At 47.9% G+C, this 141669-nt stretch overlaps 2 protein-coding genes and 1 long non-coding RNA gene across 10 annotated transcripts; 1 reads left to right on the top strand and 2 right to left on the bottom strand.

The window, feature by feature from the left end:
* Positions 1-36932: 36932 nt before the first annotated feature.
* Positions 36933-93404, bottom strand: LOC310670654 (G-protein coupled receptor 22-like). 5 transcript variants are annotated; one of them, XR_014507602.1, is made up of 4 exons: positions 92219-93403; positions 91620-91886; positions 39338-41311; positions 36933-39305 (listed from the first exon to the last, which is right to left on the bottom strand). XR_014507602.1 is itself a non-coding variant. In XM_083426286.1 (2 exons), the coding sequence occupies exon 2, from the start codon at positions 41236-41238 to the stop codon at positions 39946-39948; it is 1293 nt and encodes a 430-aa protein (XP_083282412.1). In that variant the 5' UTR covers positions 41239-41311; positions 91968-93403; the 3' UTR covers positions 36933-39945. The 5 variants fall into 5 exon arrangements, 1 of the variants encoding a protein (XP_083282412.1); XR_014507601.1 differs by lacking the exon at positions 91620-91886 and having other exon boundaries at positions 92219-93404; XR_014507603.1 differs by lacking the exons at positions 91620-91886; positions 92219-93403 and adding an exon at positions 91968-92069.
* LOC310672514 lies at positions 83647-85795 on the top strand. Its single transcript, XR_014508633.1, has 2 exons — positions 83647-83893; positions 85161-85795. It is a non-coding gene; the product is annotated as an uncharacterized lncRNA (long non-coding RNA).
* Positions 93405-106328: 12924 nt separating the features above from the next.
* LOC310670315 (sodium- and chloride-dependent creatine transporter 1-like) lies at positions 106329-138243 on the bottom strand. 4 transcript variants are annotated; one of them, XM_083425477.1, is made up of 14 exons: positions 137645-138243; positions 133100-133348; positions 128781-128912; positions 124929-125193; positions 123773-123905; positions 119253-119387; positions 118924-119027; positions 116704-116828; positions 115890-116002; positions 115008-115145; positions 114058-114160; positions 113744-113844; positions 111728-111898; positions 106329-109015 (listed from the first exon to the last, which is right to left on the bottom strand). In XM_083425477.1, the coding sequence occupies exons 1-14, from the start codon at positions 137673-137675 to the stop codon at positions 108869-108871; spliced, it is 1947 nt and encodes a 648-aa protein (XP_083281603.1). In that variant the 5' UTR covers positions 137676-138243; the 3' UTR covers positions 106329-108868. The 4 variants fall into 4 exon arrangements, with proteins under 4 accessions (XP_083281603.1, XP_083281601.1, XP_083281604.1 ...); XM_083425475.1 differs by lacking the exon at positions 137645-138243 and adding an exon at positions 134866-135539; XM_083425478.1 differs by lacking the exon at positions 137645-138243 and adding an exon at positions 135496-135520.
* Positions 138244-141669: the final 3426 nt, after the last annotated feature.

The raw sequence follows: 141669 nt of genomic DNA, 5'->3' as shown, positions 1-141669 counted from the left end.
GAAACAAATCACCCCAGATGTAAATAATGATAACCGGTTAAGAAAGGCAGACAGAGAGGGTGATATTTATGGGGTGAGCATTTGTATCTGAAATACTTGCCTGTTACTTTATGCAAGACGTAGTATTTTTTTGCAGTTTAATTTATCTGCTATGGGAAATTTTATATGTGTCTTTCCTATATTTAGTCAGCCTCCTCCCATTGACAGAAGATGAATGAGAACCTCTGGCTGCTTCCTTGCAACTAATTTATCTATCTGCATTGCTGGAGATCACCTCCATCCTGATTTGTCCATATCTGTTAAGAAACGCCCTCTTGGTTATGTAGCCTATGAGTTCAGTTTGGCTACCAAGGGCACAGAATGAAACATTCTTGGGGGGGGGACACACACACATTGTTCAATCAATCAATCAATCAATCAATCAATCAATCAATCACTTCTTTTATTTAAAGAACATCCCCAATGTTATTTAAAATAGATATAAAGCAAGAATAAAAACACCTGAAACACTCACAATAATATGCATAAAAGAGCAAATCGAACCTGAAGCTTTGATTGCAGAGAATGAAACTGCAATGATCTGGGTGAATAATAATGTTTTTACCTGGTGCCTAAAAACAGATAGTGAGGGTCTCAGATACATGTAATATTTTCAGCAATCAGGGAGCCACCACTGAGAAGGCCCTTTCTCATGTCACCAACTTCTATACCTCCCTCAGATGGGGAACGCACAGAAAGGCCTCAGATGAGGAACATATAGTCCAGTTACTGTCGTGAGAGGTGGTCCTTGAAAATTTTGGGGTCCTGAGTCACATAAGGCTTTGGGAAAACACACACACACACACACACACACACACTCTTTGAATTGGTGTTATATGTTCAAACTGTCTTACTTTTGCTGCTGAATTCTGCAGTGGCTGCAGTTTCCGAACCATCTTTAAAGGCAGCACCACGTATAACACTTTGCGGCAATCTAACCTAGAGATTGCTAGAGCATACTAGAGCAACGGAAGTAAGGCTGTCTCTATCCAGAAAGAGGCTTGACTAATCCCACTGAAGCTCATGGAAGGCACTTCCCACCACCGAAATTACCTGAGTTTCTAGAGCGGGCATAGGCAAACTCGGCCCTCCAGATGTTTTCGGACTACAATTCCCATCATCCCTAGCTAACAGGACCAGTGGTCAGGGATGATGGGAATTGTAGTTCATGAACATCTGGGGGGCCGAGTTTGCCTATGCCTGCTCTAGAGGCAGAAGTGGATCCAGAAATGCACCTGTTCCTTCAGAGGGACTGTGATCCCATCCTGAGCAGGCCACCCCCCACCCAGCCAAGGGAACTACCCACTAACAGTGCCTCAGTCTTGTCTAGATTCAGCTTCAGTTTATTCACTACCAAGGTCAGGTGAATCAGCCCACCTGCGGATATAAAGGAGGAACAGAGCTCAGCAGCAACAGAACTCTCTTGAGGAGCCACGTCAAAGCTTTAGCCTTTGGGGGAAGTGTTGCGAGCACTTTGGACCAAGCTTGCTTAGGCTGACTACATCTTTATAGCTGAATTTGGATTTATTAACAGTGTTCTATAGGCCAAGTTGGGACGCGGGTGGCGCTGTGGGTTAAAGCCTCAGTGCCTAGGGCTTGCCGATCGAAAGGTCGGTGGTTCGAATCCCCGCGGCGGGGTGCGCTCCCGCTGTTCGGTCCCAACGCCTGCCAACCTAGCAGTTCGAAAGCACCCCTTTGAGTGAGATGGGCGCACAACCCTAGAGTCTGTCAAGACTGGCCCGTATGGGCAGGGGTACCTTTACCTTACCTTATAGGCCAAGTTAGGCAGCACTGGATTACGGTGGTTAACCCACAGGGTGGTGAGCAAAAGGGACACAAAATAATAGAGATATTGCAAAGATCTACAGTGGTACCTTGGTTTACAAACATAATCCGTTCTTCCGGAGGTCCGTTTGTAAACCAAAACAGGTTGTAACCCAAGGCGTACTTTTGCCAATGCGGCTTCCCCAGAAAATTTGTTCGTAATCCAAAAAAAGGTTGCAAACCGGGACACGCACTTCCGGGTTTGACCTGTTTGTAATCCAAAACGTAAGCAAACCAAGATGTATGCAAACCAAGGTACCACTGTATTTAAAAACCAACTGTACCAAAAGGAATTATTGTGAAAATAAGAAATATTTGGGGTCCCCCCCCCCAAAAAAAACCTTCGTCCTTGCTCAGGGTGCCATATTACCAAAGTATGCTCCTGGGTTAGATTATACTTAAGGGGACAGTGCACAGTTAATTCACTGTGCCAGAATACAACACAGGCATAGTTATTCTTTACATCGAATGGCAGGTTTTAGTTAGGTTTGTCTGTATGCATTGCTTTGAAAAAAATTAAGTAAATAACCTCAGATCATGAGGACTAGAACAGTGCATCTTTCTCTTTGTAAAGCTAAGGTTTGGAGGATTCCAGCAAATCCACCTGGTTCTGGTCTTAGAAAGCCACATGGCGTGTGTCATAACCCTGCGGAAAGCCATCTAATTAGATTTTAATTTGATCCTGACTTGTTTTTAGGTGGTAATTCAATTATTGTTTGATTTTATACTAGTGTTATATATTTGATGTTAGCCGCCCTGAGTTTGATTTCGGCTGGGGAGGATGGGATACAAATAAAAGTTGTTTATTAATATGATTATTATTTACTGACCTCTAGATCTTGTAGACATAAGAGTCATGCTTTGGAGCAAGCAGATCAGCAAAAGCAACAGAAATCCTGTTCTAGTCCCCTCTTGCCTCATGAGGCAGTGGGGCAAAAGAAAACACCCCACCTCATTCTGTGGGTCTGCGTTTTATCTCTGACTCAAATCGTGCATATGGAGAGCGGATAGATTTCTAACAGCTCAACAGGCTGATGTCACAGTGTGATTGGACAGGCACAAATAGGGCAAATTCAATAACGGCCACATAAAATGCGCCATCAGGCAAGCTTCCGTGGAGAAATAAGTCGCGTCGGAAAGAATGTTTCTTAGGAAGAGAGGAAGATTACCAGAGTTGGCTGTTGGGAGAGAAAGGTGTCCTGGCTTTAATCTCTGGAGCTGACATGTTGCCACCCATTCAGATGATGAGGAGCCTTTGGGATGCCTCTGCTATCCCGGCCTTGCTTCTCTTTTGCCATCCTGGAGCCTGGCCATGGCTCATTAAAATGCCTTATAAGAGAAAGGCCATTTGAGCAGCGCTGAAACATTTCCTTTCCCTGAAACATTTTTTCTTTTTCTTTTTTTGGATAGAAAAATTGGCTTCCAGGTGGAAAAATCAAAATTGGAAACAGAACTGTTAGAACCCAAGACAAAAATATTGTCAAGAATGTATAACTTGCTGCTGAAATGGAATACACAGGATGAGGAAGTGAAATCAGCAATGACTAAGTGGGCACAAGATGTTGGTCATAATATAATGTTTGCTGACTGGGAACGGTTATGGACCACTGGAATAAAGTTTACGGCAAGTAATGCCCTAAGAGAGAATATAATGAAAATGATTTACAGATGGTACATGACACCAGTCAAGCTAGCAAAAATTTATCATATGCCTGATAATAAATGTTGGAAATGTAAAGAATCTGAAGGTACTTTCTTTCACCTTTGGTGGACGTGCCCAAGGATTAAGTCCTTCTGGGAGATGATCTATAATGAATTGAAAAAAGTGTTTAAATACACATTTCGAAAGAACCCAGAAGCCTTTCTCCTGGGCATGGTTAACCAACAGGTTCAGGTGAAGGATAGGACTTTTTTTATGTATGCTACAACAGCAGCAAGAATACTCATCGCACAGTATTGGAAGACACAAGAACTACCCACACTGGAAGAATGGCAGATGAAGGTTATTGACTATATGGAGTTAGCAGAAATGACTGGCAGAATCAGAGACCAGGGAGAGGAGACGGTGAAGGAAGACTGGAGGAAGTTTAAAGACTATTTACAGAAGTATTATAAGATAAAGAACGTTTGAGGACATCAGATTGAATTTACATGAATATTAGCATAAAATTTTTTTATTAAGAAAGACAAATGTTGTTAAGATAAATGCAAATGTAATTATGTTAAGAGATTAAGATTAAGTTGAACCAAAGAAATGTCAGAGGGGAAAAATTTACTGTCAGAATATAAGATTTAGAATACAGAGTGGGAAGGTCTGGGGAAGTCGTAGACCCAGGTTAATGTTAAATAAGGCAAAGACACAAGGATTGTCTTTTAACTTCTTTCTTTATTTTTTCTTTTTCTATACACTGTATTTTGTGTTGTTTTTATTTTCTGTTCTGTATTTGTTTGTTTGTATTGTTTGTTTATGGATTGTTAAAATAAAAAAATATTATAAAAAAAAGAAACATTTCCTTCTGCAAATTCAGGTCAAATGCTATACAGTGGTACCTCAGGTTAAGAACATAATTTATTCCCGAGGTCCGTTCTTAACCTGAAACTTTTCTTAACCTGAGGTACCACTTTAGCTAATGGGGCCTCCCGCTGCTGCCACGCCGCCGCAGCGCGATTTCTGTTCTCATCCTGAGGTAAAGTTCTTCACCCGAGGTACTATTTCTGGGTTAGTGGAGTCTGTAACCTGAAGCGTCTGTAACCTGAGGTACCACTGTATTCAGCAACGCTTGATGGAAATAATGTGCTTATTCCCCCAGTTGGTAGGAATTGTATTGCGTGGGAATATTCAGCCTTGGCATTTGGCACGCTCTTGGAAGATAGGTGTGTGGGTGGTGATTACTGTCTGCAACTTTTCACGTGGCTGCAGGGAGTAAGCTTTCAATTTAGAATCATGGAACTGTAGAGTTGGAAGGGAGCCAAGGGTCATCTAGCCCAACCCCCTGCAATGCAGGCAGCTCAGCTAAAGCGTCCAAGACAAATAGTCATCCAACCTCTGCTCGTAAACCTCCAAGGAAGGAGTGTCCACAACCTCCTGAGCGAGACCGTTCCACCGCCAAACAGCTCTTCCTGTCAGAAAGTTCCTTGTGACTTTTAGTTAGAATCTCCTTCCTTGTAACTTGAAGCCATTGTTTGAGTCCTGCCCTCCGGTGCAGGAGAAAAACAAGCTTATTCCCTCTTCCATGTGACAGGCCATATTTCGCTGGGGAAACGGCACGAAATTGCGCAAGATCACAGCAACAAAAATGGCCGCAATGTCAGGAGTAAGCATGGACCAATGGTACCAAATAGTGTGGGAAACAGCCCTATTAGAAAAATTAACCAATAAACCGAAACTGACACAGGGACAAATGGAAGAAGACACCTTCACCCCGGTATGGCTCCCCTTTATCACATACACAGCCCAACAAGACCACAACAAAAATCCACCAACAGCATACAAATCAGTATGGCTAACTTGATCCAAAACACCCACCCACCCCACTCACACATGAAAACAAAGTTCACCACAGCCAACCACAAATGAACACCCACACCTTAGGCCAACCCCAACCTCTCTCACCACCAAAGGAACACAAGTGAACAGCAAAGAACCTGCACAGGCAACGCTGACACCAAACCCTACATATAGTAAGTAAAATAGAAACATCGCCCCCCGACCCCCACCCCCACCCATCTTACCCCCCCACCTCTTTCCCCCTTTTCTTCCTAATGTCTCAACAAATGAAACTGATTTGTAAAAATGTTACATGGGGGGGGGGGGAATACGAGAGAGAGACATTGCAAAGACTTTTGTAAATCAAGAAAATCTTTAATTATTTTTTTTATTTTTTTTAAATGGCCACGATAAAAAATGTGAAGATCCCGGCCTGCAGGAAGATAGCATCTTGGATTTGGGCTTTGAAGTGTTGGAGGGTAGGCCAGTGCCATTGAGTTCCCAGCCCCCTGGAGCAGCCTTTGCCAACCTGGTGTACTGCAGAGGTTTTGAACTACAACTCCCATCAGCCCCACCTCAACGGTTGAGGGTTAGGGTTTATGGAAGTTGTAGTCCAAAATAAGCCGGAGGGCACCAGCTTGACGAAAGCTATCCTCTTACAAGCCCCGGGATTCACTGGAGTGGAGGCCGCTGTTTAATAGGGAGGGCCGGCGGTGGTGTGGATTGTCCTGGTGATGCTTTCATCTCATTCCTCGCTGCTGGAAAGAGCAGGCTAAAATTAGCCTCTGTGCAGCTGTGCACAGGTAGTCGGCCACTTGATGGAAAAGATGAGTCTGCCAGTGTTTACACGACAGCTTGAGCAGACACTGCTGTGCTGACAGCTGCTTTTCTGCACTCCAGATTGGAAAGAATCTGCCTGGAGACATTCCAGCCTCTGCATGGCTGCGTGGCTAGCGGGCCAAACTTATGCTTAGGGGCTGCCCGGCCTTCGCCAAAAACGGACGATGATTTTGCTGCTCTTTCTCTGAGGGGGCTGGCTTGGGCTGCTGGATTCGGGTGGGGACATGGACAGGGCCGCAGAAAGAACTCCACATTGTGCTCACAAAATGCCCTCTCCAGATTGAGAATGCTGTGCCAAAACCACAAAAAATGCATCATGCTTATTATATGCACATTTATCTAGTTTGCACCACTGAAACATATGCTGGTGGTTTTTTGCTCAGCGACCATTTTGACAAGGGCCGCGACCAGCAGAAGCAGCACAGCAGAAGAGGCAGGTGTGCAATAAAGTCAGAGAAAACAGAGTATGGCTGTGTACACATGACATTTTATTCTAGACTCAATGGAGACTTGAGTACTTTGTTTTTTTCCTACATAGTGCACACACAATCTAGACCACCTGCAATTTTTCTTTTTCTTTTGAAAAAGCGCTTCTCAAAAGACTGGTTTCATTCCGAAACGAAAAGCTCACTGCATATTAATTCCACATCATCCCACAGTGTGTCGAGATATAGGCAGTCCCAGCAATGTATACACACCTGCCCAATGACAGGTGAGGAAGAATGTAGGGAAGAAAAAGTGTGGATAATATAACCAAGGGGTGGGTTTTCAAATGTGTATAAAATAACCGCACCCTCCCTTGTGGATGGCAGGATCTGGAATCAGTTTAGGTTGCAAGCAGCATGTTGAGGATGAGCACGAACAATTCAAGACCGAGAAAATTTGATTTTTTGTGCCACAAATGAGTTAGAATCCTAAAATCATGAATCATAAAACGAAGGGTCATCTAGTTCAACCCTCTGCAATGCTGAAATCTCGGCTAAAGGATCCATGACAGATGGCCATCCAACCTCTGCTTGAAAACCTCCAAGGAAGGATTGTCCACAACCTCCCAAGGGAGACGGTTCCACGGCTCTTACTGACAGCTTGTCTCTACCCTGGACCTGTACACCATTTCCCCAAACCGTTCCTCTGCTGCTACACACCACCCTAGCCTTAGAGTGATGAGAGTCTCCAGGAGTTCCGAGCCCTTGCCCAGGGTTCAGTTTCCTTGGGATAAAGGTAAGCAGAGACCATTGTATCTTTAGGATAAATGTTTTTATTTACACATGCATACAACCTGAGCAGAATGGCAGGGCTCACAGCATTAACACCTCAACAGATCTTGCTTCTCTGTTCAGTTTCCAGGACAGCCCTGAACTCCAGCACAGAGCAAGACATGTTTTTTTTTAATATCAAGGATATGGTGTGTGGCACAGTTGTCAGAAATATCTGCCACCATCACCAGACCCTATTTTCCAGGAACAATCCCAGATTTACAGAAGCAGTCCCGATTTCTGATTTGATCCCAGAATGTCCTGCTTTTCCTAAGGATATCCCCGTTTTCATCGGAGAAACGTTGAAGGGTATAGAGTTATGCGACCCCACCAAGCCAAGGAGATAAGTAACTATACAGTCATACCTCGGGTTGAAGTTGCTTCAGGTTGAGCACTTTCGGGTTGCGCTCCGCGGCGACCCGGAAGTAACAGAACGTGTTACTTCCGGGTTTCACCACTTGCGGAAGCGGCAAATTGCGACCCGTGCATGCGCAGATGCGCAGTGTTTACTTCAGATGTTGTGTTTACTTCAGGATACGAACGGGGCTCTGGAACAGATGCCGTTCATATCCAGAGGTACCACTGTACAACCTTTAAAAGGCAGCCCTGCATAGGGAAGTTTAAAAAAAATAAATGTTTAATGTTTTATTACATTTTTCTACATGTTGGAAGCTGCCCAGAGTGGCTGGGGCAACCCAGTGAGATGTGTGGGGTATAAATAATAAAATTATTGTGATGATGATGGAATCGGACGTCCCTATTTTTATCGGAGAAAAGTTGGGAGGGTATGCATCGCCGCTGCTTTATATTATTTGCAAGAGCTGTGCCCTGCCTGGCACCGAAAACAAAGGTTGGGGGCCGGGCCTGGTGAACTCTGGTTCAAATTCAGCTCCTCACTAATGAGAGGACGGGCAACCGAGTGGCGTCTTTGCTGCGAAGCACGCTCCTTCCTGGATTTTGGCCCAGTGAAGGGTTTGAGAGGAGGAAAGGTCAACTATTTATAGAGAGGGGGCTCCAGCCTGGCACGGGGCTTACTTAACGCAGTGTGTGACTCACTCACCCAGAACAACAACACGGCAGGGACCTTATCGGAGTCTAAGATAAACAATGGCATTTGCTGGGGGAATTCAGGGCCTCATTCCCCTCGCAAGAGGAAGTCGCCGCTTTTAGGTTCTCCTCGTGTTTTCTGCCAGCCTGGGGAGAAAACGAAGCCATCTCTCGAAACCTCCCTGAGGTATCCGAGGACAGAGCTGGCCGGCCGGCAAAAGTCCCGTGCCTCTCGAGCGGGAAGGACACCCAGGGGTGGACACAAGTCACGCTCATGCTGAGAAGGGGTTGCAACAGGCAGCTTCCTTCATCTCTTAAATGACGGGCAGTGTTTTCCCGGCTAGGCCACAGCGAGGTACAGCACGTAATAAGTCCCTTGGGTCAGGAGCTTATGTGTCCCCACCCGACTCCAACGTGTCCCTTTGGCTCGCTCCTAAGGGACTGTACTGTCGCTTGTCCTCCTAACCTTGCCAGGAGCATCCCATCTGCTTAGAGCAGAGGGGTGGGGGAGTTTTTGGACCTGTCAGAGATGGTGTGGCCATATTGGGCTTAATTCCCTGGCTATTGAATGGGAAAGGAGAAAGCTTGTTCTCCTCTTCCTATCTTTTTTTAAAAAAGGGATGTGCGTTTGTGAGTACGTAAAAAAGTTAAGGGTAAAGGATTCCTTGATGGTTAAGTCCAGTCAAACTTGACTATGGAGTTGCGGCGCTGATCTCACTTTCAAGCCGAGGGAGCTGGAGTTTGTCCGCAGACAGCTTTCTGGGTCATATGGCTAGCATGACTAAACGGCTTCTGGTGCAACAGGACACTGAGACGGAAACAAGAGCACATGGAAACGCGGGTGGCGCTGTGGTCTAAACCACTGAGCTTCTTGGGCTTGCTGATTGGAAAGTCGGCGGTTCAAATCCATGTGACGGGGTGAGCTTCCATTGCTCTGCCCCAGCTCCTGCCAACCTAACAGTTCAAAAGCACACCAGTTCGGGTAGATAAATACCGTATTTTTTTGCTCTATAAGACGCACTTTTCCCCTCCTAAAATGTAAGGGGAAATGTGTGTGTGTCTTATGGAGCGAATGCAGGCTGCACAGCGTTCCCTCTCGCTGTTCTAGCTTCTGCCTTCATCCCGCTGCCCTGCGGAGGCTTCGCACGGCTATCCCTGGCTTTTGCGGGAGGTGGGGGAAGGGACAGAGCACACGGCTTTGTCCCTTCCCCCACCTCCCAGAAAAGCCCCCAAGAGCCGCGCTCCCTTTAAAGAGCGTGCGGCTCTTGCGGGAGGTGAGGGGAAAGCCAGGAGGCTTGCTTTCACTGAAGCCAGGAGGGCAAGAGGGATCGGTGCGCACCGATCCTGCTTGCTCTCCTGGCTTCAGGGATAGCCGCAAAGCCTCCTGAGCGAAGATGGAGGAGTGCTCCCTCTTCGTTCAGGAGGCTTTGCGTTTCTTTCTTATTTATTGTTTTCCTCCCCTAAAAACTAGGTGCGTCTTATGGTCCGGTGCGTCTAATGGAGCGAAAAATACGGTAGGTATCACTGCAGCGGGAAAGTAAAGGGTGTTTCCGTGCGCTCTGGCTTCTGTCACGGTGTTTCATTGCACCAGAAGCAGTTTAGTCATGCTGGCCACATGACCTGGAAATCTGCCTGTGGACAAACGCCGGAAAGTGAGATGAGCGCCACAACCCCATAGTTGCCTTTGACTGAACTTAACCATTCAGGGGTTCTTTACCTTTACCTGTGAGTAGGTAGGTATAGGGGACAAGCCTGTCTGAAAACCAACCACACACTAACCTGGAAACTTGCCCCTTATTCCTGGATGTGGGGAGGCGGGGCCATGCTTGCCAGTACTCCATACTAAAGGAACTCTGCACATGTTCAGAGACACTTTCTACTATGCCATACATTCTAGGGCCAAAGCCTACCGGCTTGAGCCTGGCAGGGTAGGGCGCTACATTATTTGCAGGGCTACTTTGTTATTTTTTAATGAGACTTCTGAGATGGCTTAGGGCAGAGAGGCGCCTAGAATTAAGGAACACTTTTTCAGCCCACGACTTAGTTTTCACAAACAGAACTCAGCTCACAATCCTGTTATGCAAAAATCCCCATCTCCACCACCACCACTCAAAAAACATTTCTTCATCTTAGCAGCCTAATTTAGGAAGAATTGTTGTTGTTGTTGTTAAACAATTGGGAGTTGGAAACCCTTGGTGATCTACTGCAAAGTGCCCAGAGATCTCAATCTTGCTTCTGCCCACTCCTGCTCTAACGGATCAGCCTTCACTGTAAACATTTGCAGATGTGTGCAGGTAAGGCGTGGAAAACAACAGGGCAAGCAAGACTAGACTTATCCCAAGACAAAATCAGTTCAGACCCCAGAGGCCAACACCCACATCCCTGCCCAGGTCTCTAGCACACGTCTTTCCAAGCTTGTGTATCCAGATTCGAAAAAGATAGGCTATTTCTCCCAGAAAAAATATTCCCTTTTTACAAAAAATTATTATAATAGCCACTTTCCAATCCTCAGATGTGGATCTTAAAGAGGCAATTTTCACATTTGAGCTGTTTTAAGAACTCTCAGGTGGATAACATCTGAACCCAGCAATTTGTTTTGTTATCATTTGTCAATAAGGCCTAGAACTTTGTCTCTTGTCACAACTGTTTGTCTCAGTTCCCTTGCCTGAGACAGTTAGTTCAGGCACCGGGTGGGTCTGCTTGAGGCGGCCCACCCCATTTCGCCACCTGAGGTGAAACGGGAATTGTCGCCTCCTGTCCACCACGGCGCCCCAGTTCTCACTGAGCTCGGCAGGAGCCAGGGTGCTCCTCAAAGCACTGCCGCTCAGCTCCTCTGCCCAGGGAAGAGGAACGAGTGGCAATGCTGGACCCCAAAATGCCCCCCTCTTGGTGGTGTAAATGGGTGCGCAGAGTGCCACCTCTTGCAGTGGGTAGGCCGTCTCTGTGTCCTGCCCTCAGGGCCGGATTTAGGTTTGATGAGGCCCTAAGCTGCTGAAGGTAACGGGGCCCTTTATATTTTCAGCTGTCCTTTGTCAACAACAAATTGCTGTTTTTTTGTATTGAATACATGCTATATGTTAACTTATGGACCTAATAGGTATCTAAAGCTGTTTGCACATGTTGCCATGCAACCAGTTCATGCAGAATGTAGGCACCCTATATAAAGAAATGAGCAAACCAGTGATATTTTAGGGAGCAGGCTAGCAGGCGGGGCCCATGACTTACATCCTAGGAGCCTACACAACATAAAACACTGTTGCTGTATGTAGGTGTAATGGTTCTAGGGGTTGCTCGTGCGTAAGCCGGTGCCGACACCTGGCTGGGTTGCCTGAGTGAACCTTTTCTGTCCGGACAGCCACTCACCCGTGGCTGTCTCAATCGCTGGCAGAATCCGTCAATGGGCGTTTCTTAAACTTCTTCCAGCAAAGAAGTTCTTTGACGCCTAGTCTTCCCCTACTCTCCCTGCGTGGAAGCCTTCTGCGCAAGGAGGGCGTAGGCAGCAGAGGACCCTTACTCTCCCCGCTGGTCCCCGGCAAGGAGTCATGGGACCGCCTCGCCGCTTCCCCCATCTGCCCCCCTTCTCCACTGGTGCTACGCTGATTCTCTTCCCCAGAAGATGGGCTGCCTCTCCCAATCCCGGGACGCTCTCTGGGATCCCTTTGGAGCTTGCTCTCTCCCTCGGAAACTGATGGCAGTTCCCTGACAGTAGGCTTTAGTTTATTTGTTTTTTTTATCTTATATTTTGGGAATATACATCCAGTTCTGTTTTCCTTTAATTTTTTTTTGGGGGGGCACCAAGAGAGTGGGGCCCTAAGGCATAGCTTGTTTAGCTTATACGTAAATCTGGCACTGCCTGCCCTTATTCGTTTGTTTGTTTGTTTTCCATACGGCCCTGCACCCGGGCCTGACAGGGCAGTTTACAGTATAAAAACTCAACAATACGCACCATAGTAACAAACCAAAACCAACAACATCTTCTGCAGTCTCTGCTACGATGGAGCTGCACTTGGAATACTGTTTACAGTTCTGGTTGTTGCACCTCAGAAAAGCATATCCTAGAGCTAGGGGAAAGGTTCAGATAGGATATTGCTAGGAAAAGTTCAGAAAAGGGCAAACGGATAATATTAAGGGGTAGCTATGTTAGTCTTTTGCATCGGCAGAAACCTCAGTCTGATGGCATCCTGAAGACCAACAAATTAATCGCAGCCTAAGCTTTTAATGGACCCAAGCCCAGTTTGTCAGATGTGAAATCTTAGCCGGCAGGTATACAACAGAGAAAATTGTAATGTGGGAGATGAATGGCAATGAGATGCAAAAATTACAGTCAGTGATAGAGCTCAAATGTATATTAAGCAGACATAACTTTTACAGCAGCAGACTGCTGATAATTTACTCAGCATTGATGATGATGATGATAATAATAATAATAATAATAATAATAATAATAATTTATTATTTGTACCCCACCCATCTGGCTGGGTTTCCTCAGCCTCTCTGGGCAGCTTCCAACAAAGATTAAAAATACATTAAAATGATTTATTATTATTATTATTATTATTATTATTATACCTCTAGAGAACCATTAAAAAAACCAGTCATAGATAGCGCAGATATCCTGGCATTGATAAACAAATGAACACATGTAGCGCTATTTTTATTTTTTTTAAATCTCTCTTGAACCCACAAGCAATGGTATTGAACTGCTTCATGAATTGTAATCCAGCTGTTTCATCTTGTACAGTGGTACCTCGGGTTAAGAACTTAATTCGTTCTGGAGGCCCGTTCTTAACCTGAAACGGTTCTTTACCTGAGGTACCATTTTAGCTAATGGGGCCTCCCACTGCCACAGCCGCACAATTTCTGTTCTTATCCTGAAGCAAAGTTCTTAACCTGAAGCACTATTTCTGGGTTAGCGGAGTCTGTAACCTGAAGCGTCTGTAACCTGAAGCGTATGTAACCTGAGGTACCACTGAATTCTTTTATGTCCCTTTGATCCTTTATTCATGGGGCTGGAGCAATTCTCCTACGAGCAAAGGCTACGTCATTTGAGGGGTTTTTAGTCAAGGGGGCATGTAGAGACGGAGCTTACTGACATGAACTCGCCTCTCCCATACAGTCGTTGGCATGTCTGGGAAATGGTACAACCTTGTCTGAACACTAGAAATTTGTTTTCAAGCACTTTGCTTAGTCATAGTACCGGTAAAGTGGGATGTAATGTTTTGCATCGGTGCTGGGCAAGGTCAAAAGGGTATCTGAAAGGATCTTCCGTGATCTAGCAAAACAAGTCAAAGATGCAACTGAAAGCCGATAAAATCAATAGGAATTTCACCATTGACATAAGCAGGATGTGAACTTTGAGCAATGTTATGTTCCTATCCCCCTCCCTTACCTTGTTTGTGGAGAAAGCAAGGAGGTGTGGAAACCTTTAAGATCCTTTTAACTATGGAAACTGTTCAGGCTCACAAACAGCTCAATTAAAAAGTGGTGAGTGGTTCAATTCACGTTGGTGAAAAGAGCTGAGATTTGAAAACAGAGCAGTTGTGAGTAGGAAAATTGTAGAAGATGGCAATTATTCCAACCTAGGGCAAAAGGGTGTTGCTGCAATGTACAACCACAAAAACAATAGTTTACACATTTATTCCTCACGATTTCAGAGAAAATATTGTGCTTACGATGTGCTAGATTTAAAAAAAAAAAATTAATAATGAAGAAGTACATTGAAGTACATTGAAGTACAGTGGTACCTCGGGTTAAGTACTTATTTCGTTCCGGAGGTCCGTTCTTAACTTGAAACTGTTTTTAACCTGAAACACCGCTTTAGCTAATGGGGCCTCCTGCTGCTGTCATGCCACTGGAGCACGATTTCTGTTCTCATCCTGAAGCAAAGTTCTTAACAGAGGTACTATTTCGGTGTTAGCGGAGTCTGTAACCTGAAGCGTATGTAACCTGAAGCGTATGTAACCTGAGGTACCACTGTATTGCAGGAGCCTTGTGTTTTGTTCTGCCCGTTCCTTGGAAATTACTTGGAATAATATATGACAAATTAGATTGTAATCCTAATCCCATTTACCTGGGAGTAAGACCCATGAAATTAATAGGCATTGCTTCTGAGTAGACATGGCTGGGGTTGTACTGTTAATGTCTCCCCCCCCCAAAAAAAAAAATTCTCAGGTTGTAACTCAAATTTACATTTGGGACTCACTCTGGGATAAGCCCCCCCCCCAGTTGACTTTCCCCATACCCTTTACGACAGAGCCCCCCAAACCTGCAACAGAGCTCTCCGTACTTCTGCCTAAAGGCTACTCGTTTTTCTAAATTATTCCGGAGCTCTATTCCTCTTTGCAGGGACTGGATTAAAAAGCTCAGCAGGGAGAAAACCCATCTCGCTTTCCCACCCCCCAATTCCCCAGAAGAGCTCCCTGGAATTGGAGGCTAGATGGATGGAACAGGCCCAGCATTCCAGCCCCGGCTTCTGTGATGTCATCAGCTTCTCAGGAAGGACGCATAGCAGGCAAGCGTGCTGGATCATATCTGAAAATGGAGAGACCAAGCACTAGGTGAGGCTCACACAGCTCGGAAGCTAAGAATAGAACAGCACTGGTGGTGGGGTGGAGGGAGGCGGCAGCGGGAGGCACTGCCCCCCTCCATCCCCCCCCCAGCCCTGTTCACTCAGCACATACATTCACAGGCCATGCAGCACCTCCCAGCCTTGCCAGCTCTGACCTCTCCTTTTCTAACAGGCTCCCCCCTCCTCCTCTCATCCATTACTGGATCAAATAGCGAGAAGCAAGAGAGGCACCTGATGCCATTGAAATGCCAAGCAGAAGTTACTGGGGGTAGAGCCTAGTCCTCAGACTGTGGGGGACAGAAAGTGGATTTAATCTGGAAAAGGCAGGCGGGCATAGAGGTGGTGGTCTTCTGTTAGGGTCTGCACAAGGCTGGATGTGGTCCGGCTGTTTCTCCAGGGATATCTTCAAGGTTGCTTCCGTTACGTTGCGTTTTGTGTTTCTGTTTTTCAAGTTTACATGGTGGGACTCGATGCAGCCAGTCTTTGAGCAGAGATGCATAGGATTGCACTGCTAAGGTGTCTTAGTTATATTTTCCCTTATTTACAAATATACAAGCAGAGCTTAAGGGGAGGCCAGTGGGTGACACTCCAGGGTTCTCTCCCAATTTCAGCAGACTCCAAGTAGTCAATCAATCAATCAATCAATCAATCAACATTTGCCTCTTCCAAAACAGCCAGTTATTTCTCACCCATACATACAGCTGCTCCCTCAGCTAGAGGTGTATCAACTTTTCCAAGCCCTGATGCCTATCTCGTTCAGAAACACAGGGAGGTTTCCCAGCTTTCAGGAGACCCATCTCCTAACCATTATCTGTCACTGATTAAAAATAAACCCAGTGATCCTCCTGCAAACGGCCTAAAAATGGTCGTCAGGATTCCATAGCTCATTTAACTTGCATCATGGCGTGTGCCAGTGTAAATGGTGGGGTTTTTTTTGTCAGCCACTGTTACCGGAAAAATCCGAGGGCTCCCTTGGACAAAAAGTAAAGACACCAACCAGAGTAAATTGGAGCAAATCAGCAGCCTGTAGGCTTGGCCTTTATTGTACTGTTGCATCAGGGTGTTCCCCTCACTCGCAGGAGAGAGGAAAGACCCAGAAAATGGTGTGCAAGACCTTATAAAAACCTTTGAAATTCCCCTCCTCTAGGTCAAGCCCACCCCCAGAAACATCATGCATACATTACAGAAAGGAGGGGTTGAGGGAGGAGTCGTGGTGGTAACCTGAGTGTTCTGTCACCTGGCTGGTTCCCCTCTTTCCCCCTCCCCAGGAGTCATTTTCTGAAGACAAAAGGTAGTCGCAGTTTCCTGCCCCCTGAGGGGGAATCCAATCACTGTTCTTTTGTTATAGTCCATGTTGAATCCACTCGTGTATGCAGTCTGTTGTGTAGTTGATGGTCTTCTGTCTAGGACCATCAGGGTTGGCATAGCAACTGGGCAGGGCTCCTGTGGATGTGCTGCTATGCTCAAGGGATTATGGTGGCCTGTACCAAACCTTCCCCATTTTGTAGTCCTTCCTTCATGGAGTAAAATAAAAGTGGAACAGTGCAAATCTGATGTATGGTTGATTTTCTATGAATTTATAACAGAAGTGTAGCGTATGTAGTGTGTGAGTGTGAGTGTGTGTGAAGTCTGTACAAACTGAATGATGGGGGGGGGGGGATTTCCTGCTACACCACATACTCTCAAATAGAGGCCTGGTGACGACAGGGCATTTTCTACTTTGGAACAGAACGTATGTTGGTGTTGCCTGGATTTTAAACCCAGCCTAGCTTTTCTCCTGGCGGTGTGCAGTTGTACTACCTATGGTGCCAGTGCAACCCTGGAGGGCTGGATTGTGAACCTGCCAGTCCTTCAAGGGCCATTTGGTTAGTCGTTTAGTTGTGTCCGACTCTTTGTGACCCCATGGACCAGAGCACGCCAGGCACTCCTGTCTTCCACTGCCTCCTGCAGTTTGGTCAAACTCATGCTGGTAGCTTCGAGAACACTGTCCAACCATCTCGTCCTCTGTCATCCCCTTCTCCTTGTGCCCTCCACCTTTCTCAACACCAGGGTATTTTCCAGGGAGTCTTCTCTTCTCATGAGGTGGCCAAAGAATTGGAGCCTCAGCTTCAGGATCTGTCCTTCCAGTGAGCACTCAGGGCTGATTTCCTTAAGAATGGAGAGGTTTGATCTTCTTGCAGTCCATGGGACTCTCAAGAGTCTCCTCCAGCACCATAATTCAAAAGCATCCATTCTTCGGCGATCAGCCTTCTTTATGGTCCAGCTCTCACTTCCATACATCACTACGGGGAAAACCATAGCTTTAACTATACGGACCTTTGTCGGCAAGGTGATGTCTCTGCATTTAAGATGCTGTCATTGCTTTTCAAGGGCCATAGAAATCTCTTTAACCAGGGACACCCAATCAATGTGGGCCAAAAAGCAAGGCACGGGAAGGGCGGGGACTGAGTCCAGCCACTCCCTGCAGGGTTCAGTACACTACCCCTGACAGAGGCAGGTGCATGGTAGGTGCTTTGAGGCCAGGGCGCCCAGTGCTGATGTTGTTGTTTCCCTTGAGGCTTGGGGAAGGAGGAGGGAGAGAGGATGGGGCAGAGCTTGCCAGCAGGCAGGTGGCCAGCATGCAGGAGAAGCACATATGTGTGGGGTTGTAAGGGGACACCCGGCCTACTAAAGATAGGAACTGACAGCTGCAGCTTGGGCCAAGCATTGCCGGTGCGGGGCAGCGGGAGGGGGCAGCTCTCTGCAGCCTATCTTGTGCTGCCTGCGGTGTGCCTGGGCTTTTGCTTATACAGCTGACAGCTGACCAAGGCACCTGCTCCCAGGACGGGTGGGGCCCTGGAGCAGCCAAACCTCTGCCAGAGCATGAAATGCAAGGAACTGAGGGTCAAGCTACACGTTAAGGGCAGGGCTGGGGTTATTTTACACACATTGCCAGGGCAGGGCCTGCGACCTCTAGTTTAAGCTTGGGACCCTAGAGGGGGAGGCAGGTTTTTTTTGGGGGGGGGGATTTTGCCTAATCTGGATTGGGCTCCTTGTGTGTACAATTTGCAGGCAGGGTGGGTGGTTAGATGACAATTTATGCAGCCCCAGAAGCAGGGGCTTGCAGAGCCAGGCAGAGGCCTGGGCCAGGCAGATAATGTGCCCCTCACTTTTTTTACCCTGGGGATAACTGAAGTCTTATAAATTTCTTTTCTGTGAATTTTTGAATTACGCAGGAAAAATCAAGCTACTTCGCCTTATCGTGGTTTATGTTTATCATTGCTAAACCATTTAGGTGTTCTTGAGCCATTGTTGATTGAAAGAAAGACTAACCGGTAATTCGTTTTAATATATTGAAACTTCTCTCATTGGAGGCCACTGTAGCTGGTAATGATAAGAAAATGCGTAATGCAGTTAGAAGATTTGGAAAAACGTTTTCCAAATTCAAGTTTAGTATTTGATCAGCAATTGTGAATATGCTGACTGAGCCCCCCTTGGAATCGGAGGCCGGACCAAGTGGCCCTTATGGGCCCCTCTCTGTCTGGGGCCAGTGGCGTAGCGTGGGGGGTGCAGAGGGGGCGGCCGCACCGGGCACAACATCTGGGGGTTAGGGTTAGGGGGCGCAAATCCACGGGTTGGGGGCGCAAATTACTTGCCTTGCCCCGGGTGCTGACAACCCACGCTACACCACTGTCTGGCCTGCCCAGGAGAAAGGACAAAAGAGGAGATGGATTTGAATAAATGTGCACGTGCTAATTTACACATGCATATGCAAATGTAGAAACAATTGCTTTAATTTAAGTACAGTAGATGACACAGTGGGGAAGAATGTCTGTGAACCTCTCTCAGATAGGCTCCTGCTTTCTCTCTTCTATGCTTCTTTATTTTTAAACTGGACTAGACACATGTTCAAATAGAGAACGCCTTCAAAGGGAGAGCCGTTCTCTGTAATGTAGGGCACATGGCCAGCAAACCTGGGGTGGGAATGGGTGCTAACTCCCATTTGCTTCCATGAAAGCAATTTTTTCATATGGCAATTGCAAGTGATGGGCGGTGATCCAAACCAGGATCATAGTAGGGGGATAAAGGGCTGAAGCCATCTACTTCCCTATACTAGGGTCCCAATCCAGATCCGAGTCCCAAGTGGTTTATTTTGTGTAAACCAGGGATGGGGAACCTTTGTTCCTCCAGATGTTGCCAAACTACAACTCCCATCAGCCCCAGCAAGCAAGGCCAATGGCTAGGGGTGATGGGAGTTATAGTTCAGTAACATCTGGAGGACCAAAGCTTTCTCATCCCTGGTGTAAACAGGCATGTAAGCAACCCTGCACTTCAAGTAAGGGTGGGGAAACCTGTGATTGTTTCTGGATGGTGCTGGCCTTCAACTCTTATAATCATGCTGGATGGGGAATTGGAGTTCAATAATATCAGGAAGGCTGATATAGTTAATGTAATGTGCTGTTTGCCCCCCTCCCCCAAAATGCTAAGATTGGCCTTGCTGATAAGGGATAACCAGCCTCATAACCAACATGCTTAAATCTAGTTAATGCATGAAGGGGTTAACACCATAGAGTAAGCTGTCCTGCCAGGCTTAGAGAGATTACTTCCCTTTACCTCAAAGGAAATGAGTAATCAAGCCTATTGGTCAACCTCCAGTCTGGTTGAGAAGCTCAATGTGTAAAGAGGTTTGAGCTGGTTGCTCCAGCTCAGACCACATGGCTCTCACAAGCCACTCTTGAGTTTCTATACCAATATTTCACCATTTTGTAACTAAGCCAAGCAACCTTTCTGAAGCACATGAACCTGACCTTTGAAGAGTTTGTAAGTAAATCATTTTTTTAACTTACCAAACGTGTGGACTTTTTCCTATGCTGGGGGGAGAAGGAAACTTTGCAGCTCACAAGGTCTAGCAGCTTCTATTTCGACTCTTTACGTTGCTGCATCTTTTGTGATTTTAAATCTCTGCTGGGATTCTCTCACCAAAGAGTACTTGCCCCAAACTTGGATCTTGGCATCCAGGACTCCTTTTTATACCTATTTTTTCTTTGAACCAACATCTAGATCAAAGGTGCCAGGAGTCCAGCAACAAATTCCCAACTGCAAACAAGTAGATGCTTTGGTACACACAAGTTGGCCAAGAAGTTGTTCTCCTGACCACAACACTGGACAGTGAAAGGCTTAAAAAATCGATTTATTTTGGTCACTGACCAGAGTGCAGGCTTGACATCCCTGCACCCTTCTGTTTTGCCCTCAAGGAGAAGGTCACAGACATTCCTATATAGCTAATTGTCCGGTTCCTTTGTAAAGCCGTCATCACCTTTCATGGGTTCCACAAAATCTTTTATGAAGTACTCTTGCCTGTTCTGAAACTAACATGGTTTTGGAAATAGTTTTTTCTTTGATGGTCCACATAAACTCTGCCTGTCCTCCTCCACCAACAGAAACCCAGGATTTCTGTTATGTAAGTCCTAGCAGACAGCCAACTGCATGTTTCTTTTACGAGCTGAGTCTCATTTCTGTATGCCCTTCAGTCTTAACGCTTAATAAACATCCTTTAAGTGAAGCTGTTGGGAGCGCTTGGTGTGTTGTGTAACACAGATACTGACCCACCCGCTAGCACCTCACTGCACTGTGATGTGTTATAATGCTTTTAAGGAATAACAAGTCAGGGCCTGGACTGGTAGTGGCTAGCAGACATGACAGGTATCCCCTCACCCCTCTTTAGAATTTGTTTAGCTCTGCAGTAGGCCCAGCAGAGGGAATAATCGGGTTTGTTGGCAGGTAACAATGAACAGGACACACTTCCAAGCTGGTTCTTTGGCAAGGAGCAGGGGTCAGCAACCTTTTTCAGCCGTGGGCCGGTGCACCGTCCCTCAGACCATGTGGTGGGCCGGACTATATTTTGAAAAAAAAAATATGAACCAATTCCTATGCCCCACAAATAACCCAGAGATGCATTTTCAATAAAAGCACACGTTCTGATGTAAAAACACCAGGCGGGCCCCACAAATAAACCAGAGATGCGTTTTAAATAAAAGGGCACATTCTACTCATGTAAAAACACGCTGATTCCTGGACCGTCTGCGGGCCGGATTGGGAAGGCGATTGGGCTGCATCCAGCCCACGGGCCTTAGGTTGCCTACCCCTGGCAAAGAGACAGGTGAGGTGTGTGCCTGATCCTCACAGCTGCATGTATGCAGGTGTATCTATTTATTTAAAGCACTTCGCTCTGATCTTTAGCTGAAAAAACTCCCAGTAGCTCACAAAGATTGGTGGGTAGATGGCTTGAAAAGGAAAGTTGGCAAATTCTTGGGAGGGTAGGTTTGCCAGTGGCTGTTGATGCTGGGGAGAACAATCAGGGGAAGGCTTTTCTTTCAGACTCTGCCTGTTGGCTTCCCAGAAACCCTGTTGGAAAAGGAATGCTGATCCAAACAGACCTTTGATCACAAATCTTTCTGGGCAGACGTCTCCTTCTGGGAACCAGCTACTCCTGAGCTTTTGGTTTTGTTTTATTGTAAGTTCTAAGATGAAAACATACACACCCTCCTGGAATGAGGCCACCGACCCCTGGCTAAGGAAGCAGATTAGTTGTCTTATACGTATGGAGTATATATGTGTGTATGCAGAAACAGTGTGGTGTAGTGGCTAGAGCTTGGGATTAGCGTACTCTTGAGTACCCACAGAAAAAAGCACTAGGGGCATGCAGTTCACCCAAGCATAATTGGAGTGCAGGCTTCCTCTGTGTAAAAGTTTGCTGCTGTTGTTTTGTTTTGAGGCTCAACACTTTAACGGGAAGATTATTTTTAGTAAAGTGGAACCTTGCTTCAGAAGCTGAACAATTTGGAACCTGAAAATGAATGCTTCTGTTTTCAAACTCGCGTCGGAAGTTGAACGGCTTCCTAGGCACATTTCTCCATTTTTAAAAAAGGAATTTGCCGACTGACAATTGTGCCTCAGTTGTTGAACATTTCGGAAGTCGAAGGGTCTTCCGGACTGGATTACTTTCAACAACCGGGGTTCCACGGCATTGCTCCTTAACCATTGCCATCGTTATTTTGAGGCCCAACCCCTGGGAGAGATTATTATTAGTAGTATTAGTATTTAAACATCAACATTATTATTTTGAGGCCCAATGCTTCAAAGGGAAGACTGCTGTTCATCATCATCATTATTTGGAGGCCCAATGCTCTAAAGGGAAGCTTTTCGTTTCTCTGCCTGGCCTTACAGACGCCTTCCTTGTCCTCACCAGAGTGTCTTTTGCCAGGCACCCCAGTGAGGCCTGAATGTTTCTGCCTTCAGGAGGCCCTGGGACTGGCAGTGAATGAGCTTCTTTGGGCCTGGAGTGATGGAGGTCAGCAAGCCCTCACGAGTCGGGCACTCACGTGTCAAGGCAGCGGGACTGTTTGTCCGGGACTCCCGTTTACTCTGTCAACAGGATCAAAGGGCTTGTGTTTGACAAGTGGGAGGAGAGGACAGAGAAGGAAAACATGTCCTTTTGTCCCTCCCTCTGCCCCACAGCCATGGTCGGAGAGGCAAAACGAGAGTCATAGAATCATAGAGTTGGAAGAGACCACAAGGGCCATCGAGTCCAACCCCCTGCCAAGCAGGAAACACCATCAGAGCACTCCTGACATATGGTTGTCAAGCCTCTGCTTAAAGACCTCCAAAGAAGGAGACTCCACCACACTCCTTGGCAGCAAATTCCACTGTCGAACAGCTCTTACTGTCAGGAAGTTCTTCCTAATGTTTAGGTGGAATCTTCTTTCTTGTAGTTTGGATCCATTGCTCCGTGTCCGCTTCTCTGGAGCAGCAGAAAACAACCTTTCTCCCTCCTCTATGTGACATCCTTTTATATATTTGAACATGGCTATCATATCACCCCTTAACCTCCTCTTCTCCAGGTTAAACATGCCCAGCTCCCTTAGCCGTTCCTCATAAGGCATCGTTTCCAGGCCTTTGACCATTTTGGTTGCCCCCCTCTGGACACGTTCCAGTTTGTCAGTGTCCTTCTTGAACTGTGGTGCCCAGAACTGGACACAGTCAAGGTGGGAAGAAGGAGAGGAGTGAAAAACACACCCAGATTAATGGTACTCCAAAACACAGCTGGAAAACAGGGCTGTCATTATATTATTATTTCCTGGCAGAGTTCCTGTGTCGTTATAATTGCAGCACGATAGGCGCTGTTTCACCACCAGTACAACTGTGTGCTAATAAAATCTGCGTTAAAGAGCCCTGCTTTGTGCAAGAGTAGCCGCCTGAGGTGGTACCCTTTAGCCCAAGTCAAGTACACAGTAGTACCTGAGGCTGTTGAGATATCCTGGCAACTGAGGCAAAGATTCCCGCTGGTTCACCTGCCCCTCCCTGGCCGTAAAAACACAGCAATAATAACAGAGCGATGTGTGTTTCTTTGAATAACCTCTCCCCACTTCTTTTAACGCCTGCCACCGGCGCTGCTTCCTCACTTTCCTGCTGGTGTTGGCATGGCCACCTAGTGGCAGCCATGCGAACTGAAGAGCGTGACGACAGCCTTAGATTGTTATGTATATAGGAAGATAAGAGTGAATTATAGTGACAGTTTTATTAGCAATTCAAGGCCCGTGATCTGATGTGCTGCTAGTAGCTTGCAGCTGGAGCTGTGTTCAAGGCAAAGATCCATGAGCAAGCGAGACTCCACTGTGAACTCACCAACATCTCTTCTTCCAGAGTGTAGAAAATGTGGCATCATATTTTCAGTGAGTCACATAGATATAGACACTTTAGGTACTGAATTGCATCTTATTCTCATAGACAGACTTAGCCAGGGCACTTTTTCCATACTGCAGGGATGAGACAGCCCCTCATTTTGCCCTTCTGAGCTCTGGGTTGTCTTACTTCCACTGCTACAGAGTGCCAGGGAGGCCCCAGCTTCCCAATCTCTTATTTGGTCATTTGGCTGCGTTTCTCTCAACACGGTGCCCTTCTCTTGGCTGAGCTCCATGATTCGTTACAAATTACTCTGACAATAAAGGCTATCAGTTTAAAGAGTGTCTAAGCTCTTGAGATAGATACACGGGCAGCATGGAATGGAAGTTAAGCCTCAGTCGTGTCTGCAGATGAAATGATGTGGGGTACGAAAGCTTGCAAATATTTCTTGGTCCATTTAGAACCTTTTTGGCCCAGAAGGCCAGATCTTTTATCTCCTCCCACCGCACCGGCCAACTGTGACAGGTGGGCAGAGCCACCCACGTGTCAATCAACTCACATCACAAAGGCACCAGGCGACTGATAGGTGGATGGACTCGCCCACCTGTCAGATTTGACCCATGGAGGGAGGGAGGTCTGCTTTGCCAACACATTCCCCATAGGGAATGTGCTGGCTAGCCTGCCACTCATCAGCTGATGAGCAGAGTGTTCAGTCCTGCTCTGTGTAAGGGCCTGAGCAGCTGATGAGTGGTTAAATCCTGCTGCTTTGGCAGTGCACACCACTTCCCTGTGGGAAGCTGGCTGACAGGTGGGTGCATTCAACATTGATGGGAATGCCACTCATCAGCTGACATCACCCAGTGTTTTTTTGGGGGGGCAGATGTTCCCCAATTCTTGATTTACAGCATGAGGGGGCAACCTTTTTCCTGCTGAGAGCCACCTTCTTTTCCGAGGGTAATCTTCCAGGTGTTGCATGCCAGCTGTGCAGCCAGAGGCAGGGGCAACTAGGGCCAGCCACAAGTGTGTGGGGCCACTCCTTGCTTCTCTGATACTCCCATTCAGTCCCTCTCTCTTCCTCCCCAGCAAGTCAGTGGAGAGAAAGATCACTTTGTGGCCAGAAGCCTGAACTGATTCTTTGCAGAGAGCTTTTGAAATTGGGCTAAGGGCCCCGTAAAATTAGGCCTGAGGGACACAAGATGCCCCATTTGGATTGCAATTTGGTGTCACCCTCCCCACCAAAACACACTTCAGACGCATTCAACATATTGAGAAGTGGTAAGAGTCAAATGATCTGAATTGGTGACCTATGTTACGTAACGGAGAATTGAATTAGAACTACACATTATGCTACAAGGATGGGGTTTCCAACCCTGTGATTGCTGCGGGGGGGGGGCACTAATGCTTGGGCTGGCCTGATAGCAAAGTGGTGCCTTCCCACCCAAGTCAAGGGACATAGTATCTCATGCTGGTCAAGTTCTCTGGGCCCCTGGGGTGGAAACTGTTTTGGCAGCTGAGGCAAGACAGTAAAGCACCTCTTCCCACTGCCTGGCAGTGCCCTTTCGCTCTCAGTAAGGGCAAGATTGCCCTCTGGTGGTGATGTAGCACACCAGGGGTGGCCCAGGTCTCAACCCTGCCCTTTTTGGGGAGGGGCCATTGCATGCCACACACTGTTGTAAGACACTTAATTCCTGTCGATGTCAACAGCGGCTTAGGAGGGCTTTCCCGGTTACATAAATGATGGGCTCCTGCAATTCAACCACATTGTTTTGCAACACTTGAAAGAGGTTGGCGTGTGTGTGTGTAAAGTGGTAGATGTGCTCTTAGGAAACGGAACTTGCCGACACGACCACACAAAGCCCTCTCGAAAAGGTAAAACCTGCACCAGCCTTCGCTCACCTGGTGCCTTCCAGGTGATTGGGTTACAACTCCCACCATCCAGAGCCTGCATGGGCATGGGTTGGTGGTAGCTGTGATCCAAAACACCTTGAGGGCATCAGGTGGGCAAAGGCTGATCTACACTCTATAAATAACACCGTCACATACATAAGGGGGAAAACTTTCACAAACGGTTTTGTTCAACCGCCACGCAAGGAACAAAACTCACAAACAGAAGCATCACACAAAATCACCAACGTTTTTATTTACCGTATTTTTTGCTCTATAAGACTCACTTTTTCCCTCCTAAAAAGTAAGGGGAAATGTGTGTGCGTCTTATGGAGCGAATGCAGGCTGCACAGCTATCCCAGGAGCCAGAACAGCAAGAGGGTTTGTTGCTTTCACTGCACAGCAATCCCTCTTGCTGTTCTGGCTTCTGAGATTCAGAATTTTTTTTTCTTGTTTTCCTCCTCCAAAAACTAGGTGCGTCTTGTGGTCTGGTGTGTCTTATAGAGCGAAAAATACGGTATTTGTGCGTAGCTTAAGTGAGCTACATTTGAGTAGTCTTAATGGAGAACTTAAAGGAATGGGGTGTATGGATAGCTCTTAGAAACACCAAAGCTGCACGCCTAGGAACAGAAGCAAACAGCTCTGGGGTGGTTTTATGTGGGGCTTTCCCCCCAGCCTAGATGTTTGGTACCAGGGAATCCAAATAGTGCCTCCCTCTTGGAGATATATATACCGTATATGCTGAATAATTGATATTGTGATTACCTAAAATACCTTGCCTGAGACAAGCTGTATATAACCATCTCTAACGTTAGGGTTGGCTCCGGCATGCAATACTGGTTTTCCCTTGGAAGGATCATGTGCAGTCTTGTGTAGATATCCAAAAATCCACACACACACACACACCCCAACCACTTGAAAATTGCCAAGCATCTTGGTGGAGCACTTAAAATGATTTTTCTACCTGCTGTAGCAATTGTAATGCACTATGCTAGAAGCTGTGTGATACAATTAAAAAACAATACAGTGGTACCTCGGGTTACATATGCTTCAGGTTATATACACTTCAGGTTACAGACTCCGCTAACCCAGAAATAGTGCTTCAGGTTAAGAACTTTGCTTCAGGATAAGAACAGAAATCGGGCTCCAGCGGCGTGGCAGCAGCAGGAGGCCCCATTAGCTAAAGTGGTGCTTCAGGTTAAGAAAAGTTTCAGGTTAAGAATGGACTTCCGGAACGAATTAAGTACTTAACCCGAGGTACCACTGTATGAGGATTTAATAGGACAGCCTTCTGTCCACAGACATGCCACAGACCACCTGAATGAATCTTGCTCACCACTGGCGGTCCACAGACCAGTTTTGGAAACCCCTGCCCTGGAATTATTCCTGGCTGTGCTTCTTACACTGTTCAGTGGCCATAGATTCCCTGTGGCTGGCAGAAGTACCCCGAGAAGGAGAAAAGAAGGCTCAACTCTGTTATCATTCACCCAAGCAAATGGAAGGTGGAGAATTTATCCTCTTTTCTGTTTTCCTTTGTGGGAAGGGTTTCCCACAAATCCCCTTTGTGTGGATTCCCCTTCACAGAGTTGCAGTTCCCAGTACCTTAAACTACTGGGATTATTTGGGGGTAGGTCACGTGCTTTAAATGTGTGCTGGGTGTGCTTTATAAACATATGGCATGGGTCTGACTTTTAGCTGCTTTCTCGTATGATAAATGCAGTGGCGTAGCGTGGGTTGTCAGCACCCGGGGCAAGGCAAGTAATTTGCGCCCCCTAACCCGGGGCAAGGCAAGTAATTTGCGGGGGCCCCCCCCACTGCACTGTTCCTCCCCCAGATAGTCCCTCGCTCTCTCTCCGCACCGCACCGCACGCCTGGCACCCTCCCCTCCACAGTGGGCGGCGACCCGGCGGCTCGGATCGGATTCGCACAGCCAGCACTGCAGTGAGAGTGAGTGAGTGAGCCAGGTAGGGGCAGAGAGCTGCAAGTGCGAGCGCCCCCCCCCCGATGTTGCGCCCGGTGCGGCCGGCCCCCCCTGCACCCCCCACGCTACGCCACTGGACAAATGTAGTTGCTAGAGTGCTAGACTAGTTCCAGGGAGAGCAGAGTTCGACTCCTCACTCAGCCATGAAACTCAATGGGTGACCTTGGGCCAGTCAGTCACTACCTTGCAGGGTTGGTTTTTTGAGGATAAAACGGGGAGGAAGAGAACCATGCTTGCTACCTTGAGCTCCTTGGAGGAAAAGTAGGATATATAATGTGATAAATAAGTAAAATTAAGCAAAAGGGTTAAAAACCATTCAGACGTTGCTCCTTTAACATCGTGTTCAGCCCTCCCTCCCTCTTCCGCTCCCCACTTGTTTTATTTTGCTTAACATTTAATCCGAACTATTCAAAACCTTGCTCGTGGCTTTGTGACATTTTGATTACTCCTGTTAAAAGATATAACCTTATCGTGGTTTATGGATTCCCTGCCCCTACTTACAATGGTCCAACATGGCGACCTGCGGTGTTTGTTTTGATGTGCACGGACGGTTATTTTTAGCTCTGTTGCTTCACGTGCTTCAGATATTTGAGTTGTTTTGTTTCCTTCTGCTTGCACTGCCACCGCCAAGAGGTCAGGGGTGTCAGCAGTGGACGCCCTCCCTGGCGAGCCTTTGGGTTATGGGCTTCCTGTTGCTATTTCTCTTTTGTTTCAAGGAACACTTGGAGGAAATGCCTTTTGGGAAAGGAGACCAAGTCACACTGCCAGAAGGGAAATTCCTTAGGGGCTGGCAACACATAACTCCCCCTGCTGCCTGAGCTAGTAAACACCCCACCAAACCATCCCCAGAGGACAATTCTGATGTGATAATCTGGGGCATTTCTCCTCTTCACCCTCTAAGTCCTTCCTCCCTTCAGCAGTTCTTTGATGTGAAGATTTTAGGATTTTGGCTGCAGTCCAAGCACACACTTGCTTGGAAGCAAGCCGCAGTGAACTCAGTGGAACTTACTGCCATGCAGCTGTAAACAGAACCGGGCTGCGTGTTTGTGAGGTGAATTAACTAATTTCTCAGGCTCCCAGTGATAATCAAAACGGCAGTTGCAAAAGCAGACTGCCGAAGTTTGAAGGAGAAAGCTACTTAAGGTCAGTCTAACCAGGTTTGACATTCCAGTTTACCTCTTCCTGCTTGCAGCATCTTCACCAGTTCCATGCTGGATCTTTCCACGTGACTACAGTACTTTGGCGTGCTACAGCTCCTAACTCTGTGGGCAGAAGTGGGCATGATGAAAGGTGGGCAGACGATCAAGCAGCACATCTTAGCAGAGGATCATTCCTGGTCTCCCTCTTTCACGAGAACAGTTATTGGAAGGGTGGTGTGGTGGACCAAACCTCCGCATGTGGCCAAGATCCTCCTTTGTATTCCTCGGCCTCTCAATGTGTTTCATCTCCAATTCTACCTCCTTTCCTTAGCAACCTTAGCCATTTCTTCCCCCCCATCTCCTTTTTAAGCCCTCCTTGCTGCCCTGAACTAGGAAGGAGCCTGGACTAGGAAAAGGGTGGAGAACACAGAAGAGGTTCTGGCCGAAGTTCTTGAGATGTAAGGATCAAAGACATTTGGACATACCTGCTTAAGGGAGACAGAAACCAGAGTGTGAAGTGGTCAGCAAACTTTTTCAGCAGGGGGCCGGTCCACTGTCCCTCAGACCTTGTTGGGGGCCGGACTATATTTGTTTTGGGGGGAAAATGAACAAATTCCTATGCCTCACAAATCACCCAGAGATGCATTTTAAATAAAAGCACACATTCTACTCATGGAAAAACATGCTGATTCCCGGACTGTCTGCGGCCCGGATTTAGAAGGCGATTGGGCCGGATCCAGCCCCCAGGCCTTAGTTTACCTACCCATGGTGAAGAGGAACAATGCCCCAAATACCACATCCAAATTGTCCTCAGTTTGGTGGGGTGTTACTAGCTTAATCAGCAGGGGGCAGTGTGTGTTGCCACCTCTAAGGAATCTCTCTTCTGGAAGATCTTTGATAGGAATGTTTTGGGATTTTGGCTGCAGTCCAAACAGCGCTTGCTGGGGCGTAAACTGCAGTGGTGGAACTTCCTGCCATGCAACTATAAACAGAACTTCATATTATGGAGGAAGCCTGGAAGTAGAGTGGAGTGTGCTCTTCAAAGTGAGGCCTGCTTCACTTTGCAATATGAGGGAGAGGTGGTGGATGGGGTTGTCTTGGCACATTAATACACTGGTCGGTTTCTAGGTTTGTAAACCAGAATCACACCAGATCTCTCTTCATTCACACAGGGGAGAATTGCTGAGTAAATGGAACTCCAGATGCTTCATTTAGTTGTTTGTAAGTTGCTGTGGGCAACATAAAGCGGCCAACAGATTTAATGGCGCTGTGGGTTAAACCAGAGCCTAGGAATTGCTGATCAGAAGGTTGGCGGTTCGAATCCCCACGACGGGGTGAGCTCCCGTTGCACGGTCCCCGCTCCTGCCAACCTAGCAGTTTGAAAGCACGTCCAAGTTCAAGTAGATAAATAGGTACCGCTCCGGCGGGAAGGTAGACGGTGTTTCCGTGCGCTGCTGTGGTTCGCCAGAAGCAGCTTAGTCCTGCTGGCCATATGACCCGGAAGTTGTACGCTGGCTCCCTTGGCCAATAAAGCGAGATGAGCGCTGCAACTCCAGAGTCGGCCACAACTGGACCTAACGGTCAGGGGTCCCTTTACCTTTTAAAGTAATAATAATCACGTTAGCCAATGACATCACAGGTGGACAAAGGACAGGCATCACAGTGAGTACCAAAGCTACATTGCTGTAAAGCTGTGTGCAATGTTACTTTGACAGCTCTTCTCCTTTCCTTGGTTAGAGATGTTTTGCAGCAGAAAGGTGGTGTGTGTGTGTTGGGGGGAAGCATTTAACCTGTTGGCCACCTTTTCCTCCCACCCCTGTTCCTTTTCCTCCTGCTATGGTTCTGCACTTGCATTTACCTTCTGAAGATAATTATTCTTTGCCCAATCCTATGGACAGGAAAGTATGCTCAGTTTACTGTATGTATGTCTGCCTGCGATAAAGAGATTATTGGAAAGTTACCAACGCTCACATCCTAACTTTATACCAGGCAAAAGAAAATTGTTTCAAAAGTCAAAGGTATTAAATGAACGCAGGTTTTTCATTGGTTTGAAAGAAGTGCAAGAATGGATTTGTGTGTGCATCGCTTGTGAATGCTCGCAATAAACAGAGCAGTTTGGAAGCAGGTTCTTCCAGGACTCGCTAGATGGCACCAGCGCTTCATCCTGGCCGAAGTATTGCTGTGTTTTCTAAGAATTAAGAGCCAATACAGTACTGCAATAGCAGCAGTCGTCATAAAAGCCTATCAATAATGCATGGAGGATGCTTTGTAATTTTTTTTGTGTCTGGTCATTTCATTACAAAAATATTGTGGCATTTCCTGCATGATGCAGCAAGACGCACACACCCCAGCTGAAATAAAACCGCAGAATCCGACACCCTTTTTGAAATTATTTGGCATTGAAGGAGATTCTGGGTGTTTGAGCGGGAAGAAGATATTTACAGGAAAAGTCACTTGATCCATGTAGCTGGAAAAGCCCTTTTACTGTTTTCCATCCAGAGTACAGCCATTCCCTCTACACACCAAGGGATTCTGTTACCGCCCTGACTGAGATCACATTGCCACTGCCAAGGTGGGGGTAAGCAGGTGGGGCATAATATGGATTTAAGGATAGTGTCGGGCCCTGCAGATCAACGTCTCAATGCAACGTCATTGCAAAATCCTCTCAGGAATCCCAAACCCATACGATCCCCACAGGATAGCTGGCGCAAGTCACAGGACATTCCTTCATATTTGACTTCTGGACTGTAGACGTTCAGCCTCTTGGTGTGTTTCATCTACAATTATATCTCCTTATCTTAGCAATTTGTCCCCCCCCTCCCCAATTCTGTGACCTTGACGAGGAAGAAGCCTGGAAGTGGAGTGGGGTGTTGTTCCCTCAGTGGGGAAAACCCCCCTGCTGGTGCTCACTGGTAGGGCAGAGGGGCTGAGACTCCAACAGTAAAGGTAAAGGGACCCATGACCACTAGGTCCAGTCATGGCCAACTCGGGGGTTGTGGTGCTCATCTTGCTTCATTGGCCGAGGGAGCTAGCAGATAACTTCCGGGTCATGTGGCCAGCATGACTAAGCCGCTTCTGACGAACCAGAGCAGCACAAGGAAACGCTGTTTACCTTCCCGCCGGAGCAGTATCTATTTGCACTTTGACGTGCTTTCCAACTGCTAGGTTGGCAGGAGCAGGGACCGAGCAACGGGAGCTCACCCCGTTGCAGGGATTCGAACAGCCGACCTTCTGATCAGTAAGTCCTAGGCTCTGTGGTTTAACCCACAGCGCCACGAGCGGACATACGCCATTTTCGATGGACAAATCCCGGCTACGTCTGCGAAATTCTGGACGTATGGCAGCCGTCCCCCGTCCCCTCAGAGCAACAACTCAGAGGGGTTTAACAGTTCTGCCCTTTCCCCAGGGAGCCGGGAATTGTAGCTCTGTGAGGGGAACAGGGGGTTCTTCTAGCAACACACAGCTCCCTTAAGAAACTACAGGGTTATTTGGGAGACAGATTAAATTCACAGCTCTAAATGTACGACACAGATGGGGCCTAAATGTGTCTGACCTGCTTTTTAACCTCGCACTGGTCCCTTCCTCTCACAAGCAAGAAGGCAGGCTACAGCTACGCAGTGGCATGAGGAAAGCTTTCTGCACAACCTCAGAGAAACATGCTGTTCCCTTTCTTTCTTTCCATCCATCCTTCCAGGGCTGAGTCTGAGCACAGGAAATAGGTTCCCCTCGCTGCAGGAGCAGGGTAATAACTATTTCACTTACAGCTAGGAGTTAAAGCAGAAAGGCAGAAGGGTTATTTTCCTGTGCAGAGGATATTAGAATTGAAGAGGAGGAGAGTGGAGTGCTTTTGAATGGTATAACACAGACTCCTTATCCCAACAATGCTTACCAGTTTCCAAGGGCAGCATAGTGTATGTGGGGGAAGCATTTGTGGAATTGCAAGCTTTGGGGGGGAAGCATTTGTGAAACTGCATGCATTTGTGGAATCTGGGCTCCATGGAAGGCATTGTATGGAGACCAGGCACCCGGGAGCAGTGTGGAGAGCTTGACAGGAGGGCTCTTGGGGAATTCAGAGAGAGGTGTCGTGGGAGACTGTAAATTACAATGTGACCTTACTGCAGCAGCACTTGGTACAGGTAGCACATTGCAACAAACGTGAATTGCATTCATTGAGAGGGAGAGATGGTGTTTGACATCAGCAGCAAATTTCAAAACATTGTAGTTGTGGTGGGGCCGACCGAAAAGGTTGAATTTCCCTGGATAGACTGCTTTCAGGCTGAGGAATGCCCATACTGATCAGCACTGAGCACCCACTCTAGCAATTACAATCTAGGCAGAATGTACAAGGCAGGAATAGTCTGCAGGAGAGAAGCTGGGTGCGTTTTTGGTGAGCAGTGTGCCCTTGCTGAGAATCCGAAATGAAATCAGCCACAAGCAATTCTTTAAGGATCAAACGCAGTTGGAATTTTAAAAAAACTGACTTTGAGACGCATACCCTTGATCTCTTATCGTCCTCTCAAGGCTCATGAAAAATTGACTAGGTGAAGAATCATCACAGTACAGGGAAGCTAACCAGTGTCACGCAGCTGGAAAGTGAGGCTTTTCCTCCTCTGAAAATGTATTAAGCCCCTCTGTCCTCTGTCCCTGGGTTTGGCTACATAAAATTAACTTCTGCTGACATTGCGAAGCAATAATTGCAAATATGTTTGTTAAAAGCTTGCAGCCACATCAAGGACAACTAGACCGCACGTCTGCATAATTTGCAGCCGCAGCTCTGATATGGCAGGAAACGTCAAGGTAAATCTCATGCATCTTAAATCGAATGCAGAATGGCACAGGGCAAACTAGTGCCAACGTTGTTCTGGATAACCTGCCCGGCGCCACAGAGCAGCCATACTGGCCTGCAGTGCAGAGCCTAGGGCATGCTGCAGGGAAGATGGATCAGATCATAGAACTGTAGAGTTGGAAGGAACCCCGAAGAGGGTCATCTAGTCCAACCCCCTGCTGTGCAGGAATCTCAACTAGATCCAGTGGCGTAGCGTGGGTTGTCAGCACCCGGGGCAAGGCAAGTAATTTGCGCCCCCCCCGCTGCACTGTCCCTCCCCCAGATAGTCCCTTGCTCTCTCTCCACACCGCACCGCACGCCTGGCACCCTCCCCTCCACAGTGGGCGGCGACCTGGCGGCTCAGATCGGATTCGCACAGCCAGCACTGCAGTGAGAGAGAGTGAGTGAGCCAGGTAGGGGCAGAGAGCTGCGAGTGCGAGCGCCCCCCCCCCGATGTTGCGCCCGGCCCCCCTGCACCCCCCATGCTACGCCACTGACTAGATCTCACATGACAGATGGCGATTCAACCTCTGCTTTTAAAAACCCAAGGAAGGGAGAGTCCACCACCTCTCGTGGGAGCCTGTTCCACTGTCAAACAGCTCTTACAGTCAGAAAGTTCTTTGTGACTTTGTCAGAATCTCCCTTCTTGTAATTGAATCCATTGGTTTGGGTCCTAGCCTCTGGAGCAGGAGAAAACAAGCTTGTTCCATCTTCCAGGCGACAGCTCTTTAATTTGAAGATGTCTACCATATCTCTTCCGAGTCTTCTCTTTACCAGACTAAACATAGCATATTCTCTCAACCATTCCTCATAAGGTTTGCCCTCTCACACTGGTTTCCAGATGCACACAGCGGAGCTGCCAGTGTAAAATTATTCTGCAGATCTGCATCTGCACAACTGAGAGTTCTGGTTATGAAAAGCTGCAACCCTTAAGATAGCATGTAAACCTTAAAGGGGTGGGCCATAGTTAGAAATACCGTATTTTTTGCACCACAACACTCACTTTTTTCCTCCTAAAAAGTAAGGGGAAATGTCTGTGCGTGTTATGGAGGGAATGCCTACAGGTGGCATGCCTACGGATTTTCCTCCGTGCGTGTTATGGTCGGGTGCGTGTTATAGAGCGAAAAATACGGTATATGTCTGTAGTGAATGGGCTTTCATAACAGTCCAAAGCTTTCTAAAGAATGGAATAGGAATGTAATCGACCAAATATCTGCTCCCAAGAATAGCACCAACTCAGTAGGGTACCATGTCATTTGCATGACCAAGGCCCCCACTTAAATTTGCCAACTCTCCAGTTACAGAATTGCAGGCAACTAAAGTTTGGAAAGGCCCCTTCACCAAAGACCTCGAAATGCTGTCAGTCATAGTGGCCAATGCTTGGCTACTTGGATCAGTGATCTGATCATGTAAGCAGACCCACATATATTTATTACATCACCTATAAAAACTATTGGCTTTGTTTGCATGTAAACCATGGTTAAAGACTTACTGGGATTAAGACTGCCCGATTCTAATAAATCAGTTTATTGTTTGGTGGAACATTGCATAAATGAAGGGTGTTATTGGGCGGAGGGGAACCTCCTATTTAATACTACTGCTCATTTTGATACCTGCCCTACCCCCAGAAGAGAGAAATAACAATGCTCAATTCTAAAAGATATTTCAGCTTTTGCAGTCACTAGGTTTTGCTCTGGAAGGGTAGGATGTGTTGTTAAGAAGCAGCAATTACCAGTAGTTGATAACAGCAATGAAAAATTGTACTTGGCTTGATGTTCAAGGTATTTCCCCCTTCTGGGTGAGACCTGAGATTTACTGCACCTCGGCAATCCATTGAAAAGCAAAGCTGAGATCTCACTAGGTGGAAGCACATTCAGAAAACACACTCCCCATGTGAAAATGATGTCGAAGAGCCCCACTGTGCTGCCACAGCAGTTGCCTTAGCGGGAGACTGTTGGCATTTTGACAGCAGACTCTTCCAGTTTTTCCTCAAAAAACTGATTGCCACCATTGACTATAATGAGCAAGTCAACTCCTCCTTGAATGCGGCTTGCGTGTGACAGGGCAGTGTCCAGCACAGAAAATAAACACCCGGCCCTTAGTGGGGGGAAACACTGCCTATTTGTTGTGCTTTTCCATTCTTCCCAACCTCCCCTTTTCCCTCCACATTATTTTGCTGTAGTCCTATATCTAGATATTATTTTTTTTTTGTATTTATGCACCTGTTCTAAAGGAGCTGGCAGGTGCCTTCCCACACTCTAAAGGAGTGACTCTATAATTACGAAGTGCCAAATAGGGATCTTCTCCCACTGTACATTTTTAAAGCAAACAACTGTTCTCACCATACATCAACCTAACGTTCTGACATTTGTACAACTCAGGTTTGATGTCACGTAAGAACGCAACGCTGGATGGACGCGGGTGGCGCTGTGGGTTAAAGCCTCAGCGCCTAGGGCTTGCCAATCGAAAGGTCGGCGGTTCGAATCCCCACGGCGGGGTGCGCTCCCATTGTTCAGTCCCAGCGCCTGCCAACCTAGCAGTTCGAAAGCACCCCTGGGTGCAAGTAGATAAATAGGGACCGCTTACTGGCGGGAAGGTAAACAGCGTTTCCGTGTGCGGCTCTGGCTCGCCAGAGCAGCGATGTCACGCTGGCCACGTGACCCGGAAGTGTCTCCGGACAGCGCTGGCCCCCGGCCTCTTGAGTGAGATGGGCGCACAACCCTAGAGTCTGTCAAGACTGGCCCGTACGGGCAGGGGTACCTTTACCTTTACCTTTAAGAACACAACGTAAGAATTATAAAGATCAGTCACCCCTCCCCATTTTTATTTTTATTTTATGAACCACAGCCGGTATGTGGTCGCAGACTGAGGCTGCTCTTTACATCTCATGATTCATTTGTTGGAGTGGGGCCCATTTTATGCGGACCCCAGCCCAATTTCAAAAAGCCTTCTGTAAGGGATTAGTTCTGACCTCTGGCAAGAGCTGTTTGGCAGCCCACTGGGCAGAGGGAGGGAAAGGGGCGCTATAAAGAGGTAGAAAAGAGTGGCAAGGAGAGAGGGCAAAAGAGGGTGACATTGCCCAGTCTTGGCTCTGGCCCTGCCCACTGCCGATGTTGCAGAACTACAACTCTAATCAACTCTAGCAAGCAGGGCCAATGGCCAGGAATGGTGCAAGTTGCAGTTCAGAAACATTCAGAGGACCAAAGGTTCCCTGCTCCTGCCTCAACCCACAGCAGAAAAAAAGGTTGCTCATCTGTATTTTGGATTGTCTCAGGGCAGCTTGAGGCTAAAGATCAGAGCAAGTGAATGAGACAGATGCAAAGTGGCAAAACGTCAAGCCAAGTCTTTTAACCCAGATGAAATAAAGCAGCCTGAAAGAGGTTTAGACTCAAGAGGTTTACTATTCTCCAGGCAAAGTTCTTCTATAATGGGGGAAAGCCACCATGAATTCCCTACTTACACGCCTTTGGCAGATAGCACAGTCAAGAGGAAGAACCACACTCATAAAGGCTTCGGTGTATCAGTAGGACATCACAGGAAAATATGGATGTGAGGCGTTTGGCAATTGTTTCTGCTGCTCCCTTCCAGTGAGACTACCTCTGGGAAAATACGAGCAGAGTCTATTACCACTGGGATGATCCCATTCTGCCGGGATGAATCTGCGACTTCTAGCTTTATCTAAAAGGTGCAGTGGGTTGTTCATGTGATGCCAACTGGTTCTACCCTCTGGGAACCCCCCGCAATTTCTGACACATTTCACACACAACTCACCAGCTCTTTTATTGCCTTCAACTGTGGCCATGTTACAGCTTCCAGAATATGACACCTATGGCTAGACTACACCGATACACAAGAGACGAGACAGTCATGTGAAATCCTCCTTCAGACTCCTGGCAGGAAGAAGCTGGGCACCCAAATGTTACTTCCAACAGGTCCCCCCCCCCCTTCCTTTTTCTTTTGCCACGTGGGATGAATGAGGAAGACGTAGCAAGTCTTTTGTCGATAACTGTGCTGGCGGTTGGCATGGAGGAAGGATGCAACAGGGCCAGTTGGTGTGACTGTCTGCGTGGCTCTGTGGATACCAGGGAAGGGCTGTGGCTTTGCATGCAGAATATCCCAGGTTCAGTCTCTGGGCAGGGCTAGGGAAAACCCTGGTCTGAAGCTTTGAGGTGCTGCTGCCAATAGGTGCCAATCCTCGTCTGCAATAGACCAACAGTCTGATGGTGTATATTCTTGTATTGCAGTAAGTCTAGGTAAAGGACCAGTCTAATGCCAAGTTTTTAAGAAGCTCGGAAATAAGGAACTATAATGAGCTGCCGTTGACCCGTTAAGGGGAAAAAAAGTCCTTCTAGAGGCTCTCGCCAGCTTCGTGATCTATTCAGCATTTGCCACGCGCCCACACACTTTTGAGGGGCACTTCTCTGCTCCTCCCGCCATCGGGTGCTGATGAGCCAGAGGATTCTGGGCCTATTCTAAGGGAGAGTGTGGGAGAGAAGTGACTGCCTAGCAGCTGACCATATGCTCCTCATGCATTGCTGGGAAGCAGCAAGGAGCGGAATTGTAGCTGGTAGACGGAGGGCTTTCTTCTCCTTCCCTTCTGACAACCTTCAACGTAACAGCGGCAAGGAAATGATCTCTTGCGAGTGGCTGGGCAGGCGTGTGCCTGTATCTTGGGCAGTGCTGCAACTTTCGTTAGTGCCTGACAAAAGTAAGCTCCACCAAGTCCTGTGGGACTTGCACCCAGCTCAGCTCCCCTAGTACACAAATAGCACCCTTGGGCAGCCCTTTCACTGCCTGCTCCATAAAGGCCAATCCCAAGCCTTGGCACCTTCCATTTGGCATACCGTCTCCCCCACTCCCCTCTGTTCCCCCAGAGGCACAGTATGAAAGGGCTGGGTCCAACTCTGCTGTTGATGTATGCCTAGGTCCTCTTTCCAGACCATGTTACTTAGATGATACCAACTGCAAGGAGGATAGGGGTCAGAGCTTGGTGCCAGAGCACCTGCTCTGCATGCAGAAAAGGCCCACTTCTAATCCTGATGTATCTCCCAGTATGGCTGGAAATATCCCCTGCCTGAGACCCTGGACTGCCAGTCAGACAATACTGAGCTAGATGGAACCCAATGGTGTGGGCTTGGTATAAGGCAGCTATTGATGTCTGGCCTCTTTTTAAATGAGACATCCGGGGTCGCTTGGGGCATGTCTACACCTACAGGCCCTGTTCCTCTGATTGGAGCGGTCCATTTCCCCCTCCCCAAAAAGCTGTTGCCGCTTGGTACAGTAGTGAACCTTCAAATCCAGAACTGCAGCTGCACTTAGCATCTGATGCTGGGAGTCAGTGGCCACCAGCGATGGCAGAGGCAAGGAAATCAGCGTCTGCAGTACTGAAGCCTTAAAAAAAACACACACACAAAAAACAAGGAAGTTGTTGGGAAACTGGTCCCAATATGGAAGTGGTGTGTGGGCGCAGAGCCTAACATAAACCTTTGCAGAAAGGTATGTTTGCCAGGCTCCAGCCATTGTATGGGAGATCTACAACTGCACATAAACCCACCTCCAAACCGTAGCATGTTCTGGAGACGGCAGGGGCCTGGGATGATGCAACAGAACAGTGTGTCGCTTGCCTAATCTAAGGGGTTCTGGAGAGGAAAGCATAGCAAAACAGTGGGGCCGAGAGCTACGTGAGGCTCACCCCTTCCCCAAATCTGCATTTCCCCCGCAGCCACAAAATGCTTTCTTAGACCTCTTCCTCCACTTCCATCAGCGGGCAGAGAACTTGTTCTAGCCTTCCCGGACTTAGCCAGCAATAAAGAGAAATATGTATTAGCTGATTAGGCCCATGGGGAAGCTCACTCACTCACTGCCATGTGGGCTCAAGGACCCTATATGCAGGGGACCTCACCCGAGTGGATGTCTTTAGCACAACTCTTGGCACCGATATAAACATTAAATAGGAGTAGTAGTATGGTCATCATATTGGGTCTTAAGTGTGGTGAATTGGCCGGTGCTGTGGGTGGAAAGGCTCGAGCCTTCGCCTTTTACCTCAGACGGTTGGTTTCAGCGTTGACAATGGGAAGGCCTTGCATTCTGGGCGCAGGGCCTTTTGTGAGGGATCAGTATCGCACCCTACCCAGAAACCCTTGGGGTTTCGGCAAGGCGCCGATGGCTGACCCTCGCTGCTTTGTTAAGACATTGGCTCACCCCCACTTCTCTCATTCGGTGGCTTTGGGCGGAGGGGTTAGCACCGGTGTTGTAGTTTCTGGCGGCCTCTGTGCCTCCCTCCCCTTTCAGTGTTTGGCACTCGCCGCTCACCAGCTTGGGCGAGGCGGAAGATTCGTACGCCCACCCCCAAACTCTGCTGAACCTCCATTTTGAGGGCTCGGCCCCCTACGCCTCACTCCTTAGCGGCCTCAGTCAGGCAGCGCTCGGCTCCGTCACTACTCCGCAGCCGGCCCTTGCAGCTTTTGCGGGGCGGCTCCACCCAGGAGTTGTGGATGACGGTGCCGCCGGGCGCGGGGTCCACCTGCAGGGCCGACACCACTCGCTTCTTCAGCTTGCTGCGCAGCACGTTCCGCAGCTTCTGGCGGGTGAAGGCGTAGAGGAGCGGGTGGAAGATGGTAGTGCCGTAGGCCATGGCCAGGAAGCAGATGCGCAGCTTGCCCATCAGGGGGCTGGGTCCCAGGCACAGGATCAGCAGGTTGGCGACAGACAGCGGTGCCCAGCACAACAGGAAGGTGGAGATGATGAGCAGGGACATGCGGAAAACCCGCCGCTGGCGCTTCCTCCGGTCACGGTGGCGCTTCACCGCTCGCCGCAGGGCGATGATCACAGAGACCGAGGCTTGCACCCCCATGGGCGGTGGCGTCGGCAGCGCCGGCACGGGCTGAGAGAGCCGCTTGGCTTCCGCTCCGCCGGCCGCCACGCTACCGCTTGGCTCTGCCGATTTCCGCCGCTTCCTCTTCTTGGTCTTGTGGCGCTGGCTGCGCTTGAAGGTGCTGCCGATGCTGATGTTGAGGGCCTGCAGGATCTTGGCGTAGGTCACCAGCATGACGGCCACGGCGGCGAAGAACGTGGGGATCTGGATGGCCAGGTGGTAGGAGGTGCCGAGTTCGGCGTGGAACTCCTCGGGCCCGACGCAGAGCACGGTGCGGTTCTGCCACGTGCTGGCGTGGCCCAGCTCGCCCTCGAGGAAGGGTATGAAGAAGACAGCCAGGGACAGCACCCAGACGCCAGCCAGGAGAAGGATGGCACGCCCAGGGGTCAGCACGCGCTGCGCCGGCCGCACAGAGATGTCGTAGCGGTCCAGGCTGATCACCAGCACGTTGGTGGCCGTGGCTACGCTGCTGAAGGTGATGCACGCCTCGTGGAAGCAGCAGAGCAGTGTGGCGGCCCGGTCGGGGGGCACCAGGACCACCACCATGGTAAGCGGGGCGCACACCACGCATATGAGCACGTCCAGCACGTGCAAGTTCATAGTCACCATGTTGCTGACAGAGTCCACCAGGCCAGCCTGCAGGCAATACAGCACCAAGACGGTCAAGTTGCTGCTGACGCCCAGTACGATTTCCAACATGAGGAAGCCCGTCAGTGAGACCTGGAAGCCCAGCGGGTAGGGCAGCGTCCAGCTGGGGTCAGGGGTCACCCCGTCCGTCGTCTCCAGGATAGTGTCGAACATGGGAGTCTCCATGGCTGAGAGGGCATGGAGGTGTGGGCATAGTCCGTGGAATGAATGGGCTTGGGGTTGCAGGCAGCTCCCTCACCTGTGGGGAGAGAGAGGTACCATCAAGTATCATCAAAGCAGCAAGATGAACCTTTGCATTGACAGCAGCAGCCTGGGGCAGTGTTTACACCTGGGGCTAACTAGAACCCTGAGGAGTCTTCTTCACGTCACAAAGTTTGCCATTGGCATCCCATCCATCACCTAGGCAAGCCTTCCCACAGGCTAGTGGCCTGGGGAAGGCTGCGGTTCATTGAGGAGGATGAGAATTGTAGTCCCAATAATATTTGGAGGGCACCCAGATTCGGAAGGCTGGCCTTAGGTGATGGGAAGGTGGAATGAAATAGGCATCCTAGCTTAACCCCAATAGGCAGAATGGGTTTTGTTTTGCCCCCCCCCCCCCAAAGCAACAACAGGGACATCTTACCACAAGGTGAAAGATCTCTGCACTACCACCATGGAGTGAAACAGATATGCAATCTGTGCATTAACTTCACTGGAAATTTCATGCCATGCAGTAATCGCTGGCATCCCCCTCCCCCCCTTTAATGGATGAGGTTTTCCTGTCACTCAAGCTCACTATCCAAGTAAGGAGCAGTTAAGAGAACATTGATAAGAGATGCAGAGCCATTGTGTATTCCCCTCACCCCTGAGCAGCTGAAGTTTTCAAAAGCGCTTATCTGTGCATGTATTCTAACACGTCCTCCGTGATCATGAGAGCAAAGATTTCCAGGAATTGAAATTCTGTACGCACCTACCCACCATAATAAACCCCGAAGGGGTACTTGGAAGCAGGCATGAAAGACAGAAAAGACAGTCGCCTGCAGGAAAACGAGTGGATTTGTGGATTCAGAGACATTGAATTGTGCAGGGAGGAAACTGTCAGCTATGGGATTCTAGCAGTGACTGAACTTAACATGGGCATTCTGCAAGCCCCCTCCCTTCCAAGCCCCCACAAATCAGGAAAGCATTAGCACAGGTGGAGAAGACTTCAGACTCTGCTTTCCCCAAGAGCTAAATAACTAATCTGCCTCCTGGCCAAAGTACGCATTTTTGGGTATGTAACCCCCAACTGCTGTTCCTTCCAAGGCAGAGGAATGGGCAATTTTCAGTGGTAAAGTAAAGGAGGAAGGCTGTGTTTAACCCTTCCCCACCTGATGATTTCCCCCTGTAAACCGCCCCCCTTCACTTGCTCCAACTCTGGAAGCCAGATGTGTTTGCCTCTGCAAACAGAAGTCAAGAATATCTTATGGTGGAGAAAAGCTGCTCACAGCAGAAAAATTGGTGAGAGAAGGGTTAAGCACCCTCTGCCTGCCACTTATTTGCTGAAAACCACCTCCCTCTGAAGCTGCTTTTTCCTAGAAGGGTTAATATACATATGTTTGCTGCTACTGTGTTTAGCCCCTAGAAAACACAAGGAAAAATAAAAGAAAGAGAAACTGCTGGATAAACTACCTATACGATGTTACTCAGGGGGGAAAAGATCCACTTGCAGTATGAAATACACAAAACCTGGACACAAACGGATTCATATTTTATTGTAACATATTGTGTGACTATCGACCGGTGCCGTTCCAGAAGGGGGAGGAAAACGAAAAGCACAACACAAGGCAAAAATTAGCACAAACTGAGGGAGATGCCAACCAACACCAGCTCCTTCTGGCAGTTTAGAATGAGCCAGAGCCAAATTATCCCAATCAAAATTCAGCAATTGAGAAAGAAGACTGCGGGGTTTTAATGCCATGTGAGCCTCCATGTAGGTTTTGGACAAAAAGGTAGGGTGAAGAAATACATGCAGAGGATAAACAAATACATATAAGATTTCTCCAAGAAGTCGTAACAGGCTAGAGAAGTTTGTATGTAAGAGCGTACCTTTTCTTTGTTTGATATGCCTCAGTCACGCATCTCTAAAATCAACTAAATATGACATTTTGATAGCAAAAAGTGCGTGGAGTTGAATGGCACTGGGTGATACCTCAGGTAACTTGGAAATTAATGGGCCTAACTTCATTAATTTCAGTGGGTCTACTCTACCAACTGTCATTTTTTATTTTGTGATATTATTAATTAATTAAATTTATATACCGCCCTATACTCGGGGGTCTCAGGGCGGTTCACAGAATAAAATCAAGATATAAAACCACAAAATACATAACAAAAATAGAAACAACAATCCAATAGCGCCCCGCCCCCGCCAAAACCACATTTTAAAAGGGCATAGGATGTAAATCAGATCAACCAAAGGCCTGGTTAAAAAGGAATGTTTTTGCTTGGCGCCTAAAGGTGTATAATGAAGGCGCCAGGTGAACTTCCCTGGGGAGAGCATTCCACAGACGGGGAGCCACTGCAGAGAAGGCCCGTTCTCGTGTTGCCACCCTCTGGACCTCAGGGTCTGGGTAATTTCATATGGAAAGAGGCGATCCTTGAGGTACTGCGGTCCTGAGCTGCTTCATGCCTGCTTCCAAGTACCCCTTCAGGGATTATTTTACTATTTCTATTGCACTTGTGGCACTTATTTTAGGCCCTTGATAATCTTTGTAGATTGTGGAATATTCCTGTGGTGGTTTTTTTTTTTTTGGTAATTGTTTTTATGTTCCTTAATCTAACCTTAATATAACCTACTGTTTGAAATGCAGACAGGTGGGGGTGCAAAGTGAGTAGAAATACGCCTGTGAAAGCATATAATGAACGCACTTGCATTTTAGGCTGCGTATAATGGTTGCATAATAGGGGGTGAACCACCCTGCAATTGATTTGTGTGCAAAGGGAGGCCTTGAAATATTGTAAATAATAAATAGCAGCAGCCCTGTGATCCCATGTCTGAGCTGAAGCATGGTTTCCTTGGATGAATCTCGGCTGGAACAGACTGGTTATCCAAGAGCAGAGAAGACTTTACCTGAGGGAACCTTGGCATTGCACACATTTGCTGCAATGGCGGCAGCAGCAGCAGCTGCTCCTCCCCCTCCTCAAAATCCAATCTGGAATCTGTTAATCACATTTTAATTCACAACAGCTAAATGTATTTATCGTCTGTAAAGAATGTAACTGACTGCATCCGTATGGTATAGTTGCTTACCAACAAATGTGTACAAAACACACACACACAACTGCTTGCTTCACCCAATTTTAAGCCTTTGGTGCAACTTTTTGGACTAAGGTTTTAAAACGTTAGAGGAATGAGCCTCTCTCCCAAAATTACGTCCCCTGGTTTGGTCAATAAACAAACTGAAGTCCCCTCGAAAGGAGAAATGCAGGCTTGCCTGCTTTAGGAACGCAATGCTGGGAAAGTTGTCCCTCTCTCTTGACAATGCTCAGACTCAGGATCACAAAAAACCGAACTGGTAGGCAGGGGATTAAGGGCAGACAAAATGGAGTGCGTCTTCTCACAGCACATAATCAATTCAGGGAATTCACTCCACAAGATGTGGCAGCCACCAGGTTAGACTTAAGACGGCTTTAAAAAGTGATAAGGCCATACTAATTGAGGATGTGCCTATCCATGGCTATTTGCTATGGTGGCCCTTTTGAAGCCCTCATGTGCTGTGATAGGAATTTCAGAGGCAGTATATCACTATTTATAACAGTTGCTGGATGTGTGTGTGTGTAATTATGCCTTAATTTGAAGGTCTTCTGTTCATCAACATTAAAAAAAAAATGTATTTATGTATTTATAACAGTTGCTGTGTGTGTGTGTCTGTGTGGAATTATGCCTTAATTCGAAGGTCTTCTGTTCATCAACATAAAAAAAAAGAGAACTGTCTGAAGCTTATTATATGTTTTTGAAGGATTGTGTTATTTTATCGATTTTATGTAAACCACCCTGTGGCTTTTACAAAGGGTGGTTTATAAATCATCTAAATAATAATAATACGAATAGATCGGATAAATATCGCAAAAAGATTTGCATATTAAATCATATATACATGATTAAAAAGGAGGCTGATGTAACTTGCACCCAGTGCTTTCCAGCTTGTACATCATCGGCCTGCTGGCCTTTCCTCACAAACAGCTCCAGGAAAATGCCTCATATTATGTTTCATGGCATAGTTACACCATCATCTTCCTAAGATGAACTACAGCGAAACTTCCATGTTCTGTAATACTGGCGCCCTATGGGTCATAAACAAAAGGGCTTTTAAAGAAGGGAGGACTTGTGAGTCTGGAACAGATCCTTAAGGTGAAAGGGGAGTCAGTAGCCTCATGTCAGAGCTGAACTGCAGCTATCAGTTATATACCGTAAGAGCCCATTTTCCACTGGAAAGTACTCTTCCTTTGCAACTCGCCTCCGACTGTTTTACTCCCAACAGTTATGGGACCCCATTAGGGAAAAAGCAGGTGGGTGGGTGGACAGATTCAGAGATAAACAGGTTACATACTCTCCTCCCATCTCACAAAGTGCCCCTTCAGAAGGCTGCTTTATGGTTGAGAAAAGGCCTTCAGGCTAATGTCATATGCAAGGTGAAATCTGAATCCCAGTCTAGTCATGGTTTGTAGTTCCCAAACCAATCTGCCAATCTGGTTTTTATAATACGCTGTCAGTGAACAGATGGAAGGGGAACTAGTGGCAACTCCCCCCCCTTAAATTGTCACACCAACATGAAAAGACTATTAGACTATTCCAGTTCTGATGGGTTTTAAGAGTAAAGATGGACACAGCATTCAAATTATAATGGTGATTGGTTAAACACCCTGAAAACACACCTTCGTTTTAGCATCGTAGAATGTGTTCAGAAAAACAAACTGATTTTGTAAGTTTCCGGCATTTCCAGGGAAACCTGTTCATGGTGGGTTTAACTGGCTAGTGCCTGCAACATCATCAACCTATTCCGCCAGAAATCATTCTTACAGCATTTATGCAGCTGATTTTGAAATATTTGTGAGGGGATGCTTTGTTTTGGTAAAGTGAGATGTGAGTGTTTGTTTGTTTGTTTGTTTGTTAACTATTTTTAAAAGATGAAACATGCCTTTCTTTCTGAAACATGAAAGGCGATACTGGGAGCTGACCTAGCATATGACTTGCAAATATTATGTACACGATAAGGAAACTGAAGCCACAGTGAATAAAACCACAGTGACTTTCTAAAGAATGTTACACCTGTCTTTTCATTCTAAGTTTCTTTCAGCTAGGAAAAGAAAACGTCATCTTTTCTACATAATAGAATGTTAAGAACACCAGGAGACTGCAAGTCACAAAGAACAAGCTGTATGTTACCTTCCCTGCAGAGAGAATGAGAGTCTGAAAATGTTCAGTTATATATACCTAGGACTAATTATAAATGGGTTGGGAAACTTCAGAGGAGCCATCAGTGCACCAGAGGAGAAAGCTCTCAATGTTCTACACATTGAAGAAGCTACTAATTAGGCACCACCACTACCCCCCTCTAAAATTAATGCTGGAGCTTATCCAAATCCTTATACTTCAGGGGAGTGGAATCTGAAAACCAAACGTGCCAAGCAACCAGGTTAGCTGAGACAAAATCCCCACAGATTAGCCTGCTGTCAGAAGTTCAGCAATCAGCATTCCCTGTATGTCAAAAATGGGGGCCAGAAAGCAGAACTGGGGTATTTTCCTCATTGTTAACGTGACCCACCCGGAACTTCATGATCAAACTGGTAGGATTCTTCCTCCGTGTTTGCAGTCATGGGATTGTTGTCTATCACATGACGGTGTATGTTTTCATTCCACGGTGTGGGAAGTGGCAGAGACAGGATGTTTTGTGTTACTGTGTTCTGTGAAGTGGGACTATTGTCCTTTGTTCTTTCTCTCTTTGGTGTCTGGTGAGAAAGAGGAAGGAGCTAAAGCAGAATGCTCTGAGTGTATTACAGTCATACTTCTGGTTGCGAATGTGATCCGTGCGGGAGGCACATTCGCAACCCGCAGCATTCGCAGTCTGAAGTGCTGTGTCTGCGCATGTGCGTGACGCGATTCGGCGCTTCTGCGCATGATGTCATTTTGTGCTTCTGCGCATGCGTTGAAACCCGGAAATAACCCGTTCCAGTACTTCCGTGTTTGGCACAGTCCACAACCCAAAAACGCGTTACCCACAGTGTTCGTAACCTGAGGTATGACTGTATATGTAGATAAATGTAGATTAGCCAAAATGCTGTGCTACTGAGTTCTGTTACGCAAATTGTAAATACTCTGCAGTGTGCTGATGCTTCTTGGTATCAGTCACTGTGAAGTTTGGGCTGAACAAAGGTTTTGAAGCTCCCGAACGACCGACCAGGAGGGAGAGAACACGCCAGTCGGGCATGTGTCTCTGCCAGGGTCCTACACGAGAGTAGGACAATCCTAACACAAACTGCTTGCCAATCCTCACATGATAATGTTGTTCCGGGTGCTATCTTTATTTGAACTTCCACTGCGGTATCTGTGCTAGGGCCTCGTAACTTGAGATACTGCAGCTTTGGAACGGCTTCCATAAAAGTTTTCCACTGAGCCCCCACTCTCTAGCTACATTTAAATAAAAGCCAATCTATTTGTGCAACCTCTTAATATCTGAGGCGGTTACTATTCTCCTGCTGTCGTTTGCTCCAGTTCAGGCATTCTGTTTTAGTAATTGTTTTTATGGTTCAATTGTTCATTGCCTTCTATATATAAACAGAATAAGCCAATTTAAACATCCTCTTCCATTTTATCTTGCGATTCCTTCTTTTAACAGCCCATGGAAGCGTTCCTGCTACCATCATTTATCACTTATATATAGCATTTTGCCGCCTCGATTTGTAAAGTGGTTCGCTATACGTGTATTATCATTCTTCGTTCTCAATTTACAGAGGGGGAACTGGGATGGAAAGTGGTTTCCCAAAGGTCACAAAATATGCCTGTGGCAGGGAAGGGACCTCAAATTCCAGTCCAACTCTGCTCATTAGCACACACTGGCTGGCTGGCAGTCCCCAAGGAAGGCAAAAAAGTTGTAGAATCCAATAAAAAGATATTTCTGGGCATCTTGATATCAGATTCTCGGCAGATGGCCTCGGAAAGCCATTTTGAAACTCTGCCTCAGAATGGTTGTAAGGCTTTTGTTTTTCAGGAATGGATGGATGGATGGATCGATTTATATCCTACATACACATACACAAACACAAACACCTACACTAGCCAATCTAAGAAAATCTGTGAAAAGCAAGTCAGCATACACAGCTTTAAAACTCATCATAAATCAAAATGTTTTCAAGCAAAGCTTAAAAGCGCAGAGAAATTCCCCCTGAGGAGGAAATTCCTGAGAGTTGCTGCTGCAGAAAAGGTCTCTCTCTTGTATTCACCAAGTGAGTATGATTTGAAGCAGGTGTGGGAAACTTTTGCCGCTCCAGATGTTGCTGAACTACAACTCCCATGAGCCCCAGCGAGCATGGCCAATGGCCACATTCAGTTGGCCAGCTCTACCTCTCTTTTAAATCAGAACCAGTGAAGGCGGTGAAGGTCCTGTGTCAGTGTCTGGAGGCGGTTGGAGGATGGATGGCGGCTAACAGATTGAGGTTGAATCCTGACAAGACAGAAGTACTGTTTTTGGGGGACAGGAGGCGGGCAGGTGTGGAGGATTCCCTGGTCCTGAATGGGGTAACTGTGCCCCCGAAGGACCAGGTTTGCAGCCTGGGAGTCATTTTGGACTCACAGCTGTCCATGGAGGCACAGATCAAATCTGTATCCAGGGCAGCTGTTTACCAGCTCCATCTGGTACGTAGGCTGAGACCCTATCTGCCTGCAGACTGTCTCGCCAGAGTGGTGCATGCTCTGGTTATCTCCCGCTTGGACTACTGCAATGCGCTCTACATGGGGCTACCTTTGAAGGTGACCCGGAAACTACAACTAATCCAGAATGCGGCAGCTAGACTGGTGACTGGGAGCGGCCGCCGAGACCATATAACACCGGTCTTGAAAGACCTACATTGGCTCCCAGTAGGTTTCCGAGCACAATTCAAAGTGTTGGTGCTGACCTTTAAAGCCCTAAACGGCCTCGGTCCAGTATATCTGAAGGAGCGTCTCCACCCCCATCGTTCTGCCCGGACACTGAGGTCCAGCTTCGAGGGCCTTCTGGCGGTTCCCTCCCTGCGAGAGGCCAAGTTACAGGGAAGCAGGCAGAGGGCCTTCTTGGTAGTGGCGCCCGCCCTGTGGAACGCCCTCCCATCAGATGTCAAAGCGATAAACAACTACCTGACATTCAAAAGACATCTGAAGGCAGCCCTGTTCAGGGAAGTTTTAATATGTGCCATTTTAGTGTATTTTTCATCTTTGTTGGAAGCCGCCCAGAGTGGCTGGGGAAACCCAGCCAGATGGGCGGGGTACAAATAATAAATTATTATTATTATTATTATTATTATTATTATTATTATTATTATTGTAGCGGGATTTGTAAACCACAACCTTAAGGCAATTTACACATGAGATAATTCAAAACAGTTAAAAAAACAACAACAGGCAAAATACCCAAATACATTTAAAACAAGATTAAATCTCTACAGCTGAGTCAGACCATCCAGCTCAGTTTTGGCAGCAGCTCTCCAGGGTTTCAGGCACAGGTGTTTGTAGAAGATTGTGGAATTGTAAAGTTGGAAGGGACCACGAGGATCAGCTAGTCCAACCCCTTGCAATGCAGGAATCTTTTGCTCAACCTGGGGCTCAAACCCACAACCCTGAAATTAAAGAATCTCATGCTCTACCAACTGAATGATTCTGGAGCCAGTGTTTCCCCAGCCCTTCCTGGGCTTTTATGTATTATTCTTATTGTTGTGTCCATTTTGTATATTGTAAGGTAAAGGTAAAGGACCCCTGGACAGTTAAGTCCAGTCAAACTTAACTATGGGGTGCGGCGCTCATCTTACTTTTCAGGCCGAGGGAGCCGGCGTTTGTCTACAGACAGCTTTCTAGGTCACGTGGCCAGTATGACTAAACTGCTTCTGGCACAATGGGACACCGTGACAAGTGCCAGAGCGCACATAAATGCTGTTTAGCTTCCCATCACAGTGGTACCTATTTATCTACTTGCACTGGTATGCTTTCGAACTGCTAGGTTGGCAGGAGCTGGGACAGAGCAATGGGAGCTCATCCTATCGCAGGGATTCGAACTGCCAACCTTCCGATCAGCAAGCCCAAGAGGCTCAGTGGTTTAGACCACAGCGCCACCCGCTACCTATATTGTAAGATGCTCTGAGCACTATTAGTTTTTGTGCGTGGAAAGACATTGAAGAAATTACAGCTTAATGTAACCTAATCTTCCAACAGGTCATCTTGCAGCGGCACAAACTCTCTCCTCACACTTTAGGGTCCTCAAAGAAGGTTTGTGCTTGTATACTGAGAATGACCTTCGACCCAGCGGGCTGCATGCTCACTCAGCTCAGTTCTACTAGCAGTCTGGTTTGCTCCAGCTCTTTAAAGCCATGTGGACATGGAACCTTCCCCAGTCTGAGGGCCGCATTCTGTTCTTTGCAACCTTCCAAGGGCCACATGGCAGTGGAGGATGGGACCAGAGGCAAAAGCAGAACAACAAATGTGTCCAGAGGAGGGCAACCAAAAAGGTCAAAGGCCTGGAAACGATGCCTTATGAGGAACGGCTAAGGGAGCTGGACATGTTTAGCCTGGAGAAGAGGAGGTTAAGGGGTGATATGATAGCCATGTTCAAATATATAAAAGGAGGTCACATAGAGGAGGGAGAAAGATTGTTTTCTGCTGCTCCAGAGAAGCGGACACGGAGCAATGGATCCAAACTACAAGAAAGATGATTCCACCTAAACATTAGGAAGAACTTCCTGACAGTAAGAGCTGTTCGACAGTGGAATTTGCTGCCAAGGAGTGTGGTGGAGTCTCCTTCTTTGGAGGTCTTTAAGCAGAGGCTTGACAACCATATGTCAGGAGTGCTCTGATGGTGTTTCCTGCTTGGCAGGGGGTTGGACTCGATGGCCCTTGTGGTCTCTTCCAACTCTATGATTCTATGAAATGTAAAATTGGAGCTCAACAATAAGCCATAGGTCTCTGGTTGGCCACTTTGAGAACAAGATGCTAAACTAGAGGGGCCAATGGTCTGATCCAGCAGGCTGTTCTTAACATTCTTAGGAAGCAAGTCCAGTGAGGGCTGTGCGGTCTGGGGAGAGTTCCAAGGGCCAGAGAGGCTTGCATTTGGCTCCTGGGACTGAGGCTGCCTTGCCTTAAGGGAGGAATAAGGCTGGGAGGTTTTACAGAGGCTCAGCATCAAGTTCCATATCAGGGGGGGAAATAAAAGGGGTTGGTGTGTCTCATGATCCCTGCAGAAATCCAGTGAAGGTTCAACATGGCACAGGTATCACGAGAGTTGACATGTTGGCCAAGTGTGAACTGCGCTCACTTGTGCCAGCTTTGAGACCCAAATGTAGCTGGTGGCAACCTGATTTGCTGCAGTGGAAAGGAAGATGTCGGACACAGCATATACAGTGGTACCTCGGGTTACATACTTAATTCGTTCCGGAGGTCCGTTCTTAACCTGAAGCACCACTTTAGCTAATGGGGCCTCCTGCTGCTGCCGCCGTGCCACCGGAGCATGATTTCTGTTCTCATCCTGAAGCAAAGTTCTTAACCCGAGGTACTATTTCTGGGTTAGCAGAGCCTGTAACCTCAAGTGTCTGTAACCTGAAGCGTCTGTAACCTGAGGTACCACTGTACTAAATATTGTGCTGTTTTACGTGTCTTTATAGCCGCAATGGTTTTATTTGTTTTTATAATTTTATATTCCGTTGCTGTATCTTGCCCAGAGACCTTGTGATGAAGGGCAGGTGAGACATCTAATAAATAAACAGGGGGGGGGGGGAGACCCTTTCCATCTGTAACGTTCTCTTAAACCGAAGAACTCAAGACTCCTGGCGTGTGTGTGTGTGTGTCCTGTCCCCCCCACCCACCATGCGCTAGATAATTAAAAACAAAACTAGCGCTAATCAAAACACAATCCACTCATATATACATTTAATCCCCACCGGGCGCCAAGTAACTCCCAGTGACTCAAGAAGCAAAACAAGCCAGCAATCAAATCTCGAAAACGCTCAAATCACGAGGCCGCCAATTAAAATGACAACTTCTGAATTATCGGTGGGGGGGGGGGGCGGGGGGGACGAATCAAAGCTTCTGTCAGTTTTGAGTGCTGCAATAAAACAGCACAGAACTGCTACGGTAGGAAACGGCTCTGCTATAGTGAAATATGTGGAACTTAAGGCAAGCTCACACCTAGTAATAACTGAGCATGTATAAATGCGGGAGAGTGGGAAGGAGAGAGAACGCCAGGCAGAAATCATGCCCCCGAATCTCTGATTATGCTGTCTGATTGCATAAAGGTACCAGAATTCTCCACTGCCCCTTCACTTGCAGGATAGAAACAAAATTCAGGACTGGGCTGTTGTTAAATGGAAGAAACAGTGAGAGGGGAAAGGGTTAACCCCACCTCTCTCCACAATACATATTGGCACAAACAGGCCAGCCTTAAGCAATTATTAATAATAATAATTCAGGAGACCTGACATCTCCAGACCTCACCATTAGTTTGGTTCTGACTGAGCCAGGTATCCCACACACACCCTCCACGCAACAATTCGCCCAAAGCACGAAAGGAACTTCCTTAAAATAGATGGATTGGGAGAATAATTATTTTTAATGCGCAATCCTGGGAGAAAGAAGCAGGCAATGGATATAGCATTATCCAACAGCAGGTGCCTGTTACTGAGTCAGAGATGGAAAAGGAACCTTTAAAACTTAAAAAAAAAACACACACAAAAACAAACCACCCATCAGGTCAGGTCCCTAGGGATGGCTGTCTTCCAGGCATCGTGTTGACATATTCCGGAGCAAAAAAGAATTTACCCCTTAAATTCCGGGAAGACTTGTCTTCTTTCTCCTGCCAATAAAATGCCTTTGACATTGACCCAGAGGGGGAATATGATTTCCTTGTCATGTAGAACAGGAGAAGGGTGACTAAGCACGCACAGCAAAGCACAAATCCACCCCAGCGTGCTAACATTTGGAAATGCCACTTGTACAACCACCGGGACCATATAACACCAGTCCTTAAGGATCTACATCGGCTCCCAGTACATTTCGGAGCACGACTCAAAGTGTTGGTGCTGACAATTAAAGCCCTAAACAGCCTCGGCCCTGTATAACCTGTATAATCCACCCCCATCATTCAGCCAGGACACTGAGGTCCAACTCCAAGGGCCTTCTGGTGGTTCCCTCATTGCGAGAAGTGAAATTACAGGGAACCAGGCAGAGGGCCTTCTCGGTGGTGGTGCCCACCCTGTGGAACACCCTCCCATCAGATGTCAAGGAAATACAGTGGTACCTCAGGTTACAGACGCTTCAGGTTACATATGCTTCGGGTTACAGAAATATTACCTCAGGTTAAGAACTTTGCTTCAGGATGAGAACAGAAATCGTGCTCCGGCGGCGCAGCAGCAGCAGGAGGCCCCACTAGCTAAAGTGGTGCTTCAGGTTAAGAACAGTTTCAGGTTAAGAATGGACCACCGGAATGAATTAAGTACTTAACCCAAGGTACCACTGTAAACAACTATCTGACTTTTAGAAGACATCTGAAGGCAGCCCTGTATGGGGAAGTTGTTAATGTTTGATATTTTATTATGTTTTTATATCTGTTGGAAGCCACCCAGAGTAGCTGGGGTAACCCAGTCTGATGGGTGGGGTACATAGCTGTCAACTTACAGATTTGAAAATAAGGGACCAACAGCCTCGAAAATAAGGGATCAGCAGCCAAAATAAGGGATTTTCAGGGTACAGGTATGTTCAACTTCTGAGCACCTCCAAGCCAAATGCAGAAAGCCCAGCCAGCAGCCAAACGAAGCCTCAAGCAGTGGTTCCCACAGCGCAGCAACCTGGCACAGGGGATGCAGCAAGGAAAACCACCGTCACCTCTCCGCTGGGAAGCGCTGAGCAAAGGCGAGTCCCCAGGCAACACGGCCGATTTGATCGGCACAAGGCATGCAAGCTCCACCCCCCAGTTGTTCTTAGACTCCTTATTGGGTGAGCAACGCAGCCAAGCAACACAGTTGGAGCCTCCCTCCTCCCTGGCCGGCAGGGAGGGAGGGAGAGGAGCTGCTTCCTTTGAAACCTGGGGAATTTAAGGGACATCATCAATAAGGGACAGCAGCGGGACACGGCGCTGGGATAAGGGAGTTTCCCGCCAAATAAGGGACGGTTGACAGCTATGGTAGGGTACAAATATTGTTATTATTTGCCCCAGGGTTTCCCCCCCCTCCTGCACAGATGTGGGGGGGGGGACCCAAAGCCTGTCTGCCTCTCCACCAGCTTACTACCACAACATTCTCCAGCCACAGGATTTGTTAAAGAGCAGTATTGAGAATGGTGCATATCATATGAGTTTCCTACTCAAATTCAGAATCTTGTCAATGTACTTGAGCAAAGTTCATGAGAATCTTTGCATAGTTTTGTTATTCCTAAGAAAGTTTTAGATAGGGGGTTTCGGGGCCTTGAATAATTTCTGGTCCTTTTTATGTAGTTGTGGGGAGCTTGGGGCGTTCCAGCTGTCATTGGACTGCAACTTCCATCTTTCCTGACTGCTGGTCATGCTGGCTGGGAAGCCAGGAGTTGAGTCCAATGACATTCAGAGGACCTCGTTGCCCACTCAATGCTTGCGGAATTACAGGCCCAGATGTAGCTGTGTACATTTAAATCACATTTGAAGCACATTCCTTCACTCAAATATTTCTGGGCACTGGAGTTTACTACTCACCGATTTAAAATTCCCAGTAACCCTTAACAAACTACAGTTCCCATGATTCTTTGAGGGGTAAATGTGCTTTGAATGTGCTTTTAAATGTATAGTGTGTGTGCATGCAGAACTCCTCTCTACAGTGTGTAGGAATGAACTCCTCAGATATACAGAGTAGAACATGCTGATTAATGGAAACACTTCAAACTGATTAACAGTGCAATCCTAAACTTGGCAAAAGCAGTCTAGTAGGCCCATGAATTGTACTCAAGAGCTTGGCTTGATTCAGTCCTGGAAGAATTCTGCCTCAGCTGTTCCTTTTCCTATTTCTTCCCAGCCTGCCAATTTGTAAAATGGACGTTGGTTCCACCCTCCCACTCCTATGGCAAAATAATTAACCCTGAAGAGGCTGCTCTGAACAGCCCCGCTAATCAATACTGTACAGTGGTACCTCAGGTTACATACGCTTTAGGTTACATACGCTTCAGGTTACATACCCCACTAACCCAGAAATAGTGCTTCAGGTTAAGAACTTTGCTTCAGGTTGAAAACAGAAATCGTGCTCCGGCGGCGCGGCAGCAGCAGGAGGCCCCATTAGCTAAAGTGGTGCTTCAGGTTGAGAACAGTTTCAGGTTAAGTACAGACCTCCGGAACGAATTAAGTACTTAACCCGAGGTACCACTGTATCTCCTTCCTTCTAATCTCAGTCTTCTTGCCATTTGCCTTCTTCATTTGTTTTCGTTTTATTTAACAACGTGTATATAATTATTGATTTTAATAAAACTTCGAAGTGATGAACAAAAAAAAAAAAATCCCCATTAAATTTATCAATGAAATACAGTTATTTAAAGATGCTCAAAAACTAATTAAAACCAGCAATAAAGCTATAAAAGCTGGTTAAAGCACATGTAACGCCTACTTGTTCTTTGCAACCAATCCATCACTTTCTACGGCCTGAAGACCTGAATCCTGGAAGTAGATGAATGGAGAAAGTAAGTCTATCAACATTTTATTTAAATTGCATTGGGGGGAGGGAAAGGACCTGCTGGAACAGGCCAAAGGAAAACAACCTAATGACCCCAAAGCAGAAGGCACTGTCCTCTGCACAGCTGCTTTGCCTAGGGCTGCTGACAGCTGCTCTTGAGCATCTGGCTGCAATATGAAATATATGCACATTGAGATGGGAGTAGTGGTGGGGAAAGGAAAAACCAAAGAAAAAGGGAGCTGCGTTGCAAAGCATTGCAGGGCAAAGGAACATCCCACATCCATCCCAAAGCACAACGCCAAGCATGGCCGTAGCAACAGAACACAGCCCATGCAGGTGCCTTCTGTAGTGGAGCAATGCCCCCATGGAACTTGCAGCCCCTTAAGCCCACAGCGAAGGATGCAATGGAATCCCACCATAAGGAAGGGGTACCCAGCTTCTGCATAGTTTTCTCCACTCTCTGATTTCCTCTATGCTGATCTGAACCACAACCCAACTGGAAAGTCTTGTTATTGCCTTATTCACTTGCCAGAACAAGGAGGATCCCTTGGTTACCCCCAGTGACAGATGGCATCACCACTCCTGCTCTGAAAAACTTCCTAGAGCGCTACTCTCCCCTAGTCTTCCTTTCCACCACACCACTGGTTATTGGACGCAGAAGGCAATCTAAAGCAAAGTCATTGGCATCAGTCTGTCTTGAGAGACAATTGAGTGCGTTTCTGGGGTGGAGTCTAACCAATGTGTTAGAAGATGTGTGTTTTTAAAGCAGTGGGCGTCTGTGGGAAGCACACTGAGAGCTTATTTTTGCCCCACTCTTCCTAGGCAAGGGCCTGCACTGAAAAGCTCAGTGTCTGAGTGCTCATTGTTGTTGTTGAACCCAGGAGCTCTCCCTGCAAAAATCCCTCTTTAGTGCTCAACTGGAACAAATGTCAATTTGGGTTTTCTGTGGATTGCTGTTTGTTCCAATTGAGCTTTAAAGAGTGGTTTTTTGTTGGGAAAGTTCTGGAGCAACAGAAAAACGCTCAGACACTCAGCTTTTAAGTGTGGACCATGCCTGGAAAAAGTGGAGGAAAGGTAAAGTATGGATAAGGCCTCGTTACCTTAAACTGAAGTACACCTTTACCTCTCCAGTGCTAAACTCAAGGGACAATTCTGCAAATTTAAAGCAAGATATGGCTATGTATATTGAGTAACTGCTCCCCATGATGAAGCCTCGTCACTCCCCCATTCCCTACCCGCAGCGGTTTTACACATTAAGAAAAAACCTTTCCTTTCCATTAATAAGGCAAATAATGAATTGGGGGGATGACGACATTCATTTGTCATGGAATGAAGGTAAAGAGGCCAGACTGACAGCTGAACCAGCACTTGATTAGAAGTATTCATGCTTCCATTTCAGCTGTGATGCCAGGAAAAAGTTGGGCAGATCACACCATAACTGAATAATTTGCTATTTTTCTTTTCTACTACACACCTTCTTTTCATCCTTCCTCTGCCAATTTGTGGCACTGTCCAGGCCCTGATGAACTGGGAGCCTTAGGTAGCCTGACTCAGCAGCGGTCTGCTCATCATTATGTCCCCAAAGGCAGGACCACTCTGTTTGACTAACCTTCTTCTGGCTGGGCTCTGAAGCTTCTTTGCTTCATTCAAAGGCTATCTATTCCGATTTGGCCTTGATACTGTCTGCCTGACCTGCAAAAACTCAACCAGTCCCCCAAAATACAAAGCAATTGATTCAATGGCGGCCAGTGGGCAATAAGGTCCCAGATTTCCACCGGAAGAATCCCTGCTCATTCTGATTGAGGAGTTATTTGTGTGTGTTTTATTCACAGCTTTGGCACAGGCTTATTGTGCAGCCCTGGACTAGAGTCTCTTGCCCTCCATCCAACTGGAAGAAAAGTTGTCCTGCGTGAAGGGTGGATTAAGGTCCATTTCCCAGCAGGCCCCAGGTAATCAGTGTAATTAGCATGATGCCCAGCAGTATTGCCTGCAGACAAGAACATAGGAAGCTGTTGTGCTGTAGTATACCAAGTCAGACCAATGCTCCATCTAGCTCAGTACTGTCTACACAGACTGGCAGCAGCTCCCCAGGGCTTCAGGCAGGTTGATCTCCCAGTCCCTACCTGGAGATGCTGGGGACTGAGCTTGGGAGCGTTTACATGCAAGGCAGATGCTCCTTTCTCCTGCATGCTTCAATAGCATTTTATTTCACCTTTCAATAATGGGAAAGAACTGTGGCAGTGTGAAAGCATATGGAACATATGAACTGATGCAGAGAGAAATTGTTAGAAAGCTGGATTTGAAAATGGAACAACATCACAGATGCTCTGCAGACAATGGAGAGGCAAAATAATAATAATAATGCCACTGCTGCGAACCTTGGAGTGGCAGGAAGATTAAGATCCTATTCAAAAGATAAAAGCTGCAGGAGAAACCAAGATGCAAGGCATCCCGATTTTGCAATCTGTGTAAAGTGCACTGCTAGACAAGGGCGAAGGGGCTGCAGGCAGAGCACGGCACACTCGGAAGGAATGAGAATGAAATTGCCACACTCTGAAATCGTGCAGATGAGGAAGGTGTTTAACCAGCATCGTCAGGGGAGAAGGGTGCATTGCTGGAAACTGGCAACCAAACTCAAGAGGATCAAAGCAGATTTGGCTCATAAAATGGCTGCGCAAGGCATAATTTTGATCCAGGTATAATTCTGCAGAAGGCTCCCAAGAAAGCCTGGGGCAAGGGCTGCAACTCCAATAAAGGCTGCAAGCAGCGCTTACCTCCCGGCATTATAAAATTCCAAAGAGGCAGGCAGAAATCCCCCCCCCCCCGACTGAAAGCAAAGCTAACGAAACGTGGATTCACCCAGGATTGGTTTTTCCTAAATCTGTAGCGGGGGCTGGGATTAAATCCACCAACAGCCTCCAGTTCTGTGCGATGGTATTAAGCACCTGGGAATGAAGGGAACTGCTGATGCCAACAGAAGGCACAACTGGAGTCCTCAAGCCACAGCTGGGTCCCATCTCTGGGCATCATCGGGGGCGATGCTAGCACCTTAACTCAAGCTCTTGTCCCTGTGCAAAACTTGCCATTAAAGGGCACTTCCACACCAAGGGACAGGGGATAGTGAGGAAGGCACCTACTGGTGGAACACTAGGCTTGGGTGACCTGCTGGACTGGGTCCAGGTGGCATGTACTGCATCAGAAGGTAAAGGGTAAAGGGATCCCTGACCGTTAGGTCTAGTCGCGGACGACTCTGGGGTTTGCGGCACTCATCTCGCTTTATTGGCCGAGGAAGCCGGCGTACGGCTTCTGGGTCATGTGGCCAGCATGACTAAGCCTGTTCTGGCGAACCAGAGCAGCGCACGGAAACGCCGTTTACCTTCCCACCTGAGAGGTACCTATTTATCTACTTGCACTTTGACGTGCTTTCGAACTGCTAGGTTGGCAGGAGCAGGGACCAAGCAACGGGAGCTCACCCCGTCGCGGGGATTTGAACCGCCGACCCTCTGATCAGCAAGCCCTAGGCTCTGTGGTTTAGACCACAGCGCCACCCGCGTCCCATATGCATCAGAAGGTAGTTACCACAATAACCAAGCAGAACAGGCTCTGAATGCCCAGCACTCTCAGATGTGCAGGAGTCAGTGGCAGGCTTTACAAGATGGGGGCAGAAGTGAGGAATGAAGAAGGGCTGCACCCTGCTCTATACAAAGAACCTTATTCCACAGTGGGATTGATGACCTGAAGGCTAGAGGGCAAAAACAAGAAACCCTGTAGCACCTTAAAAGCTAACAAAAATACTGCAGCATAAACATTCAGAGGCTACTTTGATAGATACACATGGGCATAATCCTTGATTTAATTGACAGCTATGGGCCACCTAATTAACCGGGTGGCAGGGCCATCTAATGAATCCACACCTACATTCACAATTTGCATAATTTGATGTTTTCATTTTGACTTTTGCTGCTATTTAGCAAAGTTCCCATTACTGCAGTCTTGTACTGGCTGCTTGCATAAGATAGCAATAGCCTGGCCACATCTATCTATGCCATGGTCATCTCTAGACTGAACTACTGACAATGTACTACTGTATGCAGAGCTGCCTTTGAAGACTTCTCAGAAACTTCGGTTACCACAAAATGCAGCTGTCAGGTTACCATGCAGAATAGGCAGCACCAGACTAAAATAGTCGGAGTGTGCACCATCCACTAGATTCAGTTCGGACCATGATTCGGTGCCTTGGGAAAACAGCTCACCTTGCTTTGTAGGCTGTCTGATTTTGTTCTGAGTCCTGTTAGTTTCTCTCCCCCAATCCACCCTTAATTCACTACAGTATTGGGATTTTATTTTTAAAGGCTTTAACTCCCTCCCCTTTCAGCAGAAGTGGATAAAATTTGTAGGCACACTAGTGTCTCCAAAGTGGATAAAGCCTGCCAAATTTCAGACAAATAGGCCCAGGGGCTGTTGTGCAAGACACCTTTTGGAAGAAAATAAAACACTAAGGGGGAAAAACAACACTTCAATATTTATTTATGGGCAGAATTTACTTACTTACTTACTTATTTACTTATGGGTTGTGTGGAGAGAGTCTCTTCCTTTAAATTCCTAGGAGTTTATCTCAGTGAAGACCCTACTTGGAAATCAATACAACCCAGGTGGTTAAGAAAGCCCAATAGAGACTCCATCTACTCAGAGTATTGCGAAAAAACAATGTCAATCAACATTTATCTCCTTCTACCGGTCCACAATAGAAAGTGTCCTTTCATACTGCATCACGGTGTGGTACGCTGGTTTGACATCAACTGATAGGAAGTGTCTACAGAGGGTGGTGAATACAGCACAATATATTATGGGCTGTCCCGTGAATCCACTGGATGACATTGCGGAAGAACGTTGCCTCAGGAGAGTGATTCACACCCTGGCCGGCACTTTCTTGATCTCCTGCCCTCGTGTAGAAGATATAGAAGCATGATTAGTCACACCAACAGGGTAAAGAACAGCTTCTATCCGTGGGCTGTTAGGCTGCTGAATGAAAAGATAACAACAGGGCAACTGACTTTTGGGTTTGGTGGGTGTGCGTCAGTAAACGAGGGGAATTAAGACTAAGAAAGCTGAGTGGGGGGTGCTCGTGTCATCTCACTGTATACAAGTTGTACAAGTGACAATGAAGTATTTCAATTACATAACCTTTGCAGGAAAGGTTGCCAATTTTGAGAACAGGGATACTGCCAAATTTCAGATAGATAGGTACAGTGATTTTCCTGCAAGGGCAGCTTTTACAGTTTTAGGGTGAAAAAGGAATCACTTAAACTTCCCACGTGTTTCGTGCAGAATTAAAATGAAATTTACAGGCATTAGTGAGAAGTGTCCCTCTGGATAAGAAATCTGCCAAACTGCAGTCAAATAGCCCCAGGGACTTTTGTGCTAAGTGTCTTTACCATTGATTTCAGGGTGGGAAGAACTAAAAGGGATTTGCTTCCTGGGTAAAACCATTCGCTCTGATCATGAGCTAGGTCTGTCAGTTGTGAAGGAGCTCTCCACCCCATGCCGATGACTTAGAGATGCAAGTTCTGCTCTTGCAAAGATGCTCCTTTCCCCAAAGCATTGGGGTTGGAGAGCACTTGCGAAATAAATACATCTCATTACAAGCTATACCTGTCAGATGCAAAGGAGAACATTTCACCCCACCCCCCTTGCCTCAGTCTGGCATTTTCTTTAAGCTAGAGAAATTTGGATTTGAATTTGGATTTGATATCCCGCTTTATCACTACCCGAAGGAGTCTCAAAGCGGCTAACATTCTCCTTTCCCTTCCTCCCCCACAACAAACACTCTGTGAGGTGAATGAGGCTGAGAGACCTCAGAGAAGTGTAACTGGCCCAAGGTCACCCAGCAGCTGCATGTGGAGGAGCGGAGACGCGAACCCGGTTCCCCAGATTACGAGTCTACCGCTCTTAACCACTACACCACACTGGCTCTCAAATTACTTTTGGTTTCTGCAAAGCTCACTACCACCACCACTGAATCATCAAGACACAATGAAGCACTTCAGGGGACCCTGCTTCAACTCATGCAGCTTCATATAAAGGTAAAGGTAAAGGTAAAGGGACCCCTGACCATTAGGTCCAGTCGTGGCCGACTCTGGGGTTGCGGCACTTATCTCGCTTTATTGGTCGAGAGAGCCGGCGTACAGCTTCCGGGTCATGTGGCCAGCATGACTAAGCCGCTTCTGGCAAACCAGAGCAGCGCACAGAAACGCCGTTTACCTTCCCGCCGGAGTGGTACCTACTTATCTACATGCACTTTGATGTGCTTTAGAACTGCTAGGTGAGTAGGCGCAGGGACCGAGCAACGGGAGCTCACCCCGTCGCAGGGATTCGAACCGCTGACCTTCTGATCGGCAAGTCCTAGGCTCTGTGGTTTAGACCACAGCGCCACCCGCGTCCCACGCAGCTTCATATAGATCAGGGTTTACAACCATGGGCACCAGGTGTTTTGGACTACAATTCCCATTATCCCTGACCACTGGTTCTGATAGCTAGGGATGATGGGAGTTGTAGTCCGAAAACAGCTGGAGACCCAAGTTTGGGAAACCCCGATATCGATCCTGCCCCTAAACCCCTCGAAGCACCCTGTCTCAGCTCAAGATTTGTCCAAATCTGATGCACACCCCTACCAGATATGCGGAGTTGATCCACTGGTCTAAGACAGCTGCATCTGTCCATATTAACTGGGTGGGCTACTGGTTTGGTTCAGTGTGGCCATGTTTTAAGGAAGAGCTAGTTATGGAGTGAAAAGCTGTGACTACAGGATAGCGGCAGTACTATTAGGTAGTTTCACACATGATGTTTTCCCCCCTGACATGACTATTGCTTCCATGTAGGGGGGAAAAGCTTGTGTTTGGACATGTGTACATAGGGAAGCAACACTGTACAAGATCAGTGTTATAAGAATTTTAAGGTCAGTTATAAAAAAATTAATGTTCATAACTGTATATATAAACCACATGTCTGAAACCCCACAGAAAAGGTCTTGAACAAATTGACCTCAAATATTTCCCAAACCTCCCCATTGTCTCTTTCCTCACAAATCTTAAGGGCACATTCAAGATATGGTGTGAGCCTGTGACCTAGATTCAGGAATTAAGTAGTTATCATAACAAAAGAGTGGCCAAAACCCAGATAATGCAATCAGGTAACCTGCCAGACAGGAGATAAACAACGCACTCAGATTTCTGTTGTAGACCGCCTTTTCTGTGATGTAGGTATGATGTATCTGGGGGGTGGTCTTGGGCTACACCCCTTCTGTGATGTATGGGATGGTCTTGGACTCCAGGGCGGGCAAATTAAAATGTCTATATAAGGGCTTGTACACACGGCTCTAGATTCTCCTCCTCTCTCCTGCGTGTTGGGGAGCACCCTGTTGCAACAGTTAATAAAGATCAGGCTTACTAGCTGCTTTGCTTCTCAATATTCTCTGGTTGGTCTCTGTTATTTTCTCCTACCGATACAGAACCTACAAAAGGACTCTATATGGGTTCTTGAGTACCCCATAAGGGAAAAGGAGCAGTTTTTTTTACTTATATCATCAGGTTATCTGTCTACCTAGCTTAGCACTGCCTATTCTGGATGGTGGCAGGTGTGCAGGATCTTACAAAACACGGGAGGTCTTTCCCATGACCTGCTACCTAATCCTCAAGGAAAAACCCCACCAACAACTAGAAACGGCAGGGATTGAACCCCAGACTGCCTGTAAACAAGCTGAATGAATCCACTACTGAGCTACAGCCTCCCCCCCTTAACACACATACCTGTGCGCATGTTTCGCTGCACACGCATACGCTCATTACACATAAGGACTTAAGACACTTTCCCCCTACTACCCAAAGAATATCCACACAGGGAAAAGGTTGACTCTGAAGCAAGCCTCGTTCCCTTCTCCTCCCCCGTCTCCCAGCCACTGTCTGCTGCGTTTCAGGCTGTTAACTAAGACTCTCTGTGCACAAAGTCCCTTCCGCACACTGACTTGTCCTGGGGGCTGCTTCACTGCTGTGAGAACCCTTGTAAGGCTGGGGATATTAAAGGCATAAATCTCCACGGAGCTGGCAGGAGGGGGACGTGGGCCACAGCCGCTAACAGACCCATCCGTCAACAGCGGCAGCGTGGAAGGTGGGGTGTTTGTGTGTCTCGCTCGCGTGACTCATTATAGAGGTGCTGTAAGATGCTGGGAGTGTCAGGGACAAGGGATGAGTCTCACTCCTCCAAACCCAGAAAGGAGCTATTGTGCAGCTAATATTTTATCGGGATTTTTTTTTTATGGGGGGGGGAAGAATGAGTCAGGGGGAGCAGTGCTTTCTTAAGCATCCCAAGAGCAAGGAAAGGTGAGAAACCTACTGGAATTGATGAGAGGAAATTACGTAAGGTCACAAAAGAAAGCAGCGACAGGGGCTGGCCCCTTGGCACGCGTAGGGCTCTGCCCCAACCATGGGCGAAGCTGAGATTAATGGAAGAGGAGGCCTACAGCCAGGCAGGTAGTGGCTGGCTGAGGGCAGACAGAGGTTGGAGCGCAGAGGCCTAATGGACCAGCCTGCACAGAGCCACTGTGTGGGGTTCCTTCTAGACCAGGGGGGCACAGAGCCACCAAAAATTGTTTGGGACAGCAAAACCTGAGAATGGAACGTGGGGACCTCTCTCAAGCAGAGTGTGAAGAATCCAGAGACGAAGAGGCAGCCTCTTCCTTATGGTCCAGTAAGTTGGGAGATCGAAATGGACTCAAATCCTTGCTCAGCCATGAATTTACAAGATGGCCTTGAGGAAGAAAAGACTCTCGCAGCTTGCACTTCCTGCCTGAACGATGCAGAAGGGCACAAGCTGCTAGATGTGACGGATCAGAACCTCATTTTTGAAAAGAAATAAATTATAGCGGCCCAAGGGAGAGGGGAACCAGAATGCACCTGAAGTTCCGGAGAAACCTTTTTGCTCTTCAGTATGGTACCGCTCCGGCGGGAAGGTAAACGGCGTTTCCGTGCGCTGCTCTGGTTCGCCAGAAGCGGCTTAGTCATGCTGGCCACATGACCCAGAAGCTGTACGCCCGCTCCCTCAGCCAATAAAGCGAGATGAGCGCCACAACCCCAGAGTCGGCCACGACTGGACCTAATGGTCAGGGGTACCTTTATCTTTATTCTCCTCGCTTAAATTATCTCTGTAAGCTGAAATTTGCTCCATGGGCATAGGAAACATACCTGCATGCATGTCTCTTTAAATAAACACACGTGATCTTTCTTGCAGGGCTGTTGTTTTAGGATAACATGTTCTAACCTCTTCTCCTGCTTTCTTTTAACAGCAACAACGAGGTGCAGAAACCAGCAGGCATCATTTTTCACAGTGTGTCTGTCTGCACACCAAGCAACTGTTAACTGCACACTGGCCAGTTGAAAATCTGGTAACCCCCAGATGAGAAAAGGATTGTGAAATAATTTGCATATTTAAAGGATGCAAAAAACCAAATAAGTGGTAGGTAATGGCTGAGGAGATAAGACCAAACAAACTTGTCTATTACTTTAAAAAGAAAAGAAAAGAAAAAAGGCTGCAACCTTGTTCATATTTAGTAGGGTTTACTCCCAATTATCACCACCATCATCATATATTTATAACATAACAAATAATTTCTATAAAAACAGCCTGGCACCAGCCCTTTAATTAAAAGCAGTCAGTTCCTAAAATCCTGTTGGAACAAAAATAATCTTGACTTGTCGGCGGAAGAACAAGGAGGGAACCAGTCTAGCTTCTCTAGGGAAGGAGTTCCGCAGTCTGGGAGCAGACACCGAGAAGGCCCTGTAAGGGAAGATCTCAGGCAGGTTTGTATGAGGGAATATAGTATTTTAAATAGCTTGGACCTAAGCCATATAGGGCTTTATAAAAAAGTATGCAGCCCTGGAAAAACACTGAGACTTTAGGGTGGGATTTCCCACAGCCAGGGAGTATATTCGTACCTCAGGACCAGAACACCTTGGGAGTCAAATGTTCTGGCTCCGGAATGATCAAAAACTGGAAGTGAGTGTTTCAGTTTTCAAACATTCTTTTGGAAGTCAAACATCTGACAGGCTTCAGCAGCTTCCAATTGGCTGCAGGAGCTTCCTATCAGAAGCCATGCTTTTGTTTCCGAGCGTTTCGGAAGTCGAACGGACCTCCGAAATGGATTCTGTTTGACTTCGGAGGTACAATGCTGAGTTCCTCTCCTCTTCATGTACACTCATCCTCCGACATAATGATTTTCTGTTAAGTCCCAGCATTCCCTGCTCCAGCCATTTACAAAAATACAGTGATACCTCGGGTTAAGAACTCAATTCGTTCTGGAGGTCTGTTCTTAACCTGAAACTGTTCTTAACCTGAGGTACCACTTTAGCTAATCGGGCCTCCTGCTGCCGCCGTGGCACAATTTCTGTTCTTATCCTGGGGCAAAGTTCTTAACCCGAGGTACTATTTCTGGATTAGCGGAGACTGTAACCTGAAGTGTCTGTAACCTGAAGCATCTGTATCCCGAAGTACCACTGTAAAACAAAATAAAATCTGAAAGCCATTTTAAAAAAAGAATGAACTGTATAATGTCTACAGTAACATTCGCTCCTTCTCATGGTGTGATTAGTGGCTTTGCGGTTGCAGAATTTTTGAATGCCTGAGCACAGAACTGCAAGGGCCTCTGCTTTTAAGGTTAAACAAAGCATACCCCCAGCTTCTTCCCCCCATTCCAGGGACGCAGTGTCAACTCACCCTCCCCAATATGTGTTTGCATGTAAATTAATACAAAGCCTTCAAAGCCTGGCACCACAGCAACCTGCTAATGAGGCTAATGAAGCAATGTCAACTGTGTCTGCTTCAAGGATAACGAGCTCAGCAGCCGTTCATGAGGCAAGACAGTGTACTGTGACACACATGCCTGGAGGGCTGGGCAAATAAAGCCCGCCTGGACCCAAGGAAGGAGAGGAATGATTGTCTACTCTCTGGTGTACTTCATTTCCCTGGGGAGAGGGAGTTTTATATCCCATGGAATTTAGAGAGGGAAATAATATGCTGCATTGCAAAGCTCACAAGGCGGAGGAACCCTGACAGAGCCCCCTGCAAGAAAAGGGAAATCCATCTCATCTTAAAATATCGAAAAGATGGGGATTAATACATGGAAGGATGTGAGATATTATTATTATTATTATTATTATTATTATTATTATTATTATTATTATACAAAACAGCACTTAGATGCTGGTAAGAGATGGTGGACACTAGCACATCTCCACTGAGTCAAATGCCAGCTTTCCCCAGAGAGATGAATATTTGCTACTTGTGCCTTTTAAGATGAAGAAATGCAACTACAGAACCAGCAAGGGGGAAGTTAGAAAGAGCTGGGAACTGACTGAGCCGAACTATTAAGAGTGCAATATTCAATTAATCAGCTGCGATTTCATTGACTAGAAAAGACCAAATAATCAGCAGGGGATTTTGATTTATTTTTAAATACAAGTGCGTACAAAAACTGAAGATGGCAAACAAACCCTGTCTTATTAGCATTTCCAGAGAGGAAATTAGTCTCTCGTTAGTCTCAAACAAGCATCTTTGTTAGCGTTAAGTCTCTTGCAGCAACAAGTACAAAGGATCTGGTGGCACCTTCAAAGCTAAGAAATTCATCGTGGCATAAGCTTTCAGGGATTCAAGATCCCTTTTGTCAGATCCATGAAGTGGAATCTTAGCTGGCAGGTATTTAAGAGAGAAAATGGCAAGGCATGAGTTGAAAGGCAATTCTTATCGGAGGCGTTTTATTTGTATTGTATGAGAAAGGGGTGGAGGTGCTGCTTCTATGAAGAAATAATAATAATAATAATAATAATAATAATAATAATAATAATAATAATAATTTATTACTTATACCCTGCCCATCTGGCTGGGTTTTTCCAGCCTCTCTGGGAGGCTCCCAACAGAATATTAAAAACCTGGTAAAACGTCAAACATTTAAAACTTCCCTAAACAGGGTTGCCTTCAGATGTCTTCATGATGCATGCGCAAACACACACACACACACAAACATCATTTGGAAGCAAAAAAAGTATGCTTTGTTTCATTAGTTTTGGTTCCCCCCATATGCAAATTCAGAAATATTTTGATTAATCAGTTAATCAGCTGCAACTTATAAGATTAATCAACTAAGTTTTCTTTAGTGACAGGCCTACTAATTACCTGAGGGAGTTCCCCCCCCCCCTTAGTAGTGATTTACATCTCATGAATTGGTAAAGAAGCCATGCCGTGTACAACGAATTCTGAAAGCAAAGCACTGTAAAAGGTACACAGGTCTCCTGAACAAATTGAGTATCTGTACTGTATTAAACATTTCACAGAATCGTAGGGTCAGAAGGGTCCACTGAGGGTCATCTAGTCCAACCCCCTGCGGTGTAGGAATCTCAGCTAAAGCACCCCCAATAGGTGGCCATCCAACCTTTGCTTTAAAACCTCCAGAGAAAGAGAGTCCACAACCTCCCGAGGGAGTCCATTTCACTGTCAAACAGCTCTTACTGCCAGAAAGTTATTCCTGACGTTTAGTTCAGAATCTCCTTTATTGTAATGTGAAGCCACTGGTTCGAGTCCTACCCTCCAGAGCTGGAGAAAACAAGCTTGCTCCATCTTCCACGGGACAGCCCTTGAAAGATAGCTCATAATATCAATACAGTGGCACCTCGGTTCTCGAACAGCTTAGTCCAAGAACAATTTGGAACCTGAACGCTGCAAAACCGGAAGTAGGTGTTCTGGTTATCGAACTTTTCTTCAGAAGCCGAATGTGCTCCATTTTGAGTCCCCCCCGTGTTTCCTGTTGTGCTGCTAATTTGAGCCCCCCCCCCACATTGTAATTCAAGCTTTCCGTTTCTGATTGCAGTGTTCTGAGGTGATATTTGGAGTTTATATTTGGTGCTTTTGTTTTTGCTATTTATTTTGCATTTTTTGTTTTGAGGCTTTTTCAGTTAATTTGTTTTTGTGATTGTGTGGATCACAGTTCAGCTACTGACTGATTGATTGATTGATTGATTGACTGTGGAAATGGATAAAAGCCCCCCATCCAAACAATGACTATCATCAGTGCAGGTAAGAAAAAAAATATTTATATAATCTACAATACTGTTTTATTTATAGTATAGTACATTGATTATTGGTTTCATTTTATGGATCAATGGTCTCGTTAGATAGTGAAATTCATGTTAAATTGCTGCTTTAGGGGTTGTTTTTAAAAGTCTGGAACGGATTAATCCATTTTGCATTACTTTCTATGGGAAACTGTGCCTTGGTTTTGGAACAAGTCTTCCGGAATGGATTAAATTTTAGAACCAAGGTGCCACTGTACTGCACCCAGGGTCAGAGGCTGTAAACTTCGTTGAATATCAGTTTCTGGGAATTTGGAGAGGTAGAATGCCACCCCCCCCCCAATTTCTTTTTTTTTTTGGGGGGGGGGTAGGCCTCCCAGAGGCATCAAGTTGGCCACCGTGGGAGCAGACTGCTATGTGCGCAAAGCTCTCCTTAAGTTATCTAATAGTTTCCTTAGCCAGATGGTCCACAGTCATTTAAACTATCTGGAAAAGCTGTGTATAGTTATCCAAGCGATGTGACGGAGTTAGTTGCTATCTCAAAAATTTGTGTTCCATGTGGCAAGATAGTTGCTATCTCACCCATTATTAAACCACTTTCTCCTTTGGATAATCCTGTACTAAACTTATTCTGTGTTCTGCCAAGTTCCCGATATGCCCACTATTCCAATCGTCTCATTTCGTACCAAGCACTCCAGTTCGTCAAAAAAAATGGATGCACCGTGCCATATTAGAAGCAAAAAAACTTGTTCTGATGAATTGGAAGAGCCGCAAAAAGATTCCATTGAGCACATGGATTGACAATAAGGACTAGCCACATACGAACGAATTGCATGTCGACGCAAATTAAGAATGGATAAATATGAAGAAATCTGGAAGGAATATTTAAGCGATAAGGCGGACGGTGGTGGGAAGTAGGGGGATGAGAGGTGGGGAAATATTGTTAAAAAGGTGTAGTCATAGGTACAGTGGTACCTCAGGTTAAGTACTTAATTCGTTCCGGAAGTCTGTTCTTAACCTGAAACTGTTCTTAACCTGAAGCACTACTTTAGTTAATGGAACCTCCTGCTGCCGCCGCACCACAAGAGCACGATTTCTGTTCTCATCTTGAAGCAACGTTCTTAACCTGAAGCATTATTTCTGGGTTAGCGGAGTCTGTAACCTGAAGCGTATACAACCTGAAGCGTATGTAACCCAAGGTACCACTGTATATCAGTACTCAAATCTGAAATGTTAAATTGTGTTATTGCGGTTTTTGTTGTATGTGTTTTTTGTGGTTGTTTGTATTGAGAAAACGATTAGATAAATTAAAAAATACCAAGCACTCCAGTTCCCCCACCTTGGCTTTGGGGAGAAGCCTTCCCACTCCAAGCCAAACAATACTCTGTCCTGCTACTCTCTGCACTGGCTCAATGACGGTTGCAGCGCTGCAAGCACGGAACAGGGACACTGCAGTTAATATTCCAGGCTAATCCAAAATGAAAACGGTATATAATCCTTTGCACGGGCCATGAAATGATCTGGCTTGGAGCCCAGCTTTTTTTTTTGAGACTGGCCTGGGCTGCTCTCTTGTCGAAAAGAACATCCAGGTTGCTAAACAAGGGTTAACAATGATGGCTGCACTTGAGTGCTGCCTTTTCCCCATTTAGGACACCAGTCGATCCCTTGCCTTTCACGTTGCGCAACTGAGCATGACAGAAACAGCACAAGGCAAAGGCAGCAAGGTGAGCACAGGCTGGCGGGGGGGGGGGGTCGCCTGGGGAGGGAAGGAATAAGCAGAGTTTTAATTTAACCAAAACAATTACATGCGCAGAGATTTCATCAGTAATGACTTTTCTTCTTCTTTAATCCTTCGAACGAGGCAGCACTTTGTGAGAGATGGAGGGGGGCCAACGTTTCCGCACAAAAGTGTTGCGCTCCTGTTCTCGCGCAGCCAAGGTCACCGTTCAATACCTTTCCGTTCCAGAAAAAAAGACCAGCCTGCAGGTGACTGAAAGGCACAGTATGGCTTGTGATGAGTGGACCGGCTTTCTTGACCTAATTCAGGACCCGGTTAGGGAACTGGCTGCCCTCAATGAGAAACAGCCAAGCTGTTGGGCAGCGAGTGCCAAAATGGACGTAGCTCAGGGGGACGGCAGCTGCTTTGCATGCAGAAGGTTCCAGGTTCAAGACATGGCATCTTCCTCAGGCAAGGCTGGGGGCATGAAGCTCTGGAGGGTTGCTGCCAGTCAGTTCAGACAGCACTGAGCTGGGTGGACTGAAGAATAAGAAGAGTTTTGATTTGATATCCCGCTTTATCACTACCCGAAGGAGTCTCAAAGCGGCTAACATTCTCCTTTCCCTTCTTCCCCCACAACAAACACTCTGTGAGGTGAGTGGGGCTGAGAGACTTCAGAGAAGGGTGACTGGCCCAAGGTCACCCAACAGCTGCATGTGGAGGAGCGGAGACGCGAACCCGGTTCACCAGATTACGAGTCTACCGCTCTTAACCACTACACCACACTGGCTCTCATCTGATTCATTGTAAGGCAGCTTCCCATCTCCCTATTCAGGGTGCAAATGTGTTGCACAGTCTTCCAGTGCTTGATGATGGGCCAGGATTGGCGTGGTGGCACTGGAATTCATATGCCAGCTGCACCAAGACCAAGAAGGCCTGGAAACGATGCCTTATGAGGAACGGCTAAGGGAGCTGGGCATGCTTAGCCTGGAGAAGAGGAGGTTAAGGGGTGATATGATAGCCATGTTCAAATATCTAAAAGGATGTCACATAGAGGAGGGAGAAAGGTTGTTTTCTGCGGCTCCAGAGAAGCGGACACGGAGCAATGGATCCAAACTACAAGAAAGAAGATTCCACCTAAACGTTAGGAAGAACTTCCTGACAGTAAGAGCTGTTCGACAGTGGAATTTGCTGCCAAGGAGTGTGGTGGAGTCTCCTTCTTTGGAGGTCTTTAAGCAGAGGCTTGACAACCATATGTCAGGAGTGCTCTGATGGTGTTTCCTGCTTGGCAGGGGGTTGGACTCGATGGCCCTTGTGGTCTCTTCCAACTCTATGATTCTATTCTATTCTAACCCCACAACCCACTTTTCACAGGTTTCTGTTGCAGAATTTTGTTATGGGAAAGCTCTGGGACACAGCTGGGCTTCTGCAGCAAACATTCACCTTTTCCTCCAAGGAGCTCAAAGAAACGTGCATGGTTCCCCCACCCCCAATCCTCCTCATTTAATGTTCACAACAACCCTGTGATGTAGGACAGGCTGAAAGGCAGTGTCTGGGTCAAGGTCACCCAGCGAGCGCCAGAGCAGTGTGGGGATTTTAACCCTGGTCTCTCCCAGCTCCTGGTCTGACACTCTAGCCAGTATACCACACTGTCTCTTTACAGTGAAAACCATTGGGTGGATGATGCTCTTGAGCACACCCCCTTTGACCCAGTGTGCAATTAACACAGTGAAAAGGAAAAGGCTTCCAGCTGGGTTAGTATGAAACTGCATACTATATAGACCACCGTCTAAGGCAGGGGGCAGCAGACGTTTTCAGCAGGGGGCTGGTCCACTGTCCCTCAGACCTTGTGGGGGGCTGGGCTATATTTTTGGGGGGGGGAATGAACGAATTCCTATGCCCCCAAAATAACCCAGAGATGCATTTTAAATAAAAGGACACATTCTACTCATGTAAAAACACGTTGATTCCCAGATCAGCAGGCCGGATTTAGAAGGTGATTGGGCCGGATCCGGACCCTGAGCCTTAATTTGCTTACCCATGGTCTAAGGTTATGGGACTCTTATGCAGAAAAGCGAATGAAGTTTGACTATGTAAATTGGAGGGGGAGGGGCCGTGAAGTAGGCTCCAGGGGATGCAATGCAGCAAGCTGTCAATCACTCAGTATCTGAAAATTCCATTCTTCGCCCCCAGCAAGTGGAAGGAGACCAACTATTAACGGGTGTTGAAGTGACAGAGATGAGACAGAGCGGGAGAAAGACGGGAGCGAATACTTGCTGTGTTATATTGGTAAGCGGCATCATCTGCGATGCATCCCACACAATGCCTGGTTCTTATTAGAAACATGCAAGATTTCCCTGTTGTGGACCCTCAAACTCTACTCCCCTCTGCCCCAGCCCTACACTCCAGGAAAAGGAGAGAGATCTGCAAAGCCATTCAACCCCCCCCCCCAAATCTCTCTGATACTTGGAAGGAACCATGAAACCAATATGTACCATTTAGGGTCCGTGCGCGAGCTGCATTGTGTGTGTGTGCTTTATGGGCACTCGGCTAATGTGCCGAATGACCCCTGGGCATAGACACAGACTTATGAAATAAGGATGGCAGGCACGGCCCATTAACCCCCATGCTGCCCGCGGAGGCTCATAGACCGAACCACAAGAGGAGATGATCTGCTGTGAAGATGATGAAATCTGTCTAGTTAGACCACTACCACTTGAGCTGTCCAAGTACATATCTCTGCCTTCTCTGTTTGTGTGTGTGGGGGGGGACCATAACAGCATCCAGTGCAGCTGACTTTCGGGGTTGGTCTGTTGTGCGACAAGCACACAGAGTGCAATGAGATTAGTGTTTGCGGGGGGGGGGGGGAGGCTCGGTTAATTTCATTGTACACAGGTTGTACATTGACAATAAAGGTATTATTATTATTATTAGCTCAGAGTCCCACCTTCCCAGTTCCTAACCCAGTTACAAAATACATATGAATCCCTGTAGAGTTTAGACAGCAGGACTGTAACTGCTACATAACCCTATACAGTGGTACCTCGGGTTAAGTACTTAATTCGTTCTGGAGGTCCGTTCTTAACCTGAAACTGTTCTTAACCTGAAGCACCACTTTAGCTAATGGGGCCTCCTGCTGCCGCCACGCCACTGGAGCACGATTTCTGTCCTCATCCTGAAGCAAAGTTCTTAACCTGAAGCACTATTTCTGGGTTAGTGGAGTCTGTAACCTGAAGCGTATGTAACCTGAGGTACCACTGTACAGTGGTACCTCAAGTTACAAACACCTCAGGTTACAAATACTTCGGGTTACAGACTCCACTAACCCGGAAGTAGTACCTCAGGTTAAGAACTTTACCTCAGGATGAGAACAGAAATTGCACGCCAGCGGCATGGCAGGCTCCATTAGTTAAAGTGGTACCTCAGGTTAAGAACGGTTTCAGGTTAAGAACGGACCTCCGGAACGAATTAAGTACTTAACCCGAGGTACCACTGTACACCCATTAAGATAGGGTGCCTCCCTAGCTTAAATCCCAGGGCTTAACCCTGGAAGAGGTGAAGAAAAAAACTGGGAGAGAGAGAGGGGGCTGCATGTATTAAGAACAGCATTAGACTTTTGCTGGGGGAAGACCTGTGTTCAAATCCCAGCCACGAAACTCCTTGGGTCAGTCAGTATAGCTCAATTCATACAGACTCCCTTTGCGTAATGAGCATCGTGTGAGGTGAAGAGTGCAAGGTATGCTCACTGGCCTTCCTCCTGCCATTGTGTCTCTCGTCAGCAGCTACACTTTGGAGAAGGTCTGAATCAGAGAGGCTAGTGCAGTGTTTCCCAGACTTGGGTCTGCACCTGTTTTTGGACCAGAACTCCAATCATCCCCAGCTAGCAGGACCTGTGGGCAAGGATGATGGGAACTATAGTACAAAAACAGCTGGAGGCCCAAGTTTGGGAAACATTGGGCTAGCATGTGTGTAGGCTTCTGGCACAACCAAGAACCCTGATTGCCAGGGCTAGACTTTAAAAGATTCCCCAGTGATGGCTCCCTGCCCAGTGCTGTTGACAGTGCCCTTCCCATCAAAGTCCCCATGCAGTATGGCTGCTGGCTGCCAGTCACTCAGCAGTCACTCACATATGTGTTAGCCCAGCAACACGTTTTTTTATTGCCAATGAGCTGCCACTTAGCCCTGTTTTGTGGCAAGCCGCCGCCATCTTGAATTCTCCCAGGAAGCAATGCCTGATGTCGGTACTGTACTGGATTGATAGCATGAGACAGGGATATACGCACACCAGCCTTCAAGTCTGGGCCACCCTACTCAGGCAATTGCCTGGATCACCTACCCAAACCCAACCCGACTATGGGGTTGTGGCGCTCATCTCGCTTTCAGGCTGAGGGAGCCAGCATTTGTCCACAGACAGCTTTCCAGGTCATGTGGCCAGCAGGACTAAACCGCTTCTGGTGCAATCTCTAAAGTGATTGTCAGGTTTTTGCAGGCAATTAAGTATACAATCTTTATGCAATACAGTGGTACCTCGGGTTGCATATGCTTCAGGTTACATACGCTTCAGGTTACAGACTCTGCTAACCCAGAAATAGTACCACAGGTTAAGAACTTTGCTTCAGGATGAAAACAGAAATTGTGCTCCGGTGGTGCGGCAGCAGCAGGAGGCCCCATTAGCTAAAGTGGTGCTTCAAGTTAAGCACAGTTTCAGGTTAAGAACGGACCTCCGGAACGAATTAAGTACTTAACCTGAGGTACCACTGTACTTAGCTGATTTCTGTTTTTTAACCTTTCAATGGCTTTATTTATATACAATTGTTTGTAAACCACTCTGATTATTATTTTTTAATAGATAGTGGTTTGGAAATATTTTTAATATATAAGTAAATAAATAAAATAATGTGGTCTAGAACCCCCCATTTCCTAGTCCATAAGACCACATTGAAAGATTGGGGAGAAATGCCAGCCACGTACCACCTTAACTGTGAGAACGGTAGGGAGGATTAAAGCGCATTAAATATTCAGAATCTTGACTATCGAAACCTGTAGAATAATTCAGGGAGGCAGCGGCAAAATGGTAAGAGCTATCCTTATGCTAAAGGCTGGACTGACTCCAAAAATAAACATCTCCCCCTTCTCCCCTCTCCATTAACATGCGCGGCAGTGGGCTACAAAGGAAGACCAGGAGCCTGGCAGCCACAGAACCACAACATCAATGCTAACACAGTATCAGGGCACCTCCCAACCAATCAGTTATCCTCCCAAGCCCTGCAGCTTGGCAAAGAAACATCATTATCTTCATTTTATAAGTGAGGCACAGAGTGAGATTGACTTGGCCACGTTGGAAAAATGAGTCTGCTCTAGAGTTGCAAGCAATAATAAATCAAAGACAGCCAACTCCCTCCCCCAAAACACACATACACTCGACAGAACACACTTTTCACCCACAGAAGACTAAAATCTGGACTCCTAACTCCCTACATATTCCCCTTTCCTCACCCAAAGACATTTCCTAAGTCAAATACTAAGACAAAAAGAGACAAACGGAAGCCCCAAACCCTATTCCCTGTCCTCCCACCAACTATGCCTTAAAACCCATTTTGGGGAAATTACAGGTGCCCAATACATATATTGAAATGTGCACACTAAGGCCAATTTCTGTTTCAGAGATCCAAGATCAGACATTGCACTTCTATGGGCAGAGAAACACTTCCCACACAGGAATAAGCTATACTGTATGTAGATCACCTCTCAATTGCCTATAGATAATCTCTTCTTACAGCCAGCCAACGAAGGATCCTAGACACAGGCACATTGTGTTCTAGTGTCTCTCCGAGTCAAACACAAGCACAGCCATGCCTGGTGCCCCAAGGTATGTTTCACACATTGCTCAGTGAACGCACGCTCAACAGGCAGATGCAGCCAACCACGTACCCCTGACTAGCATATGCCTGTTTGCAAACATGTCTATTGCATCCACATCTTGCAATTTAGGTGTAGACTTTGAAGCCGCTCAGAGTGTACACCATGCACCTAAATCGTAAGATGCTAAAGGAGGCTTCGGTATATAAAACTCCCTCGGTGCCACACAACCAATTAAGACTACAAAACAAAGAAATGACGAAGATTAAAGCACAGAGATAAGCAGCCAGAAACCCAATACAATCCAGCAAAACTATACCATAGAACAAAAATACAGAACATGCTGAAATGTTCAGGCAACTTGGTGGTGGTGGTGAATCTTTGCTTGGTCCTGGACTGGCTCCAATCAAGTAGGAATTATATAGACTGGGAGCCACAAACAAAAAGGTGCTATTTCCCCCTCTGGTTACCTCCCACCCACCCTGGGATGGCGGGCCTTTTGGGACCCAGGGAAGCACCTTTGATAAGAGGCGTAAGTATGTAATGGTTGAAGAGGACCTGGGAGAGCTCAGTCGGCAGAGCATGAGACTCTTAATGCCAGGATCATGGGTTCGAGCCCCACCTTGGGCAAAATATTTCTGCACTGCAGGGGGTTGGACTAGATGACCCTCATGGTTCCTTCCCAACCCTATGATTCTGTGACCTAGCTTGCACAGGGGCCATGCTAATCTTCTCTGTATCGTTCCAATTTTAGTATATGTGGGGTCTGCATAAAAGGCGGATCTACACGGATCCTCATGGATCCTCCACTTTTTTAAAAATAATTCCAACAAATGCAGTGTCAAATCACACCTAGAAGGCACACCTACAAACTGGAATATAAAAAACGTGGATCCAACACTTTGCCGCGCTGCAGCACCAAAAAAACATGGATCCGAGGCACGGATCCTCATGAATTCATATGATTTTTATATTGAAACAAAATAAAAACACCATGCTACTGTAGACCACATCTTAGTCTGTAGGAGGAACCAAAAAAATCACGCATCCACTGTTTCGTGGTGCCGCAATGGCGCAAAAACATGGTTAAAAACACGGATCCTCATGAATCCTCATGATTTTTGCACTAGATCAGCCCAAACTCACTGTCAAATTACACATCATGTCCAGGGGCACAGCTTACACCACAGAAATCACGGATCCATGGCTTCCTGGCCACACCGTGGCCCAAAAACGTGGTTTTGAAGCACGGATCCTCATGGATCCTCACGCTTTTTGCATTGGGCCACCCCAAACTCACCATCAAATCACACATCATGTCCAGGGGCACAGACTGCACCACAAAAATAACGGCTCCACGGCTTCCTGGCCACTCCGTGGCCCAAAAACGTGGTTTTGAAGCACGGATCCTCATGGATCCTCATGATTTTTGCACTAGATCAGCCCAAACTCACCGTCAAATTACACATCATGTCCAGGGGCACAGCCTGCACCACAAAAATCACGGATCCATGGCTTCCATGCCACTCCATGACCCAAAAACGTGGTTCCGAAGCATGGATCCTCATGGATCCTCATGATTTTTGCACTAGATCAGCCCAAAGTCACCATCAGATCAAACATCATGGCCAGCAGCACAGCATGCAACACAAAAGTCACGGATCCACGGCTTCTTGGCAAAACCGTGGACCAAAAACGAGGTTTTGAAGCACGGATCCTCATGGATCGTCACGCTTTTTGCATTGGGCCAACACAAACTCGCCATCAAATCACACATCATGTCCAGGGGCACAAACTGAACCACAGAAAACACGGATCCATGGTTATCTGGCCACTCTGTGGCCCAAAAACGTGGTTTTGAAGCACGGATCCTCATGGATCCTCACGCTTTTTGCATCGGGCAAACCCAAACTCACCATCAAATCACACATCATGTCTAGGGGCACAGACTGCACCACAAGAAACACGGATCCACGGTTATCTGGCCACTCCGTGGCCCAAAAACATGGTTTTGAAGCACGGATCCTCATGGATCCTCACACATTTTGCATTGGGCCAACCCAAACTCACCATCAAATCACACATCATGTCCAGGGGCACGGACTGCACCACAGAAAACACGGATCCATGGTTATCTGGCCACTCCATGGCCCAGAAACGTGGTTTTGAAGCACGGATCCTCATGGATCCTCACGCTTTTTGCATTGGGCCAACCCAAACTCGCCATCAAATCACACATCATGTCCAGGGGCACAGACTGCACCACAGAAAATACGGATCACTGGTTATCTGGCCACTCCGTGGCCCAAAAACGTGGTTTTGAAGCACGGATCCTCATGGATCCTCACGCTTTTTGCATTGGGCCAACCCAAACTCACCATCAAATCACACATCATGTCCAGGGGCACAGACTGAACCACAGAAAATACGGATCCACGGTTATCTGGCCACTCCGTGGCCCAAAAACATAGTTTTGAAGCACGGATCCTCATGGATCCTCACGCTTTTTGCATTGGGCCAACCCAAACTCGCCATCAAATCACACCTCATGTCCAGGGGCACAAACTGAACCACAGAAAACACGGATCCATGGTTATCTGGCCACTATGTGGCCCAAAAACGTGGTTTTGAAGCACGGATCCTCATGGATCCTCACGCTTTTTGCATCGGGCAAACCCAAACTCACCATCAAATCACACATCATGTCTAGGGGCACAGACTGCACCACAAGAAACACGGATCCATGGTTATCTGGCCACTCTGTGGCCCAAAAATGTGGTTTTGAAGCACGGATCCTCATGGATCCTCACGCTTTTTGCATTGGGCCAACCCAAACTCGCCATCAAATCACACATCATGTCCAGGGGCACAGACTGCACCACAAAAATCACGGATCACTGGTTATCTGGCCACTCCGTGGCCCAAAAACGTGGTTTTGAAGCACGGATCCTCATGGATCCTCATGATTTTTGCACTAGATCAGCCCAAACTCACCGTCAAATTACACATCATGTCCAGGGGCACAGCCTGCACAACAAAAATCATGGATCCACGTCTTCCTGGCCATACCGTGGCCCAAAAACGTGGTTTTGAAGCACGGATCCTCACGGATCCTCACACATTTTGCATTGGGCCAACCCAAACTCACCATCAAATCACACATCATGTCCAGGGGCACGGACTGCACCACAGAAAACACGGATCCATGGTTATCTGGCCACTCCATGGCCCAGAAACGTGGTTTTGAAGCACGGATCCTCATGGATCCTCACGCTTTTTGCATTGGGCCAACCCAAACTCGCCATCAAATCACACATCATGTCCAGGGGCACAGACTGCACCACAGAAAATACGGATCACTGGTTATCTGGCCACTCCGTGGCCCAAAAACGTGGTTTTGAAGCACGGATCCTCATGGATCCTCACGCTTTTTGCATTGGGCCAAGCCAAACTCACCATCAAATCACACATCATGTCCAGGGGCACAGACTGAACCACAGAAAATACGGATCCACGGTTATCTGGCCACTCCGTGGCCCAAAAACATAGTTTTGAAGCACGGATCCTCATGGATCCTCACGCTTTTTGCATTGGGCCAACCCAAACTCGCCATCAAATCACACCTCATGTCCAGGGGCACAAACTGAACCACAGAAAACACGGATCCATGGTTATCTGGCCACTATGTGGCCCAAAAACGTGGTTTTGAAGCACGGATCCTCATGGATCCTCACGCTTTTTGCATCGGGCAAACCCAAACTCACCATCAAATCACACATCATGTCTAGGGGCACAGACTGCACCACAAGAAACACGGATCCATGGTTATCTGGCCACTCTGTGGCCCAAAAATGTGGTTTTGAAGCACGGATCCTCATGGATCCTCACGCTTTTTGCATTGGGCCAACCCAAACTCGCCATCAAATCACACATCATGTCCAGGGGCACGGACTGCACCACAGAAAACACGGATCCATGGTTATCTGGCCACTCCGTGGCCCAGAAACGTGGTTTTGAAGCACGGATCCTCATGGATCCTCACGCTTTTTGCATTGGGCCAACCCAAACTCGCCATCAAATCACACATCATGTCCAGGGGCACAGACTGCACCACAAAAATCACGGATCACTGGTTATCTGGCCACTCCGTGGCCCAAAAACGTAGTTTTGAAGCACGGATCCTCATGGATCCTCACGCTTTTTGCATTGGGCCAACCCAAACTCGCCATCAAATCACACATCATGTCCAGGGGCACAGACTGCACCACAAAAATCACGGATCACTGGTTATCTGGCCACTCCGTGGCCCAAAAACGTGGTTTTGAAGCACGGATCCTCATGGATCCTCACGCTTTTTGCATTGGGCCAACCCAAACTCGCCATCAAATCACACATCATGTCCAGGGGCACAGACTGCACCACAAAAATCACGGATCACTGGTTATCTGGCCACTCCGTGGCCCAAAAACGTGGTTTTGAAGCACGGATCCTCATGGATCCTCATGATTTTTGCACTAGATCAGCCCAAACTCACCGTCAAATTACACATCATGTCCAGGGGCACAGCCTGCACAACAAAAATCATGGATCCACGTCTTCCTGGCCATACCGTGGCCCAAAAACGTGGTTTTGAAGCACGGATCCTCACGGATCCTAACGCTTTTTTCATTGGGCCAACCCAAACTCAACGGCAAATCACATATCATACGTAGGGGCACAGACTACACAACAAAAAACTGAAATCCACTGCTTCCTGGCCACTCCATGGCCCAAAAACGTGCTTTTGAAGCACGGATCCTCATGGATCCTCATTATTTTTGCACTAGATCAGCCCAAAGTCACCATCAGATCAAACATCATGGCCAGGGGCACAGCCTGCACCACAAAAATCACGGATCCACGGATTCCCGGTCATACCGTGGCCCAAAAACGTGGTTTTGAAGCATGGATCCTCATGGATCCTCACACTTTTTGCACTAGATCAGCCCAAATTCACTGTCAAATCACACATCATCGCCAGGGGCACAGCCTGCACCACAAAAATCACAGATCCACGGATTCCCGGTCATACCGTGGCCCAAAAACGTGGTTTTGAAGCACGGATCCTCATGGATCCTCACACTTTTTGCACTAGATCAGCCCAAATTCACTGTCAAATCACACATCATGGCTAGGGGCACAGCCTGCACCACAAAAAACTGAAATCCACGGCTTCCTGGCCACACCATGGCCCAAAAATGTGGTTTTGAAGCTCGGAAGGACCAGGTGCGCAGCCTGGGAGTCATTTTGGACTCACAGCTGTCCATGGACACACAGGTCGATTCTGTATCCAGGGCAGCTGTGTACCAGCTCCATCTGGTACGCAGGCTGAGACCCTACCTGCCCGGAGACTGTCTTACTAGAGTGGTGCATGCTCTTGTTATCTTCCGCTTGGCCTACTGCAATGTGCTCTACGTGGGGCTACCTTTGAAGGTGACCCGGAAACTACAACTAATCCAGAACGCGGCAGCTAGTCTGGTGACTGGGAGTGGCCACCAAGACCATATAACACATGTCCTGAAAGACTTACATTGGCTCCCAGTACATTTCCGAGCACAATTCAAAGTTTTGGTGCTGACCTTTAAAGCCCTAAATGCCTTGGCCCAGTAGACCTGAAGGAACATTTCCACACCCATCATTCTGCCCAGACACTGATGTCCAGCACCAAGGGCCTTCTGGTGGTTCCCTCACTGCGAGAAGCAAAGCGACAAGGAACCAGGCAGAGGGCCTTCTTGGTAGTGGCACCCGCCCTGTGGAATGTCCTCCCATTAGATGTCACAAGAGATAAACAACTACCTGACATTTAGAAGACATCTGACAGCAGCCCTGTTTAGGGACGTTTTTAATGTGTGACTTTTTAATGTAGTTTTATTTCATTTTTTTGGAAGCCACCCAGAGTGGCTGGGGAAACCCAGCCAGATGGGCAGGGTACAAATATAGTAGTAGTAGTATGTAAAGGTTCTAGGGTTTGCTCGTGCGTAAGTTGCCATTACTCCTGGCTAGGTTGCCTGGTTGAGCCCTTTCTGTCTGGACAGCCTTAAGTTCCATGGCTGCCTCAGTCGCTGGCAGAATCCGTTTCTTGAACCTCTTCGAAGCATAGAAGCTGTTTGATGCCCAGTCTTCTCCTACTTTGCCTGCGCGGAAATCTTCTGCGCAAAGTGGGTGTGGGCAGCGGAGTACTCGTGCCCTCTCCTCTGGTCTCCGGCGAAAAGTCCTGGAGCCACCTCTCCGATTCCCCCATCTGCCCCCCTTCTCCACTGGTGTTACGCTGATTTCCTTCCCCAGCAGATGGGCTACCTCTCTCCCTGCTAGGACCCTCTCCACCATCCCTCTGGAGCCTCCTCTCCGCCACCAGCTCCGATGGCAGTTCCCTGACATAGTAGTAGTAGTACTTTGTAGGATTTGATAATCTTTATAGGTCTTTTAAATTTCTAATCTATCTATCTATCCCCTCCCCCTTTTCCCTTTCTGTACTTCCCTATCCTTATAAAATTGAATATATATATATATTTTAAATTTACGGCTCCACAGTTTTCTGGGTCGCCCCATATTCATTACCCAACCACCTATGCTGCTCATGGCCAGATCACTTTGGGGCACTGCCATGCTGTAAAAAGATTCTCATGAAACACAGATCCCCATGGATCCTTAGGTTTTTTATGTTTGGTCACCCTGAAATCACTATCAAATCACACATGATGTATATGACCACAGAATGAACCACAAAAACCACAGAGCACAGCCAAGGAACAAACACTATATTAAATACTTTAATCCTCATGGATTGGCATGATTGTTAAATGGACTTCACCAAATTATATTGTAAGATCACACCAATGTCCATGGAATGACCGAAATACAAACACTATCTGAAATGGTTCTGCATTAGCAAGAAGATTGTATTAAAATGACATTCATATTCATAGCTTCCACTGTGAAGAACTGCACCTGGAAATTTTGACGCTGCTAAACCTCAAGAATATCCAAGGCAGAGATTGTGATGATCTTACCTGTGAATGTAAATTATCAAACCAACTAGATGGAGACCACCAAAGTAACCATGAAAAACAATCACCTGTCTTGCGTCAATTCAGCTACAAATGGTTTTGGGACAAAAGTTGGTTGCTTGGGGGGGGGGGGTAATTATAAATGGAGGTTTAACTGCAAGTTTTCTTGCCAACAGATTTTGTCAGTGCAAACTTTGAAATAGGGGGTTTCCAACGTGGTGCCCATGGGCATCATGGTGCCTGTTGACAGCTTTCCTGGAGTCCACCACGTGTTTTTAGAAAAAGAACAGGATTAGTGGTGAATTGTGCCCAGCATGACTTCAGATCGTTCATAGTACATTTGATTGACTGCAGGGGCATACGAAGGGGCAGCGGGGTGATGGTGCCATGCTGGGGGGAGAGTGACAGTACGGTCGCTGTACTGGCTGCCGCTTGTGCAGCGTCTGTGTGGGCTGCCGCTCTTGCGGCAACTGTACAGGCAGCCCCTCTCGCAGTGACCGTATGGCCCATACGGGCAGCTGCTCTCGCGGTGACTGTACAGGCTGCTGCTCGTGTACCGTCCGTACAGGCAGCCCCTCTCATGGCAGCCATACAGGCTGTATGGGCAGCTGCTCTCCTGGCGACCATATGGGCTGCCGCACACGTGGCATCCATACAGGCTGCCATGCATGCACAGTCCGTACAGGACTTTGTGTGCGCACCCATCATCCAGGACTTGTTACCAGATTATAGCTGCCACAAAATCTATCGGCATGCCACCAGAACCAGGGAAGCCTTGCCAGTTGCAGCTCACACAGTTGAAGTGAAATAAAAGACAGAAGAGTAGATCGGGAAGAAAGTTCCCCAGACTGCAGGAAAAGATAACAGAAGCCCCAGCATCTGATTCACTGCAGGCTGCTGAGGGGTTTGACTCCTTAAGGTCACCAACTGACTATGAGACACCTGGAAAGCACTCAGCCTGAGATGACCTCCACTCCAAAAAGTGGGAAAGAGGATTTAACAGTGACCAATATTGATTCTTTTGATAGCAGCCCCATATTCTCAACACAAAGTGAGAAGTGTTTGGACAAATCACTGATTTGTACATCAGTTCTCCCATGGCACAACTGTACCTTCCCCACACTCAGTCTACAAACCATGGGGCTTGTGGGTTCAGTTGGCAACATCTGTGTGTATGACTATGAAATAAACACACTGAAAGGATCAAGCTGGATAAATGATCGCATAATAGATGCCTTTCTTGCCTCCAGGGTGATCATGGCCAAAGAGCTAGGTCACGATGGAACAATTTTCCCACTTACCGTACTTGCCACTTCATGCAGATATGTCAAAGATTGCCAGTGCAAGCTCTGAAGAACTGTTTGAGATTTGGAGTGCTGAAGAAAGATGTTTTGATTATTCCAGTAAATGACAGAGAAGTCCACTGGATACTGATAGTAATCATTTTTAAAAAGAAGACCATGCTCTATCTAGATTCCAAACATGGATTGAACCACTCTGTGATTGATGCAATAACATCCTTCTTAGCATGTCTGTATGAGATGGATTCAAAATATCCCTACAGTTTTGCGGCTGGTCATTTTTTGCACCAACTGATATACCCAGGCAAGGTAATTCCAGTGACTACGGTCCTTTCACATGTACCATTGCCCATCTGATTGCTTCTGCTGCCCAATTACAGTTCATACAAAAGGATGGCTGCCATTAGACCCTGGATTGCAAAAGAAATAATACAGTACAGTGGGAAAACCTATTTTGAAGGACAAGACAAATATTTTCAAGTGGAAATTGATGCTGTTCCTCCCAAGAAGAGACAAATCTTGAACGAGAGTTACATTACTGTGTCTCAATCATGCCCAGAGGGATGGAAGGATACACTAACCTATTGCTCAGATATTTTACCTTCCTTGTTTGAAGGCTGCTGGTCACTATGTTTCTTGAAGGAAGGGTGCAGGAGGCCCAGTGGTGACCTAACTATGGTTTACTGTGAAGGAAACTGCAAGGACTGGTACCACTGCTTTCGCATAGGCATTGATTCAAAAGATCTTCCAGAGGTTTTCGTGTGTCCAGACTGTCAATCCACTGTGGCCAAATAGATTTTGAAACTGTGAACTGTCATATTCCACAGGTTGGTATAATACAGTGAAATCCAAACATATACATATAAACATCCTCCCAACCCCATGATCAGTTGCCCAATGGGCTGAATTTCAGGGCTTTTGCATGTAAAGGGCAAGCTTGTTCTTTACTTGTTTAGATCTTTAAACTTGGGAACAGATATTTGGCTCCATGACCAAAATGGTCAGCTTCTAGAGGACTGGAAGATCATGATTGTACTTCCCCTACCCTCAGCCCTAACCCCGTTGAGTATTTTTTGTTATGAGACAGAGTGTTTGGGGCTGATGCTGTAGCAAGTCTGGGGGCTTGATGGAAAAACAGAAAAGTGACCCTCACCTAACTCTCCAATGCCCTTCAACAAGAATGCTGTAGGAAATATTGCTAAGCCCAAAGGGAGGCAAGAATTTGCTTCAGCTCACCTTGTTAATGGCAGAGCAAAAGCTATGCGTGTGTCATTCTCAATCAGTTTACTTTCAGGACTGATTTTAGAACCCCATCATGCAAACATGACTATCCACACAGGGACCATCTATTTTTATTTTTTTCTGATACTGGATTTTAAGTTACAGTTACATCTTTTAAAACAGCTGTCAGTATATCACACTGTATTCCACTTGCCTTCCAAAGGAACACGTGGCTCTCCCCACATAGCGGGTTAGGTTGAGACTGCTGATCCAAAGTGATCAGTAATTTTTACGGTAATTACAATCCTGCTTTCCCTTGTACCAGCTTACCTTGACTTCAGTAAGGCCTTTGAAAAGGTCCCCCATGATATTATTGCAAAAAAACTAGTAAAATGTGGGCTAGACAAAGCTACTGTTAGGTGGATTTGTAATTGGTTGACGGGCTGAACCCAAAGAGTGCTCATCAGTGGCTCCACCTTCATCCTGGAAAAAAATGACTATTGGGGTTCCACAAGGTTCTGTCCTGGGCCTGGTGCTATTCAATATTTTTATAAATGATTTGGATGATGGAATAGAGGGCGTGCTAATCAAATTTGCAAATGACTGCAAACTGGGAGGGGTTGCTAATACACCGGAGGGCAGGGTCAAAATTCAAAATGACCTGAATAGCCTAGAGAGCTGGGCCAAAACCAACAATATGGAGTTCAATAGGGAGAAATGTAAGGTACTACACCTGGATAGAAAAAATGAAATGCACAGGTGGGGGACACTTGGATTGACAACAGTACCTGTGAAAGGGATCTGGGAGTCTTAGTCGACCACAAGCTGAATATGAGTCAACAGTGTGATGCGGCAGCTAAGAACGCCAATGCAATTCTGGGCTGCATCAATAGGAGTATAGTGTCTAGATCAAGCGAAGGAATGCTACCACACTATTCTGGTTGGTCAGACTACACCTGAAAGATTCTGTCCAGTTCTGGGCACCACAGTTGAAGAAGGATATTGTCAAGCTGGAACATGTCCAGAGGAGGGTGACCAAAATGTAAAAGGTCTGGAATCCAAGCCCTATGAGGAGAGACTTGGGGAGCTGGATTTGTTTAATCTAGAGAAGAGCAGATTAAGGAGTGACATGATAGCCATGTTTAAATATTTGAAGGGATATCATCTTGAAGAGGGAGCAAGCTTGTTTTCTGCTGTTCTAGAGACTAGGATGCAGAATAATGGATTCAAACTATGGGAAAAGAGATTCCACCTGGGCGTGGTAATCCAGTCAGGGAAAATGGGAGGCATACTATGTTTAGGGCACCGTTTCCAGCCCCTTCCCCTTTTCGGGGTAAGCATAGTGGATCCTAAAAAGGGCTGCTCAGTCATGGATACAGCTGCTGAGCTGCTCAACTGCCTCATTCCTTGAATCAGAATGACTGACCGCCCATCTGTCGGTTCATGACTAGGGGCTTCACATTCCTGCTGCAGCCTTCATCTGCCTTCAGAGCCGTTGTAACACACTGCTTGTTATCACCCGCCTGTTCTGCCGTTGAGGACTTCTTGGATCATTCTTTGTCTAGCTCCTTCCCTGTTATGTACTAAGCTTGGATCCTAGAAGAATAGGCAAGTAGGATCCTAGAATGCAAGAACTGATTGGCTTGCAGGAAAAGACCAGTCAGGCTCCAGGAGGGAAGCAGAATCAGCCAGTCAGACGGGACTCATTGTGTAAAAAATGTATATAAAAGCCTGAGGTTTGGGGGGAAATTCAGTCACTGTTTTACAAGCTGCAATAAAGAGCATGAAATCACTACAGGACTCTGAGCATATTTAATTTTCTTTGACCTTACCACCTTGGGTGACCCTGCTGGGAGTACAAGATTCCCAATGGCTTCGCTCACAAGGGTCATAGGAATGTGCAAGCCCACTCACCATGACATGTGAGAGAACTGAGATAGATTGCACTGAGCCCTGGTCTCATTAGACAAAGCGTTCCACCAAAAAGGCTCTGGCTCTGGTTGAGGACAGCTGGATCCAGGGACCACCAGTAGGTTGCTGTTAGATGAGCGTCACATTCATGAGGGGTGTATTGGAAGATAATTCCCACAGATAAGAAAGGTCACAGCCTGTTTAGGGCTTTAAAGATTAGCACCAAAACATTGAACCTGATTCGATACTCCACCTGGAGCCAATCCAGCTGATGAACAACCAACTGAATGTGGGCTCTCCACAAAGTCCATGTAAGAACTCATGCATCTCAATTTTGGGCCATTTGGAGTTTCTGGAGCAGTCTAAAGGGTAGCCCTGCATATCTCTCTCTCTCTCTCTCTCTCTCTCTCTCTCTCTCACATTTATACCCTGCAATCCCCGGCTCAGGTGTACAGCAAGTTAAAGTAGTCTAGTCTGCAGGTGACTACTGCATGGATCACCATGGCTAGGTTGGAAAGGGACAGGTACGGTACTGATTGCCTAACCTGACATAGATTCAAAAATTCCAGTTTGGCTACATTTGTGACCAATGCCTCCATAGAGACAGACGCATCAAGGATCACAAAGGGACTTCTGATGGCAGCTACAGGTGACTATTGCGCCCCATGAAGAGCTGGGAACTGGCAAACCGAACTGAAATCATTCTGGCCCAGCCATTGGGCGCCCATCTTTAATGGATAGAGATTCAGCCGACTCCGTTTCCTCCATCCCAGCACACCCACCTAAAAATTGGTCAATATATCCAGGGTAGCATCTGGCCAGAGCCATGAAGCAGTAGATCCATGATGTTTGTGGTCAGATCTGTGGTTATGTACAAGATATTTGAATAAAGGGTGAATTTGGGGTTCCCCAATGCAAAAAGTGTGATGATCCATGAAGATTCATGCTTCGAAACCACGTTTTTGGTCCACGGTATGGCCAGGAAGCCGTGGATCCGTGATTTTTGTGGTGCAGGCTATGCCCCTGGACATGATATGTAATTTGACAGTGAGTTTGGGCTGATCTAATGCAAAAATCATGAGGATTCATGAGGATCCGTGCTTCAAAACCATGTTTTGGGGCTATGGAGTTGCCAGGAAGCCGCGGATCCGTGATTTTTGTGTTGCATGCTGTGCTGCTGGCCATGATGTGTGATCTGACGGTGAGTTTGTGTTGGCCCAATGCGAAAAGCGTGAGGATCCATGAGGATCCATGATTCAAAACCACGTTTTTGGGCCACGGAGTGGCCAGGAAGCAGTGGATCCGAGTTTTTTGAGGTGCAGGCAGTGCCCCTGGACATGATGTGTGATTTGATGATGACTTTGGATTTGCCCAATGCTAAAAGTGTGAGGATCCATGAGGATCCGTGCTTCAAAACCATGTTTTTGGTCCACGGTTTTGCCAGGAAGCCGTGGATCCGTGACTTTTGTGTTGCATGCTGTGCTGCTGGCCATGATGTTTGATCTGATGGTGACTTTGGGCTGATCTAGTGCAAAAATCATGAGGATCCATGAGGATCCATGCTTCGGAACCACGTTTTTGGGTCATGGAGTGGCATGGAAGCCATGGATCCGTGATTTTTGTGGTGCAGTCTGTGCCCCTGGGAATGATGTGTGATTTGACAGTGAGTTTGGGTTGGCCCAATGCAAAAAGCGTGAGGATCCATGAGGATCCGTGCTTCAAAACCACGTTTTTGGGCCACGGAGTGGCCAGGAAGCCGTGGATCCGTGATTTTTGTGGTGGATGCTGTGCTGCTGGCCATGATCTTTGATCTGATGGTGACTTTGGGCTGATCTAGTGGAAAAATCATGAGGATCCATGAGGATCCGTGTTTTTTAACCATGTTTTTGCGCCTCTGCGCCCCCCCGAAACAGTGGATGCGTGATTTTTTTGATGCTTTCTACAGAGTAAGACATGGTCTACAGTATCATGGTGGTTTTATTTAATTTGAATGAAAAAATCATATGAATTCACGAGGATCCGTGTAGATCCGCCTTTTACCTTTTTCCGTATATGTGCTATGTGGAACAAACCCCTGGGCAGAATCTTGGCCCCTGCATGAAGGGGGGAATGGCAAGGACTATGGGGCAGAGAGTCACTGGCACCTATAAGGTGGCAGGCCAGGTTTGCCAAGGGGTTTCCAGCTAGTCTGGCACCTCCAACCCAATCCTCATCTGCTCCCTTCAGAGGATGAGGGAGTCTCATTGGCCCCCATTTCCCTCCTCCCTCAAAGAGTGGAAATCTCTCCACCTCAAAAATTAAAGGCTTCCGAGATTGCCTCACAGCCAGGGGTGCCAACTTGGATAAATATTGGGGAGGTGGCAGGTAAACCCCGCCCTGCGTAATCGACCACATGATGGGGTGCATCCACACCGTTTGAATGGCAATGCCCATCAACTTTAGGGCAATGCCCATCAATTTTATAGGGGAGGGCCCATAGCACCTAGCCAAGAATCCAGGCTGCTACTTCCTTCGAAGGAGACCCGACTCGCTCCAAACCTACCTTCTCCCATCCCTTCCAGAGGAGGCCCAGGAATCCCAAGCTAAGCTGCCACTCCGCCCCCTCGACTGCCCTGAAGTCACGACACCCCCACCGCCTCCCCTCTCTCCTCGGTCCCGGCTTTTAACCCGCCCCTTCCTCCTTCCAGGCAAACAAACAAGCAAAAAGCGCGGGCGGGCTCCCCCCCCCCCCAATCCTCCCTCGTAAGTCCCGAGTGCCCGACGCCGGCCCAGCCGGGACGGAGCCAGGTCCACCTTAGAGGGCAACGCGCCGCCGCCCCCGCTCCTGCTGCCCAACCTGCCCGGCTGCCCTCCCCGCTCGCGCAGAAAGCCGCAGCCGCAGGTCGCTTCCCAAGGTCAGCGGGGAAGAAGCCCAGAGCTGCTTCCCGGCTAGGACTGCTGCCAGCCGGCCCGCAGCTCCTCGCCTTCCAGGGCTACTCCCTCGACGGAGGAAAGCCAGAGCTCTGCTGGGAAGCCCCGACGACGAGGCCAGCTTGGCGCGAAAAGGGGGACAGCAGGTGGGTGGGTGGCGGGTAGAGGTAGCAGCGGCGTCTGCCCCCCGCTCTTTGCGCAAGGGCAAGACTTCGCCTGAGCTCGGGCACCTGTTTACAAACACGAGGCTCTCCCCGAGGCCATGGTGCCTCGGAGCATGTGCAGAAAGCGTCTCTCTCTCTCCAGCGGGCACCGTTCTCCTCCCGCCTAAGCTTGTCCCCCCCCCCCAAGAAAGCAGCCTCCTGACGAGGGACGTTCCTTGCGCGCTGACCCCCTGCCTTTCTCCTAAGCCAGTCCGGGGGGTGGGGAGCGTCCCTCCTTCTCTCCCGGCCACCTTCCACCCTCCAACCGGGCTCGTTATCCCGTCTGGAACTCTTGGGGATTTGCAGCCCCGGCCTGGCCCGCCTTTGCGGCCGCGGACGTCCCTGCTGCCTCCCGCGCCCGTCCCCGGAGCAGCGGGGGCGCTCACCTGGGGCCGACGGCTCGTATCTCAGCGGCGGCGGAGGCGAAGGCGCAAGCCCGGCTGCGGCATCTCCGTGCGGCTGCCCAGGAGCTGCTGCTCGCCATCATCCCCGTCAGCAGCACTGCCGCTTCGCATCCTCCTCCTCCTCCCCCCAGCGCCACCCTCCAGCTCGGCGGGCTCCGCTGCTTTCTCTCCCTCCTGGCCCAGCCTGTGCAGCCGGCGACAGGCTCGTGGCCGCGCCGCGCGCCGCTGCCTGCCTGCACATCTGGAGAGCTGCGCGTGAGAGAGCGCAAAACATTAAAAAACGCGCGCGCGCAAAAAAAAACCTCCTTCGCGCTTCGCAGCAGGACGAACCTGGGCGCGCCGTCGCCGCAGAGAGCCTCGCGCCTTTCTTGCCAACAGCCGGCAGCTCCCACGGTCCGGGCTGGATGGCGCGCAGCGGCGCGAGGGAAGGAGGGGCTTGGCACGTGCTGCTGCTGCTGCTGCTGCTGCTCCTCGCCAGCTCCTGCCCTCTCCGCGCAGCCACAGGGCGAGGGAGGGCCCAAGGGCGCTGCCCCGCCGCCCTCTCCACCTGCAGGGAGCGCTCGCGGATATAGGAAACTGACGCCGTTCTTTCGCCCTGGACAGATAGAGGTAGCCATTCTTAATGCTGCTCCGCGGGGCGCTTGGTCGCAGACCCGCGAGCGGCCCTCTAAGGCCTTCTCTTCCGGTAGGGAGCGAGAGGAAGTGTGACCCCCCTGAGCAACTCAGCAGAAAAGCCCCCGCTCTTCTTCCGCCGAAGCAATTCAGCGCTGCGTCCTAAAAGGAGTGGAGAGCTCTGAAGCTCCTCCACGGGGAACTCTGGGCCGCTTAACTTGTCTACCTCACAGGGTGGTTGAGAACCTGGTCTAGAACTCCTTGGAGAAGAGGCGGACTGTACATGCAATACATGCCTATAAAAAATTGCTAGGCCTGGGTACGAATTTGTGTGGCTTTGCGGAGATCACCACCAGCTTGCTGAAGCTGCAACCCTATTCGGAATACAGTGGTACCTCGGGTTACAGACGCTTCAGGTTACAGACTCCGCTAACCCAGAAATAGTACCTCGGGTTAAGAACTTTGATTCAGGATGAGAACAGAAATTGTGCTCCGGTGGCAGCGGGAGGCCCCATTATCTAAAGTGGTGCTTCAGGTTAAGAACAGTTTCAGGTTAAGAACGGACCTCTGGAACGAAATAAGTACTTAACCCGAGGTACCACTGTACTGATTTGGGAGAGCCAGCAGCTATGGCAATGGCTCGCCTCCCCAAAAGGGTATAGGAGAACGTGATGCCAACGTCCAATACCAAGACAAATGTCTACCTCGCCTGCGTGTTGAGCATGCTGCTTTATGGAAGCGAGTCGTGAGCAACTTTCAGCCGCCAGGAGCGGCGCCTCAATGCCTTCCACATGTGCTTCGTCAGGAAGGTTTTGGGCATCGCATGGGCAGTTTCAAACAAAGACGCGCTTTTCCAAGCCCACCTTCCCAGCATGTTTGTTCTCCTGTCATAGCGACATCTACACAGGCTTGGTCTTCTCCACAGAATGGAAGATGCCAGGATCCCCAAGGACATGCTCTGTGGGGCTTCAGGCACCAGGCCTGTTGGCAGTCCAACTCTGCGTTACAAAGACGTCAGCAAACATGGCATGAAGACTGGCAACATCTACCCCACCCTGTGGGGGATCCCTTGCAGGTAGCCGCAGGTCATGCATCCATAGCAATGACCAGAGGAGGAAGGATTCCTGGGGAGAAACACAGAGAGAAGAAACACCGTGTTGCATCTGCAACAGCAGAACCGGACGCCTTTATCTGCCCCAGCTGCAGCAAAACATGTCTCTCCTGTATCGGCCTCTGCAGCCTTCGAACAGTTTGACTTCACCTGCAAAGGCACACTCTTCCATTGTCCCCCGAGACAGACAGATGCCAACAACTTGATGCTTTGCGATGCTGTGGTGAGTGAACAACCTCGTTCATGGCCCAGAATGGCTTCTGGCACCTTATTATGTTCATGGGAGAATTGCATGGTTGGAATGTTAGGGAAGTAAAACCCACCAGAGCAGGAACTCCAGGTCTAGCTCCCCAAGAGTCTCCCCACCACTGGCACGGTTGCCCAAGAGGGAAGGTGACCCTCAGGCTGCAGAACAGCTCCCCACCTTCTGCATCACAATTTGAAAGGTATTGCAGCTTCCTTCTTCCCTCCCCTCCACCTAGCACCAGAGTGGGGTGCTGATCAAAGCTTTGGGTGTGAGATGAAACTGCTGTTTTAGAGACAGACAAACAGGGCCAGTGAGAGGGAGACAGGGCCGGCCCACCCTTGAGGTATGGTGAGGCTGCTGCCTCGGGCGGCAGGTTCCGCAGGGGCAGCAGATCCTGCCTCCAGAGAATGCATCACCCTTTGCTGCTGTGGCGGCGGCAGTGGCTGCCGCAGTGGCAGCAACAGCTGCAGCACGCTCCTTGGAGGCTGGATCTGCCAGCCCTGGAGGGAGATCTGTGAGCTGGGGTGTATGCAGACCTCATGTAAGACAGTGGGTCTGCTGCCAGGAAGGCATGCACACAGGGTCATATGAAGCTGTCTTATACCGAGTCAGACCATTGGCCCATCTGGCTCAGTATTGTCAACACTGACTGGCAGCAGCTCTCCAGGGTTTCAGGCAGTCGTCTCCCCTACCCCAGAATGGGGTCCTGAATGGGGTAACTGTGCCCCTGAAGGACCAGGTGAACAGCCTGGGAGTCATTTTGGACTCACAGCTGTCCATGGAGGTGCAGGTCAGTTCTGTGTCCAGGACAGCTATTTATCAGGTCCATCTGGTAAGCAGGCTGAGACCCTACCTGCCCGCAGACTGTCTCTCCAGAGTGGTGCATTCTCTAGTTATCTCCCGCTTGGACTACTGCAATGCACTCTATGTGGGGCTACCTTTGAAGGTGACCCAGAAACTACAACTAATCCAGAATGCTAAACTGGTAACTGGAAGCGGCCGCCGAGACCATATAACACCGGTCTTGAAAGACCTACACTGGCTCCCAGTATGTTTCCGAGCACAATTCAAAGGGTTGGTGCTGACCTTTAAAGCCCTAAACGGCTTCGGTCTAGTATACCTGAAGGAGCGCCTCCACACCCATCGTTCTGCCCGGACACTGAGGTCCAGCGCCGAGGGCCTTCTGGCGGTTCCCTCATTGCAAGAAGCCAAATTACAGGGAACCAGGCAGAGGGCCTTCTCGGTAGTGGCACCCGCCCTGTGGAACGCCCTCCCACCAGATATCAAAGAAAAAAACAACTACCAGACTTTTAGAAGACATCTGAAGGCAGCCCTGTTTAGGGAAGCTTTTAATGTTTAATAGGTTATTGTATTTTTTTATTCCGTTGGAAGCCGCCCGGAGTGGCTGGAGAAGCCCAGCCAGATGGGCGGGGTATAAATTATTATTATTATTATTATTATTATTATTATTATTATTACTACTACTACTACTAACTGGAGATACCAGGGATTGAACCTGGGACCTTCTGCATGCAATCCATGCGCCCTGCCAGCTGAGCTCCAGCCCTTCCCATGTACCTTACCTTCCCCCTTCATGCTCTGCTTGTGTATATTTTTAAATAGAGCAAATATTGAAAGAACACCGTGAGTGATCTCCAGTGTTCTCTCCTCGAACCCAAATAGCGCTGCTCCCGAATTTCTCACGGTTCAGAGGAGCGGAAGGAGCTTAGGCTTATAAAAGCCCCCAAACTGGTTTAAAAATACATCTGCTGGAAGTTTTTGTCTTGGGTTTTAATCTCTGCCATGATGAATTCGGTTGGTGACTTTAGGATGACAGGGTTGCCTAAGGGCCCCCCCCCAGCCCCCGTCTGTGAAAACGGGGAAAGAATAATACTCACCTGACACAGCTGTCATAAAGATTACAAGATAATGCATTTGAAGGGCTTTGAACACTTGAAAACCCTTATACAAAGGCCGCTTCCGATTAATAAATATGCAGCGCAATATTTATTACAATGTAATGGGTAAATATGTATTTGGATATAAATTTCCATTCGTCTGTGTCATGTTACGGCACTTAAAATGTAAGCAATCTTTACTGGAAGGATACGCTTATTAGGCACCGTCAGTGCCTTGTGGGGGCTGTAAATCAACCTTACGTTGGAGCTGGAATTCAGGAACTGGGGTGCAGGTTTAGGAGCGCCACAGATCAGGGGTGCACAGTGGGAGAGCACAGGGTCCAGAGGGGTAAAGATCCAGTGCTTTCATTAGGTTGTGGATGGTACACCATCCCTGCCGATCAGAAGGTCAGCGGTTCGAATCTCTGCAACGGGGTGAGCTCCCGTTCCTCGGTCCCAGCTCCTGCCAACCTAGCAGTTCAAAAGCACACCAGTGCAAGTAGATAAATAGGTAACGCTCTGGCGGGAAGGTAAACGGCGTTTCCGTGCGCTGCTCTGGTTCGCCAGAAGCGGCTTAGTCATGCTGGCCACATGACCCGAAAGCTGTACGCTGGCTCACTCGGCCAATAAAGCGAGATGAGCGCCGCAACCCCAGAGTCGGTCACGACTGGACCTAATGGCCAGGGGGTCCCTTTACCTTTAAACTGTGCTAGTGTGGTGCGGTGGTTCAAGCGCTGGACTGGGGCCTGGGAAACCAGGGTTCGAATCCCCGCTCAGCCACGAAGCTCGCTTGTCGGGCCAGCCACTACCGCTTAGCCTAGCCTACCTCCAAAGGTTGTTGCGAGGATAAAATTGGGGGACGCGGGAAAACTTGTCTGCCACCTTGAGTTCTTTGGAGGAAAGGCAGGAGGAGATATAAGTAACAAAAAATCCTAGCATCTGTATCAGGGGTCAGCAAACTTTTTCAGCAGGGGGCCGGTCCACCGTCCCTTCGACCATGTGGTGGGCTGGACTATATTTTGAAAAATAATAATGAACGAATCCCTATGCCCCACAAATAACCCAGAGATGCATTTTAAATAAAAGCACATATTCTTTTCATGTAAAAACACCAGGCAGGCCCCACAGATACCCCAGAGATGCATTTTAAATAAAAGGGCACCTTCTACTCATGTAAAAACACACTGATTCCTGGACCATCTGTGGGCCGGATTGAGAAGGCGATATGAGCCGCATCCAGCCCCCGGGCCTTAGTTTGCCTACCCCTGATCTATATACAGTGGTACCTCGGGTTAAGTACTTAATTCGTTCTGGAGGTCCGTTCTTAACCTGAAACTGTTCTTAACCTGAAGTACCACTTTAGCTAATGGGGCCTCCTGCTGCTGCCGCGCCACAAGAGCACGATTTCTGTTCTCATCCTGAAGCAAAGTTCTCAACCCGAGGTAATATTTCTGGGTTAGCGGAGTCTGTAACCTGAAGCGTATGTAACCTGAGGTACCACTGTATTACCATTTATCCCAGTATATGTAGGCACGTATGTAGGCTGAGTCAAATTCTTAGTCTATCTAGCCCAGTATTGTCTACACTGGCTGGCAGCAGCTCCCCATGGTTTCAGGAAGTTTATGGTCCCAATTCTACCTGGAGATCCTGGGGATCAAACTGTCAAGCAGATGCTCTACGACTGATCTTTCTTCCTTCCCCTGTAAGTGTCCATGTGTACCCCAATATAGCACAAAGCTCACTAAATGACCTTCAGCTAGTCTTGATCTCTCAGCTTAACCTACGTTACTGGATTGTTATGATAAAGTGGGGAAGAACCAGGTTCTGGGGTCTTTGGAGGAAGAATGAGATTAAATGTCATGAATAATCCTGACTGCCTTCCCAGAAAGCCTCTGGCATAATCACACCGTAGCAAGCAATTGCAGGTAGCCGTCTCAGCCCATGAAAACAAAACAATCCAACAGTAAAGCAAAACTCTCTTTTTAATTAGAAACGGCTAAAAAGTCACAGTGAAAGTGATTGAATTCTTGGCCAGCAAGATCTTGTTTAATCACCTATCCCTTTGGATTGCTAATTTTTGCCTGATTAACTCTAAAGCTAATATCCTTTCCATGCCACTGAGAGCGAGCTGCTGGTGATTAGCAGCGACACAACAAGCCTTGAACTCGGGTCTCAGAGATGCAGCTAGGTCTGCTCACAGACCAGACATCTAACGTAAAGTTACCAGGTTTATGAATCCGGAGACACTTTTCAACTTCAATGGATTTTGTATGGGGACTGATTTGTAAATCCGGGGACTATCCCTGGGAAAAGGGGACGTCTGGTAACCTTAATTTAACGGGCATTTAAAGCACTTAGCTTCCTCAGAAGAATCCTGGGGACTGAGTTTGCTAAGGGTACTGTGGACTGTAGTTCTGTGACAGGTGAACTACAGTTCCCAGGATTCCTTGGAAAAAGCCACCTGTTTTAAACATATGGTACGTTTTCAGCCTTAATCTCTATTTTCTTGAGCACTGGATACTGGTTCTGGGTGGGCATCTGGTTTCTGGAATGTCTTAGAGGGAGGGACAATAAAGGGGGAGCAAACTGGTGCTCAGTGAAGCCATCTTGTTTATTACAGCTCTACGCGTTTCAGAGTTAAGAAAACAGATAAGAGGCTTCTTTGCAAATACTGTATAAGCAGCTTCTGTGCCTTTAACATCTGCCTGGCAGGTGGTATTTAACAGGAAATTCTTTTGCTGGCATGGATATGAAGGAATATGTTATGCTTCAAACCGTGCATTTTCTGTATTTAACATTTTTGCTTTAATAGTTGCAAACCCCCCACCCCAGAGATCTTAGGGTGAAGGGCAGGTAATAAATTAAAACAAATAATAATAATCTCACCTGCTTCAGGAGCTATTGGCAGAAAACGGCCATTAGGACCATGATTCTTAAATTCCATAAACTTTAAAAAGATTCTGTGATAGGCTTAAGCATTCAGAGTTTTTGACAATGTGAACTTTCTATAGAGCCAACTCATGACAGTATATACTGTACAGTGGTACCTCGGGTTAAGAACTTAATTCTTCCTGGAGGTCCATTCTTAACCTGAAACTCTTCTTAACCTGAAGCACCACTTTAGCTAATGGGGCCTCTCGCTGCCGCTGCGCCACTGCTGCGCGATTTCTGTTCTCATGCTGAAGCAAAGTTCTTAACCTGAAGCACTATTTCTGGGTTAGCAGAGTCTGTAACCTGAAGCGTCTGTAACCCGAGGTACCACTGTATATGTAACATATTATATTCTTAAGAATCATGATACAAAGGTTGTCAGATGATATAGATAGATAGATAGATAGATAGATAGATAGATAGATGGTAGATAGATGGTAGATAGATGATAGATAGATCTCATGAAGAAGCTATTTATAGCTTCTGCTTCTTCCCTGAAACACACAGAGCTATAATAAAGAACCTTGCTTCAGTGAGCACCTGAGCTTGCTCCCTCTTTTTTTGTCCTTTTGAGGTGCTCCTGCCCCCTACACACACACACACACACACACACGTACGTTCTCCTGCACGGTTGGAGGCAGCAATGCTTTTGAATACCAGTTGCTGGAAACCACACAAGTGGAGAGTGCTCTTGCACTCAGGTCCTGCTTGCAGGTTCGCCACAGGCATCTGGTGGTTGGCCGCTGTGAGAACAGGATGCTAGACTATTATCATTATTATTATTTATCAAATTTATATGCAGTGGTACCTTGGGTTAAGAACCTAATTCGTTCTGGAGGTCTGTTCTTAACCTGAAACTGTTCTTAACCTGAGGTACCACTTTAGCTAATGGGGCCTCCCGCTGCCGGAGCACGATTTCTGTTCTCATCCTGAGGTAAAGTTCTTAACCTGAGGTACTATTTCTGGGTTAGCAGAGTCTGTAACCTGAAGCGTCTGTAACCCAATGTACCGCTGTATTGCCCTATACCTAGCGGTCTCAGGGCAGTTCACAGAATAAAATCAAGATATAAAACCACAAAATACCTAATAAAAATAAAAATAACAATGCAATTGCCCCCCCCCCCCCACATTTTAAAATAGCATAGGATGGGAATCAGATCAGCCAAAGGCCTGGTTAAAAAGTAACATTCTTGCCTGGCGCCTAAAGGTGTATAATGAAGGCGCCAGGAGAGCGTTCCACAGATGGGGAGCCACTGCAGAGAAGGCCCCTTCTCATGTTGCCACCCTCCGTATCTCTTAAGGAGGAGGCACACGATGGAGGGTCTGAGAAGGTGATCTCAGGGTCCGGGTAGGTTCATATGGAAAGCGCGGGTCCTCGAGGTATTGCGGTCCTGAGCTGTTTCAGGCTTTATGGGCCTGGGCCTGCAGGGCTCCTTTTGTGTTCTTATGCATGTTAGAGAGAAAAAGTGTTTTGAATATTATCTCAAAACCCCACCCGCACCCACAAGGAACTAGCCAGGTCTTGCCCACAGTTCTTCGAGACGAAGAAGCAGAGCACATGGAATGTGTCCACTTAGCCAACATCTGTGCCATCCTTCAACATTCCTGGTACCCTGTAGTTTTGGACTTGGGTTCTCATTAGCCCCAGCCAGCACAGCCAAAAACATCTGTGGGTCCCTGACTCAGAAGAAGAGTTTTGGATTTGATATCCCGCTTTATCACTACCCTAAGGAGTCTCAAAGCGGCTAACATTCTCCTTTCCCTTCCTCCCCCACAACAAACATTCTGTGAGGTGAGCAAGGCTGAGAGACTTCAGAGAAGTGTGACTGGTCCAAGGTCACCCACAGCTGCATGTGGAGGAGTGGGGAATCGAACCCAGTTCACCAGATTACGAGTCCATCGCTCTTAACCACTACACCACACTGGCTGACCTGTGCTCACTTGCCAGAGTTGACTGTGCAACCTTCTGGCTATATCTTCAAGGGGTTTAGACCCTTTGCTGAACCACTGATGCTCAAAAGAATGGAGATGGAGGCGCCTGCCATCAACGAGAGAGCGAGGAACAGAGCCTAAGGGCAAGGCAGCATTGGAGGAAGATGTTGTGAGCAAGACAAGGGAGACCCCTTGTTTGTTCCTCTCCAAAGCCCTGGAACTGGGAAACGTATGGGCTGGCAGCATTTACATTCCGCCGGTTCTGTGAAATCTCTTTGGGAAGTGAAGTCAGTCAGAGAAGTGGTGGGAGGCCAGAGGATTAATGGTGTGACCTCCTTTTCAGACCCAGGCTGGTGGGGACCGGTAGAGATAGCAGCTATTCTATCCTGGCAGTTCCGCCTCTGAAGCAGCTATTTGCATCACAAGAGAAGCTCCCCTTGGTGCAACTTGAGGCTTCACTTAAGATGCAAATAGCAGCTTCAGAGGGGGGAGTTTGGTTGAGCATAAAAAGGTAAAGGACCCCAGACAGTTAAGTCCAGACTTGAATGACTCTAGGGTTGCGGCGCTCATCTCGCTTTACTGGCCGAGGGAGCCGACGTTTGTCCACAGACAGTTTTTCCGGGTCATGTGACCAGCATGACTAAGCCGCTTCTGGCGAACCAGAGCAGCGCACGGAAACGCCATTTACCTTCCTGCCGGAACAGTGACTATTTATCTACTTGCACTGGTATGCTTTCAAACTGCTACGTTGGCAGGAGCTGGGACTGAGCAATAGGAGCTCACTCCGTCGCAAGGATTCGAACCGCCAACCTTCCGATTGGCAAGCCCTAGGCCCAGTGGTTTAGACCACAGCACCACCCATGTCCTTCATGGTTGAGCATAGCAGGGAGTAAAATAGCTAAACTCCCATGCCCCTAGATGGTCCTGCAACTGCTCAGAAGCTCCCTTGGCTCCTACTTGCATTTTTAAGGAGGAAAGGTAAAGGTAAAGGGACCCCTGACCATTAGGTCCAGTCGTGACCGACTCTGGGGTTGCGGCGCTCACCTCACTTTACTGGCCGAGGGAGCTGGTGTACACCTTCCGGGTCATGTGGCCAGCACGACTAAGCCACTTCTGGCGAACAAGAGCAGCGCACGGAAACACCATTTACCTTCCTGTCAGAGAGCTACCTATTTATCTACTTGCACTTTGACATGCTTTTGAACCGCTAGGTTGGCAGGAGCTGGGACCGAGCAACGAGAGCTCACCCGGTTGCAGGGATTCAAACCGCCGATCTTCTGATCAGCAAGTCCTAAGCTCTGTGGTTTAACCCACAGTGCCACCCACGTCCCTTTTTTAAGGAGTACTCATTAACAAAAATAAAAATACGGAGAGGGATATGCACCGAGGTTAACAGAACTGCATTTGCGCTCCTGTTCACCACTATGCTTATGAAGAGGTCATTACTTAGATCTCTCCCAGATCTAAGTAATGCATCACTGTCAAGCCTTGGTGGACCTGTGTGAAGCTGAAGACGCCAGCAAGTAAGGTGCCCTAATGTGCTTTGCCTGCTCAGTTGAACTGCTCAGCAGATGGAGATGTTGCCGGCTGCAGGCTCTTGGAAGGACATTATGGTTATTAATGGAGCAAGAGCTCTGCTGAGACGTGGGTCATTTTGGCACTCTACGGCATGACTTTATAAAAGGAGGACTCCTTTCTCAACCCTTTGTCCGGCTGCGGGACTGGACTATTATGGATAGCCTTGGCTACCAGTCTTTAAGAGTAATGGCCCAGCTGTGCATTGCTGGCATGAACTTTGCAGAGGTGAGCACACACACACACCCCGCCGGCAAACTCAGGATAGGGAAGGAAAAGAAATATCCAGGCAGAACTTGAGAATGTTTCAAGATGTGGAGAGCTGGTGTGGTTTAGTGGCTAGAGTGTTGGACAAGGACCTGGGGAGACGAGGGGTTAAAATCCCGACTCGACGGTGAGGCCCACCGGGAGTGGCCAGTCACTGCCTCTCAGCCTAGACTATCTCACAGGGTTGTTGGGGAGATTAAATGGGGGGGGGGGAGAAAGCCACTTCCGCACTGCAGAGGAGGTGGGATTGCGGGCGTCACCCCCCCCCTTGTGATTGGGGGAATCCCAGGCCGCGTCACCTCCTGGCCAGCCAATCGGTTGGCTCGGGGGGCGTGGCCTGCCCTATTTAACACAGGCGCAGCCAGGGATCTCCCTCTTTTCCCGCCTACCAGCTGTTCCTGTTTCCCACCATCCTGCCCTTTAAGGTTTTCGTTCCTTGACCTTGCTATGGACCTTGGTTGGTCGCCGTTGAGGGGCCTGGTAGGAATTTTTCCACTTGGCAAATTGGCACCAGCCACTTGGTTTTCGCCTACCTCGTAGCAAATCGTCACAACTTTCTTGGTATTGGCAGTTAGGCATTGGCATTGGTATTGTTTTGTAGATGGAAGAGGGGAGGTAGCGCCATCACCTGCCCCACATATTGTAGGGTAGTCCGATAAAGGATTCGGAGGGGGGGGGGGCGTGGTCCTGTCCGAAGCCTAAGGAGGTGAGTGTTAAGTTGGGGGTGAACATATCAGACGACACAGCAATTCTTCAAACAGCTCTTGTTTATTCACGGGCCAGAACTGAACTGAACTGAAGGCTTCAGCCAGCCTGCTTATATAGAGCTCCAGTACAACACAACTGTAACCACTTTCTGTAACTATCCAATCACGGAACGTCACTTTCAATCCCTTATTTGCATATGTGGACGTGAGTGAAAACTACCTACAGTATCCCTCTGCCGGCCCAGGGTGAGAACTTCAGTACATAACAGTGAGGGCCTAAGGAATGCCCTGAGCGGCCGACCCTGGAGGAGTTTCTAGTTGATGTGCATCAGCAGGACTCCCCCTACTGGTGGTTAACCCTTCCCGGACTTCAAGCGGACGGGCTGAAGCCGGATATAGTCGGTTAGGACCAAGGCCTAAGCCAATACCACTCATCACCTGTAACTCATAATGTTGTGGTCTTATTTAGCCCATTAACCTTAATAATTGTGTCATGTGTCTTTATTTCCACTGGGAGCGGAGCGGCAACTCACCACTCAACCGTGAGACCACCTTGAGCTGCTTGGAGAAGACGGTGGGATATAAACTTAGTAAATAAGATGAGTACATCGTGCACAGCACTCTGAAGAATAACTTAACACCTCTCTTGTTTTTGTTTCATGTCCATTTCTAGGTAGTGTTCATGGCTCAGGGTTGTACCTGATTAGTCATGTCCATTCATTTCAGCGGGTTAGTCTGAGAGTGACTTAACTGGACACAACCCTCAATAATAAGAACAATTTTAAAAAATAAATAAAATAATCTCAAAACTAGCAGTGGGTTGGACAATTTCCCAGTGGTGGTGTGTAGTTAATCTGACTCGGGGAACCTGGTTCAGCCAATCAGGAAACAGGTTTGCTCACAGCTGATTCCTGCATTGCAGGGGGTTGGACTAGATGTCCCTCAAGGACCCTTCCAACTCTACAATTCTTTGTAGGCATCGACTCATTGTAGTCTAGGCTTGGGGAGAGAATGCATCACAGGATACTGAAAGCGTTGAAAATTGGGAATGTCCCCATTTGAAACCCTGAGAGCTGCTGCCAGCCAGTGTAGACAATACTAAGCTAGATGGGCCAGTGGTAGGCAGCTTCCTATGAGCTGCAGCTCAGTGGCAGAGCACCTGCTTTGTATGCAGAAGGTCCGAAGTTCAATCCCTGGCATCTCCAGGTAGGCCTGGGAGGGACCCGTCTGAAACCCTGGAGTGCTGCTGCCAGTCAGTGTAGGAAATACTGAACTAGATGGACCAATGGGCTGACACAGTGTAAGGCGGCTTCCAGTGTTGCCATCCTTTCATAAAGATGGTTGTGGTGCTCAGCGAGAGAGAGAGAGGGGATTGAGAAAGAAAAAAGCAGAAGATGCTACAGCTGCTTCTCCTATTCATGGCAATACAATGTGCCAAGATATGCCGCTGGGAGAATTCAGCTAGCAATGCCTTTGCCTGGCGAGGAAGGGATTGTAATAATATTTTACAAGCTTGAATGCAGCGTTTCTGCTGCCACCTTGTGCTCGTGCTCTGTGAGAGCAATGTTTTGAAGGCTATGCACTGCATAGCATTGCCTGCTATTATTTGATGTGTGTGTGTGAATTCCGCAAAAATGCCATTGACGTGATAATAGTTGTACTTGTTGTTGTTTAGTCGTTTAGTCGTGTCCGACTCTTCGTGACCCCATGGACCAGAGCACTCCAGGCACTTCTGTCTTCCACTGCCTCCCGCAGTTTGGTCAAACTCATGCTGGTAGCTTCAAGAACACTGTCCAACCATCTCGTCCTCTGTCATCCCCTTCTCCTCGTGCCCTCCATCTTTCCCAACATCAGGGTCTTTTCCAGGGAGTCTTCTCTTCTCATGAGGTGGCCAAAGTATTGGAGCCTCAGCTTCACGATCTGTCCTTCCAGTGAGCACTCAGGGCTGATTTCCTTCAGAATGGATAGGTTTGATCTTCTTGCAGTCCATGGGACTCTCAAGAGTCTCCTCCAGCACCATAATTCAAAAGCATCAATTCTTCGGCGATCAGTCTTCTTTATGGTCCAGCTCTCACTTCCATACATCACTAATAGTTGTACTAGTGGTGGAATTATACTGGACCACCAACATATCATTGTGCTTCATCTCCTGTTCTGCAATGCTTCCCTCAGTGTGATTCAATCATTGCCACCCGGAGAGGGACTTTTGCACTATAGAGCAACAGATGTGGGACCAAAAAACCCCAAGCAAACCCAACCTAACCCCACCTAGAGCGTTTGTGGTGTGAAAAGTTACAGGGTTTCAACCAGAAGTTGCAGGACATGCCTTGATAGGAAACAAAACAATAGGTGCTGAGCATTGAGATAGCTCAATTGGTGGAGCGTGAGACCCTTAATCTCAGGTTTGTGGGTGCAAGTCTCATGTTGGGTGAAAGATTCCCCTGCATTGCAGGGGGTTGGACTAGATGACCCTCAAGGTCCCTACCAACATGGCGATTCTATGATCCTATGTCTGCCCCCAAAACCTTTGCATAAAATTACCGGAAGCAGGATTGCGTATAACTGCTCTGATGCCATCATGAGTATGAATCATCATAATTAAAAAAAAAAAATTGTCCAGAGGGATGTTCCCTCTATTTGACAGAAGGGACGGGACTTCTGCCCCCAGAATCCAAAGATGCAGGTGGTGGTGGGGAGAGATTTCCTTCCTAAGTAGGTCACCACAGCACTCTGACTCATATCAATAACTCTGGGCTGTCACCCCTCACTCCTGTCTCAATTTCCCAACACAGATCATTTTCTTCCTTTTTAATTCTTTCACCTTGGTCGATTTGTTTCTGGCCTGCTTTTGCCTGGCTTTCCAACACCTGGCCCAGAATGCAAATTGTGTACTACCTGGCAACCCGTTTCTTGTTATCACCCTGCTGTGTGGCCTGCCATTTTTAATGTGCTTCTCCACCCCCACCCCCCAATCCCTTTACCCCCCACTTTTTTGCAAGTATGCAATTGCCATAAGATTAGATAGCGATCACTGTCTTGTTAGTGATGGCCCCCGTTGTCTCCATTATCAGTCAGCCATACCAGAAGCAGTGGTGGCTGCTGCCCCATTGGGACTCGAGGGGCAGAAGGCAGGGACCCCCAAGAGCAGGTGGATCCAGAGCCAATGGTGGGGAGAGCCGATGAATGTTAATTTTTACCCCATCCTCCCTGCTGAGATGTACAAGGGCAACATGGGGACTGAGGAGGGGAAGGAAGCAGACAGTGCCACCCCCCTGGACTGGTTATAAGCAGGCAGGCAGGCAGGCAGGCAAGGGGTGGCAGATTGTGGTTGGTGGGGGGCAGTGCCCCACTTGCCTAAATGGACTGACCAGAGGCGAAGCAGTTTTGACAAAGAGGCAATTGACACAGGCAGAATCTCTCCCATATTTATTGTCAGAGGTTGGATCTGTACCGCAATTGGGTAGGTGACTGCAAAAACAAGAGAGAGGAAAAAAACCAAACCAAAAAAACAGGGAGCTGAGAATTAGGATAGCAATGGGGGGTGGGGGGGTGGTAGTGATTACAGCTTGGTGTGCAGAGGGAAATGGGCTCAGCCCAATTTGGCACAAACACTCATATATTACAAATACATACAACGGGGATGTGCAGCAGCATGGCTGGGCGCTACAATGTGGAGGTGGAGTGGGGTGGAGAAGGGGCTGAGCACACCAGAGCAAGAAGCAGCAGCAGGATTGCTGCAGCAGCTGTATGACAGGGATAAATTCAGCCGGTGTAGCCTTTCTCATCATGAACAACTATGGACGCTTCCAGACTGCCTCTCTTTTCAGGAGGGATTCAATCACATACTGGCAAATGCATGTTGTGCGGTTACGTTTGATTGGGAGGTCTTGCACACTGAACTCACTTCTCCAAAAGACCGGACTTTTTGCAGTAAGGAAAGTGATGGGGGAAATGCAATAGAAAATGTGGAGGGATAACACTTGCTCTGAGCTCCCTGCAAACAAATCAAGACTAATGCCCATTAAACAGGTCATGTGGAAACGCCCTAAAAGTCGTGGTAGCTTTAAGAGAAAACAAATCTATTTTGATCATGAGCTTTTTCATGGCCGCAATAAATGTGCTGGACTTTGAGGTGCCACCAGACTCTTTGCTGGTTTTTGTCTTGTGTTTTCTTCCCCTGCAACAGACTAGCACCCCTCTAGAATTTATCATCGTGGTGGTTTCCATTGTGACACCCCCAGGCTGCATCTTTTGAATTTATGCTTGTCAGGCAGATGTTAAAGCTACAGAAATAAAGCTGCCAACTCTATTAAGGTGTGTGTGTGTGTCTCTGTGTGTGAGTGATGTGCTGTTCCCTAAGAGTTTTCTCCATGTTTGTTTGTGAAGGGGGAGCAGGACAGCTGGTGATCTGCTTGTTCAAGACAACACCCACACACTCCATTTCCCTAACACTCCCGTTCCCCTCTCTCTTATTAATTTGGGGAGGTTCCTTTTCCCTCTCCAGTGAGAGAAAGTTTCGGGAGTTCTGTCCTCCAATTCCAGCTGGAGTGGCCTCAGTCACAGCCTACCAAGAAACCACTGGTAAAGGCTAAAAAAATGGATGGCAGACATCTTTGTCCAGGGGAAGGAATGTGTGGGGAAGGCAGCAGAGTGTATAAGGTACATTTATAATGGCAGGGGCAAGAAATGCTACCCGGGATATTAAAAGGCAACTGCTACATGATCAAGATCACATAAGTTCAACCGAAATTGTGGCAAGGGACATGATTTGTGGCAGGTGGATTGGGGAATAAGGTACAAAAGAGAATAGGCCACACTGAGTACTGGAAATGTGACGGTCTTTTTCTGCGTTCTCTTGCAGAGTCGGGGAAGTATTAGAACCTGAGAGACAGGATGCCATTAGTGTACCTTAACCAGGTAAGATCAGGCTGAGGATTGGGATATATGATGGGTGGAAAGAGTGGGCAAACAGCACTTGCCCCCGAGGATTAAAAGCACCCCACAGAAGGTTTAGAGTCCAGCAGTGCTGGGTGGGTTTGGGGGAAGAGACCTAGTGGAGCTGTACTGGGGATAGTAATGAAAGCTGGGATGGAGCCGGTCCCAGCTGCTCTGATGGCTGGGAATGGGGCGGCCCAGCCTATCTGGTACGAGGAAGTGAATGCCCTCCTTGCCTGAGGTTTGAACGCTAATACTGAAACTATTGGACAAGGTGATCTTGGAGGAGAGGAGGTTAGCCTTTGCACCATGTGGAGGAAACGTGGAAGTCTGCATGTGCTGGGATGGGTATGTGTGTGCATGGAGCCCGTGTCCCCTGCTGCTAGCAGCACCTCCGTCCTACCGATGTCAGACCAAGCCAACCTGATTTCACAGCTTTCCCATTAATGGTATGAAGATGGCTGCCTAAGGTACACAGCCAAATTGCAAGCAGGCAGGTATGGTGCCAGCAGTTGACCGAAGGACCCACACCAGCCCAGCCACACCACCATGCACCGCTTGCCCCAGTGGCCCCCCAGATGCATTTTAAGGGGGTGGGGGATAGGAGTGCTTTCGAATGAGAGACAAGCTTGGCTCCCATCTGGAGTGGCCGCATGCCATTTGACCTAGAATGCAATGCCCCATCCCAAAGACCTGTGGCATTCATTGACTTCACAGATCTGCGGTCGGCCACCACACATGTGAGCCAGGATTAGCTCCTGCCTCCAAGCCCCACTGCAGCAGAGTCACATCTAGGGCCCTGGTGGAAGGTGGCAAGCGAGGCCGCCGACAAAGCGGAGAAAAGCTTGCGGCAGCCACTGCCACCAGCCATCAGGGGTCTTTATTGACTTCTCGTGCTGGGAGCCTCCTGACTATGTGAAGGGCTGAGTCTCCAATACTGCCAACTTTCCCCGCTACCCCCAAACAGCTGACCTTGGTGCCCGGTGTTATTGCTAGAGGAAGAGGGTACAAGAAAATCAAATCACAGTCTCAAAAAGCGTGGCCTTCTCCAGGGGGGCTGCAGTGAGACTGTCTGGCGGTGGCAGCAGTTTTGTCTCCGCTTCGGGCGTCATGTATTCCAGGTGGTGGTGGCCCCAGACGGGGGTGGTCAGCAATTGCCAGCGCTGGGGGAGAAGCAAGGCAGGGGAGTCAAGGAGCAACTCAAGGCACAAGCGCGTCCGATTGTTCACTATTTGTTTATTTGCATAGAGCATTTTTTCATCTCGCTTAAAAACTAGCGCAGTCGGGGTCCTTATATCCATCAGCCATCAGTACAACGGAGGGACTTTAAAAGAAAAGCCTAAAATGTTGTCCTAGCGCAGAACCGTAGCTAGGTGATCTTGCGTCCCTGGCAGAACCGTCCAGATTGTGCCCCCCCCAGGTAAACGTAAAGGGACCCCTGACCATTAGGTCCAGTCGTGGCCGACTCGGGGTGCGGCGCTCATCTCACTTTATTGGCCGAGGGAGCCGGCGTACAGCTTCCGGGTCATGTGGCCAGCATGACTAAGCCGCTTCTGGCTAACCAGAGCAGTGCACGGAAACGCCGTTTACCTTCCCGCCTGAGCGGTACCTATTTATCTACTTGCACTTTGATGTGCTTTCAAACTGCTAGGTTGGCAGGAGCAGGGACCGAGCCACAGGAGCGCACCCCATCACGGGGATTCAAACCGCCAGCCTTCTGATCAGCAAGTCCTAGGCTCTGTGATTTAACCCACAGTGCCACCCTTGTGTCCCCTCCCCCAGCCACCCACCTTCCTCCACCCATTCAATTCACCCTCTGTTGAAAACCATTTATTATGAGACAATAATCAATATTTATATTTATGGACATATTTTTTAGCCAATTTTGTGTGCGCATCCCATCCCCTGCTGGAGGCCCACCTCGCCACTCCCTAGCTATGGCCCTGCCCTAGCGTACATTAAAACCAGCAACCAAGGCCAAATGAATGGTACACCAAAGGCAACCAACCAACATCAATCTGGTGGCATGTGAAGACTTTTTTTTCTAAAAAAAAGCCCCAATCTGTCCAGGCATTTTCAGCATGGAAGACAAACTGGTTTAACAATAGTTTTTCGCTTTGCCGCTCTGCAGAGCAGCGCACAGAAACGCCATTTACCTTCCCGCCAGAGTGGTACCTATTTATCTACTTGCACTTTGGTGTGCTTTTGAACTGCTGGGTTGGCAGCAGCAGGGACCAAACAACAGGAGCTCACCCCGTTGCGGGGATTCGAACCACTGACTTTCTGATCGGCAAGTCCTAGGCTCTGTGGTTTAGACCACAGCACCATCTGCGTTGGACTCAAAGGCCTCTGTAAATGGGAAGGTGTGTACACCTTTCCTTAAAAGTGGCAGAGAGTGAGCCAAGCGGGCATCCGTAGGGAGGGGGTTCCAAACACGGGGAGCCACAAAATTAAAAAGCCTGTTACAGAGGCCTCCTTCCCACCAGCAGGATGGGCCCCAGATTCAGTCTGCTTGGGAGTGTGAACAGCTTTGCAGGTGGTGTGAGAGTGTTGAGAGAAGTGGAAGTTCCTCCTGCTTCAATGGCAGAAAAGCCTCCCTCAGATCTTAGGCTGTGTGAAGTGGAGAATGGCACTGAAGCCGAGGCATGGAAAACCCCACATCCTTGAGAACCTTGGAACAGGATCTCTAATAAGCACAGAAGCCCATTTGGCACCTGCCTCCCCAAATCTATGCTTGCATCTTCTCTGCGCTTTTAAAGCCTTAGCACCACCCTAAGCTGCTTGGCCAGAAAGAGGGAAGTATATATAACAGCTGCTTTACAAACCGCAGAACCTGCTTCTGAGTTTTTATTTGGGTGACTGGAGATTACATCATACGGATGCTAGGCCGCTCCAAAAAGCCATTCTCCTCCCCAAGTCTAGCAGCATAGCTGGCTAGCAGCCTGCAATTCAGCGCAGTAGTCATGGCTGTGCCTGATAGCTGGCAGCACAGTGTGCAGAGGAGGCTTGCATGTCTCATTTGTAAAACAAGAGGGCCGGCCTCTCTCACAGCCACCTTCATCAGCAGAGGCATCCAGCTTGGAGTCAAGTCTGCTGTGCAAATTCCTTAGAGCATCTCTAAGGTCACACTGCCTGGGACGCGGGTGGCGCTGTGGGTTAAACCACAGAGCCTAAGACTTGCCGAACAGAAGGTCGACAGTTTGAATCCCCGCGACGGGGTGAGCTCCCGTTGCTCCTGCCAACCTAGCAGTTCGAAAGCATGTCAAAGTGCAAGTAGATAAATAGGTACCACTCCGGCGGGAAGGTAAACAGTGTTTCTGTGCGCTGCTCTGGTTCGCCAGAAGCGGCTTTGTCATGCTGGCCACATGACCCGGAAGCTGTATGCCGGCTCCCTCAACCAATAAAGCAAGATGAGCGCCGCAACCCCAGAGTTGGCCACGACTGGACCTAATGGTCAGGGGTCCCTTTACCTTAAGGTCACACTGAATGATTGCAAGCTGCAACAAGGGAAAGATAACTATCCTGGAATAAGCACCCACACCGTACACTTAAAGCACTCCTAAACCGCATGACTTCCCCCCAAAGAATCCTGGGAACCGTAGTTTATCACAGACCAACAGCAGCTGGCACCCTTAAACTACAGTTCTCATGATTCTTTGTGGGGAAAGCCATGACTGTCACGGTGCTGTAAATGTACGGCGTGTGGATGTGAGGACACCACTGCAGTCTCATAGCAACACCTAGACGGGTCTACAGCAAAACTGCAACATCGCCAGGAAGACACTTGGCAGCTCAGCTTGCCAGCAGAGCAAGATGCTTGGCAACTCCATCCTAACGGGCTGGGACTGGCCAGCGACGAGAGACTGATTACTCACCTGTTGGAAGGAGCCCTTGCTTCGCAGAAGCTTGTAAGCGACCGTGCAGGGGATGCAGAGCATGGAGGAAAGGGCCAGAGCCCAGCCAATAGCCTCACCCCACCATGGGTAGATGTAGGTCTTGTTGTAAGTCAGCGGTTGGTAGTTCACCACATGGAACAGGAAGATGCCCTAGTGGTGAAGGAGGGAGGAGATACCAGAGATGATAATTGGTTTTTTTAGCTTTGGGTAGGGGGAATAGAGGTGGCAGCCAAAACCCAGCGCTAGTTCTCTTGTGCTCAACAAAACACCTTCTCAAAACATGCTGCCATCTGCCTTATTGCAGGGCAGATTCGAGGGTAAACCATACGTGGAATGAGTCTGCCCCTGCAGCTTGATGGAGGTACAGTGGTGCCCCGCAAGACGAATGCCTTGCAAGACGGAAAACCCGCTAGACGAAAGGGTTTTCCGTTTTGGAGGTGCTTCGCAAAACAAATTTGCTATGGGCTTGCTTCGCAAGACGAAAATGTCTTGCGATTCCTGGGTTTCCCCCCCCTCCCCCCCCCTTTTCCCAAGCCCCTAAGCCGCTTAACAGCTGTTCGCTAAGCCTCTTATCAGCTGATCTAAGCCGCTAATAGCCTTTTAGCAGCTAATCCGCTAATCCCTTAAGCCTTTAATAGCCGCTAATAGCGCTAATCCGCTAATGGGCTTGCTTTGCAAGACGAAAAAAACCGCAAGACGAAGAGACTCGCGGAACGGATTCTTTTCGTCTTGCGAGGCACCACTGTAGAAACTGTCTCTCAGGTCTTGTTATGCTGCCGTTTCTATGGGGATATAGGCTCGGTATTTATCACTCCTGTTATACAAAAATCTCTGAATGGGTCCGAACTTCAGTGTCTAAAACTCCTGGTAGAGGACAAGGATCTAGAGATCATGCTAAGGGTGGCCAAATTCTGTGCGACTGCCATAAAACTTAGGGAACAAGTTGTACTACCAAAATGATTACGGTTTTAAATGACAATTTTAGTTTATATTTTAGTAATCAAGATTTAATATATATTTTTAACTGCCGCTATATCTGAATCGTCTCTGTTATACCCAATTGCAATTCAATGTATTTCTGTTGTGTTTTATGATTTTCCTGATATTGTAAGTGAGCCGGAACTGGTCTGCGACCGTAAAAATAAAATTCATTCATTCACACCTCAAATATCAATACACCTGGCTACAAGACTGAGGAGATCTCCTAGGAGATCTGTCAAAGATGCTTTAGTTGAGATTCCTGCATTGCTAAATGACCCCTGTATGATTCTAACTACGGAGAATGGGATAACCCTGCAGTCCTGCCCTGAAACAGGTTAGACAAATCCAGCGTGAAGAAGAAGTGCCATCACATTTGAGTAAAGTCGGACAAGTATTTTGCACAGTGCAGAGGAGAGACAATAATTACCAGTGTTCCTTAGCGTGTGCAAACTACAAGTTTCTTTCAGCTGGGAATGAGGTAATCTATAAACACCATCAGCACCATGCATACACCAGTACAGGGCTGCTCAAATATAGTCACAGCAGTCAAATATTCTGGCAACGAGTCAGAACAAATGTGTGAAAGCCAGGCTAAGTTAGCCCATGTTTGCAAGGGGGCCCTTCTCTAATAATCATCATCATCATCATCATCATTTATTTATACCCCGCCCATCTGGCTGGGTTTCCCCAGCCATCCTGGGCAGCTTCCAACATAACGCTAAAATACAATAACCTATTAAACATTAAAAGCTTCCCTAAACAGGGCTGCCTTCAGATGTCTTCTAAAAGTCTGGAAGTTGCTTTTCTCTTTGACATCTGGTGGGAGGGCGTTCCACAGGGCGGGTGCCACTACCGAGAAGGCCCTCTGCCTGGTTCCCTATAACTTGGCTTCTTGCAGTGAGGGAACCGCCAGAAGGCCCTCAGAGCTGGACCTCAGGGTCCGGGCAGAACGATGGGGGTGGAAACGCTCCTTCAGGTATACTGGACCTTCTGCCCAAACTGCTTTCAACTCACCACACACACCACTGGGGTGATGAGAGACCAGCACCACTTCATGTAGGGCAGCGGCCGGTAGCCAATCATACGGGCAACATCGTCCATGAAGCGGTCAGCTCCTGCGCGGAAGAGCCAATCAGTTTTGGGCCTCGAGCCAGGCCGTCCCCTCCCGCACCAACCTGAAAAGGGCCCCATTCACAGCACCCAGATCTCCGGCAGCCTTGGGTGGGTGGGGGTAGCCAAAGCAAGAGTCAAGCAGAGGACTGTGCAGGGAGGGAAAGTGTTTGCTTTTCCTGAAATCTCCTTGCCCCTGTGTCTCCCTTGCCACTTACCATAGACCCAGGCAATCACCACACACTCCCAGAAGGCCTGCCACAGAAGGGTGATCCCGCTGGCCGAATAATTGTCAAACAGCTGAAAGACGTACATGCCGCCCTAGGGTCACATGGCACAGGAAAAGAACCGATTACCGAATACGCGCATTATCCGTGTTGCTTATTATTATTCCAAGAAGAGAAATGCCAGCCATGGTGAGGAGTGGGGCTATGGAGACAGGGCCACGGGGACTCGTGTCGACAGTGTATCACACAGAGACACGTCACACATAGAGAGAGACACACTGGCCCCTCTCTGCAAACAGCATGTCCCAAGGACAGCCAAATGGAAAAAGCCTTGATCTTCTAGCTCCAGCCATTCAGCATGGGACTTGCCAAGGAGCTGAAATGGTCCTAACCATTAATGGCTGGAACCTGATTCACAGAGACTTCTTTTGACAGGTTGATCCTAAGGATTGTGAGGGGACATGGGGAAGGTGACAACGCAGTAGTTACCCCACGTCAGTGGAATTCCCCTCCCCTGGAACAGTAATTCTCAAACATGGGTCACCCATCATTGCTGTTGGACTACAACTCCCATCATCCCTAGCTAGCAGAACCAGTGGTCAGGGATGATGGGAGTCGTAGTCTAACAACAATGGGAGACCCATGTTTGAGAAACACTGTGGCCTGAAGGTTGGCTGGAGTCCTAGCCAGAGCATCTCTTGCACGCAGCGTGATGGCTTTTCTCTTTGGAAAGCCATGGGTGCTGGTGGCGCGGAAAGGCATTTTTAACTGACTGCACCTTCCGAGTAATTCTCATTACTCAGGAGTTTGGACTGTGCCCAGGAGCTTCTGGTGGCCCACCCAGAAAACGAACTCTGCCCTAGCCAGCCTCCCCTCCCAGGCAAGCCTATGTAGCACTCATGTTTCGTATAGAAAGGGTTTCTCCCACCCATCGGCCTCACCTGAGTCACCATGGAGAGGTCAATGATACAGCAGACAAGGCAGCAAATCGCAGCGGTGATCTCTCTGCGCGGCGAGCCTGCTGCTGGCTGCGGAAACAGGTCTAGGATGCCAGTGATGAAACCCTCCACTCCCACAAACTGGCAGGATGAAATAACATATGAGAGAGAGGCAAACTTGGCACGAGGTGCTGGTCTATGCTCTGCTTAACATAGAGGTGTGGAGCCTCAGGACTGAGGTCAAGATGTGGCCCTCCAGGCCTCTCAGCCTGGCCCCCGGGACTCTCTCTGGCCCTGCTTTGCACTCTGCACACACCCTGTGCCCCCTCAGCAGTGCAAACACATGAGCTCCGTTTGCATTCAGGTGAACTAGCAAGTGCCGGTTCAGTCTCTTGGGTTCCTCTTTACTTGGCCTGTGGGCACAGCATTACGCTCCCATTTCCATCATGCCATTGTAACCTCCTTCCCATCATCCTTGCTTCGGATGGCATGCCCCCCCTCCCTCCTTTCCTTCCCCCCTCCCTCCCAGCTGCCAACTTCGTAAACACCTCCTGCTCCCATGCTTCCAACAGCAGCACCTTCCTGTCTGTGGTCGGGTTAGCAAACCGTAGCACAAACGCCACCCACTGATTTCTGCAAGTAAAAGAAGTCGCTTTCCCTCTATGCCAGCCTTTCTCAACCTTTGGGTCCCTAGGTGTCATTGGACTACAACTCCCATCACCCCTAGCTAGCAAGGTCAGAGCTCAGGGATGATGGGAGTTGTAGTCCAACAAACATCTGGGGACCCACAGGTTGAGAACCACTGCTCTATGCCATTTCTACATCTGTGCCTCCCCCCGCAACGTGCTCTGCTCAATAAAAACACGCTCCCCATGAGTGGCTTACCTGGCTGTCCAGCCCCAGGACCAGAAGCATGAAGAAGAAAAGTGTCGCCCAGAGAGGGGAGAGTGGCATGAGCGTCACAGCTTTGGGGTAGGCAATGAAGGCCAGGCCTGGACCTGCAAGAGACAACGTGAGTTAAGAGGGGTGCCGGCTGCAGCGATAGCCACCAGCTTGGGGATTGAACGGATTCAGGGAGGACGAGGCTACCTGTGTCTACTAGCCGCACCTGTGGCTCTGTTCTACCTCCACTGCCACAGGCATTACGCCTCTGAATACCTGTTACTGGGAAGCACAGGTGAGCAGGGTGATGCTGTGCTCATGTCCAGCTTACAGGCTTCTCATAGGACGCTGCATGAAGGTGGGCCATTGGCCAGATGGAACAGGCTCTTCTGACATTCTCCCAAAATTCTAAGAAGTTACCTAAGCCTAGCATGCGAGAACACGCCATTGGCCCGGCCGGTCCTGTTCTTCCCATTCTGATTGGCTGCAGTTCTCCGTGGCCTAGTCAAAGTTCTGCGCTGCTGCTTGAGGTTCTTTTCAATGGAGATGCCATTGAGCCTTGAGGGACACAGGGGAGCTGCCTCCTTCTAAATCAGACCAAAGCTCCATCTAGTTCAGTGCTGTCTACGCTGGCTGGCAGAGGCTCTCCAGGGCCTCAGGCAAGAGCTATTTCCTGGTGCTACCTGGAGGTACCAGGTAGGCTTTGTGCTCTGCCTCCCAGCTATTTTGCACCCATGCGCCGCACCTTTTCATAGGGAAAGGGGGAAATGGGCTGATGAGGTGGGAATTGGAGGAAATACCCACAGCTGGCGCTCACCTGACTCTGCCACCTGCGAGATGTCCACGCCCTGCTCCGATGCCATGAAGCCCAGGACGGAAAACACCACAAAGCCAGCAAAGAAGCTGGTTGAGCTGTTGATCACAGCCAAGACGTAGGCGTCCCTGTAGGGAGGATCAGGCAAGTCAATAGCCACAAGCCCACCCTCCACTCGGACCCAGTGGGTGCCCAGTGCCCTCTCAGGTCACCTCCCTTACAAGAGGTTACAATGCTTGTACCATGTTAGAGCTGCCCAGGACACCAGCCTGCCTGGAAATCACCCTTCCTTCCCTCTAATAAACCCAGTTGGCCCCTGCGAAGACACTCTGCACATGTTCCAATGTACTCTTGTCACAGGTTCTTGGACTGAATCTCACCACTAAGTATAGGTTGAGGGGTTCAAATTAAACCAGAGTTGGCTAGCATTAGATGGTAAAGGGTTCTTTTGGGGGGGGGGGGGAACCCAGCATGGGTAAGAATTTGCATCGCAGATGGCAGCAAGCTGCTGCATTAAACAGTGCACAATATAGGCACTATCCGATCTTCTGCTGGAAGGAAACTCCCTCCTGCAGCTCAGCTGTACTGTGCTAATCTCTTGCTGCTGTCACCATGAAGTTAGAATAATAGAATTGTAGAGCTCTAAGGGACCCCTGATGGTCATCTAGTCCAACCTCCTGCATAAGGGGCATCTTGGGGCAGTGAGGGTGCATCAAAGGCTTCAAGGTATGTGGGGTAGAAGCTTTTGCCGCACTCCACTCCCATATTAACTTCCCAACTCCACACACTCCCTCGAATGTTGCATTCGAGACAAATTTTGTCTCCATTTAAATTATTAATTTCCTTATTTTATCCACATTTCCGAATTTGTATGAGTGCAGAAGATGTCATAGAGCAGGATTTGGCAACCGGTTTGATCTTGAGGGACACATGCAAACAGCAGCTCGATGGTTTGTTTCCTGCCCTTTCCTGCTTCCTGGCAGCTGACGTTGCCGGGGTTTAGAGTGTGTGTGTGTGTGTGTGTGTGTGTGTGTGTGTATGCAGCTTTCACCTGCATCAGCAGCAGCAAATTAATTGGGGGCAACCATGGAGGTAACTAGCAGACCACACATGACATGAAACACCATATTGCCCTCTGGCGCTTGGTACTACAATCTGCAAAATGGAACATGACCAGTTTTATCGTGGCCTGATGATTATCAGCTTGTGGTAACGCAGAGGGAGGAAGGCTTTTTCACTCGTGGCATCAGTGCTGCAGAATGCCCTCTCTGCTGCAATGTGAGGGGCCCTATCAGTGTTGGTATCCCGCCGGCTCCTGAAGGCACACCTGTTCAGGCAAGCTCTCCCCTGAGCTGAACTAGTGATTTTAATGGAATTGTTTTTTGAGTATTTTCACTATGTATTAAAGTTGTAAGCTGCTTAGAAGACATTTTGGCACATTAAGTAGTATATAAATTAATAATACTGATGACAAGGGTGAGGGTGGCATCTAGCCCATGAGTTCGCACAACATAGAGAAAACAGAGAAGTTTCATGGAAGGAAATAAGCATATCTGTGCATACTCTGCACTGAAAGAACAAACAAACAGCAACCCAGACTTCTATGCTAAATGCGACCTAAAATCTGCACCAAGAAAAGCTGAATTCTGTGACCAACTTAAATGATCAAATCAAGGACATTTGCAGACATTTTCGTCTTGCATAATTCATTCAGCTTCTGCAAGTCATAAAAATGATACTGTACACACTGTGAGAACACATGCACGCGCGCGCACACACACACAATTTCAGCCCTGTATTTGTCGCCTTAGCTGTAAACCTGCTTTTAAAGAGGAGGGAGAGAGGGAATGGAGATGGTCAGGCTTCTGAATTCTCTGTACTGCACCAAATTCTGTACTTGTGCAGAATAGCAAAACACAGAAAAGGGGAAGCAATAAATGTGTTGGAAGATGACATGCGGGTTGCGGAATGGGGTGTGGTTGGGGACAGGAGAGAGATGAGGACCTAGTGGGTGCGGGGTATAGATGCCACTATTTGAAGAAGTCCTAGTAGCATTTTCAAGGCTTTTCTTCAAGACCACAGGGGCTAGAAACAAACTCTTGTTTAAATAAAAGCAGTGTCTCCATCAGGATTCAGACAAAGCCAGCAGATTCCACACTTGGGGACTGAAAGCCATGCAGATCTCTTTTTAAAAGACTACCCGTATGCGGTGTGGGGCCTCACCTGTAGCAGTTGTTGTGGAAGCGGTTGTAGCTGCCAAGTGCGGTCAGGGCTCCCAGCCCGATAGCATATGAGAAGAAGATCTGGGTACCAGCATCAATCCATACCTGGGGTGAGGGGAACAGCCGTGGTATAAACCCCACCGAGTGGGGGGCAGAACTCTTGTTTGCATGACCAGGCCTGGCCTGGCCAGAGGGCAAAAGCGCAGTTAGATGCAAAGGCCTGCCTCCCTGCACACAGATATTGGCTATGGCCTCTGTTTTCCCAGCTGCTTCCCTGTTTGAAACCTTCCACGTCCCCTCTCTCGGTGAATGTGCCATCCCAGTTCTTACCTGAGCGACAGCAAGCTTGGTCCAGTCTGGTTTCAGGTAGTAGATGATGCCATCTAGCGCACCGGGCAACGTCACGCCATGCAAGAGCAGCAAGATGAGAACCACGTAGGGGAAGAGTGCAGTGAAATAGACCACCTGCCAAGCAAGGATAATAATAATAATAATAATAATAATAATAATAATAATAATAATAATAATTTATTTATACCCCACCCATCTGGCTGAGTTTCCCAAGCCACTCTGGTCGGCTCCCAATCAAATGTTAAAAACAGTACAGCATTAAATATTAAAAACTTCCCTAAACAGGGCTGCCTTCAGATGTCTTTTAAAGATAAGACAGCTGCTTATTTCCTTCAAATCTGAAGGGAGGGTGTTCCACAGGGTGGGCACCACTACCAAGAAGGTCCTCTGTCTGGTTCCCTGTAACCTCATTTCTCGCAATGAGGGAACTGCCAGAAAGCTCTCCGCGCTGGATCTCAGTGTCCGGGCTGAACGATGGGGGTGGAGACACTCCTTCAAGTATACAGGACCGAGGCCGTTTAGGGCTTTAAAGGTCAGCACCAACACTTTGAATTGTGCTCGGAAACGTACTGGGAGCCAATGTAGGTCTTTCAAGACCGGTGTTATATGGTCTTGGCGGCCGCTCCCAGTCACCAGTCTAGCTGCCACATTCTGGATTAATTGCAGTTTCCGGGTTACCTTCAAAGGTAGCCCCACATAGAGCGCATTGCAGTAGTCCAAGCAGGAGATAACTAGAGCATGCACCACTCTGGCGAGGCAGTCCGCGGGCAGGTAGGGTCTCAGCCTGCATACCAGGTGGAGCTGGTAGACAGCCGCCCTGGACACAGAGTTAACCTGTGCCTCTATGGACAGCTGTGAGTCCAAAATGACTCCCAGGCTGTGCACCTGGTCCTTCAGGGGCACAGTTACCCCATTCAGGACCAGGGTATCCCCCACACCCGCCCGCCCCCTGTCTCCCAAAAACAGTACTTCTGTCTTGTCAGGATTCAACCCGAATCTGTTAGCCGCCATCCATCCTCCAATATTATTATTAGGACATCGCCAGCACCACACTGGTGGGCTGTTGCACATGGGTGCTGAGTGGCTGCAGTCAGATTGGGGGGTTGCAAGGTGTGGATGCCTGGTCTGCAGGAGGAAGGGATGGGGCTCATGTTAAAAAATGTGTGTTTTTTGCTGGGAAATGATATATAATGAAATGAAAAGGATGTTTAAAATAATGTTTGTAAAAAAACACACCCCAGAAGTCTTTCTTCTGCGAATTATAGGAATAGAACTACCTAAATTGTATAGAAATTTATTAATGTGTGCGACTACAGCAGCAAGAATGTTACTTGCCCAAAAATGGAAAGAAGAAGAAGTCCCAGCAAAGGAAGAATGGATACAAAAACTTATGGGATATGCAGAAAGGGCGAAGAAATCAAGAGAACAAACTATTTTTTTTATAAAAGAATGGAAATGGTTTATTGAATATTTACAGATAAATTGTAAACAGACTGACAGGATTATTGTAATAACCTGCAGCTATGTGAGAGTACCGTATTTTTCGTCCCATAGGACGCTCTGTCCCATAGGATGCACCTAATTTTTTTGGGGGGGGGATAAAGGAATTTCCCCCCCTTTATTTCCCCCCCAAAACCAGGTCGGGGAACAGCGGTATGGCGGCGCTCCGCCTCCCCGCTGTCCCCCGAGCTTGTGGGGCTGGCGCTGGGGAGAAGCCTGCTTCTCCCCAGTGCCAGCCTTCAAAGCAGGTCGAGGAACAGCGGGATGGCGGCGCTGTGCCTCCCCGCTGTCCCCCGAGCTTGTGGGGCTGGCCAATGTCTGCCCGGCGCGCTGGGCGCTCTGCTTCAGGGCGCCCTGCGCGCCGGGTGGCAGACTGCTATCCGCAGCGTGGGCAGCCCTGTGGGAGTTCCCGCAGGGCTCCCCACGCTGCGGATGTCTGCCTGGCGCGAGGGGTGCTCTGCTTCAGGGCGCCCCACGCACCGGGCGGCAGGCTGCTATCCGCAGCATGGGGAGCCCTGCAGGAACTCCCGTGGGCTCCCCAGGCTTGCGGATAGCTTCCTGAAGCCTGGAGAGCTAGAGGGGTCGGTGCGCACCGACCCCTCTCGCTCTCCAAGCTTCAGCGAAAGCCTGTATTCGCCCCATAGGACGCACACAGATTTCCCCTTCGTTTTTGGAGGGGGAAAAGTGCGTCCTATAGGGCGAAAAATACGGTATATAAATAAAGAAGATAACTAAATGAGCAAGTTAAATTTATTACCTTCTGCATATCCAAATTAACTTAAGGAACCGCAGAAAGAAGGGGAAGGAAGTCAAGTTTTAAAATGTCAAAATGAATGTAAAATCAGTGAAATGTATATATTTGAAAAGTATAAGTACTTTACTTATTTTTTTAAATGTGTCTTTTTGGCTCAGAGACACACTAGGAAATTATTTGTTGGGCACCACAAAGATGCGCATTTCACAGAAGAAACACTTGTGGTGTTCAGAACGCCCATCCCAAAAGGCAACACACACACACACACACACCAAAGGAGAAATTAGGGCAACTCTGGTGTCACCTGATACAAGAGCACTGGCCGAAGAACCTCTCACTCCCATCCACATAAAGAATTAACGCCAGATGTGATAGGACACCAGTTGCATTTGCTTGTATTTAACGGTGTTTATGGTATTTTCTTACCACGGCTTACGCAACGTTTTTTCCATTCACCACAGCAATTGTATAATGACAGTTACTAGCTGACGTCGTGTGTGGCTGGGAGGGGGTTGGCCTTCTAGCAAACACCAGTGGTGCAACCACCGTCAAAAAATTATTACAAGTCCGAGTGCTACATCGGAAGGAGGAAATGACAGCGTGTTCTCAGATTCTCTCTTCGCCGGGAGTTTTTTTTCATACAGTTTCTGAACTACAAATTTCAGCATTAAGATGCCGATGGATCCGTCATCAGTGACCGCAATGCGCTCCCTGTGTGTTGTTATTGCTAATATACACTTGTTATCAGTGCAGCAGTTATGTAATTTTAGGCTTTAGACTTATGATGGGTTAGGGAGAGAAAGGGTGCTATTTAAGAGGTGGGGGAACCCTTTTCAGCTTGAGGTCCACATGGCCTCATGCGGAACCTTTAGGGGGCCACATGCCAGTTTTAGGTGGAGCCAGAGGGAATAGTGGGCAGGGCAACAGCTGCATACATGCCAGGCTACATGGCAGCCCTGCAAAAGTCAGACACACCCATCTCTCCATCCATCAAACAAGAGGCGTTTTCGTCATATTATTGCTTAATATGGAGGAATGGTGGTTGAAATTATTGGAGACAAAGTTGATAGGTTTTGGTTAGAGAAAAGCTATTGCTCAAATTCATAAATAGTTAGAGAAGCGCTTTTGGACCTTTTTGTGTAAAAGGAAAATGGATTAGTCTGAGACATTTGGCTGGGAAGATTGCGAAAATATTGCCTAACAGAAAGCAGAATTGCTGGATGTCATTCTAGAGTGGATATTTTGAATAATTTCTTTTTTCCCAACAAAAAAAATTATTGGTTTCCAAATTTATAGCAAACATAAAAGAAAAACATTACAATATAAAAAAGACAAACAAACAAACATTTATCCTAGCTATTATAATTCACTTTTGATTTCATTGTTAGATGACTTCCTCAAATCCCCCTAGCTGAATTTCCATGTAACTCATTGTAGCAGTTTTCCAATACCATTTTCAAATAAAATTAACTTAGTCAATTAACATCTTTCTTTCTTTTCATTTTCACTTCCATCCATAGTGTTATGCAATTTAACATATTTACGGTAACTCCTAAGCCAATTTGGTACTTACAAATAGTTCTACTTATGTTATCTTAGAATATTTAACTAAATACTCCTTAAATTTCTTCCATTCTTCTTGGCACTTCTCCTCTATCTGTTCGCGGATTCTTCCGGTCAGGTCGGCCAGCTCCAAAAAGCATTTTGAATAATTTCTTTTATGTAACTGACAGATGGAAAATTGGAAGTCTTTCCCTCTTTTTCCCCCCTTTTATTTTTTTTGTTTTCCTTTGGTGTTTTATTTTTCTCTTTCTCTGTTTTTGTTTTTATTTAGATTATTTTCTTTTATCTTATTGTATAATGAAAAAACTATAATGAAATCTTATTTTTTAAAAACCCCAAAGAGGCATTAGCACTATTCAAGGGCATAATCCAGGCAGCCAAAAGCACTCACATAGGGCAGACTGGCGAGTCTTGATGGTCAGATTGAGATGCCTGGATGGGAACGTTCAGCCCCCCCAGGTGCCTGAGGCTTCCCGCCTGAGGCTGCTTTAGGTGGTATTGTGTATTGTTTACTTCAAAATGTGTTATGGCAGCCCTGCTACATTTGGGGGGCTGTCCTGATGGGCATAGTCCTGAGCATCTGCCCTAAAGTCCTGCCCTGATGCCATAACCGACTTTTTCCATACTTCCTCATAAGCTTCCCCCACAGTAACATGCACATACACTTTTAAAGACCCGTTACCTTCCCAGTTGACTTGACCCCCTTCCAGATGCAGAAATAGACAATGACCCAAGTCGTGAGCAGGCAGAGGATCAGCTGCCAGCTGAGCTCTCCTGGTTCAGCCAGATCCCCCGAAATCCGCAGCACCTTGTTCCTAAGAGGTGGGTGAGGAAGCGGAGAGGGAAATTAGCAGGGGCCGCAGCTTGAGCATGAGGAAGACAAGAAGAAAAACCATTTGCCCCTGTCCTTATCTAGTGCTGACTCTACCATTTAGAAATATTCAAAATATTAAGTGAGTTGTAAGTGATTTAATATGAAGCACCTCACTTCAGATGACAGATTTCGGGTACCATTAAAAGGCAGCAAATAGTCAATAATTTTTGTAAATATAATTGATCTAATATTTAAAAATGGGTCTCTGCAATGGGTGTCTCCTTTGTGTTGTTTTTAAATTTATCCGCTGTTATTTTCTGGGCTATTTTCAAAGCTTTTTTTAAATTAAATTTTGTACATCACCTTGAAACGTGTGCGGAAGGTGATGAATAAACTATATTAGTAAATAATCAATGTACAGTGGTACCCCGCAAGACGAATGCCTCGCAAGACGGAAAATCCGCTAGACAAAAGGGTTTTCCGTTTTTCGATGCGCTTCGCAGGACGAATTTCCCTATGGGCTTGCTTCGCAAGACGAAAATGTCTTGCGAGTCTTGAGATTTTTTTCGCTCCCCACCCCCTTTTTCTAAGCCGCTAAACCGCTAATAGCCTTTTAGCAGCTAATCCGCTAATCCCTTAAGCCTTTAATAGCCGCTAATAGCTGCTAAACCGCTAATAGCGCTAATCCGCTAATAGGGTTGCTTCACAAGACGAAAAAACCGCTAGACGAAGAGACTCGCGGAACGAATTAATTTCGTCTTGCGAGGCACCACTGTATATAAATTATATACTGTCTTTGTTTTATCACCATGGAAAGCACCCTTTGAATTTTCTGCCTCAGGCGCCAAAATGTGTAGGACCCCCTTTTTGTCTGAACCATTCCTCTCCCTCTCTTTCTGGTCTCCCCTCATGCTTCCCCACCTGACCCTGTGAATTCAGGAACCTTTCCTGCTGGCCCCACACCGCCCCGCCCCCCAAGAGACCGACATCCTGGTATCCCTTTAGGGAACTAGCACCCACTCACTCCCAGAACTCTATGATGGGCGAACGCTGGTCAGCCAGGTTGCTGCAGTTTCTGGCAGTGCTGCTGTTGGTGATGGTGCCGTTGTTGTCGCAGCCGCCCAGGCCAAAGAGCTCCGTGCACTGGGGGGTGTTCCAGGAGTGGCCGCAGGTGGCCCAGGGCAGGGTTTCCGTCAGCGAGTGCACCAGGTAGAATAGGCCCCAGACGAGGATCATGATGTAGTAAGAGTTGCAGAAGAAGACAATGACCATAGAGGCCAGGCCCAGGCCTAGGGAGAAACGAGATGGTCAGAGGCTGGGCTCAGGGGAAAGTGGAGGAGGCATGCGGTTCTTCCCGAAGGAAGGGCAGCATGTTCAATTCCCACCAAGGCCTGGCTTGGGCATGCAGTGAGAATGAAGTGGTAGAGTCCCAGCCTGGTAGAGCAGAATGTACCACTTTACCTTCCAGGTGAGAGATCATATCTTGAATGCTCCCTTACGTGAAAGGAAAGGGAAGACCTCCCTGCAAATAGAAAATAAGCACTGTTTTCCATCTCCTGGTTTTTTGGTTTTTTAAAAAAACAAGGAAGTGGGGTGGCCTGAGACTGACAGCCTGAGACTGACAGCCTGAGATCCATTGAAAGCTGCCTTGCCCCAAATTCAGATCATTGGTCTATCTACCTCCGTACCGTCCACACTGACTGGCAGCAGCCCCGCAGAATTTCAGGCAGGTATCATACTTGGATACGTCAGGGATTGAACCTGGCACCTTTTGGATGCCACTGAGCTACAGTCCGTTCTGGCACTTCCAACACCCCACAACCTCACTGTGCTGCATGCGCAGACTAGGCCTAAGCCCTGCCCAACTCCATCCCCTTCTTCCATGACAACTTTCCGTCTGAGCTGCATAGCTGATAGCGAAGGTGGCATAGACTCTACTGGGGAGCAGAGCGGGGAATCTCTGCCAGGGAAACCTCGATTCTGCACCATGGGAAGCTCAACTGTATAGCCTACATGTTGTTGTTGCTATTATTCATTGCCAGCCCTTCGCGCTAAGGTCCCAGGGTGTTACTACAATTAAAACACAACTTTTAAAAAGAGTTGAAAGCAACTTTCTATCGCTCACAGAAATAAGGTGGGTCCTGAAAATAAATTATCTCTGCTGAATGGTCTCTTTAAATTTGAAAGTTCATTATTGTTCCACAAGATGTGTATTTCTTGAAGGGCCAGAGCAAATAACGTGACCTAATTTTACAGCTGTGAAGCAGTATAGAAGGTGCTGTTAAGTTGTTTTTATTAAGCTGTTGGGTATAGTATATAAAGAGCAGCACCTAGCTCTCTCAGTACCCTGGTGGTTGGGGAGGGGAATGGGTCATGCTTATTGTTATAATTAATGTAAAAGGAGTTTTTGTTATTAAAACCGAGCTAAAGTTATTTTGCGTTTCTTGAATATGTGTTCTCCCCAGCAAGCTTTCTGCAGTGCAACTCTTCTGCAAATAGCCAACGATCTCATGTGTCAAAAGCCAAGACAAAGAGGTGTGTCTTCATATACAAACGAAGCATCCGTTTACCTTATCTGCACACTTTATTCTGCAAGGCAAGGGGAAGGCCAAGACTCTGTCAAAGCCCCAGCTCCTCATTCAGCCCCCAGTCCAAATTCTGAGCTATCACAAGAGACATGGCCCACACGCTTTCAAGCTTCCCGGCACCACGTCCTGAAATAACCTTAAGGGCTTTAAAACTTGCTCTGAATTCCTCATCCAATACATTATTCAACGTGTCGGCAGAATCCTCCTGCGGTAGCCCCATGTTACCCTGACTGCTAATGTACGTAGAGGGCTGGATATGAGGCATTTCAGGCCATACGTCAAAACGCATTTACCGAGTGCACAGCCGTTGCTGCCAGCCCTTTCGCCTCATCTGCCATGTCCGTCTCCTGCCCCCCTCCCAAAAAACCCGGTGTGCTAGTGTAGCCTTATCTATATGCCTGGGACGCTGCCTCGCTTGCTGGTGTAGGCCCAGCTCTGTAGGCCCAGTCTGGATAGTTAGCCTTGGTGAAGACTTGAGGTTTTCATCCCCCAAAAAGTTTTTGATTGAGTTCCCACTGAAATGAGGCTGCATTTTAATATTTTAATCTTGTTTTTTAAGGTGTCTTTCAATAAATTGTTTTTATACAGTGGTGCCTCGCAAGACGAAAAGAATCCTTTCCGCTAGTCTCTTCGTCTAGCGGTTTTTTCGTCTTGCGAAGCAACCCTATTAGCGGATTAGCGGTTTAGCGGCTATTAGCGGCTATTAAAGGCTTAAGGGATTAGCCGATTAGCTGCTAAAAGGCTATTAGCATCTTAGTGCCTTAGAAAAGGGGGTGGGGAGCGAAAAAAATTCGCAAGAATCGCAAGACATTTTCGTCTTGCGAAGCAAGCCCATAGAGAAATTTGCCCTGCGAAGTGCATTGAAAAACAGAAAACCCTTTCGTCTAGCGGGTCTTCCGACTTGCGAGGCATTCGTCTTGTGGGGCACCACTGTATTTGGTGTTAGCCGCCCTGAGCCCGGTCTTGGCTGGGGAGGGCGGGGCATAAATAAAATTTAATAATAATAATAATAATAATAATAATAATAATAATGCACAATGCAACGTTGGAGGGGTGGGGAATCGCAGGTGGCTAGTATTGAGAAGTGACAAAATCAGTGGTAGCGATTCTCCACTCACAGGCAGACTCAGTCCTGTGTCTACATGCGTAGCCCCAACCCCACGCTCTCCATTAACTCAATCCTCCATCCTCCAAGCAGCTGCTTAGTAAAGGCCCTCAGGGAGCCCTCTCTGCTGCTGCTTTCCAGCGCTGTGCTAGTTCTTCTACAGCAAGGGCGGAGGTAGTCTGGTTGCACTCCAGCCCCCATCGGCCCCAGCCGGCGACGGCCCATGTTCAAAGTTGGAGGGAAGTGCAGCGCAACATTTGGAGCGCCACTGATGTCTCCTTATCCTTGGTCTGTCGAAATGGTTGCCAGGCCTTCCAGGGAGGAGTTTCCACATTGAACCAACGAGCCCCCAGCCCCAGCCAGGCATCCACCATGGAATCGCCGTGAAGACAAGTCGATGTGGGGTCTTCTTCCCTGATGGGCAAGTCTTGTTTGAGCTGCTCAGCAAGGCTCAAATGACGCACAGGAAGGCTTGCTGAAATCCACACTTGACAGACTCCCTCTGCAAACTAACTGCCTCATTGTCTGAGGCCCAGCTTGTCTGAGGCCTGGCGTGGGAGTCTTGTTATAAACTCAAAAAAAGCAGCTGGTCCCTGCTGGAGTCCCCCAGCCAGCTTAGCCCTCTAAGGCCTGGGGCCAGTGTTCCCCATTGCCTCCCACACTCTGCACAGGCCTGGCTGAGGGGGTGGCAGCCACAAAAGGGGGCAGCCTCCCACCCAGCCCCTATATAATTCAAGCCATGCCCCAGGTTACATGAGAGCATCTGAACGTTGTTTTTTGGGGGGGGGGGTAGGTTGGTTAGGAAGGACATTATTTCAAGCAAACATGTCTCTTGTTACTGAAACCCTAATACGCTTCTATGTCACGCTGGGGACCCAAAGAGCACAAATGGAAAAACCTCTGCTCTGGTAGGAGACTCTCTTGAGCTACCTAAGTCCAGTGTTGGGCCCCTGCAGAGGCCACACAACTTCAAAGGGCCTCACTGCTCTTTCCCTCTGCAGGGCTGTATGGATTGGGCCCAGAAGCAAGGAGGTAGGCACACTGCAGGTATCTCTTGGGCCTAGTGCACTCAAAAGCCTAAAGCCGCCGGCCCTGAGAATATGCCTTTTCCCTGGCAGCAACTCCTAAGTGGCTCCTAAGCATAGCCTGCTTATTATGTGGTTCACATTCCAAGCCTATTTACCTTTGAAGAGTGGGGCGATGTTCCAGGCAGAGATCCCACCTTGCTTCATAAACTGCCCAAGGGCCACCTCCAGGAAGAAGACGGGGATCCCCCCGACAAAGACGATTAGTAGATACGGAATCAGGAACACACCTGTGCAGAAATCGGGAGTCAGCCCTGTCGCTGTTAGAAGCACTGCGGAGGGGTATGAGAGACGGGGCCTTTTTGGTGGTGACCCCTTAAAACTCCGCAAACCCCTCCCAGGAGAGTTCTGTCATCCTCACTTTCTTTTTGTGTGTGTTTAAGCAAGCATTTGATGCCCCCTTAGAGGACTATACTCCTAAACCCACTTATCTAGGAGTAAGACTCCTTCCGAGCTGAGTAGCCATGGTTAGTCTTCTGCTCTGTTTTGAATCTTTCGCTCTTTGCTGCTGTCATCTTAATTGCAACATAAACTGTGCCATTCCCCCACCCCACCCCCGCTTTTAAATCATCTCATTGTTAAGATATTTTTAGAGGGTTTATTTTTGGTGAGCTGGTTTGAGTATAAATTGCACAGAACAGTGAAGGGAAACAACCCAATTAAATGAATAAATTAAATAAAAAGTAGCTGGTCTGGCTCAGCAGTTTCATACGGATGCTAGGAGAAATGTGGACCCAAAGGAGTCAGATCCTGAGAGTTTTCCCCATTTTCATAGAATTACAGGGTTGGGAGGGACCCCAGGGGTCATCTAGTCCAACCCCTGTAGTGCAGGAATCACGGCTTTCTCTCCCTTGTTGTTCACCAACCTGCTATTCAGGGGGTGGGTGGGGATGTTGATCCCTAGCTCCTGTTTACTTCTGCAGTGGGTTCTTGTACATTTAGGAGCATCTAACTAACCTCTCTAGCACAGCACTGTCAATACTAATTTGCAGCAGTTCTCCAGCATTCCAGACAAAAGGAAAATGGCCTACGAGGATACACAAAGTATTGAATCTGAGACCTTCTGCAGTGAGGCTCAGTTTTGTAGCACAAAGCCATCAAAAGCAGCATACAAGACACACAAACTCAGGTTCTGAAAACAAAGAAATCATTTCCGTAAACTCTAAAAACAGTAAAACCTGCTTTACCCATTCTAAAAACAATGTCAAGAATTCTTAAAAATATATATGTAATTTTGTATATTGTTATTTCCCCCACTGTATAGCCTTACTTGTTGCTTTTTGCTTCTTCCCTGCTCTGGGATTGAAAATATTCAACGAAGAGCGTGTTACAAATACTTCAAATCAATCAACCCGCCAGAACAAAGTCTCAATAAGGACCAGACATCATCTGACCACCTCCAGGTAAGCTTTCTGCAAGCAAAATCGGGATGAATGCTCAACAAGCAGGTTGACAGGAGGAGCCCTGTTTGCATGTGAGCTTCTAGCACTGAAGGCATTCCCTGGCATCCACTGCAAGCAATCCTTTCTTGAGCATCTGCTTCTGTGTCCTAGAAACTGAATCCTATGGACACAAACCAGTGGACAAGGCCTGGGACCCGGTATTTATACTGCTCCGTTTTCAAGTGAATTCATCCACGGACCCAGCGGCCTTTAAAGGTGGTTTGTTTCACTCTGCTAGTTCTGTAGTCACATGGCCTTGATTTTATCTCCTCTATGTTATTCCCCCCATTGGCTATTTTCGATGCAGGTTATACATAAACCCAGTTTGAATTGCGTTGCTCACTACGTGGATCGAATAAATCAGCGGGGGCACGGAATGATTCATCTGATGATTTCCATAGCAGTTTTGCATCTGTGGGTAGGGATGCTTGCTATACTTTCAGACACTGGCGGAGATGGAGCGTGTCCCCCCCCCCCTTTCTTGTGTTACAAAACCCTTTGAAAGAAAAGCATCCCAGACTGTTCAGCTCGGCAGCACAGAATCCGCTTGCAAAATCTGCCGATGCCGGGCAGAGGATTCCGGTTCGCTCATCTGGTCTCATTGAACCGAGACTAATCTTCCCACCCGGCTAAGGTTTGAGAAGCCAATGAGCCAATAAGTGACCACAGCAGCTTCTTCGCTCTCCCCTCCTTCCCACCCTCTGGAGCATCATGTGATGCTGCACACACACACTTCCTCAGCTGGGTATGTGGGTTATGCTTTTCCCAGTGGCCGCGAGAGATGAGTACAGGGTGGAAGGAAAGCCATTAAGGTCCCACATGGAGGAATAAGCGCAGAAAGGAGCAGGAGCACTGCAATTCAGAATCCAGCACTGAATCAGAAGGCTCAGCTAAAGAATCTGATTTCAGCACTGGGTCTAAGAGAAGCAGAGCAACAATACAGAATGATGCCTCTGAGCATGTGCAGAGTTATCCCAGTTTTCCATTTACACATGGAATGAAAAGGAAGGTTCTCAGGAAAAAGAGGGATGTCAGGCTAGAGGAACCACTACTGCTCCCATCAGCTTTGACTACTGGTCATGCTGGTCAGGGATGCTTGAGTCCTGTAACAACTGGGGAGGCAGTGGTTTCCCATCCCTGGGCCGGAGCCTGGCAATCCTTGGAGAGTTAGAAGCAATTTGTAAGAAAGAGTTTTGCTCAAAAGTATATGCATGTGTCCCACTTTTTTCTTCTCTGATAAAAGGATTCTGTAGAGTGGGTTTAAAAAAAAATATGTTTCCAGATCTGTCAGTGGGACAAAGTCTCCTTCTTACCTCTTAAAAACGACTGTTTGTCTCCAGCCTTACTTACTTAACCAAGTCCCAATTTGAAATAATGCAAGGTCAGGGATTATGCACATTTCAGGGATGGTGTAAAATTTTGCAGCTGCAAAAGTCACAATCTGAGGGTATTTGTTGACCGGGCAGGTGGGGCTGCAGCCGATGCTCGTCCTACTCAGAGTAGATCTACTGAAGTTAATAGATGTGACTAACTTCGGTTCATTAATTTCAACAGGTCTACTCTGAACAGAACTTGGCTGGATATAGCCCCATGATTATTTACTAAGTGGTAACTTAGTCCCATGGACTGCAAGAAGATCAAACGCATCCATTCTTAAGGAGATCAGCCCTGAGTGCTCATTGGAAGGACAGATCCTGAAGCTGAGGCTCCAATACTTTGGCCACCTCATGAGAAGAGAAGACTCCCTGGAAAAGACCCTGATGTTGGGAAAGATGGAGGGCACAAGGAGAAGGGGAAGACAGAGGACGAGATGGTTGGACAGTGTTCTCGAAGCTACAAACATGAGTCTGACCAAACTGCGGGAGGCATGGGGTCACGAAGAGTCGGACACGACTAAACGACTAAACAACAACAACAACTTAGCACACTGCTAACAGTGCATGGAACTAGTTAGGGTGTGAGCATATTCACAGGCAGAAGAGAGAATGTTGTTGTGCTCCTCGCAGTCTCCCGCGGAAGGTTGTGGGCTCTCCTTACTAAGCAGAGGTTGGATGGTCATTTGTCATGGATGCTTTAGCTGAGATTCCTGCATTGCAGGAGGTTGGACTAGATAGCCCTTGGGGTCCCTTCCAACTCTACAGTTCTATGATTCTATGCAGCTTCTGTGTCAAGTTCAAGCACATGGTAAAAATGCACATGGTAAAATGAAAAAGGAATGGGAGTGCCTAAATGAATACCTTAAAAGCCAAGATTCGAGGAGAGAAATCTGGCTGAGTCTGGAATAACCTTGTGAAGTCAAAGGATAAGAAAGAGGGATTTATATCTAGATGCTAGGATAGAGATGATAAGGAAAACAGGAAGAAACAATGAGAGGTAAAGGAGGTGCTATGGGATTGGTGGAAGTCAATGTTTATTTTTCTTTTTAGTGTTTATATTATTAATTTGTAAGATTTGGATTTGTGGGTTTTTTTGTATGCTTGTTTTTGTGTTTTGTTATTTTTCATTGTGTGTGTGTGTGTGTGTGGAGAATACTAATAAAAGTAATAATTAATAAAAAAATTTAAAAATCCCATACACCACTTGCTACTGACAGACCTCACACATATTTGTATACTTGCGGTGGTCTTCTGCCACTTAGGGATGAAAAAAAATTCTCATCTGCATTGACCCAGGCTAACCAGAAGTGAACAGAAGAAGCTACCCACAAAATGCGACAGGACACAGAATAGGGAAGCTGATGTTATGGCCATAGGAGCAGCAAAAAATGGGTTAGGTACTACAGGGTACCAGGATGATTTTGCTCCTTGCAAGTCAATAGAAGCTACTTCTTCCCAGATCAGCTCCAAGCTCAAATTCTTTACTTCCTCCAAAAAAGAGTGTCAATTTTCAGAGAGGAGTCTTCTCGCGCTCAGTTTAGACACCCGCTCTCACCCACCCAACCTGGTCCCCCGTCCCCCCCATGGCCACCTCCTCACCTCCTCCATTCTTGTAGCAGAGGTATGGGAAGCGCCAGACGTTGCCCAGCCCCACAGCAAAGCCAACACAGGACATGATGAAATCCATCTGCCGGGTCCAGGTCTCCCGCTCAGGAACGGGCAGCTTCCCGGGGCCCATGGGTACCACCAGAGGGGCAGTGATGGCTCTCCCTTCATGGCTGGACTCTGCTGTGCCACCAGTCGCCTCGGCACCCTCTGCCTCAGCCAGCTCTGAGCACCCACTGCCCTCTGTCGAGGCAAAGAACAAAGGATTAGTCAAATCAGTCAATAGGCGCAGGGCATCAAGCCAGCTTTTGAACAATCTCAATCTATGGCTGAAAAGGAAAATTAACCTGAGCTTCCTCCTTTTGAGCACGTCTCCTTAATTCCGGCTTCCTACTTTTTGCCACCCAACTTTCACATTTATCTCTGCCACCAACAGGACTAGAAACTTACAATTTCAGCAAGAAACAGAACCTGGAAGGTTCAGGAGCCATCTGAAAGAATGTACTCCTCCACTTTTTCCTTTTCCAAAAATGTATTGTTTCATTTTTGGCATACAAATACCAGTAAAAATAGTACGTAACGCATGACAAAGAAACAAAAAGACATGAGCGTTGGTCAAAATTTAGTACTGTAACATTTTTGTGGCTTGTCCTTGTTTAGTAGTTATTTTCTTCACAGCCTGTAAATTGCCTAGTTTTTATTCATTATACAAATGGGCAGCAGCGCTTGCTTTTACGCTGGGAGAGAGACTTCAGGGAGGAAACCTAATGATCCACGGACGCTCACCCTTTCCTGAGTGTCATTTGCAAGATCACTTACTATGGGTTAGTTATACCTTAGCAACCTTCAGCCGTACCCAGCGAGTTGCTCATGGATAACACTGCATCAGCCTGGAGCAAGGTCTTGAGTGCCACACGGCTCTCTGTCTTAAGGTCCTGTGCTGCTAAACATCTTTATAAACGGCTTGGGCGAAAGAGTAGCTTATCAAATCAGCATGTGGCACAAAGCACAGAGGAGAAGCTAATGCCCTAAAAGTCAGAACCAAGTCTTAAAAAGACCTCAACAGGCTGGAACGCCGGGCCAAATCCAACAAGATGAAATGCAACAGAAATTCAATAGAAATAGGTACTAAGAATCAATAAGCAAAAATACAGGATGGGGCTGGGTGAGGTTCATGGGTTTGAGAAAAGAGACCTAGCTTTGCATCAATGCAGCTGGAAAGGATTTAAGCATCTTAGATTATTGTGAGCTAAGCATGAGCCAGCGGTGAGACACAACGGCGTAAAAAGCGAATGCATTCATAGGTTGCATTAACAGATCACGAGGAGCAATAGTTCTACTCTTAGTCTGCACTGGTCAGACTGTGCCTAAAATACAGTTCTGGTTGCCACATTGTAAGACAGACATCGATCAGTGGAAAGGATGACCAAGAAAAACACAAGGGGTCCTGGGAACAAAGAAGAACGGCTGAAAAAAGTTGGGTAAGTTTATAACCTGGAGAAGAGAAGACTCCACAAGACATGATGGCCATCTTCGAATATCTAAGAGGCTGCCCCACAGAAGTTGGGAGGAATTTGCTCTCTGTCGCTCCGGAGGGCAGGACCAGAACCAACCAGTGTTAATTGCCAGGAAGCAGAATTCAGCTAAAAGAGTTAGGAGCAACGAACTGGCGAAAGCTGTTCAACAATGGAACAGTCCACCTTGGGAGGTGGGTGGGCTCTTCTCCGATGGAGGCAACGAAACAGAGGCTGGACACCCACCTGTTAGGGACGCAGTGGCCGCATCCAGGTATTGCAGGTCCCGCATGGAGCAGAGAGAGCTGAACTAGGCGATCTCTGAGGTCTCATCTAAGTCTATAGCTTGTGACATTTTGGTGCCTCTAGCTGCTGCCTTAGAACATCTGGGTGCTGCAGCATCACCTGGGTAGCGCACCACCCTAACACCTGCCCCAGTCCTTTTAATATATGTGATGTAAGCATTCTAATCAGTGTTAATAGTTGTCACAGTGGCCAACCTGTGGGAAAAGCGCAAGCAGAACCAGAGCACAAGAGCTCTCACCTTCTCCTGCGGGTTCCAGCAGTGGGTAAAATGACTCCCCTTAATGCTATGGCTTTGCTCTGGAGCCTCTTGCTTCCCTGGCCTAGCCAGGGCAGGAGTGGCACTCGTTTCCCAGGTCGAAAATCAATGCCTCAGCCTGTGCCAAGGAGCTAGCTTGGCATCACTGCCTGCTCTTTGAGGCCCATCTCTGCTTTCTCGTTTCTTCGAGCGCCAAGTACTTCAGAAACACTTGGGCGGCTTAACGAAGGCAGGAATTTTCCAGGCCTACCTTTTATATAATGAGCAAAACCCTTTAAAAGGAAGGGGGGAGGAAACACACACAAAAAACCCACCCTCTTTCATTCTGGAGTCCTAGTTTCGACGTCACAATGCAGGGTGGTGAGTCACCCACTAGGCAGCGATGCTGAATCCACACATTCATACACATGCAGTCACAGGAACCTGCACATCAGGAATCACGCTCACAATGGGTTTGAACACATGCACACACACACACACCACACTGAAGTGCATACTGGGCTGTTGCACATGGTGGTTTCCATTTCCCCCACCCCCAATGAGCTGTGGGACGGGTGGGATCCCTTTTTCCTTCCTTCTTTCTTTCTGAAGCCACTGAAATAAAGGCTGCGTACGCCCCATACATTCAAAGCACATTTAAAGCACACTATTTCACCCCAAATAATTGTGGGAACCTCAGTTTACCTCTTGGGCGTATAATTCCCAGGGCCCACTGCAGTCCCCAGGATTTTGGGGGCTTGCGCTTTGAATGTGTGGTGTGTACGCAGCTGAAGAGAGAGTTAGCCGGCTCCTCTCCCTTTCCTTCTAGCCAGCAAAGAAGTGCCATGCCAGAGACAAAGCTCATAGGAGAAACGTGGGGGTCTGCACTGGAAAGGGTGTTTTCCAGCACCATCGTAACTCTCGCTGTCGCCAGCCCCGCTCAACGGACAACCCAAATTCCTCAAAGAAAACAACCTCGCCCTGGGGAAAGCCCTGAAAATCTCCTTTTGTGTTGAGCAGCCTCTGCAAAACCAGGGTGGAGGGTGCGGATGACCCGTTTTCAACAGCAACAACAACAAAAAGCCCCCGGAAGAGACAAGAGTTGTGAGCAGAGCAAAGCAGCAAACAACAGCCCAGACACAAAGCCCCTTTTCCTCGTTGTCTGGCTTCCCTCCCCCCACAGCCAACGTGCAGCATCCAAGGCCCTGGCATGTGACGGAGCTAATCCTCCCCACTTGTGGGGCTGAGGCTGCCGGACACCCTTTGCCTACCCCCCCTCCCTCGCCTGGGTACAGATCAGCCACTTAGTTGGCACCACTCACGGGCATTCTCTTGGGCAATGCTGCGAAGAGCACATGCTTTCTCAATAAAAAGGAATGAGGGCAGGGAGGAGGTGATTGGAGGTTGATGGTTGCACACAAAACAATCTTGTTTTCTCTCACACAAATGTACACACACACACACCTTCTGCTCCAGCTGAGTTGTTGCCTTATAAGGGGCTGATGCAGAGAAACCTCCAAGTTCTTCTTTTTGCCACAGCTGCCCTCGTCTTGGAGAACCAGCCTACACGAACCTAAGAAGAATCCCGCTGGATCAGGCCCAGTGGCCCATCTAGTCCAGTACCCTGTTTTCCCAGGGGCCAACCAGACTCCCCTTATGGGGAACCCACAAGCAGGATAACTGCTTCGGACATGTGGGCATTCGGTGCCAAATGGCAACTGTAGTGCCCTGGTGATTAAAGGTGGGTCACAGGACAGCAGATCCACCACCACAGAAATATGGGGTATAAAGATAAATTTAACAATAAGAAATCGGTCTCCAAATGCACGTTTCGGTTAAAGGGGTCTGAAAAAGCTGGAGGGTGCTGCTGCTTTAGACTACACGCCCTGAGTCCATAGCCCATGGACTCCACATGAGTTCCCCTGGAATAGTCACCCTCCCGGTTCTGTATTCAAAAGAATCCCTAACTCTGATTAAACCTCCTGCCGCCACTCCTGCCTTCCAAAGGAGAGGGGGAAATAATGGAGAAAGGGAGAGAGCCATAAAGTACATAAAGTGTGTGCCCCGGGCAAAGCACAGGGCATCCTGGCAGAGAGGGGAGAGAGGCAACGAGCAGGAACACCTTGGCAGAGACAGGACGTACTTCTGGCACAAGGCGGGGAGAGATGCCAGCGGGGCAAAAGGCGGATACAGCCCAGCTGCTTGAACCCATCCATCTCAGGAGGCTCGGGGATGGCAGCAGCATTTGAAAGCAGAGTCTACTGTACTAAGTCTCAGTCCGGAGTCGAGATGGGGCGCTGCTCTGTTCCCCTGGGTCGCCACTGATGGGTCGCCAGTGATGCTTCGCAGGTGGCACGCAGCCCGACTGCTACTTACCTGAGCCCATCCACAGCGGGAAGCAGGGTAGGAGAAACGAGGACTCCTTGAAACCCCACACCCCGGAATGCAACCCGGCCCTACTTCCGATGCCAAGCCGGCGCTTACCTGAGCAGGTCTCGGTGGGCACTGGAGCCATTGGCACACTGGGCTAGCGGGCAGGAGGCTGAGACGGGTGTCGGGTGTCGGGAAAGCTGGCTCCGGGTCTTGGGAGGGGATCTCGGCGCGGTCTCAGAAGCAATCCACAAAGCACTTGAAGGTGAGACGGAAGAACCTCATTGATGGGGATTTACACCAGGGAAACGGGCTGGGGCGGGCGAGGGTCTGGGCAGGGCCTGGAGCTCAGAACCAGGCGGCGCGGGCAGCGCTGAGACGACGCTCCATCGCTCAGCTCCGGCAGCGAGGCTTCTGGCTCTTCGCAGCAGAGGCGCAGCAGAGAAAGGCAGCAGCCGCGGCGACTCCGGTTTGGCCCCCGCCCCGCTCGCGCCTCATTGGCCCGCCGCTGCTGGCATCAGGCCTGCCGCTTGCATGTCGGGAGATGGAGTCCGGGGTGGCGCTTGGGTACCATGGAAATGCAGAGAGATGATGGAGGCGAGCAGGTGCACCAGTGGGCAGGGTGGAGCCAGAGAGAGAGAGAGCGAGCGAGCAGGGCCTGGATTCTGCGAGCGCAGGAGCGAAAGGCGCGCAAAGCCAGGCGCAGAGGTTTGGTTCCGCTTTCTAGCCGGGGATCCGAGTTGCTAAGCAGGAAGCGAAAGCAAGGCTCGCTCACTCAACCATTTGTTGCAGCCCTTTCCTTGTGGGGGGCAGAATAGTTTGTGCAACTACACAGGCTCCTTCCGGGTAGATTTCTGCCTAAACTTTCTGGAGTTTCCTCTCCTCCCACCCCACCCCGGCATTTTCGCAAGCATCACCTTAGCTTTGCGGGCAAGGGAGTTTGTTTACCTAAATCTACCTTCCTGTGGCTAAAATCCGCAGTTGCTTAAAATGAAGCGGCCAGTATTAAGGTTTCAGGCGGCCACGTAAGAGAAGCCATCAGGAAGGCGGATGAACCTTGCCAAGCAGCCGACGCTGCACAGTGAGGTATTTGGAAATAGGGTGAACGTGTGGATGAGAACATAGAATTCCAATTAATTTGTAATCCACTGGTAAAGGGCAACCCAGAAAGACTTATTTAAATATCCCCTGGGTCTGTAGATGTATATATTGAGGAAGCTGGGATACCTCTAATCAGTAGAGCAGGAGGCTGTCAATCTCAGGGTGGTGGGTTTGGATCCAGGTTGGGCAAAAGGTTCCTGCATTGCAGGGGGTTGGACTAGATGACCCTCATGGACCCTTTCAAGTCTACAATTCTGTGATTCTTTCAAAATGTCAGAAAAGCAATCGATGGAGTGGGAAAGTATATATAAATGTTCTAATGGACTAAGCAAACTTAGTGAAATAATAAAGGGAATAGCATTACTAAGTATACCGTATTATTGATTGATTACATTTATAGCTTTTTCTCCAATAAGCTCAAGGTAGTGGCTCCCTTGCTCCTCATTTAAACCTCACAATAATGCTGTAAGGTTAGGCTGAGAGTCAGTGACCAGCCGAAGGCCACACAGTGAGTTTCATGTCCAAATGGTGTTTTGAACCCGGGTCTCCCAGCTCCTAGTCCAACATTCTGACTCCTATATCACACTGGCTTTCAAACAGAACACAATTAAGAAAATGTTCGATTGGTTTGATTTAGGAAAATATCTTGACAGGAATCTAAAGTATCTTTGTGGTGGAAGGAAGAGGAAAAGAGGTGGCTGGGGCTTCTCATTCTATAGTGCAATCTGTTTTCAACATGCAAATTTAAAAAGGAATTGAGCCTTATGGTGACCCTGTAGGGAAGTATTGCGGATTAATTTGGGGAAAAGAATGGGAATGATTAGGAAATGGCAACATTAAAACAACTGAATCAAGGTAATGATGTCTCTGCCTCCCAAGAGTTAATTGAACGAAAGGGGTAATAGACTCCAATTATTTTCAGTTGAGAAACTTTGGGTCCAAAATAAATCGAGAAGGAATTATGTTAAGGAAGGAAAGTGGATCAGAAGTATTATTAACAAAGAGAAAACAGAAAAAATGATATGAGGTATAATATATCAAGACAGTTGATCTGACAAGAATATAAAAACTTTGATGAAGGGGCGCACCACTTCCTCAGGCCTTGTGTCACACCCTCCTTGGGTGTTTTTACATGGCTGGAATGTGTCCTTAAACTTTTATTATATCTCTTGCTTATCTGGAAGGGGTTTATGGAGTTGTTCAGGAACTAGCTGACTGTACAAAGGTTACGATTGACACTCACTTCTTGGCCCACATTAGCCTCTGGTCATGCCCCTGATACAGTGGTACCTCGGGTTAAGTACTTAATTCGTTCCGGAAGTCCGTTCTTAACCTGAAACTGTTCTTAACCTGAAGCACCACTTTAGCTAATGGGGCTTCCTGCTGCCGCGCAGCTAGAGCCCAATTTCTGTTCTCATCTTGAAGCAAAGTTCTTAACCTGAAGCACTATTTCTGGGTTAGCAGAGTCTATAACCTGAAGCGTATGTAACCTGAACGTATGTAATCCGAGGTACCACTGTATATTGGAAAATGCTTATTAAAGCCACAGCAAGTTGCTATATGGCTCCATTGAGGATAAAATTAATGCCTCTAAAGCAGAATGCTGTGGATGTACATCTCATAAGGAAGATACGATACTGCCTGGATATAAAAAAAAAAATTGGATAAAAATATTAAGATTACAAAAACAAGTTTTCATCTGGATTCAAAAGTTTTAAATGTACTACCCACTAGCCCAAGGTGTGTCTGCATTGTTTATAGCACCAGGCTGTGTCAAACTTCTTCCTGAGGTTGAGAAACTTGTGTTTCGTTAACGGGAAGTTGTGTTTCTCAAAAGATGGCTCCTTGTTGTACAAAAGACATGTGGCCTGGGGGTGGGGAAGGAAGGTGGTCTTCAAATATATATAAAAGGATGTCGCATAGAGGAGGGAGAAAGGTTGTTTTCTGCTGCTCCAGAGAAGCGGACACGGAGCAATGGATCCAAACTACAAGAAAGAAGATTCCACCTAAACATTAGGAAGAACTTCCTGACAGTAAGAGCTGTTCGACAGTGGAATTTGCTGCCAAGGAGTGTGGTGGAGTCTCCTTCTTTGGAGGTCTTTAAGCAGAGGCTTGACAACCATATGTCAGGAGTGCTCTGATGGTGTTTCCTGCTTGGCAGGGGGTTGGACTCGATGGCCCTTGTGGTCTCTTCCAACTCTATCATTCTATGATCCTAAGAACACATAAGCTGGACCAGGAATAATTTGAAAGTGAGAATGAACCAAAACGCCTCCTCTGGAAGGCCTGGTGTGTGACTTGGAGAAGCCATTGTTGCTCAGCTTTGTGTCTCCTTCACTCGTTACATTGAGAGAATATCGGCCTACCCTCCAAGCAAGGCCGGCTCTGCCATTGGGGAGAGTGAGGCAGCCGGTGCCACCTCAGGCAGCTATTTTCGCTGTGAGGCGAAGGCCGGAAGCTGTCGTTTATCGTTACTGCATTTATTATTTCTTTATTTATATACCACCCTCAATCCGAAGATCTCAGGGCGGGAAAAAAATACAGGATAGAAACACAAAATAAATAGTTCAGACCAAAACAAAACAAACCCCCCAAGGAGCAGGGGAAAGGCGCTTAGACCACCTCAGTGGACAATAATAGTTTATTTGCTGGGTGGGAGTGAGGTGCCATTTGCTGCTGTGCCTCAAGCAGCAAAAATGTCTTCAGGCAGCCCTGAAGATGACTCAGGAAACGGCAGAGCGTTTTGACCATTTGAAGCGGGGAAGCGCTATGTGCAGAACGGAGATTATTATAGCTTCCTGCCCGTACGAGATAATGCCCATTCCTTCCCTCCTTTTCTCGCCAGCCGGGCTAACACTTCCTCCCCACCCCACCCCACCCCCCAAGCCGCCCATGAGAATCGGCACTGGGAGCACATTCCCATGGACGGCTTGCCCGGTTGCCATGGCGCCCGGTGAGCAAACAATTCCATGGCATGGCTAAGTCTCCCTATATAGCAGGCAGCAACCAGGCTCACAGGGCAAACACACATACACGGG

This window comes from Podarcis tiliguerta (genome assembly GCF_965153285.1).
Source record: "Podarcis tiliguerta genome assembly, chromosome: 2".
Classification (NCBI taxonomy): Eukaryota; Metazoa; Chordata; class Lepidosauria; order Squamata; family Lacertidae; genus Podarcis; species Podarcis tiliguerta.
The sequence above is the reverse complement of the archived record's forward strand: the minus strand, read 5'-3'. Positions and strand labels throughout refer to the sequence as shown.

Bases quoted from the DNA above. Each gene is read 5' to 3' on its own strand.
- LOC310670654 (XM_083426286.1), bottom strand. From the start codon at position 41,238: ATGGAGACTCCCATGTTCGACACTATCCTGGAGACGACGGACGGGGTG.
- LOC310670315 (XM_083425475.1), bottom strand. From the start codon at position 134,911: ATGCGGGACCTGCAATACCTGGATGCGGCCACTGCGTCCCTAACAG. The intron at 133,349-134,865 runs GTGGGTGTCCAG...TTGCCTCGACAG, and splicing joins GGCCACTGCGTCCCTAACAG to AGGGCAGTGGGTGCTCAGAG. The intron at 123,906-124,928 runs GTGAGTGGGTGC...CCCACCTCTTAG, and splicing joins CCCATCATAGAGTTCTGGGA to GAACAAGGTGCTGCGGATTT.